At 39.7% G+C, this 144,179-nt stretch overlaps 2 protein-coding genes across 2 annotated transcripts; both read left to right on the forward strand.

The window, feature by feature from the left end:
- The first annotated feature begins 14,175 nt into the window (after positions 1-14,175).
- On the forward strand, positions 14,176-105,561 carry dock9b (dedicator of cytokinesis 9b). The gene is made up of 53 exons (XM_060918658.1): positions 14,176-14,343; positions 24,281-24,397; positions 26,095-26,184; positions 27,977-28,059; positions 28,158-28,227; positions 30,125-30,220; positions 31,978-32,112; positions 33,302-33,476; positions 36,382-36,437; positions 36,923-36,997; positions 37,087-37,227; positions 37,740-37,946; positions 38,034-38,156; positions 41,531-41,613; positions 41,709-41,831; positions 42,944-43,023; positions 44,712-44,896; positions 46,230-46,295; positions 46,410-46,502; positions 46,872-46,983; positions 47,076-47,185; positions 48,560-48,646; positions 50,625-50,717; positions 50,823-50,938; positions 51,340-51,409; positions 51,592-51,717; positions 53,750-53,821; positions 54,300-54,446; positions 54,556-54,639; positions 56,865-56,976; positions 57,099-57,277; positions 57,362-57,460; positions 58,736-58,829; positions 59,143-59,264; positions 59,755-59,866; positions 61,524-61,590; positions 61,700-61,747; positions 68,017-68,153; positions 69,836-69,942; positions 70,225-70,362; positions 70,464-70,646; positions 72,636-72,749; positions 73,598-73,813; positions 73,960-74,017; positions 75,284-75,390; positions 81,351-81,473; positions 84,264-84,377; positions 89,276-89,422; positions 94,488-94,698; positions 101,108-101,298; positions 101,423-101,523; positions 101,665-101,803; positions 103,221-105,561. Exons 1-53 carry the CDS (start codon positions 14,176-14,178, stop codon positions 103,353-103,355), a joined length of 6,237 nt encoding a protein of 2,078 aa, XP_060774641.1. The 3' UTR covers positions 103,356-105,561.
- A 5,240-nt stretch (positions 105,562-110,801) lies between these two features.
- Positions 110,802-137,246, forward strand: LOC132884271 (solute carrier family 15 member 1-like). Its single transcript, XM_060918097.1, has 21 exons — positions 110,802-110,831; positions 110,962-111,046; positions 111,787-111,928; positions 113,683-113,802; positions 114,197-114,296; positions 115,559-115,733; positions 115,837-115,919; positions 119,406-119,492; positions 119,853-119,942; positions 120,017-120,061; positions 120,289-120,321; positions 120,446-120,534; positions 120,636-120,717; positions 125,628-125,744; positions 130,286-130,411; positions 131,743-131,789; positions 131,953-132,060; positions 132,204-132,318; positions 135,745-135,882; positions 135,970-136,077; positions 137,016-137,246. Exons 2-21 carry the CDS (start codon positions 111,040-111,042, stop codon positions 137,244-137,246), a joined length of 2,043 nt encoding a protein of 680 aa, XP_060774080.1. The 5' UTR covers positions 110,802-110,831; positions 110,962-111,039.
- Positions 137,247-144,179: the final 6,933 nt, after the last annotated feature.

The following is a 144,179-nucleotide window of genomic DNA, read 5'->3' on the forward strand; positions in this document are numbered from 1 at the left end:
GACATCGTAGGACAGAAGTTAAACGTACAGCGCAAATCAAAGTGACCAACATCTGCCAACATTGTCAAAAGACACGCGCGCCCTCTTTTGAATGCTGACGTAATCAAGCCGGAAGTTTTGTTTGTTTTGATAGCAATCAGGAAAGTTTGAAAAAAGTAGGCAGTAATCGTCATTTAAACTTGTTTTTGTGCAATATTTCATTTGGAAAACAGTTTTCAAAATGGCGGCACTGACACCTGGCTGACGCTTCACGTTTTGAAGTCTCGCACAAGTCTCGTGAAGATCGCACGGATAAGCGACGCCTGCCGTGGACCAAACGAACTAAATTCAACATGGCTAAAAACCGAATAGGCCGATAAGTATAATATTTAATTGCTGTCAATACGAGTCACGATATATGGTTACTAAAACCGAAAACATAATTGAATAACACGTTAATTAAGAAATAAAGCAAGTTTAAAAATGACTTCAGTTCACCTTTAATGCACCTAGTGGTCAAAAATGGGAACTGCAACAAGTGCTATGAGCGACCCACCATGGTAGGGATCATGGTGCGTTCCATTTGTACTGGGAAGCTGGTATTTCCAAGTTCCTAGTCAGAAATATGAACCACAACACCCCTGAAACTGGAAACTTCACCAATCCCAAGTTCAAAATCCAAGATGGCTGTTCTGTGCATCAACAGTAATGAAAGCTGTAGTAATTATTTTATTAAGTGCTGTTTATTAGCACTACTGTCTAACTTGTGTCTCATTAAATCAGTCATACATACAGTCACCAGGGAACTAGTTCACTACAATGTGGACGTAGCTGCCCTCAGCAAAACATGTCTGTTGGACAAGGGCCAGCTCATGGAACATGGTGGTGGTTATACCTTCTTCTGGAGCGGTCATAGCAGCACTGAACGGCAAGAGGCAGGCGGTGGATTTGCTGTAAAGTCCCACCTTGCCCAGAAATTTACCAAACTCCCAGAGGGCATCAATGATTGCCTGATGATGCTTCAGCTCCCACTTGGAGTCAAGAAGAACACAACATTGATGAGTGCTTATGAAATGCATCAACAAGGCCCAGAAGAAACAAGCTTCATGGAAGGCTCAAACTATTGCCACCCACAATAGAGCATCTACTCATGCATGTCCAACATGTGGGCGTACCTTCAAAGCCCAGATTGGCCTCATCAGTCACCTCCGGACCCACAACCGCCACCCACCAAATCGAAGTTATGGTCATCTTTGACCCTGAAGGACAAACATCATCATTGAATTTCACGTAATGCATTGTCATCAACTGGTTTTGTTAACAATGGCTAACCTGGCTTGAACTGGTATTGCTCAATGTTGGTTTTGGTTTTCTGGTTTGTTGTACTAGAACGCAGTCAACTTGAGTGTAACGTCATTCCCATCTCCGACTTTTGACTTCTTCTGAGGTAAATGGAACGCAGCATAAATCAATCCAGTTTACAATTAAATTACATTTAGACTTAGTATAAAAGCTCACCATGTGATGCATGACGTAGTATCTTGAATTGGGTCATGGTGAAGCAGGAAAAAATAGCAGAGAATTTATATCGTGACTCGTATTAGCAACTAATTGCAATTAAATATGATACTTATCGGTTTTTAGCCGTGTTGAATTTAGTTCGTTTGGTCCACGGCAGGCGCCGCTTATCCGCGTGATCTTCACAAGACTTGTGCGAGACTTCGAAACGTGAAGTGTCAGCCAGGTGTCAGTGCCGCCATTTTGAAAACTGTTTTCCAAACGAAATATTGCACAAAAACAAGTTTAAATGACAATTACTGCCTACTTTTTTCAAACTTTCCTGATTGCTATCAAAACAAACAAAACTTCCGGCTTGATTACGTCAGCATTCGAAAGAGGGTGCGCGCGGCTTTGAACAATGTTTGAACACTTTGATTTGCACTGTACGTTTTACTTCCGTCCTACGATGTCTCGCACAGGTCTCAACGAATCTCGTTTACGGCCATTGCTTTGACATATGGACTGATATATTACAGAGCATATTTCACACACTCATAACTTGCTATAGCAGCGACAAAATAGTGACATACATGTCAACCTATACGGAATGTCCGTATTTTATACAGATTTGATTCAATAAACGTAGTGTACGGGCGTACAAATAAAGTTATACGGATTCTTTAAAAAAACTTCAATATTTATTTCGAGCTATAATCAATTCCCATGATGATAAAAGAGCGCATAACATTTACAAACGTACTGTACACCACAGACAGCCAGTAAAGAGTCTTATGAAATTGCGCGTTATCTTGTGGTAGCGAGACTTCGTTCCACTTTTGATCATGCGCACACTGCATTGCGAGAATCCCGCCAACCATGAAGTAACATTTTGTTTGAAAAGTGTATTTCCACCTGAGCGACTTTCAGTAGCGACTGAAAAGATTCTGAATGGAATGGGCACTCCGGCAAAGAAATTCAAAACACAATACAGTGGTAGGTTTCTCCCTGAATGGAAGGACCTTTTCAATGGCATAATCCAACCGGCAGCCTCCAAAAACGAAGAATACGCACACTGTGTGTGCGTGACATCAAAGTTGCAGCATCGGGAGTGTATGATGTGAAAGAACATTTCAAATCGAAACGACATCAGCGGAATGCAAGCCAAAGGCAAAATCAGCCACTGATGACAGTATTTGCGCGCTCAAAAACTGATCTGCCAACAACTGGAAAAGGCAGAAAACACAAGGTAGTGGGTGTTTTAGTTCAAGTTGGGCAGTGCTCTGTTTACCCCACAGTAATGCTGACTGTGAGAGAGTTTTCTCTCAAGTCAGGAAGATGCACACAGAGAGCAGAAAGAACCTGAATGCAAACACACTGACCTGGCCTACTGCAGTGTAAGATCAACACAGCTAGACACTTGCTGTGACATGCAGCCTCGTGAGGTATTGGTGCAGAGTGCTAAAAAAGCTGTCATGGAGTACAATTCAGAACATTAGAGTGACACTTTGTGTTTTTGTCAAACATTGGAGCTTTGTATTCATTCTGAAGGTTTATTGTTATTAATATTGAATAAAAAGTAACTGGGATATATCATTGTTAATTATCATTCAAATTTTAGGTAAATTATTTTAATTTGCATCTTATAAGGATTTTATAAGGGAAATACGGATTTTGGAGGTTGGTTATACAGGTTTGATTGACCAAAGGTTGACATGTATGTAGTGACCAAAAATGCATTCCTATATTTAATAAAATGAGAAATAGAATTTTGATGATAAAGGAGAACTGAAGGCAAAATTTTTTTTAAGTCAGCACTGGTTAAAGATATCGGTTCTTCCGGAAACACACCTACTGTTTCAAACACAGTTGAACAAAGATACATTGCTGTGAGTTTATACACTGGATTACTGTACGCTCTCAACTTCCTTTTCTGGGTTTACGCTAAAGATTCACTCAGTAGTTGCCTGCAGCACAAGCCGGTTGCGATGGCCCCTGTGATAACCGCTAACAAGTTCAAGTTGTAATGCTGGAAGTGAGATTTGGGGAGAGGGAAAGAAAAGACTTTGCTCTCGTGTTCTTTATGGTTAACAGGGTTTAAGGAGAACAAAAAAAAAAATTAGGCGATGGTCCTGTGCACGTTTCATGCGTCTGACATACACTTGCTAACACCGACAACACTCACTGTATTACCAGCATTCAACTTTATCTCCTGTCGTTTTAATCATTTTCATCACCGGGGCAAAATCTGTTCTCCCTGCCTGTGTGTGTGTGTGTGTGTACGGTAATTGGTGTAAGATGATGTGCTTTATTAAAGCAGAAATGCTCACAGTATTAATAATGAACGAAAGCTAGTAGAAGTTGTGTAACACCATGTAAATGAGGTCATGCTAAATGCTTGTCCTTTTATAGTAAGCCTCAGTAAAATTATGGGGCACTGTTTTTGAGCTGGAAAAAAAACAGTGATGGTCTCGTCTCTTTTTTTTTTTTTAACCACAAAGAGATTGTATGTGCCAAGAATATTGAAGTGTGTAAGAGTTTAATTTTTGGAAGTTTGACAGATGAATAGTTGTCACTGATCTTTTTCCATTTTTTTTAATTGAAAATAGCTTTATGGATTTAAATTTATGATTTTAAAAAAGGAGCCACATTTTTAAATTAATTAATTTATTTAATAAAAATTATTTTATACACTATTTTATATGCTATTTATATTATACTTTTATACTTTGAAATGTGGTGATTGTGATATATGTTTATTTCTGTAATATCTCACAAAATATCAGGCCATTCTGTTCTGTGGCTGGGAAGTTATTTAATTTGAAGGGATTAAAGCAAATAATGTGCATGAAATTGCTCGCTTCGCACAGTCAAGCAGACAGAGGAAGTCCGTGTGTGTGTGTGTGCATGCGCAGGTTTACCATCATTCTGTCACTAAACGAACAGCTGATCACACTGAGGTGCTCGCTGAGCGCCGATATTTATTAGTTCGGTCCTGCGTTTCCTTTCCTTCGTATAGAACATAACGTCTTTTCTTCTCGCTTTCTTTCCGTTACTGTAGTCGGTCTTTCACGTTTCATTCGCACACTCACGTCCTCCATTTTTCTCTCCTGTTTCAAATTTGTATCCCACAATGCCTTGCGTGAACGAGGAAAGCCCACCACGTGATGTGATGCATGACATAGTATCTAGAATCGGGTCATGGTGAAGCAGGAAAAAATAGCGGAGAATTTAGGGCCATGTGGAGATAAATTCATTAATTGTTCTATTTAAACAAGAAAACGAATAAAATTGGAAGTCTGTGATTCGAATTCAGTAGCTTTCGGTCACTAAACAAAAATAATTGGGTGTCGCGGAAAATTCTTCTTTTTATGACCGACACTTGAAAAATCTGAAAGGCCGTCTAGATTTAATGTGAGTGAATGGAGTTCAATTTTTCATTTGCTTTAAGAGAGAGAGCAAATTTCATTCTATGTTAATATGCAATAACAATAAAGGGCATTCTGATTGAAATCAAAACTGACATTTAAAAAAATAATAATAATCTTGAGAGCTTGTTGTCAGATTGTGCATGATTTGTGTTAATCACAGCAGCGACTTTTATCCTCAGTCACTGTAAAATTGTGGGCGGAGCAAAAACCGGGTTGCTTATGAAGGTTACATCATTTTTTACATGTCCAATTTTTTTTCCCCTTTCACAAGCAAGTCAGCTCCTAATGCATGAAGCATGATGAAATATCCATTTCGTTGTCAAAAATGCCAGATTAATCCATTGCACGAGCACAGCGTGTCATCTTTCACATCGGAGTCCAAAACTGAGCTGACTTTGAACCTGTGAAGTTTAATCCATAAATATGTGAGCAAGAGAACAAACAAGCAAGGGAAAAAAAAATCACATTGAAATTAAACACTCATCCCTGACTTGCTCTGTAATCCACATGAAGAGTGTCAGGATACAAGTCAAATTTCCACCATAAAAACGTGGACTTGATGGAATTTCCAGCAGCAGCTTTGTCTCAAAGTCTGTCTTAAAGCTGCAAGTTTCCAGAAGAAGCTCAATAAAATAATCAAACAAAGACCTCGGACCTGATCATCTGTTTAAACACATTAGCCGGATCTCAGGTTGACAGTCATCCAGATGTGATTCCCCCCCAAGAGAAAGTGGAAAAGGTGGAAAATTCACTGTCGAGAGACACTTTCCAGGTCTGAGCTGTGAAGTTGTTATTAATGCAGTAAGTAATTGGCAGCCGGTGTTGGATTTTGGAAACTCGGCCATGGAAACAAAACTCCAGGCCCATGACATCACTCCTGCTGACACATAAAAGGACAAAGACAAAAAATATATTTACTGCTAGAGCTTTAAAAGTCCTGACCAAAAGACAATATAAAGAATACTGGAAATATTTAACTTCATTAAAGCCTTGAAATGATATTCCTCATCCTCATAACGGCAGAATGTTTTATTCATTTTGGTGTAAATATTATCATAGACATGGAATTATATTTATATATATTTAAAATGACACTATAATAACTTTGTAAACGTACAATAATGTATCGAGAGCAGATAATTACTGTAATTAATGTTTAAATTATTTCTAGTGTATTGTCTGTACAGTAATGACAGACCATGCTGTATTTTTTTTAAATGGTGAACAAAACAGTATTTTTTTTTTTACAAGAATACATCTGCACAACAGTATCTTACTGTAAAAACTGCTCTGATTTTCAAGTTATATTGTTTAACTTTGCAAAAATCTCACAAAGAAACATTAGATTACACAGTCGCTTGCTAAAATCAACCAAGCAATCAAATCGAACAATGAAAAGAACTGGGACAGAATATAAACAGAAAGGATGAGAAGCTAGTTTTCAGAAGTAGGTTTTTCAAAAAATTTAAAATGGCAGGAACTTAATTACTGGAAATGGCGACGTGTATGGATCAAGATGATAGAAGGATTCAAGGGGAAAAAGATCATGACCCAAGGACAAATGGTTCAAAAGTTATAAGCAAAAGTGTCCCATGAAATTTGGCCTGTTGGTGGCGCTACAGTGATGGATGAATGGATTGACCTCAAATTTGAGACCTGGATACTTTGGATTGTTTTCTACCAATGTGCCAAATTTCATCAAACTCCACTAAGGGATTTGTCTATGTGCTCCCATGCACATGTGAGTGCATTATGTAGTTCTCCAGTCAGCCAATCCCTTGGTGAATAAAATCACGCAGATCCAAATCAAGAGCTTCAGTTAATGTTCACAATGTTCAAATATCAGAATGGGAAAAAATTGTGATCTCATAGTGAAGTGTGACTTTCTTTCACTGTGCCATGGGTGTTTGGTTTGAGCCAGATGAGTAGTTTTGGTTTGAGTATCTCAGAACCTGCTGATCTCCTGGGGTTTTCACACACAACAGTCTGTAGAGTTTACCCAGAATGGTGCGAAAAACAAACACTGAGTGAGTAAGTGAGCGACAGTTCTGTGGGTGAAAACAGGAAACGCCTTGTTGATAAGACAGGGCAGAGATCAGAAAATGTGGACAGATTGGGTCAAGCTTTTTTTTTTTTTTTTGCCAGGAAGGATATAGTAACTCATATAATCACTCTTTACAACCGTGGTGAGCAGAAAAGCATCTCAGAAGACCACATTGGGTTCCACTCCTACAGCCAAGAACAGGGATCTTATGGCCCTTTTCCACTACCCTTTTTCAGCTCACTTCAGCTCGCTTCAGCTCACTTCAGCCCGACACGGCTCGCGTTTCGACTACCAAAAAACAGCACGACTCAGCTCGCTTCAGTCCTGCTTAGCCCCTAAAACTCGCACGGTTTTGGAGTGGGGCTGAAGCGAGCCAAAGCGAGCTGAGTGAGGCTGGGGGCGTGAGCAGACACTCCCCTGTGCACTGATTGGTGAGGAGGAGTGTCCTCACATGCCCACACACGCCCCGCGAGCACGCTGGGATCTGTAAACACCGTAAACCCAGAAGAAGAAGAATTACGAATTACGAGAATTTCTGAAGCCTTATGCGCCTCGCCTCATCTATACGCTCTTGCCAGTACCTGTTGGCGTTGTCGGTGACAACAAGCCACAGAACCAAGACCAGCAACACTAACGACTCCATGTCCATGTTTATTGTTTACTATTCGGGTCGTGAGACTACCGCTTAAAAGCTCACTGATGTCACTGTTTGCGCTGCTTAACGACATCACGTGACGTCCACCCACTTTCGCTAACTCCACCCAAAGTGTCCACCCACTTCCAGCCAGCATGGTTCAGCGCGGTTGTAGTCGAAATGCAACTCCAACAGCCCCGCTCAGCTCGACTCAGCACGGCACGGCTCAGCCCGACTCAGCCGCGTTTGTAGTGGAAAAGCGGCATTAGAATCCAGAACAAGTTCCTATTAAAGTGGCCGGTATGTGTAATGTCAAATTGCACAATAACATGCTAAATTCAAGTGAACAATCAAATAATTAAAAAGTGACCTAATAAGGCTAATGTTGCCTCGGGTAAACTTTTAGCACGTACGCTGCTTTGCGAAAATAATTGAAGCTTTGCTTTTTAAAAAGACATCTTTTGGAAGACAAAATAATGGAAGAAATGAAATTAAAACCTCTTGTACAGTATATACAACCCCGATTCCAAAAAAGTTGGGACAAGGTACAAATTGTAAATAAAAACAGAATGCAATGATGTGGAAGTTTCAAAATTCCATATTTTATTCAGAATAGAACATAGATGACATATCAAATGTTTAAACTGAGAAAATGTATCATTTAAAGAGAAAAATTAGGTGATTTTAAATTTCATGACAACAACACATCTCAAAAAAGTTGGGACAAGGCCATGTTTCCCACTGTGAGACATCCCCTTTTCTCTTTACAACAGTCTGTAAACATCTGGGGACTGAGGAGACAAGTTGCTCAAGTTTAGGGATAGGAATGTTAACCCATTCTTGTCTAATGTAGGATTCTAGTTGCTCAACTGTCTTAGGTCTTTTTTGTCGTATCTTCCGTTTTGTGATGCGCCAAATGTTTTCTATGGGTGAAAGATCTGGACTGCAGGCTGGCCAGTTCAGTACCCGGACCCTTCTTCTACGCAGCCATGATGCTGTAATTGATGCAGTATGTGGTTTGGCATTGTCATGTTGGAAAATGCAAGGTCTTCCCTGAAAGAGACGTCGTCTGGATGGGAGCATATGTTGCTCTAGAACCTGGATATACCTTTCAGCATTGATGGTGTCTTTCCAGATGTGTAAGCTGCCCATGCCACACGCGCTAATGCAACCCCATACCATCAGAGATGCAGGCTTCTGAACTGAGCGCTGATAACAACTCGGGTCGTCCTTCTCCTCTTTAGTCCGAATGACACGGCGTCCCTGATTTCCATAAAGAACTTCAAATTTTGATTCGTCTGACCACAGAACAGTTTTCTACTTTGCCACAGTCCATTTTAAATGAGCCTTGGCCCAGAGAAGACGTCTGCGCTTCTGGATCGTGTTTAGATACGGCTTCTTCTTTGAACTATAGTTTTAGCTGGCAACGGCGGATGGCACGGTGAATTGTGTTCACAGATAATGTTCTCTGGAAATATTCCTGAGCCCATTTTGTGATTTCCAATACAGAAGCATGCCTGTATGTGATGCAGTGCCGTCTAAGGGCCCGAAGATCACGGGCACCCAGTATGGTTTTCCGGCCTTGACCCTTACGCACAGAGATTCTTCCAGATTCTCTGAATCTTTTGATGATATTATGCACTGTGGATGATGATATGTTCAAACTCTTTGCAATTTTACACTGTCGAACTCCTTTCTGATATTGCTCCACTATTTGTCGGCGCAGAATTAGGGAGATTGGTGATCCTCTTCCCATCTTTACTTCTGAGAGCCGCTGCCACTCCAAGATGCTCTTTTTATACCCAGTCATGTTAATGACCTATTGCCAATTGACCTAATGAGTTGCAATTTGTTCCTCCAGCTGTTCCTTTTTTGTACCTTTTAACTTTTCCAGCCTCTTATTGCCCCGTCCCAACTTTTTTGAGATGTGTTGCTGTCATGAAATTTCAAATGAGCCAATATTTGGCATGAAATTTCAAAATGTCTCACTTTCGACATTTGATATGTTGTCTATGTTCTATTGTGAATACAATATCAGTTTTTGAGATGTGTAAATTATTGCATTCCTTTTTTATTTACAATTTGTACTTTGTCCCAACTTTTTTGGAATCGGGGTTGTAGATGTGATTCCTTTGATACTTTAAACGTTTGAGCGGCTCATCTAACAGTAAAGTTAATGCTGTGCGCTTTACTGTAAAGCTACACCACTGTTACGGGAGACACAAATATTTTCAGAGTTTCACACCATCGTACTGGTTTACACGTGGTGTCTTTTTGTCCAGAAATTCTTTAAATAATAAGCCATGGTGCAACGTAAATGTTTTTCTCTTTAAATCAGCCCCTGAGCTGTGTGCTAACTGGCTCGCCAGCTAAGCTAATGCTAACAATGAGCAATATAGATTTGGTTTTGTTCTTGTAATGCTAATATAAAAATTAATGTTGATTTAAAAAAATAAATCAATCTGACAAATTTGGCCGCTGTTCAATAATATTTGCATACCGGATGCAATCATGACATCACAAATTGAGCTGATATGTAGCCCCGCCCCCAACCCTGACTTCTACTGAGAAATCCTCTGTTAAAACCAAACAATATCTTGAGAATCATGAATCTCTTCTGTGAAGACAGATGGAGAAAGAGAGTGAGTCAGAAAGACAGACTGAGATGTCAAGTAGTCTTGGACTGATTTAATGGATCAGTTTGGCAGCTGTGTCGTTTTTCTGTGTTTAAAGTATCTCGCTCTTTTCCCTTAACACACGCCAACTCTTTATTCCTTCGGGATTTCATTTGTCAGACGCTTTTTCTCATGACTTGTCGTGCACGCTCTTGAGTAGACTCAATCATTTCTTCTCCAGATGCTAAAATGTGTCTTGTGGTCAATGCTAAGCAAAAGGTAAAGGATTAACGTGCAATATTTTGGGGATATGGTGCGTCTTTCCAGATTGAAGACCCACTCTATTGATTGAGACTATTTTATACAGTATACAGTATAATGGATTAAAATTGACTGTTTTCTCCAGTTGGCTGAAGAGGAGTACAGCAGTCCCAGTGGTGGATCAGTGCGGAGTAAAATCTGTTTGTTCTTTTTATGTGGAAAGAAAAAAATCTGTATGGAAGTATTCACGTCATGGCACATTTTAGGAGCCGTTTACAGAAACAAAAACTGAAAAGAAAAAGGTGAAAAAGTCCTTTGATGAAAGTGGAATCAAAATGCAAAATCATCTCACGTTCACAACGAATCTTCGTTTTCGTAATTGAGGGGGTACAAACTTTTGCACTCAGCTGTAGATACTGCTCTAAAGGCAGCGATACACTATTCAATCCATCAGATCCATTCTTAAGATCAAATGGGATCACTGTGTCACAAACGATGAAGTGTTGGATCGTGCTGAAGCCATGGAGATGATCGTCCTTCTCAGGAACAGATTGTGCTGGATGGGTCGTGCTGCTCGCGTGCCAGATGAATGAACGTCCAGTCAAAGCACTTTTGCCAACTCGCCGTGTAGAAGGCTCCAGGAAGGTTGGCCGTCCTTTTCTTGATTCAAGGACACATTGAAGGAGATCCTAAACTGTGGAGGTAGTCATGGAAAGGACAGAGAGAGAACAGGAAGATGAGAGCCAAGCGCCACCAGGAAGTTATTTTGTAGTTTGCTCGTGTCGGGTTGAAAGACGTTGTTGTTGTTGTTGCAGTGATATTCAGCAAATGGTTATAATACTGTAAAACTTGTGTGTGTGTGTGTGTGTGTGTGTGTGTGTTAGAGACTCCATTTTAATCAGTGAGTGGTGTTGGATAGGATAAATTGAGGAGTTCTCTTACTCAACTGTAGGTGGCAGCAAAACCCAATTTGTCTCAGTAGATCAAAATGGATAAAAATTCCCCTTATTAATCATGTTTATGAGGCTAAAATCCAATATCTATCAATAACTTGACTCCAAAGTGTTTTTAAATTCTGATTTAATTTTTAAATATGTTCCAAGTCTGCAATACTCGTTATTGTAGTGTGATTTTTGTCAGTCATTTTTGTCAAAAACAGTTATGTTTTTGTCAGTCATGTCACAGTAATTTGTCACTTTTGTCAAAAAGTATCCATCCATCCATTATCTGTAGCTGCTTTATCCTGTCCTACAGGGTCACGGGCAAGCTGGAGCCTATCCCAGCTGACTACGGGCGAAAGGCGGGGTACACCCTGGACAAGTCGCCAGGTCATCACAGGGCTGACACATAGACACAGACAACCATTCACACTCACATTCACACCTACGGTCAATTTAGAGTCACCAGTTAACCTAACCTGCATGTCTTTGGACTGTGGGGGAAACCGGAGCACCCGGAGGAAACCCACGCGGACACGGGGAGAACATGCAAACTCCGCACAGAAAGGCCCTCGCCGGCCACGGGGCTCGAACCCGGACCTTCTTGCTGTGAGGCGACAGCGCTAACCACTACACCACTGTGCCGCCCTGTCAAAAAGTAATTTTTTTTTTTGGTCAGGTAATTTTTGTCAGTCATGTCACAGTAATTGTCTTTTTTTCAGTCTTTTTTGTCGTTTTTGACGCAATTGTGTTTTGTCATTTTTTGTCAGTCATGTCAATCATTTTTTGGTGATTTTTGTCAGTCATTTTTGTCAAAAACTCTTTTTGTTGTTGCTGGAAATTTTGTTGCTAGTGAAAACCCAGTATTCGTGAGACCAGACATAACGGATACTGAAATTGTTTGATCTTATTCTAATTTCCAATATTTATATCCAAACCTCAGCTTTTCATGTGTTGAGAAACATTTACACTACCGTTCAAAAGTCTGGGGTCACCCAGACAATTTTGTGTTTTCCATGAAAAGTCACACTTTTATTTACCACCATAAGTTGTAAAATGAATAGAAAATATAGTCAAGACATTTTTCTGGCCATTTTGAGCATTTAATCGGCCCCACAAATGTGATGCTCCAGAAACTCAATCTGCTCAAAGGAAGGTCAGTTTTATAGCTTCTCTAAAGAGCTCAACTGTTTTCAGCTGTGCTAACATGATTGTACAAGGGTTTTCTAATCATCCATTAGCCTTCTGAGGCAATGAGCAAACACATTGTACCATTAGAACACTGGAGTGAGAGTTGCTGGAAATGGGCCTCTATACACCTATGGAGATATTGCACCAAAAACCAGACATTTGCAGCTAGAATAGTCATTTACCACATTAGCAATGTATAGCGTGGATTTCTGATTAGTTTAAAGTGATCTTCATTGAAAAGAACAGTGCTTTTCTTTCAAAAATAAGGACATTTCAAAGTGACCCCAAACTTTTGAACGGTAGTGTATAAAATAGCATTAGAGAAGTGAAAAACTCTATTTTTCTGCCATTCACGGTCGATAAAACAAACACTTGCCACTAGCTACAATACCTTGCACATAATCACACAACTTCATTGTTTATTAGTCAGAATAAAAATTACATGTAGTGTTAATGTCCATCCCAAATTTAACTTCCTGGAACATTACAAAAGCAAGAAACGTTGTGTTTTGAAGCCGCATCAGCCAAACTGCTGAACTTGAAGTTGAAATTGAGTTTTCGGCTTCGTTCTGCCTTTATTTTATTTTATTTTTATTTCCACAGGATGAGGCGGTGTTGTAATTAGTCACGTCCTTTGAAACTACTGAAGTGTAACATTTCCGTATCAAAGCCTTTTCCTGAAGACACGGGGAAAAAAACCCTCAACGTCTTTGTTTGTTGATCTCACTTTTTAAAATATGACTCGTGAAATGGCACAGTTCTAGTGTGTGTGTGGCACTAATGCACTCAGTCATCATTCCATATGTAAATGTCCTTCACCTTTTTAACCGTTAACGAGTATTACCTGCTTTATCTTTCACTGATTCTGTACATGATGTGGAAATGAACACAACATGAAGGTGGTGTTCTGTTCGAGGAAACTAATCAACAACGGGGCGGTGTGCTGAAGCCAAGTTACTGCCATCACCCTGAAGATTATTTTCCTCTAACGGCACATCATGTTAGTGTTTTATTCCTCTTACACCGCAGAAATTTGCCACTGATTACAAATTTTAATTTATTCATCAATGGCATGTTGTACTTTTTATACATTTATAGATACATGTGATGTGGAACATCCATGAAATGAGATCACTTATAGTTTCACTGTAGTATATAGTTACAGCAGGTTTAAACAGTCATTCACTCACCAGCCAGAGAGAGAGAGAGAGAGAGAGCAGACGCCCACCGCTGGCTGAGGAAGCAGCTCATCAGCACATCATGCTTTCTCTCTTGTCCCTGGGCCCTAATATGATCGATCTCTCTTCCGGAAGGAGTGTATGCAAGAGCAGAACTCTCTGTCTTGCACGCTCTCTCTCTCTCTCTCTCTCTCTCTCGCTCTCTCTCTCTCTCTCTCTCTCTCACACACACACTCACACACACACACACACTTTAGATCAGCTGGCAGCATCTGACAAATAAATATACTGTGTGAAGATTCTGCACCTGGTTTCACTAAAACCTTCCCGATGGAGTGTCGTGGTCCAGGATGGAGATATTCTCCTCAGAGCTGATTCTCTGAGGTCGATGTGTGTGTGTCTGAGCAATGGGTTGTACAGCGAGTGTGTTCCTGTGGAGGAGCTTGCAGACTTTGTTGGGCAGAAACTATAACCGTGTGTGTAAAGCCGAGGCTGAGGAAACTGAGGTTGTAGAAGATTCAGACACGGAAAGCTGCAAGGAATCACTGACACCAGCACCGGCGTCAGGAACACTGGTAATATGTGTGTGTGTGTGTGTGTGTGTGTGTGTGTGTGTGTGTGTGTGTGTGTGTGTGTGTGGTACAAACTGTTTGAGGAATATGAGCCACAAAAATAACAGCAGATGTTGGTTAAAGTATTACTCAGCATCCTGAGGCTAAAAGAGGTGGCCTGCTAAGAGGTGTGTGTGTGAGAGAAAATGGTGTTGTGTACAGATACATCATCAACATGTACTGTAAGTTACAGTAAAAGTGGTTCTTTGTTACAGAACTTCTAAGACAGTTATACTATGGTAATACTTTTTATCCTGTGATAGTTACATTTAAGAGTTATTCCATGAAATCGAGTTGTACATGAGCTGATAGCTGACGAGGTGCGTAGCACTGAGTCGTCTATAATCCATATACAACGAGATTGAGTGGAATAACTGTTTTATTCTATCCACATTCACTGGATTTTGAGAAACAGAGCATTTTATTTTTTTACAAATTCGATGAATAAAAACTTTATACAAAACGTCTGACAAAATAATTTCTGCTTAGAATGTAAACAAACTGGTGAAATGACAGGAGCAATTTGTGAAAAATACGATAATAATAATAATAATAATTCTTGAAAAGTGAAAAAGTTACGTTCTTACCATCAAATACTTTCATTCCATATTTTGTTGCTTTTGTATTTTTTGTGATTTTGTTTTCGAGAAGTTTTTATTTCGTCCTCGGTTAGTTCAGTGACGCACGCCGCCATTTTGTTTTTCTCTACTCACAGTATATGAGCTAATATCCTAGTAGTGGAGTAGCCAATCAGAGCGCACGATTGCTCATATCCAGTGAATGTGGATAGAATAATAATAAATGTTGAAGGACATCTGTGAAACGTGTCAGTTCCTGTTCTCACTTATAAACGGTCACAAGATGTAACAGTCTTAAATTTTAAAGTTCTGACTGTTGGACACTAAAGCGCTGACACTGGAGACTCCTTCCTTAATAATAATAATAACTTTTATATTACACCTTTTACAAATTTAGCATGCAAAGAAAATAAAACAAATTATTTTAAAATTAGGTAAATGATAGAATACAAATGGTATAAATCATAGCAGTGATGGTAAAAAGAAAATAATAACAGTATAAAATGTGAAAATATAACAGCATATTTATAAAAAATATATAGCGATGAAATATTAGACTAATTTAAAACAATTTAATTTTTTTTTTTTGAAGACCTGGACCTGATAGTTGTAAATATTAAATACAATAAAACGGACAGTTTCTCCTGTTTCAGGTCTTAGCTATTAGATATTTAACATGGATGTGGCTTTAGTGTGAGCTGACATCCGAGAGAGAGAGAGAGAGAGAGAGAGGAGGTGAATGAGGATAATGATATCTCTGTCCATTCAGCATTATTACAGTGAACTGTGCTGTAAAGAGGAAATCGATGTGCGAGTAAAGGCCGTATTAATGACACCCTTCCACTCTTTTCCTCTTTCTGCTGTGGAAACTACACTGACTAATCCCTGATGCTGTGACGGTCTCTTTCATTTCCTCTCACTTTAAATAAGACCGTTATTTATAGCTGGATCTACACTATTTTTGTATGCAGTCGTTTTCCGGATGGTGAAGCTCGATAATGTCTGCTTTTATGTACGATGCGTACGCATACGCAAAATGGCTGCTGCATGCATTCTGTGGTCATTTGGACACTCACTCATGCACATCCTCGTAAATTAACGTGACGCGTCTGTGTGGTGCAATACCAGCGTGAACACTGGGGGCAGTATAACACCATGTCACCCTGCACCTTGCAGTTGACAAGTCAAGAATCCTGAGGGATCCTGTACAATCATTGCGGAAATGAGACAAAGGGATATTTCCTCGCTTAGAGTCGGCTATAAATAGTATAATGCCACGGATAGCAGGCTAATGTGGCCGACCGGCGCGCTGTCCAGTAATCGTTCCCTATATCCACTAGGGAGGGCGGTTTAATTATTCTTCAAAAGGGCTCTTATTTAGTATTACGACGAAAGTAGGAATTTATCACAATTATCAGGATAAATCGTTTGGGCGCGAGTCTTGTTGAGGTCCGGGGTCACCGCGATCAGAGTCGGCTGAGTCGCTGTCCGATTCCGAAGCCGCACGGTCAAACCAGTGAGCCACATTCACCGATTGCTTCGCAACGGCCATAGGGTCATACATATACGGTTTCACCTCTCGATATTCAATTTGGAGAGTTCCTACTTCAAAATCGCTTTCAGACATTTTACACAACCTCTCACGACCAAAGTCCGTACACGTGTGCTCGGTTCGCAAGTAAACACAGAGCTGCTCCCGGTCTGTTTGGCTTAAATGACGTCATGACGACGGCCCCCTGGTGGTGAAAGTGCGCATAAGTGAGATGTAAACAAACCTTTGGAACTTGCGCAAACCAGTATATTTTAACTGTTTTATTCAATTTTAGGGTGCAAATTAGACACTAAGAAGATTTAATTTGCTTTTTGGGTCATTCTTCTAGAAAATAAAGTTGATATTCTATGTTTCACCTCCGACCCTTGCCGATGACCTTTAACAGTTATTCCACGAAATCGAGTCGTACGTGAGCTGATAGTCGGCTATAATTCGTGTACAACGAGATTGAATGGAGTAACTGTTTTATTCTATCCACATTCACTGGATTTTGAGAAACATAACATTTTTTATTTTTATTTTTTGTAAATTCGATAAATAAAAACTTGATACAAAGCATCCAACAAAATAATTTCCACTTAGAATGTAAACAAACCAGCAAAATCACAGGAGCAATTTGGGAAAAATGCGATAATAATAATTCTTGAAAAATAACAAAAGATACTTTTCATTCCTTTTTTGTATTTTTGGGAGTTTTGTTTTCGAGAAGAGCTTTTATATTTTGTCCTCGTTTGGTTCAGTAACACGCTCCGCCATTTTGTTTTTCTCTACTCACGGTATATGAGCTGATAGCTTAGTTTTAGAGTAGCCAATCAGAGTACACGATTGCTCATATCCAGTGAATGTGGATAGAATAAAACTGATTCGCACCATGTCTCCGATCGTATACTTGTACACTATTTTAGACAGTTATTCAGTATTAACTAGGCATGTGACAATTCACCCAATTCACAATTCAGTTCACGATATTGGGTTCAGGAATAGATTTTCCCCATGATATTTTTTTAACAAAAATTTAACAATAATTTTATTACCAAAAAAAATTTCAACATTTATTTTCTTCTTCTTTTTCAACTTAAAATGTCCTCTTGTTAAATACAAAAAATAAATGATAAATTATTTACCCACATTTGTAAAGGTTGACGTGAAATATAGTAGTCTATTAACTAAAATATTCCTTTTATTGTTATGAAACACAAAGTTAATACCAAATAGTCTTTTTCTTAATAAACTTCTATGAACATTTATACTTCCTCCATTTGCTTCTCTTTTTTTAATCTTTCAGCAGTCTGTAAAGGAGAGAGAGAAAGCTCTGATTTCTTGTTCAATCTGTTTGTACATAATCACACAGCAGCTCTTTCACACTTCACATCTGTTTGGTTGTTTTTGTGTGTGTGTGTGTGGGGGGGGGGGGGGGGTTCCCCTGCAGCATTAGAGCTGCGTTACTTCCATCTACAGTGAAGTCACGTGTATTCCTGCGATTTTAAGTTATTGCTCCCTCTGCTGTCTAAACAACACAGTTACAGCTTGGAAAAACTAACAAACAGACTGATAATAATCGTGATTCGTTTTTTATTTTATCGATTCAAATCATCATAAATTAGTGTTGTGATTTATTGTTGCATGATACACTACCATTCAAAAGTTTGGGGTCACCCAGACAATTTTGTGTTTTCCATGAAAAGTCACACTTTTATTTCCCACCATAAGTTGTAAAATGAATAGAAAATATAGTCAAGACATTTTTCTGGCCATTTTGAGCATTTAATCGACCCCACAAATGTGATGCTCCAGAAACTCAATCTGCTCAAAGGAAGGTCAGTTTTATAGCTTCTCTAAAGAGCTCAACTGTTTTCAGCTGTGCTAACATGATTGTACAAGGGTTTTCTAATCTTCCATTAGCCTTCTGAGGCAATGAGCAAACACATTGTACCATTAGAACACTGGAGTGATACAGTAGTTGCTGGAAATGGGCCTCTATACACCTATGGAGATATTGCACCAAAAACCAGACATTTGCAGCTAGAATAGTCATTTACCACATTAGCAATGTATAGAGTGGATTTCTGATTAGTTTAAAGTGATCTTCATTGAAAAGAACAGTGCTTTTCTTTCAAAAATAAGGACATTTCAAAGTGACCCCAAACTTTTGAACGGTAGTGTATATCATTACATGCCTGTTAGTAACACTAGCTGAGAATCACAGTTAGTGTTTGAGTTTTAAAAACCTCTATTAAAGCCTTTAAAATTCCCGAAAGCTCTGTTGTATCTGAGCAGTTTTCTGTATTTTCTGGATTCGTAAATACTTTTGAGTCATGGTTTTCATTTCGTTTTGAGACTCAGACCACGACGACAGTCACAATGACGGTGGAAAGTTTTAAAGAGGCAGAGTGTGTTAGTGTGTTTAATGTGGCTGTGCAGGAAATCGTGAAACCTTCAGATGTGCAGAAAGTGTGTGTGTGTGAGAACAAAGCCACTCGTGTTGCTCCTGCTTCTTCTGTATCCTACTATTTCAATTTTACAATTTTCTAGTAAAACCACTTGCTGTGTTTTAAAAGAAATAATAAATTTTATTCATCGTTAAAAATATTGTGTTTGCATTATATCTGATGAAAATGAACGTTTCACTTTTATCCAGTCGACCAGTTCTGACAGTTTCGTAATGTTATTGTTTGATGTAGGAAATGTTTTTTACGTTTTTGTCATATCATGTTTTAATAAAAGAGTGAAGAATTGTTTGATTTTTGTCACTAAAAAATATTTCATCTAAATTTTCACCACCTGTGCTCTCTCTCTCGTTATGGCAGGATGAAATTTCTAATAATCAAATTAATATTCAAATGGTTTAGAATGCGTTTGAATAATTTAAAATTCTCATGAGATTTTACAAATTTGGACCGTACTGTTCTACTAAATTTGGCACCATTGACTTTTATTATTGTTTAAAAAACATTCACGAGGATGTTTTGGGCCTTGTTGGTTCCTTTTGAAGAAAATCATGATACTTTAAAGATTTTCCCCAGTGTAAGTCTCCTTCATTTTTCCTCCAGAGATGTCCATTTTTTTTTAAAATTTGGTGAGCAGCTGTTTTTTGGAGCCCTGGGGCTGGGTGTGAAGCTCCCCGTGTGTGTGTGTGTGTGTGTGTGTGTGTCGAGTGCTGAGTGCGAGTCCATGATTGTGGATGTTTTGCTTGATTTTTTGCGAGCCCCGCCCTGGCACTCAGCCAACAGGCCCCTCACAAGCCTCACTAATCATTGCGTCAGCTTGTGTGATTGTGCAACTGGGTGGAGGGGGATACAGTGTGTGTGTGTGTGTGTGTGTGTGTGTGTGTGTGTGTGTGTGTGTGTGTGTGCGCAGACGGACGGACGGACATCTGGTTTGCACTTGCTTTATTGTCACAATTGTGTTGTGTAAAAGCCTGTTGCTTGTTGCTCGGAGGTACACATTAATTTGGAGACCCAGTAATGGAGCAATGGATGTGATCTTCATACTATGTCGTTGTGAACTTCATGCTTGAATTCAAAGGTCACGTGTTTTATTTGTTCAGAAAAGTCGAGGCAGGTTTAGTGGAGCTGAAGTGTCTGATTGTCCAGTGACCTTTCAGGAATTATGTCACAGTACATAACACTAGCAGATACGCCATGTGTGTGTGTGTGTGTGTGAGAGATGTATATCATTTGGAATATTTTTTTTTCCATAAAACCAAAAGTCTAGAATGTTCATACTAATGTTATCAATATTAAAATTTCCCCTGACACTGGAGACTCCTATCATGTGAACGCTCCACAAACATCTCCTTACACAAACCTGCACCATATCAACGACTTGCCTTTAAGTGGTTGTGATAGAAATGATAACGTATCGGAACGAGCACAGTAACACTGTGATTTGCAGCTGCACTACTGTCACAACTGCCATGATAGAAAACTAATCAGCGCCTCCCGGCCAATCAGAGAGCAGAATCCGTCAGCGCTGTGTTCTGTGATATAAATAAATAAAATTCATCATGATGTGATGTGATGATTAGCTCATAGCTGTTTCATTGCTCTGGCAGCAGTCACACTGTACACAGATTGGGACTTTCCATAATTTTCTTCTGCTTTTGTAATTCCCCCCCTGCCCAAAAAAAAAGTTTTGGCACCCTCACAAGTGCCTATCAGTGCCTTCTATGTGTAAAGTGAAATCTAGGAACTGGTGTGAGACATATTGGTCATATAATAGACCAAGATCTGTACAAGATAACAGTAGTGTGTGAAAAAACAAACAATGCCCCCCATCCCCACACACACACACACACCAGAACAGCTGTGTGAAGGAGTGGTTAGAGAGCAAGGGAGGGAGTGTGTTCAGTATAAAAACAAGAGATTCATAGAAGTCCACACATAGTGAGACGAGGCAGACAGAGCAAGAAGAAAGTGGGGTGTAAAATTAGAGAAAGAGAAGTGTGTGTGTGTGTGTGTGTGTGTGTGTGTGTGTGTGTGTATGTGTGTGTGTGTGTGTGTGTGTAACATCACAGCCAGAAATATGAGTCAGGCATCTGGAGCTCAAACTTATTCACGCTGGGCCTCGCTGACACGCTGCATCGGACTGGACCATGCACACCTGGGGGGGTCAAGCATGCTGTAACGTGCCCGTGTGTGAGCCGCACCAACAGGGCAGGAGCGTAGGTGAGATGGAGGTAGAAAGCGAGGCAGGGATGCTGTCGGAGGTAAGTGGCTCTGAACTTCTCTCAAATATTGCAGAGCACTGAAAGCTACTTCATTCACCTCGTCCAGTATCCTAAATAAGTAAAGGAACAACACACTCCATGTCATGCTATGATAGGAAAATCAACAACAGTGAAGTGGAGTGTACTGTTACCACACCAAAGTTGTTTTTTTTTTTCTATAACTGCATGTCCTGAAGTACAGCAACAATTACAATCTTTTATTAAGAATGAAACTATGAAGTCAGTGTGGTCTGTAAAACAAGTTAGTTCCTCTTCTCACTTACATTATAGCAGCTATAAACAGTCCTTCCTCCCTCCCTCCCTCCATAAACAACCACCACCACTGGCACCTCATCACTATTTATTTTATCTCTTGTGAACAAAAAAAAAAAACAATTCGCAGCTTGAGAAGTTGCGGCTTTAACTCTGACTGTTACAAAGCACTGGAACTGGAGACTCCTTCCTTAAAAGTTGAAGTGTCCATAAATGTGGACGGTGCGTCACAATGATGTGAGGCGTCCAAATTCTGTCTGATGCCTGCTCGGGTGAGTGAAGGAATGATCTTGGACACGGCGATGGTTTTACTGTTGCTTCTCACGTTGTGCTAAAATCGCACTGCAATCAGACGGTTTGCAGCAAAACGTAACTTTTTTTTTCTGCTAAAAGAACAGGGTTCCGTATCAGAAGAGTACTTCAGGGACTTGTAAACGTGTGTGTGTGTATGTATGTATGCTGTATGTGTGCGCATGTTGGGGGGGGCTCAGAGAGCCTGACTTCAAACAGGCCTCAGATTTGTTTAAACACCGTACAGTGTGTGTGTGAGCGAGCGCACACTGTGCAGAAGGAGGCTCCTCTCCCATGAGACCGTCATCTTCTTCGAAATGTAGACCGTATCGACTCTGAGTTTAGTGTCTCATCAGTATGTATGGAGCCATGAGGTCACTATAAGGTTTTCCTTCACTCCTATTGGTCGGCAGTGAAAGCTGCTGGTGGTTGTAGCCAATCAGAGACCTTGTGAGCTCATGGTGCCTGGTACAGTTAAACACAATACTCATTGAGATTTATCTGTCTCGGTATCTCATTGTCTCTCTTTCTCTCTCACTCACACACACACACACACACACACACACACACACACACACACACACACACACACACAGGGGATGTGAACGTGCAGTTGTGGAAGAAGGACTGAAAATGATTCAGATTTGTAAAATTAGTCAATTAAAAGTTTCAAAATTTGTTCACAAGTGTTTACAAGTAAATAAATGAAAATTAGGATGGCTTATGAATGGTCTCACACTTCCACATTCAATTTGCAGCCAGACTCAATTTGCAATCATACAACCCCGATTCCAAAAAAGTTGGGACAAAGTACAAATTGTAAATAAAAACGGAATGCAATGATGGGGAAGTTTCATATTTTATTCAGAATAGAACATAGATGACATATCAAATGTTTAAACTGAGAAAATGTATCATTTAAAGAGAAAAATTAGGTGATTTTAAATTTCATGACAACACCACATCTCAAAAAAGTTGGGACAAGGCCATGTTTCCCACTGTGAGACATCCCCTTTTCTCTTTACAACAGTCTGTAAACGTCTGGGGACTGAGGAGACAAGTTGCTCAAGTTTAGGGATAGGAATGTTAACCCATTCTTGTCTAATGTAGGATTCTAGTTGCTCAACTGTCTTAGGTCTTTTTTGTTGTATCTGGACTGCAGGCTGGCCAGTTCAGTACCCGGACCCTTCTTCTACGCAGCCATGATGCTGTAATTGATGCAGTATGTGGTTTGACATTGTCATGTTGGAAAATGCAAGGTCTTCCCTGAAAGAGACGTGGTCTGGATGGGAGCATATGTTGCTCTAGAACCTGATATACATTTCAGCATTGATGGTGTCTTTCCAGATGTGTAAGCTGCCCATGCCACACACACTAATGCAACCCCATACCATCAGAGATGCAGGCTTCTGAACTGAGCGCTGATAACAACTTGGGTCGTCCTTCTCCTCTTTAGTCCGAATGACACAGCGTCCTTGATTTCCATAAAGAACTTCAAATTTTGATTCGTCTGACCACAGAACAGTTTTCCACTTTGCCACAGTCCATTTTAAATGAGCCTTGGCCCAGAGAAGACGTCTGCGCTTCTGGATCGTGTTTAGATACGGCTTCTTCTTTGAACTATAGAGTTTTAGCTGGCAACGGTGGATGGCACGGTGAATTGTGTTCACAGATAATGTTCTCTGGAAATATTCCTGAGCCCATTTTGTGATTTCCAATACAGAAACATGCCTGTATGTGATGCAGTGCCATCTAAGGGCCCGAAGATCACGGGCACCCAGTATGGTTTTCCGGCCTTGACCCTTACGCACAGAGATTCTTCCAGATTCTCTGAATCTTTTGATGATATTATGCACTGTAGATGATGATATGTTCAAACTCTTTGCAATTTTACACTGTCGAACTCCTTTCTGATATTGCTCCACTATTTGTCGGTGCAGAATTAGGGGGATTGGTGATCCTCTTCCCATCTTTACTTCTGAGAGCTGCTGCCACTCCAAGATGCTCTTTTTATACCCAGTCATGTTAATGACCTATTGCCAATTGACCTAATGAGTTGCAATTTGGTCCTCCAGCTGTTCCTTTTTTGTACCTTTAACTTTTCCAGCCTCTTATTGCCCCTGTCCCAACTTTTTTGAGATGTGTTGCTGTCATGAAATTTCAAATGAGCCAATATTTGGCATGAAATTTCAAAATGTCTCACTTTCGACATTTGATATGTTGTCTATGTTCTATTGTGAATACAATATCAGTTTTTGAGATTCGTAAATTATTGCATTCCGTTTTTATTTACAATTTGTACTTTGTCCCAACTTTTTTGGAATCGGGGTTGTAGTTGCAAAGAGTTAGGGATAAGCTTAGGGTTAGGAGCGGAGTTAGTTTGTACTTTTAAGGTCTAAATGACAAATTACTGGAGAATTTGTGTGTAACAGTAATTAGAGCGTGATGACTAGTCTGTCACGGTGAGATATTTGTGTATTTGTGTGTGTGCGCTAACAGGTGAAGCCGAAGCTGTTCGAGCCGCTGGACTATGAAAACGTCCTGGTGCAGAGGAAGACTCAGATCCTCAATGACGTCCTCCGGGACATGCTGCAGTTCCCCATCGATGACTTTCAGGTCAGGGTTTTATTGGATTTATTGCCAAATCTATTGGCACCCTTTTGATTAATCTCATAAAGAGTAACTATTAGACACTGATGAAGACATCTGTCTCATTTTTAGCGAGAGACATCTGCTGGTTTTGCGTACGGTACGTCCTGTCGGGAGCAGTGTTTGTTTATGAAATCGTCCGACAAATGTATCACCTGTTATACGCATCTTTAAAGAATGTAATAAGTTGAAACGTATGGTTTGGTTTACCTGCACAAGCAGAAGAACTAAAGTTTACAACAGAACTGTAGCAGGTTCTCAAAAACACATTATTCTTTTTGATTTTCATACAAATCTGTACAAAATCTACCTGAGAGAATGGAAAGCTAATGGATGGTCGCTCTAAATAACAATTTGGTGTACAGTTGTGCTTGAAAGTTTGTGAACCCTTTAGAATTTTCTATATTTCTGCATAAATATGACCTAAAACATCATCAGATTTTCACACAAGTCCTAAAAGTAGATAAAGAGAACCCAATTTCCTTCATTTGTACACAATCTGTCTGACTGTGGATTGGTGGAGTCCAAACTCTTTAGAGATGGTTTTGTAACCTTTTCCAGCCTGATGAGCATCAACAACGCTTTTTCTGAGGTCCTCAGAAATCTCCTTTGTTCGTGCCATGACACACTTCCACAAACATGTGTTGTGAAGATCAGACTTTGATAGATCCCCGTTCTTTAAATAAAACAGGGTGCCCACTCACACCTGATTGTCATCCCATTGATTGAAAACACCTGACTCTAATTTCACCTTCAAATTAACTGCTAATCCTAGAGGTTCACATACTTTTGCCACTCACAGATATGTAATATTGGATCATTTTCCTCAATAAATAAATGACCAAGTATAATATTTTTGTCTCATTTGTTTAACTGGGTTCTCTTTATCTACTTTTAGGACTTGTGTGAAAATCTGATGATGTTTTTGGTCATATTTATGCAGAAATATGGAAAATTCGAAAGGGTTCACAAACTTTCAAGCACCACTGTATTTTATAACCACTTGCTGTTCTTTACCATCAATTTTTACATTTAGAAACATCTCAGTGAAGGTGCTTGCTCTTTTTTTTTTTTTTAAATAAAGCATTTTGCTTTGTGTACCTAAAGCTGTCCACATTTTTGATTGCTGTAAGAATTTTGCAGTTGCACTGCGTAAAAGAATCGAGATCGCCAGAGCAACCAAAAACAGCCAATGATGAAGTTCTGGTACTGTGAGAAAGATGTGATTTTAAAAGTCTCGGTGTGTAAACGATGCTGCGATGCTTGTCAAAAAGACAAAAATTGGAGGGTGGAATAAAACGATGCTGAACTCATAAGAAGCTACAAAAAAAAAAAAACATTGCGGCGATGACAAAATGTTAAAGAAGCATGCTAACAGAAAGGAAAATGACCTCAACATCAAGAATACATGAACGTTCTCTGGATGACATAAACCGAACGTATTAGTTTTCTTGACGAACGTTTTACAACACCGTCTGCTACAGGGACTAAAATTAAAATTAGATTTGATTGGATTCTCGAACAGCGTGACAAGTAATGATCTTAAAACAACGCTGATGTCACATAACCTCCTCTGAACAGCATTAAAATTCTTTGAGAAACCTGAAAGGTGGATGGAGAAAAAGAAGATTGATGAATTTTGTTCTGTGTGTGTGTGTGTGTAGATGTGCAGTGTGAAGCGTCAGGGCAGGACTCTGTACACCACCGTCCCTGAGGGAGCAGAGAAAAGCGCCAGCAGTCTGTTTGTCCAGGAGGTGAGACAAGTCCAGGCTCACACTCACGCCTCACAAAATACATCAAACATTGGGGAGAGAGAGAGAGAGAGAGAGAGAAAGAGAGAGATGTAAAATGAGACTGATAAGATCAGCGTGAGTATCTGCAGACTCGCCGGCCCAGCGCCAGACACTTCACCGGCTTTCACAAGTCCAAAAACATGTGCATGATCCCTTCACCATCCTCCTCCTCCTCGTCTTTCTACTGTATAAGCACTCTGTGGAAATGTGTTTCTTATAAATTAAACCTATAAGCACTTAACAGATTATTGCACTCGTTTCGAGAGCTGAGTAAACCTTAAACATTAAAAGTCGATGTTTATATGGAGGCGATGTCATCGTCTGAGAGTACAGCACTAATAAATCCAGACAGGAATGAAAAGCAAACAAAGTGTTTCTGAGATTAATTTAAGCCAAAGCTGATTAAAGAATTAAAAATCACTTTGGCTTATTATGGACATTATTTGCCTTTCAATCCCTAATCACTTTAGCCGAGTGTCTGGTGAAAATAATCTTTGTTAGCAGCACAGAATTACCACATTTTATTTTTCGAATTGTGTAGTTAGTTAGCTTAGCCAATCTCATTTAGCTCATATTAATCTCAGTATTATATCATGTAATAAAAACCAAGCACTAGTTAAGCTAACATTTAATATAACTATTATGTATTTAAAGCCCTTAGCTAGGTTTACTAACAAGTTAGCTAACAATAAGCTAAGTATAATATTTTAAAAAAGTATTTAATGTCAGTAAGCCAGGTAACATTAAGGTAACTGATATACTGTATTGTGTAGCCATTAGCAAGCCTGTTAACTTTAGCATAAGTCATATAATGTGTAAAACAATGGCTAATATCGCTAGCAAGCTAGCTAACATTAGGCTAAATATTATATCCTGTAACCCAGTACCTGATGCCGCTAGTAAGCTAGCTACCATTAAGCTAGCTAATACTAGGCTAAATGTTTTATTACTTTGTGTAAACTAGTAGCCCATGTTGCTAGCAAGCTACTTAACATTAGGTCAGCTATTATATCATGTAAACCAATAGCTAAACTCATGTTCCTAGCACACGAACAAACATTTGATATTATATTGTGTAATCCAGTAGCAAATGTCAGCTAATATTAAATATATTATGTAAATAAGGAACAAATAGTAGCACGTACCAAGCTAGCTAATGTTATGTGAAATGTTTGGTATTTTAAACCATTAGCTGAAGTTGCAAGCAGGCTAACTAACATTACAAGGAATAGTCAGAGGTGAATTTTTAAAGGCTCACTTCAAAGACTGCTTAATAATAATAATAATCTCATCTCATCTCATTATCTCTAGCCGCTTTATCCTTCTACAGGGTCGCAGGCAAGCTGGAGCCTATCCCAGCTGACTACGGGTGAAAGGCGGGGTTCACCCTGGACAAGTCGCCAGGTCATCACAGGGCTGACACATAGACACAGACAACCATTCACACTCACATTCACACCTACGGTCAATTTAGAGTCACCAGTTAACCTAACCTGCATGTCTTTGGACTGTGGGGGAAACCGGAGCACCCGGAGGAAACCCACGCGGACACGGGGAGAACATACAAACTCCGCACAGAAAGGCCCTTGCCGGCCACGGGGCTCGAACCCGGACCTTCTTGCTGTGAGGCGACAGCGCTAACCGCTACACCACCATGCCGCTTACCTCAGAATACCATGTTTAAATGTTCTGTTAAGCAAACCAGAGGTGTGTGTGTGAGAAACATTTATAAACGTGTGCATTTTCCCAACAGTGCATCAAGACGTACAACTCAGACTGGCATGTGATTAACTACCAGTATGAGGATTATTCCGGAGACTTCCGTCAGCTGCCCAAGTAAGATCGGTCTGTCTGTCTGTCTGTCTGTCTGTCACATACACACATGTTCTCAGTAGGTTCTCTCTCTGAACTCTGTGTCCTTTCTGACTCACCAGTAAAGTTCCCCGGCCAGAGAAGCTGCCCATTCATGTGTTTGAGGTTGATGAGGATGCAGACAAGGATGAGGTATACCAACCATACTTTAAAAATAAATAATAATAAAAAAACCATGTGAACATGCTGAGAAAGGAAAAAAAATAACACAGTGGTGTGTGTGTGTGTGTGTGAGAGAGAGAGAGAGAGAGAGAGAGAGAGAGAGAGAGAGAGAGAGAGAAATCGTCCTCTAGCTGAACTCTTTTCAGCCTCTGAGACCAGAGCACTTCCTGTTTAATGTTCATGTTCAGTAGAAAAATCCTAACAGGACTGGAGAGATAAATATAGACTGTTTTTAAAAACGAGTGTTAATAATTAATGATCGTCATTCAGTAACCAGTGCTTTTATTTATTTTTTATTTTTTTAAGTTGGGAAGAGATCCATAAAATGTGGTTACACTTTAACCTTCCATTAACTGAGTAATGACTGTTTATAGCAGAATGTGAGAACAGGAGCGAGCTTGTTTAACGGATGTTCTACAATATTAAATGTAACTTAAAAATGGATAAAAAATGGACAATGTGGTGTGGTGACGGTGAACTCTGCGTCATCATATCACCCCATCATTGCATATTTTCCTCTGATACGACAGCAATTTTACACCAACAATTACAATTTTCCAATTTATTAAAGAACAGCTTGTGATGCTTTTTATCTGTTTATAGTTACCTTTAATTTTGTGAACAAGTTAGCTCCTGTTCTCGCTCACACCTCACCAGCCTCATGTGGGTTTTTTTTTTAATCTTTCTCTCATAAAGACCAAACACGCAGCTTGTCATGATAGTTAAAGTTACCACTTTACCCCTGACTGACTAGAAGACCGAACTAGGGTCTTTGGATCAATGCCAAGAAAACAAACTATGAGTGTAGGAGAACAAGCTGATTTTTACATCAATAGACAGAAGTTGACTAAAGTGGATCGCTTGAGATATCTTAGCAGCTATTTTAGTAATGACTGCAACTTAGATAAAGAAATTACAGAGACAGAGTCTTCAACTGTTGGGAACTAACAACAGAAACCAAACTTAATGTGTACATCCAGTGTGGTATTCCAGTGACTGTGTACGGAAGTGAGACTTGGACTTTATACCGCCATCAAATCAAGAATCTAAGAACCATCCAACAATGGCATCTTAGATCCATTTTCAAGGTTAAATGGGATGACTGTATTACAAATGATGAAGTTCTAGAACATGCTACAGAAGACATTGAGAACGTACTTATCAGAGACGAACTGCGTTGGGTGGGACATGTTGCAGGTTTGCCAGATGACCGGTCAGTCAAAGTACTATTTTACTCATGGTGAACTGGCAGAAAGTTCTAGAAAGATCGGTCGTCCATTTCTTAGATACAAAGACACTATCCAAGATGTTCTGAAATGTGGTGATGCACTACACACATGGAAGGGCACTGTAACTGAGAGGCCGGAATGGCGGAAGTGCACTTATGACATATGCAAAAAGGTAGATAGTGACAGAAAGGAAGACAACAAAAGGAGACCAGAGGTTTGAAAAGAAAGGACCCTAAATGAATCAATGAACTGTCTATCATCAGGAACTTTCACATCTATATTTATAACCATTCATACATGACTATTTACTACGTCTCTTGTAGTTTGTATTTACCCGTATCGAGTCTTAGGCGTAGATATTTACCCCTGACTATTACAAAGCACCGACACTGGAGACTCCTTCCATAAATGCTAGTGTTCATTTTCCTGATGGTTATTCTTACTGTATTTCTGAGCCAATATGAGATTAAATTTTCGATCAAATTTTTACATCTTTCTTAAAGAAGACTTTAGCGGTAATTTGTTATAATCTGTAGTTCTTTCAGCTGGATGTATTAAAGCGAGATTAATCTGGTCCTTGATAATGTCGGTGACTGAGAGAGAGTCATTACTAAACAATGGTCTTTTTGTTCTTTTAGGATACATCGTCTCTGGGCTCTCAGAGAGACGGAGTGTCCAAACATGGCTGGCTTTACAAAGGCAATATGAACAGCGCCATTAGTGTCACAATGAGGGTGAGTAACCACACACTCTCTCACACACACACTGTATTCACACCAGAAGAACCAAAATCATCAAAATAATGGTTTAATCGTATCGCAGTGCTAAGCCAGGATGCATCACCGCACAGTAGGTGAGGAAAATGAAAATAAAAATCCATAATGAATTACGAATATTTTTCATCACTCTAAGAACCATGGTGTGTATTTTTACATGAAATCCTGCTGTATTTGGGATCCGCTAAACACCCTTCACTCCAGGGGCAGACACCTGGCACCTACAGAGCACTGTGTCTCATTTTCATACATAGCAGCACCCTAGAGGGCATTTCATCATATATTTTCCATGTTAATGGCAGCCACTGGGGCACCTTGTCATGTTTTACTCACTGTATTGGCACCCTAGAGGGCACTTTCACATTTTATCTACTTTATTGGCACCATAGGGGCTACTGTAGCACATTTTGTCTACTGTATTGGTACCCTAGATGGCACTTGGGCACATTTTATTTCCCATATTGGCACACTCGAGGGCACTTTATCATGTTTTATCTACTGTATTGGCAACCTAGAGGGCACTTTTCCTGTCTTTTATTTACCATATTGGCACACTAGAGGACATGTTATCACATATTTGTACTGTAGGGGCATCCTAGACAGCACTTTATCACATTTTATCAGTAGTAGAGGCACCCTAGAGGGCACTTTATATCATGTTTGATCTACCATATTGGCACCCTAGTGGGCACTTTATCCCATTTTAACTATTGTATTTGCACCCTAGAGGGTACTTTATCATATTTTATCTTCCATAGGGACACCATAGGGGGCACTTTTATCATATTCTATCTGCCACTGGGGCACCCCATAGGGCACTTAATCATGTTTTAGCTACTGTATTGGCATTCAAGGCAGCACTTTATCACAATTTACTTTAGGGACAACCTAGAGGGCACTTTATCACATTTTTTCTACAGTAGAGGCACCCGAGAGGGCATTTTATCATGTTTTGTCTGCTGTATTGACACCCTCAAGGGCACTTTATCTCATATATACTGTAGAGGCACCCTAAACAGCATTTTATCTACCATAGGGACACACTATAGGGTGCTTTTTTTTTTTTTGTCATGTTTGATCTATCATATTGGCACACCAGTGGGCACTTTATCCCATTTTAACTATTGTATTTGCACCCTAGAGGGTACTTTATCATGTTTTCGCTACTGTATTGGCACTTGAGACAGCACTTTATCACATTTTACCGGAGGGACACCCTACAGGGCACCTTATCACATTTTTATCTACAGTAGAGGCACCCTAGGGGCATTTAATCATGTTTTATCAACTGTATTGGCACACAAGAGGGCACATTACCACATATTTGTATTGTAGGGGCACCCTGGACAGCACGTTATCATATTTTATCTCCCATAGGGACACTCTGGAGGGTACTTTATCATATTTTATCTACCATAGGGGCATCCCAGGGCACTTTCACTGTGTGTGTGTGTGTGTGTGTGGGGGGGGGGGGGGGGGTGTTGTTGTTTGTTTGTTTGTTTGTTTGTTTGTTTTAACCATGGGGGCACCAGGAAGGGGAATCCTCATCCCCGGAGTCCCCCAGTGCCTAACTTGACCCTGTTATGAAGTCAGGTCTATCTAACTTCCTCTTCTTAGTTCACTCTCCCATACTCTCAAAACTTTATTTTTAGACTTTTTTTGTGTCATTTTTATGTAACACACATTTTTTTATCCATTATTTGTCTTTTCTCCAGTCTTTTAAGAGGAGATATTTCCAGCTGGCGCAGCAGGGGGACGGATCCTACAATCTGAACTTCTACAAGGACGAGAAAATCTCTAAAGAGCCCAAAGGGACCATCTTTCTCGACTCCTGCATGGGGGTGATCCAGGTATGAAGACCTTCATACACTGACTGAGCATGTATGGGTACAAATAAATGTATTTATAAATCTAAAACAAATTCATAAGGTAGGACAAAAATAATGGCACCTGATTTGAAAAAAAAAAGTTAGTGTGTCTTTGGAAGCTGATCCATTGCACTGGCTGAGCTGCATTATTGGAAAACTGGTCATTTGTAGCTGGTTGGTATTTTTCAACATACTTTGGTGGTAATTTTTAATTCTGTTTGGCATACAAAAACATTTTACACACAACTTTAGTACAAGAAAATGTAGCTACTGCTAATGTTCACTCGATCTGTGACATCAAAATTGTAACCAAATGAATATTTAAATGTTGTAGAAATACTAAAAAACATTGCCATATAGTGTATTTATTTATTTAAGCTTTTACGTATACATATGTTTTCTCATTTCCTAGTTGTAGCATGACAGTTGTGTTTTTCTTTTGTGTTTTTTTTTTTAATATAGTGTTTTGGTGCATCATTAAATGGAAAACAGAGCACAATATATGATGGACACATTTTCTGAATCCGTTCTTTTTTTAAGACAGTAAATTAGCTATGCAATGTTTTTTTGCAACATTTTGTTGCCATTTGGTGTTGAATGAAAATTTTTTTAAAGTAATTCTAGCTTTGGGAGAGTGCAGAATATCTCTTATGAGGAAATGAAAACACCTTTAAAGAAGAGAGCTGTCATGGTTATTTTTATTTTTTCGCTTTAACCGCAGCAGGCTTTGTTGTGTTTGCGACTTTATGTTCGGCTTCAGCACTCTACACTTGTGTGTTTTGTTGTTGTCAGCACAGTTCAGCTGAGGACAAGGAGAGGTGAATGCTAGCCGTGGAGGAAGTGAAGTGCTCACTAAGGGCGGGGCTGAAACTATGGGGCTGTTCATTGCCTGAAATAAAGAAAAAAATAAATGCATAATAATCATAGATACGAATGAAGAATGTAAAAAATGTGCATTTTTCAGACCAATATAGTAAACCCCAACAGGTAAAAGGTGTTAATGTTAATGAATATTAACACTCGAACAAAAGAATAGGACACTTATTGTTGTGCTTTTACAGGAAAATAATCAACACCTTCTCTTCAATCAGGATACAGAATGTAACAGTGCTGTGATTATAAATACTGAATGTTTACTGAAGTCTTAATTTTTAGTATTTTGTGTGTGTAGAACAGTAAAGTGCGGCGTTTTGCCTTCGAGCTGAAGATGCAGGATAAAAGCACATACCTGCTGGCTGCCGACAGCGAGGCTGAGATGGACGACTGGATCAACATCCTGAACAAAATTCTACACAGCTGCTTTGAGCTAGCCATGCAGGAGCCACGGAACGGAGACCTGCACGACGGTGTGTGCGCGCACGTGTGTACACGTTGAGGACAGGAATATATATATATATCCCCCCCCCCCCCCCCCCCAACAGAGTTAGGACAATTTTTGGGAAGTGATGACATTTTGCCTGGTCCTCACTTCTTCAAAGGGCTGTTTTGAGGGTTAAGACTTAGTTTTAGGGTTCGGGTTAGAAGAAGGTTTAGGTTGGGGTGGGGTTAGGGTAAGGGGTGGGGTTAGGGATTTAGCTGTGATGGTTAAGGTTCGAGTAAGGAGTGAGGGAATGTATTATATCAATGAGTCCCCACAAAGGTAGAAGTACAAGGGGGTGTGTGTGTGTGTGTTCAGCACTTCCTAGCACCATCATTCATTACACCAGAGTATTTGTGCACTGTCCAGGGAATTCAGAACAAGCTGACTGCATGTTATGGAGATTTATTTATTACGTAGTGAAAACTCAAAAATTGCAACTAGCGTAAGGCAATATAGAAATTTTTTTTAGTAAAAGAATAATCCTATCATAAACAACAGTTTTCCCATGAAATCAAATCGTACATGACCTGATAGCCGATGAGGCCCGTAGCACCGAGTTGCCTATAAGCCGTGTACAATGAGATTGAGTGGGATAACTGTTTTATTCTATCCACATTCACTGGATTTTGCGAAATGGAGCATTTTTTATTTTTTTGCAAATTCGATAAATAAAAACTTTGTACAAAACGTCCGAAAAATCATTTCCACTTAGAATGTAAACAAACCGGTGAAATGACAGCAGTTTGTAAAAAATGCTAAAATAATAATAATAATAATACCACCCTGATTCCAAAAAAGTTGGGACAAAGTACAAATTGTAAATAAAAACGGAATGCAATGATGTGGAAGTTTCAAAATTCCATATTTTATTCAGAATAGAACATAGATGACATATCAAATGTTTAAACTGAGAAAATGTATCATTTAAAGAGAAAAATTAGGTGATTTTAAATTTCATGACAACAACACATCTCAAAAAAGTTGGGACAAGGCCATGTTTCCCACTGTGAGACATCCCCTTTTCTCTTTACAACAGTCTGTAAACGTCTGGGGACTGAGGAGACAAGTTGCTCAAGTTTAGGGATAGGAATGTTAACCCATTCTTGTCTAATGTAGGATTCTAGTTGCTCAACTGTCTTAGGTCTTTTTTGTCGTATCTTCCGTTTTATGATGCGCCAAATGTTTTCTGTGGGTGAAAGATCTGGACTGCAGGCTGGCCAGTTCAGTACCCGGACCCTTCTTCTACGCAGCCATGATGCTGTAATTGATGCAGTATGTGGTTTGGCATTGTCATGTTGGAAAATGCAAGGTCTTCCCTGAAAGAGACGTCGTCTGGATGGGAGCATATGTTGCTCTAGAACCTGGATATACCTTTCAGCATTGATGGTGTCTTTCCAGATGTGTAAGCTGCCCATGCCACACGCACTAATGCAACCCCATACCATCAGAGATGCAGGCTTCTGAACTGAGCTCTGATAACAACTCGGGTCGTCCTTCTCCTCTTTAGTCCGAACGACACCGCGTCCCTGATTTCCATAAAGAACTTCAAATTTTGATTCGTCTGACCACAGAACAGTTTTCCACTTTGCCACAGTCCATTTTAAATGAGCCTTGGCCCAGAGAAGACGTCTGCGCTTCTGGATCGTGTTTAGATACGGCTTCTTCTTTGAACTATAGAGTTTTAGCTGGCAACGGCGGATGGCATGGTGAATTGTGTTCACAGATAATGTTCTCTGGAAATATTCCTGAGCCCATTTTGTGATTTCCAATACAGAAGCATGCCTGTATGTGATGCAGTGCCGTCTAAGGGCCCGAAGATCACGGGCACCCAGTATGGTTTTCCGGCCTTGACCCTTACGCACAGAGATTCTTCCAGATTCTCTGAATCTTTTGATGATATTATGCACTGTAGATGATGATATGTTCAAACTCTTTGCAATTTTACACTGTCGAACTCCTTTCTGATATTGCTCCACTATTTGTCGGCGCAGAATTGGGGGGATTGGTGATCCTCTTCCCATCTTTACTTCTGAGAGCCGCTGCCACTCCAAGATGCTCTTTTTATACCCAGTCATGTTAATGACCTATTGCCAATTGACCTAATGAGTTGCAATTTGGTCCTCCAGCTGTTCCTTTTTTGTACCTTTAACTTTTCCAGCCTCTTATTGCCCCGTCCCAACTTTTTTGAGATGTGTTGCTGTCATGAAATTTCAAATGAGCCAATATTTGGCATGAAATTTCAAAATGTCTCACTTTCGACATTTGATATGTTGTCTATGTTCTATTGTGAATACAATATCAGTTTTTGAGATTTGTAAATTATTGCATTCCGTTTTTATTTACAATTTGTACTTTGTCCCAACTTTTTTGGAATCGGGGTTGTAGTAATAATAATAATAATAATAATAATAATAATACTTGGGAAAAAAGATGTTTTGTTGCTTTTGTATTTTGGGGGGTTTTGTTTTCAATTAGAGTTTTTATTTCATCTTTGGTTAGTTCAGCAACACACTCCACCATTTTGTTTTTCTTTACTCATGGTATATGAGCTGATATCCTAGTAGTAGAGTAGCCAATCAGAGCGCACGATTGCTCATATACAGTGAATGTGGACAGAATACTATCCAATATTCAGTAGTAATAATAATAATAATAATAATACAATATTTGGTTGAGATTTTTGTCAGCACTGTGCTGATAAGAGTCGAAACAAAACACGAGCTCTGTTTTAAGTTTTGTTTTAAAATTCACAAAAGGATTTGAGAACATTTTGCACCTGTACAATAGATGCAGTGTTCGTGGTGTTCTGTTGGAGCGACTCGGTCTGGTGTTGTATTTGTGTTGTGTTTAATACATGCAGCCTGTCGTCCCCCCCCCCCGCTATTTTACAGATGATGAGTTGGGAAAGTCAGACGTCTCATCGGAGAACTTTCAGGACAGTTTTCAGGTAGCTGATACTACTGATGCTCTGTGTGTGTGTGTGTGTGTGTGTGTGTGTGTGTGTGTGTGTGTGTGTGTGTGTGTGTGTGTGTGTGTGATTTGTATTTATCCAATGCAGCAAAAAACATTTTGTACATTAGAATCTTTTGGATCGTTTCTTACCACTGCGAATTGTCTAAAAGTTCGTAGCTGAGACTTTTTTCCTAAAAACTGAGAGTGAAATCTAAATTCATGCCATGAATGATATTAATGTGAATAATTTGTCACACTGCTTTAAAATATGTTCCTGAGTGTTTTTGTTTTTTAAAATAAGATTTATGTGGTATATTATTGAAATTGATTTAAGATCAGGGGCTGAAATAAGAAAATGATTTCAATTTCAGCATTTTAGGAAACATTTAGCTCCACTTAGGAAAACTCAGAGTAGTGAATATGACTACATTACATTAATTATGTATGGGGTTTTGGTTGTTGTTTTTTTTTTTTTTATAGAGTGCCCGAGACATTGAGTCCAAGATGCACAATGAAACACGACTCAAGCTTTTCACCTTGGATCCGGACACACAGGTGACCTCGGATACACCGACACCGGAGACTCCTTCCTGTTATAATAGTTATAAGTGAGTATGATGTGATGTGTGTGTTTGTATCCACAGAGGCTGGATCTGTCGGGCATCGAGCCGGATGTGAAGCAGTTTGAGGAGAAGTTCGGGAAGAGGGTTCTGGTCAGCTGCATTGATCTGTCCTTCAGCTTACGGAGCTGTGTGACAGAGAACGAGGACGGACCTATGACTAACGTACGCCACGGATCACACCGTCACTGGAACACACTCACCATTGTGATGCTTGTCGTCATTAAATATTACACTCTCATCACTTTAAACTTGCATCACCCTCAGCTGTGGAGATTTTTTGCAATATTTTTTTTTAAGTTATTGCACATTAAGAAGCTGCTTCATGCATCAAAATAATTTGTTGATAACCAGATTTACTCTGGACGTCTCATGGAAGCTTGTGTGTGCATCGTAGGAGTGTCCATAAGTACAGTGGGCTGGCTGTAATTACACTCCACGCCACTAGGGGGACATCATAAATGCAGAGCCCTCTAAAGGTCATGGTGGGGATTTTTTTTTTTTGGCTACTTTTGCATTTAGGGTAAAGGTTAATGCAAAAGTATTGGAATGAAACGCAAAAGTAGCTAGAAAAGAAATCCCCACCATGACCCTTTGGGGGCTCCGGACATAAGAATGCAGGGTTTAAAAAAAAATTGTATATTTTACAATTAAGTTTGTTGTTTTTGTCATCGCAGGTGGAGCCGTTCTTCGTCACTCTCTCGCTGTTTGATGTACAAAACAGCAGAAAGATCTCTGCCGATTTCCACGTGGACCTCAATCACCCGCTGGTGCGCGCCATGATCTCACCACACTGCTCTGTGATTTATGGACATGAAGAAGATTCGCACACACATGCGCAGCTGAACGGACTGACAGAGGGGGCGCTGCAGTACCCCACCCAGGTGACCACATGTCATTCAGTCGGTCGTGTAGACTGTGTTTGCCATGTAGAGTATAGTGTATGTGCAATTACTGTGTGTGTCTGTCAGGGTGTGTTCTCTGTGACGTGTCCACACCCAGACATCTTCCTGGTGGCGCGGATAGAGAAGGTGCTGCAAGGAGGCATTACACATGGTGCCGAGCCGTATATGAAGAGCTCAGACTCAGCTAAGGTACCACACACACGCACTAATATTGGACGTTTAAAGCCAATTAATCAAATAGAATACGTGTTTGCCATACATGTTTATATTTGCGGTACATTTTCATTTATTTTTGAGTCAAAGGTGTTACAAAATATTAAAAGCTAGACGGCCTTTCGATTTCATAAAATCGGTGAAATTTAGTTCCGTCTGAAATGTGGTGATTGTGATATATGTTTATTTCTGTAATATCTTGCAAAATATCAGGCCGTTCTGTTCTGTGGCTGGGAAGTTATTTAATTTGAGGGGATTAAAGCAAATAACGTGCATGAAATTGATCACTTCGCGCAGTCAAGCAGACACAGGAAGTCCGTGTGTGTGCGCATGCGCAGGTTTCCCTTTGAGCGTGCACTGACAGTTCCATCATTCTGTCGCTAAACAAACAGCTGATCACACCGAGGTGCTCGCTGACCGCCAATATTTATTAGTTTGGTCCTGCGTTTCCTTTCCTTCGTATAGAACATAACGTCTTTTCTTCTTGCTTTCTTTCCGTTAATGTAGTCGCTCTTTCACGTTTCATTCACACACTCACGTCCTCCATTTTTCTCCCCGTTTCAAATTTGTATCCCACAATGCCTTGCGTGAACGGGGAAAGCCCACTGCGTGGTGTGATGCATGACGTAGAATCTTGAATCAGGTCATGGTGAAGCAGGAAAAAATAGCGGAGAATTTAGGGCCATGTGGAGATAAATTCATTAATTGTTCTATTTAAAAAAAACTAATAAAATTGGAAGTCTGTGATTCGAATTCAGTCGCTTTCGGTCACTAAACAAAAATAATTGAGTGTTGGGAAAATTCTTTTCATGACCTACACTTGAAAAATCTGAAAGGCAGGCTAGCTTTAAGCTGTACGTACAGTATGTGTAATATTTCCTTTTAGAGATTGAGAGGAAAATTTGGGATTTTTTTTCTTTTTAACTGTGTCCTAAAAGTTGAATAAAACTTCATTCAAACAGCTTTGGTGTCTAAACTGACTAAAATAACAAGAATGACAGGAACTAGCTGGATTCGTAGGCATTTTAAAATATTAAATGTAACTGCAAATAAACAATAAAGTACAAGGTGTCATTCTTTATTGAAAAAAAAACATTAACAACAAATTGCAGTTGTATAAGAGGAATAAAACACTTAAGAGTGTGCAGCTGTTAGAAATTAATCAACTTCCAAGTGTGCTTCAGTGCATTTTTTTTTTCTCCTCCTCTTCTCCACTCACCAGCCACTTGAACAGGAACTTGGTCTTGATTCTAAGATTGCTGAGATGCTTTTCTACTCAACACGGTTGTAAAGAGTGATTATATGAGTTACTATATCCTTCCTGGCAAAAAAGCTTGAACCAATTTGGCCATTTTCTGATCTCTGACCTCTATCAACAAGAAGACATTTGTTTCCACCCATAGAACTTTCGCTCACTTGGTGTTATCCATTAGCATAACCATTGTTACCTTGAATCTCATTTAGCTAATATTAGTCTCAGTATTATGTAATAAAAAGCAAGCACTAGGAAAGCTCACATTTAATATAACGATTATGTATTTAAAACCCTTAGCCAGGTTTGCTAGTAAATTAGCTGACAAAAAGCTAAGTATACTATAATTTTAAAAAAGCATCTAATCTCAGCAAGCCAGCTAACATTAAGCTAACTGGTATACTGTATTGTGTAGCCATTAGCAAGCCTGTTAACTTTAGCATAACTAATATAACGTAAAACAATGGCTAATATCACTAGCAAGCTAGCTAACATTAGGCTAAATATTATATCCTGTAACCCAGTACCTGATGCTGCTAGTAAGCTACCTACCATTAAGCTAGCTAATATTAGGCTAAATTTTTATTACCTTGTGTAAACTAGTAGCCCATGTTGCTAGCAAGCTACTTAACATTAGGTCAGCTATTATATCATGTAAACCAAACTCATGTTCCTAGCACACAAACATTAGATATTATATTGTGCAATCCAGTAGCTAATATTAAATATATTATGTAAATAAAAAGCAAATGGTAGCAGGTACCAAGCTAGCTAATGTTACTGTAAGTGAAATGTTTGGTATTTTTAAACCATTAGCTGAAGTTGCAAGCAGGCTAACTAACATTACAAGGAATAGTCAGAGGTGAATTTTTAAAGGTTCACTTCAAAGACTGCTTAATAATAATAATAATAATAATAATAATAATAAATGTTTGCTTGTAGAAGTGATTAGCTTGACTAGTAGTTAGCTTAAACAGTGATTAGCTTCAGTAATTACCTCAGAATAACATGTTTAAATGTTCTGCTAAACAAATCAGAGCGCTGTGTGTGTACACCAAGCTAGCTAACATTATGCAAATTGGTATGCATTTTAAACCATTAGCTGAAGTTGCAAGCAGGCTAACATTACAAGAAAAAGTCTGAGGTAAATTTTTTAAAGATCTATTTCAAAGAGTACATAATAATAATAATAATAATAATAATAATAATAATAATAATAATAGTTTGCTAGTAGTAGTGATTAGCTTGACTGACTGGTAGTTAGCTTAAACAGTGATTAGCTTCAGTATTTACCTCAGAATAACATGTTTAAATGTTCTGCTAAACAAGTCAGAGCGCTGTGTGTGTACACCAAGCTAGCTAACATTATGCAAATTGGTATGCATTTTAAACCATTAGCTGAAGTTGCAAGCAGGCTAACATTACAAAAATAAGTCTGAGGTAAATTTTTAAAGATCTGTTTCAAAGAGTACATAATAATAATAATAATAATAATAATAATAATAATAATAGTTTGCTAGTAGTAGTGATTAGCTTGACTGACTGGTAATTAGCTTTAACAGTGTTTTAGCTTCAGTAATTACCTCAGAATAACATGTTTAAATGTTATGCTAAACAAGTCAGAGCGCTGTGTGTGTACACCAAGCTAGCTAACATTATGCAAATTGGTATGCATTTTAAACCATTAGCTGAAGTTGCAAGCTGGCTAACATTACAAGAATAAGTCTGAGGTAAATTTTTAAAGATCTATTTCAAAGAGTACATAATAATAATAATAATAATAATAATAATAATAATAATAATAATAATAGTTTGCTAGTAGTAGTGATTAGCTTGACTGACTGGTGATTAGCTTTAACAGTGTTTTAGCTTCAGTAATTACCTCAGAATAACATGTTTAAATGTTCTGCTAAACAAACCAGAGCTGTGTGTGTACACCAAGCTAGCTAACATTATGCAAATTGGTATGCATTTTAAATTATTAGCTGATTCTAGTGGGTGGATGGTGAGTGTATAGTGCATCGTGAATGCAAGTTTTTTATTTATTTATTTATTTATTTTTTAAAAAAGAGAGAAAATAATGTGTCCTGTGACTCAGGTGGCTCAGAAAGTGCTGAAGAACGCCAAAGTGGCCTGCAGCCGGCTGGGACAGTACAGGATGCCGTTTGCCTGGACCGCCAGGTGAGACAGCGCTGCTTGGAAATGTGATTTGGGCAAGCGTGGATTTATTTTTATTTTTATTTTTTTAATTTATTTTAAAAATCTTGTTGTTCCAGGCCCGTGTTTAAAGACGCCTCAGGAACCCTGGACAAAAGCGCTCGCTTCTCCGCGCTGTACAGACAGGAGAGCAGTAAACTGTCAGACGAGGATCTTTTCAAACTGCTGGCTGATTTCAAGAAGTGAGTGATCACCCTGTCAGGAGCTGAGATTTCATCTGCATTGTTGTTGAGCCATTCCACCGAATCGGTGCCATTTCCGTCCCTAGAAAATTATATGTATAAATGCACACAAAAATGTACTTTTAAAATACATTTCCTTATTACGCAGAATGTCCTGCACATTGATCTGATTTCAAATTTAAGATATATAATTGTAAGGATTAATAAAAACTACCTAAAACACTGAAAAATAGCATGTGTTACCTGTCCCCGCACTCTAACTTTATACTTAACTATGAAATATTATGATTAAAATCCTTCAGAAACAGTATTTCTTTTGCACTGTTGTGTGATTCCATATCCTATCCATGGTTTAAATATATTTTTTTTCATAAGAAATCCACAATATCTTAGTTAAAATACACATTTTAGTCGCGTCCCTGGGTTTTCACTCAGTCCTGTTATCCAAACATATTACCCCATCTGACAAATTTGGAACATTCCATAAATCACATGCTCAACAGGAAGTTACATCAGTTGTGTCTTCTGAAGGCCATGGGAAGACCAAAAGTTAGTTCTCTCATTTACTTTGCTGTATATTTGATGATTTTTTAACTTTGACTGATAAGGTCATTGTCAACATACTGTTCTGTTACTTAAATTATTTCTTAGATGATATTTGTTTATTTTAAAAATACAGGTTTTTGGTAAATCACTAGAACGTGCTAAGTGTGGTCATGCTATTAGCGATGACGCCATGTGGCTTAATTCCATGTATTAGCTAATCCTAGGCTAAAAACTCAGTCCTGTTACTTTGAGTTTTGGTAACAGGACTGAAAAAAATGCAGCCATCTTTGACTTCCAAACCTTGTAAAAAAAAAATAAATAACGTAGCCTTTTAACATTTTGAATAGTTAAATATGTGTGTTATTATAATCAGTGTTGAAAAGATATAACACATTTAAGTTTAATTTGGGAGTGGTACAACACGCAAATGGCACCCATTTGGTGGAATGTCCCTGTTAATGACTTTGTAATGAACATTACGTTTCCAGCGCAGTGTGTTCTGTCTGTACGGAGTCGTGCGGGGGAATGTTAGTGATGCATTGATCATTTTCTCATTTTATACACAGACCTGAGAAGATGGCCAAGCTTCCTGTCATTCTGGGAAACCTGGATGTAACTGTTGACAACGTCGCTCCTGATGTGATCAGTAAGGTTTATTTTAACCACTTTCTATTTTGTGTTTGCGATTCACATCACAAGCAGCAGAGGGCGTTAAAAATTACAAACAGTGCTTTTGTCTGTCATGTGTATGTGTTAAATCAGTGGTTCTCAACCGGGGGGCGCGCCCCCCTGGTGGGGCGCGGAGGTACTCCAGGGGGGTCGCGAGTAGGCTTCATGTATGGAGGAAAAAAAAAATCTGGGGCTAACAGGCTATAGTAGCTAAGCAGATGCAACACATTTACCCATGTCAAAATGCAGGACATTGGACTATTACATACAAATCAATACTATTATAAAATCTATCATCAATCTATCATAAAATCTTGTGTGTGTGGCCGCATCAGTCGGGGGAACTGTGATATGTTCCCAAGCCTTGCAGACTTTATCAGTAATGCAGGCACTTCCCACGATTTCTCATCTGTCTTTCAAGCAGCGTCAGAGCACCTGTCGGTAATGAGAAAACAGTTTGCGGCATACTTCACAGAGGATTATCGCTCTTTTGCGTGGGTTCGAGATCCATTTGTGTGTACTGCTGACGAACTTCCAGTTGACATGCAGGAACAGCTTACTGAGCTGAAGAGTGACAGTAGACTTAAGGCAGTCTTCACCTCATGCCCTCTTTCGACATTCTGGGCAGCATTGATGCAGGAGTACCCGCAACTGTGTGACGTAGCCTTGAAACTGCTCATCCCATTCGCATCGACCTACTTGTGTGAGGCAGGATTTTCAAAAATGACTGCGCTCAAAACGAAATATCGCAATCGTGCGCAAATTGAGGATGACTTGAGACTGTGCTTGTCAAACATTTCGCCAAGAATCGAGGATCTTTGTAAGGCAAAGCAGGCTCAGGTCTCGCATTAACGCAAATGCAGATCACAAAGGCACAGTAAAAAGTAAAACCTAAATTCACGCCTGGTCCCAATTCCCAATGATATCAATAGCCAGCTAATGATAAGCCTAATAAAATACCTAATAAAAACACTAATAATAATAATAATAATAATGATGCCTATTAATAATAATAGCATAATAATAATAATAATAATAATAATATCAACAACCAACAACAGCAATAATAATAATAATAATAATAATAGGCCTAATAATAATAATAATGCCTGAAAGAACATAAGTCTTGTACTACTGCCAACAGCTTAGTAATGATAATAGGCCATAATAATAATAATAATAATTATTATTATTATTATAATAATTATAATTATAATAATGCCCGAAAGCAGATTAGAAATGTGGTGCTACTGCCAATTATAACAATAGCCTAATAATGATAATAGGCCTATGTATTTCTATGGAATGGATAATGCTACTACTGCTGCTACTGCTACTACTACTACTACTAATAATAATAATAATGATAATAATAATAATAATAATAATCTAGCCCAGGGCTATCTATCTATCTATCTATCTATCTATCTATCTATCTATCTATCTATCTATCTATCTATCGGTCAATATAAGGTGCTGTAGGTCGGGTGGCGTCACTGCGGGTGAGTGTGTTTGGGGGGGGATGGGGGCGGGGCGAGAAGAGGGGCCCCCAACTGCAATGAACCAGCTTTGGTGGGGCCCAGGTTGCAAAAGGTTGAGAACCCCTGTGTTAAATGATGGCATTTGCTTCGCTGTTTTAGCTGTATCTCTCTCTCGATTGGTCAGATTGTGTCACCTCCTCCTACATCCCTGTGCGTCCCTGTGAGGGAAATGAGCGTGGGCCTCTGTTAGAGATCGAGGAGTTTGTACCCTGCATCGCAAAGTGCTCGCAGCCCTTCACCACCTACAACAATCATCTTTACGTTTACCCCAAACACCTCAAATACGACAACCAGAAGTCCTTTGCGAAGGTAAAACCCCACCTTCGTCCTTGTGCGGGGTTAGAACTGCATTACACCAACAAACACTGAGCTTTAACCTGGATTAACTCAAACTGTTAAATCTGTTTGTCCCACTGCATCACATTTTAAACTTTTTATTTTAAAGTAATCAGCGATTTTTATGACACCATTATAATCCCAGAATAATCCTTGTTTCATTTATTCCATTTATTTTAAACTTGCATTTAAATTTCACTCATGGTTGATTTATGAAGTACTAATTTTGCATTTCCAAAATGGCATCATATAATAGATGGATTATGGAAAACGAAAGAGGCTCTCAAAGGAGAAGGGAAGAAATGTGTGTGTGTGTGTGTGTGTGTGTGTGTGTGTGTGTGTGTGTGTGTGTGTGTGTGTGTATATATATTTTTAGCACTTTTTAGGATTAACATCATTGTTGTTTACTTTATTAGAGTGGAAGACCGTCAAAGTTAATCCCAGGTCATGGTTTTAATTTCAGGACAATGTTTTAATCTTGGTTTTTTAATTTTGTAACACTGTGTTAATCCCAGATTAAGGCTTTATTCTGGGGTCAAGGTTTTAATCCTAGGTTTAATTTTGGAACACGGAGTTAATTCCAGATTAAGACTTTATTCTGGGATAAATGTTTTAATTTTGGAACACTGTGTTAATCCCAGGTTAAAGCTTGATTCTGGGGTCAATGTTTTAATCCCAGGTTTTAATTTTGAGACATCGTGTTAATCCCAGGTTAAGTCTTTATTCTGGGAACAAGGTTTTAATCCCAGTTTCTAAACCTTAGAGAAGATGAGGTCAAGATTTTAATCCCAACTCAAGATTTTAATTTTAGGACAAGGTTTTAAATCCCCAGTCAAGTTTTTAAACTCAGGTTGAGGTTTTAATCTCTGATTATGGTTTTTACCTCAGGTCAGTGTTTTCATCCCAAATCAAGATTTTAATCCTCGGTTAAGGCTGTAATCTGTGGTCCAGAATTTAAACTCAGGTCAAGATTTTAATCCCAGGTTCTAAGCCTCAGAGACTATTAGGTCAAAATTTTCATCCAAGGGTAAAGATTTTACTCCCAAATTAAGGAAAATAGTTTAATTCTGGGTTAATCTGAGGTCAAACTCATATTCCCATATCAAGGTTTTAATCTTTTTTTATTTATAAATTACATTAATTATTTATTCTAAACTACTTGTTTGTGTGGCTGAGTGAATGCTGAAGTGGCCAAAGTAGCAACCACTAGTCAGAGTGATGAGCCTGAAGCGGAGCTTCTGCAATATCGATTTGTTCTGACATGGACGTTTCATCGCGTGAGGAAATCTGACTCTGTGTGTTTCAGGCAAGGAACATCGCAGTGTGTGTTGAGTTCAGGGATTCTGACGAGGACAATGCAAAGCCACTAAAGGTATCACCTCACACACATACTCCCCTTTAGCCATTTAAATATTTCTCTAACTCCACCTTGATTGAGTTACGCCATATGTATACATACGGTTTATGTATGTGTGTATGTGTGTAGTGTATTTACGCTCGCCCAGGAGGTCCTCTCTTCAGCACACACGCCTACGTAGCAGTGTTGCACCACCAGCAGAACCCAGAGTTCTATGATGAGGTGAGATCCATGCAGATTTAGATTATTAAAGCTGCAGTATGTAACTTTGAATCATCATGCTAAAGCCTGAAATCTTTATTTTAAGCACTAATTAGAAAGAAAACGCCAAAAAGTGACTACATTTGATTATATTCTTTTGAGAAGATGTTGTTTTTCAGCACAAGTGAAATTTTCCTCTAAGAGTTGCTTTTGTATTTGTGTACCACAAATCCTCTCACCTCGCGCCTCCCCCCCAAAAAAAAAGTTACATATTGCTGCTTTAACAATTGTGCTACATTGATTATTAAATAATTCAGCAGAATATGATTGTGTTGGTGTTTTTATGAATGATGATGATATTTTATCCTTGTGTGTGTGTGTGTGTGTCAGATTAAGTTAGAGCTTCCAACTCAGCTCCACGAGAAACATCACCTGCTCTTCACGTTCTACCACATCAGCTGTGACAGCAGCACAAAGAAGCGGGAGGTCGTGGAGACACCAGGTACAACTCCACCACCACCTGTGCTCCTTTAGGGTTTGGTTCAGAAGAACGCTAATGAATGGATTAAACATGTTCCCGTGTGTGTGTGTCAGTGGGCTCTGCATGGCTGCCTCTGTTGAAGGATGGCCGAGTGATCGTGAGTGAGCAGCACATCTCTGTGGCATCGAACTTACCTCCTGGATACTTGAGCAGCGTTAACAAGGTAACAGCTGAGCTTGTTAAACAGGAAGTGGAGGATTACAGATAAACGCATCCTGTATAAATATAATTCTGGTTTATGCTACAGCACTGCTGAATGCTTGATTCTGATTGGCCAGAATTATTTTTGATTAATTTTTCTATAAGAGCACTGGGATTAAACAAGATCTCACACAATATTTATACTGTATTCAGGAATCAATCAGGAAGTCGGCCACCAATAATGTCCTTGTGTGTCTAGAACGCCACATATTCCTTACAGTATGTGACTCAGATACAGGATTAGTGTTGGTATCAGTTATTAATTTAGATTATTATAGAAATAGGTGAAATATAAAATGAATCATTCATTATCAGGCTGCGTAATCTTAGTTTTTCCTGGCTGTAATTGTGTTGTTTAGACAGCAGAGGGCGCACATAACGTACAATAGCTGGAATATACGTGACTTCACTGTATGTGGAAGTAACGCAGCTCTAATGCTGCGAAAACACACAATAAACAGATCTAAAGTGTGAAAGAGTTGCTGTGTGATTGTGTACAAATAGATTTAACAAGAAATCCGAGCTCTCTCTCTTTTTACAGACTGCTGAAAGATAAAGAAAAGAGAAGCAAATCAAGGGAGTACAAATGTTTATAAAAGTTTATTAAGAAAAGACGCATTTGGTATTAAATTTTTCATTTTTATAATAATAAAAGGAATATTTTAGTTAATAGGCTATTATATTTTACTCTAACCTTCACAAATGTGGGTAAATAATTATAACCAACAATAATAATTGTTTGTTTATTTTATAATAATGTTTATTACTTCTATAGCGCATTTTACATGATCAAATATGCTTAAAATATCGTACATAAATAAAATAAAAAACAAATATAAATGAAATGATATCTTAAAAATAATATAAAAACCGCAAAATATTGCTAAGCTGTGTGTGTGTGTATATATAAAAAATTCTGAAAAATATAAATTATTAAAAGCTAAATTAAAATGATGTGTTTTAAGTAAATATTTAAAACTAGATAAATGATCAGCATCTCTAATTAATTTTGGCAGTGTATTCCAAAGTTTTGGAGCTGCCGATGCAAGAAATTATTAAGAAGTTATTAAGAAAATTAAACAAAAGTTGTGGTTTTTTTTTTTTACTTAACAAAAGGAATATTTTAAGTTTATAAAGAATAGGAAAATGAATGTTGAATTTTGGGGGGGGGGGGGGGTGTTTGGTAATAAAATTGTCTTCATGAAATTTTTGTTGAAAAATGTCATGGGAAAATCGAGTCGCGAACCCAATATCATGAATCAAACGGAATCGTGAAATGTTACGTGCCTATACTATAGACCCAACAGTGTGTAAGTGTGTGCTGTTTTTACGGTAGCACTCTGCTCCGGAGGTGAAATGGGTGGACGGAGGTCGTCCTCTCTTCCGAGTGTCCACACACCTCGTCTCCACTGTCTACACCCAGGTAAGTCAGAAACACAGCCTTATCATCTTATACAGTATTTCTCCATCATCTACAGTCATCTCACTGTCCAGGAGTTACATTTACAACAGTTAATTAACCAATCAAATAACTGTGTGTGTAATTAAGGAGGAAAAAATCCTCATCAATTATCCATCTAATCATTCTATACACATTCAGTTTGTTGTAATTTGTGCTAAATCAGAATGTAAGATGCGCTAATTTTGTCTTTTAATTTCATTTCCATGATCAGTGTTGAACTTTACATAGTGTCCTGATGTTAGCTGATATCTCAGCATTGAGATTATGGTCATGTGATGATAAACTAGATAGAAGAATCACTGACCAAGATGTTTTTTTTTTTTTTTTTAACCCCCCGCTGGCTGAAAGGCCCGAAGGGGGATTATGTCATGGCAATGTCCATCCATCCGTCCGTCCGTCCGTCCCGGGAAGGGTGCTCACCTTCTGAAATCAACTCCTCTCACAATTTTTGGAGGAATTTCACGAAACTTGGCAGGATTCTTTATTATATGTTGGTAATATGCATGTTGTAATTTCGTTAAATTTGGTCACGTTTTACCAGAGTTACAGCCCTTGATTAACAACCTTGTACTTTGCCAATTTCATGAAGGTGTGCTCGCCTTCTGACATCAGCTCCTCTCACAATATTTGGACAAATTTCTCGAAGCTTGTCAAAAGGCCTTGTTATATGACGGTAATACGCATATTATGATTTAATTTCGTTTGTGTAAATTTTCCCAGAGTTTTGATCCTTGATTAAATAACTTATGCTTTGACAATTTCATGAGGATGTACGTTCTTCTGAAATCAGCTCCTCTCACAATTTGTGGAGGAATTTCACCAAACTTGGCAAAAGGCTTTGTTATATGACCGTTATACGCAGATTGAAATTTCATTTAATTTGGGCGAATTTTCCCAGAGTTATGCGCTTGATTATTAACAAACTTTGGCAATTTCATCAAGGTGTGCTTGCTTTCTGAAATCAACTTCCCTCACAATTTTATCCCCCGCTGGCCGAAAGGCTCGAAGGAGGTTTATGTCATAGCGATGTGCGGCCATCCATCCCAGGAAGGGTACTTACTTTTCTGAAATCAACTCCTCTCAGAATTTTTGGAGGAAGTTCATGAAACTTGACAGGATTCTTTATTATATGTCGGTAATATGCACATTGCAATTTCGTTCAATTCAGTCACATTTTACCAGAGTTATGGCCGAGCTGCCAGCGGGGGAGATTGTGCTCTGATCATTCTTGTTCGAATATTTTACTGAGAATATTTTACTCATTCATTCTTTCCATGTGTACGATCTGTAATGTTACAGTCGGGTTGCCAGATCTTTTCAGTTTTCACAGTTTTGGCATTAAAGTGATGTAAAAAAGATAAAATAAAATTTTAAAATGCTAAAGTTTTGTTCTCTAATTTATCCTCCAACATGCACTGATTGGTTGCAAAGGTAAAAAAATAAAATATTTGTTTGACAGCAATTTTTTTTTATAAAAACTAAAAATATTTGAAGCTCCACCGTGAACAAAAAAAGTATTTGTTTTTTTTTTAAAGAATTTAGTTAAATCTGTTGCATTCCTCCTTCCTTTACATGTAAAACATGCTCTGTCAGGAAAAAAAAAACATAAAATGTGTTGTTTTGGATCTTTCTGTTAACATGATTTATCTTATTATTTTAATAGTTTCACAAAACTGTTTGGAAAAATTATTTCCATTTATTTCCATCAGATGATGGTGCTAGAGCTTGGTTTTACTTGATGTTCTCAGAAATGTACATTTTCTCCTTCCTTTTTATTCTGTATAGTGAATTTAATTGTTAGTCGATATATAATCAGAGCAAATTATTATTTTATTATTTATTTATTTTTAATTATTGTAACTTCATTAATGACTTTATAATGGAACCAAAGATGCTGCAGCTCCGCCCAGTTTAACTTCATGTCTATCCCCATGTTTAGGATCAGCACCTTCATAACTTTTTCCATCACTACCAGAAGATGGAGTCCGGATCAGCCCAGGCCACAGAAGGAGATCTGGTCAAGTACCTTAAAGTGAGGAATATTATGTTGTGTTTTTTTTTCTTGTGATTTTCTTTATTAAGATGATTACGGAGCAGAGAAAATTTCCTGAGAACACTTTCTCCCACGCTTTGCCAGAGTCTCCATGCCATGGAGGGTCATGTGATGATTAAGTTCCTGCCGACCATCCTGAATCAGCTGGTGCGTGTCCTGACCACGACGAGTCACGAGGACGTGGCGGTGAACACCACCAGGTGGGAGTGAGGAACAGAAAACATCTTATAAAAATCTTTTCACCTCTATAGTCCTTAAAAATCACCATGAAATACATATCGTCTTGTATATACTGTATATCACGGAATGATTTTGGAATTATTTGCCATTGAGTATAACTCAATTGTTTTTTCACAAAGATCCATTTCATAACAGGAAAAAAAAATCACAATCACAAATCCACTTGTAGCTTCACAGTTTAGCAGTCAAAAAAGATTTTAAAAGTTAAAAAAAAAATTGTGTGTGTAATGTATACATCATGGCAGAAAAAATGATGTGAAACTCCACGTATCTATATGAAATAGTGGAATATTAATTACTTGTTAATGTATGCAAATATATGGAAATATCTCAAATGTAGGTGGTGTTTGTGTGTCTGTAGGGTGATGGTCCACATTGTCGCCCAGTGTCACGAGGAGGGTCTCGAACACTACCTCAGATCCTATATCAAGGTAAAAACATGTGCAGAATGTGTTTGTTACAACTTTTAAATCACTCCTGATTCCGTGATACTGAATATAATCAGTTTTATAACATGCTGTACTTCAGTTTCTCATTGTACGCGTTTCCGATTGTTTCATGTGGTGGTGTGTGTGGGTGTTTTTTTTGTTTGTTTGTTCCCCCCCCCGTGCAGTATGTGTTTAAAACAGAAACCTGCTCAGCCGTAAACGGTAAGACGGTGCATGAGGAACTGGCCCGAGCCATGACATCCATCTTAAAGCCTTCAACCGATTTCCTCACCAGCAACAAACTCCTCAAGGTGAGGGAGAATCCTCCTTTTTTTAAATTAGGTTCATTACATTTTTTTAAGTTATAAATTTCTATCAATTATAACTTTATTCCTTGAATTCTGAACTATATATAAAGCATTCAGTTAAATCCGTACCATGTTTTATCATCATTGTACTGTAACTGTCTTTTACTTTCATCTCCTCTTAGACAGTAATGTTACTTTAACAATATAAAGATCCTGATTTTGATACATTTTGTACAACTTTAAAAATAAGTGTGAGGTGTTTTGAAATTGTATTATAGTTATTGAATATGAATAAAATTGTAAGAAGAGGTACAGTCCACTAAATCTGCCCTACAACCCTGCCCATAACCACTCCCCTAACCCTGCCCATAATCCTGTCTCTAACCCTGCCCATAACCACTCCCCTAACCCTGCCTGTAATCCTGTCTCTAACCCTGCCCATAACCACTCCCCTAACCCTGCCCGTAATCCTGTCTCTAACCCTGCCCATAACCACTCCCCTAACCCTGCCTGTAATCCTGTCTCTAACCCTGCCCATAACTACTCCCCTAACCCTGCCCATAATTCTGTCTCTAACCCTGCCCATAACCACTCCCCTAACCCTGTCCATAATCCTGTCTCTAACCCTGCCACTAATCCCAATCATAATCCCTCTCCTAACGCTGCCCATAAACAGGTCCTGAACCATTCCCTTACTCCCGCCCCCAACCCTACTCATAACCCCTCTGTTAACCCTACTCATAATCCTGCCCCCTATTCTGCCTATAATCCCACCCCACCCTACCCATAACCCCTTCCCTAATCCTACCCATAACCCCTCCCCTAACCCTACCCATAATCCCACCCTAACCCTATCCATAACCCCTCCCCAACCCTATCCATAACCCCTCCCCTAATCCTACCCATAACCCCTCCCCTAACCCTACCCATAATCCTACCTTAACCCTATCCATACCCCTCCCCTAATCCTATCCATAACCCCTCCCCTAACCCTACCCATAACCCCTCCCCTAACCCTACCCATAATCCTACCCTAACCCTATCCATAACCCATCCCCTAATCCTATCCATAACCCCTCCCCTAACCCTATCCATAACCCCTCCCATAATCCGACCCTAACCCGATCCGTAATCCTACCCTAACCCTATCCATAACCCCTCCCATAATCCGACCCTAACCCGATCCGTAACCCTACCCATAATCCTACCCTAACCCTATCCATAACCCCTCCCATAATCCGACCCTAACCCGATCCATAACCCCTCCCCTAACCCTACCCATTATCCTGCCCCATTTCGGAACTTAACCTTTGCGCTTTTTTTTTTTTTTAAAAGAGAACGTTAACAAATTTGCAGATGTGAGAAACTGTCAAAAGAAAAAAAAAGTAAATTTTGAATTTTAGTTCAAATTGTTTACTTTTCCTTTTAAACACTTTTATATGTTTAAGTGTAAAATGATGACCTGCTCCTTCCATTTTTAATCGAGTAGGAATTTGATACAATACCACAGGGTTTTTATTCCATCCTGTTAATGCATGGCTGTAAGTTGTGAAGTTTGACTATGAGTCAGATTTTTTATATATATATATATATATATATATTGTGTGTGTGTGTGTGGCGGCACGGTGGTGTAGTGGTTAGCGCTGTCACCTCACAGCAAGAAGGTCCGGGTTCGAGCCCCGTGGCCGGCGAGGGCCTTTCTGTGTGGAGTTTGCATGTTCTCCCCGTGTCCGCGTGGGTTTCCTCCGGGTGCTCCGGTTTCCCCCACAGTCCAAAGACATGCAGGTTAGGTTAACTGGTGACTCTAAATTGAGCGTAGGTGTGAATGTGAGTGTGAATGGTTGTCTGTGTCTATGTGTCAGCCCTGTGATGACCTGGCGACTTGTCCAGGGTGTACCCCGCCTTTCGCCCGTAGTCAGCTGGGATAGGATCCAGCTTGCCTGCAACCCTGCAGAACAGGATAAAGCGGCTACAGATAATGAGATGAGATATATATATATATATATATATGTATGTGTGTGTGTGTGTGTTTCAGTACTCTTGGTATTTCTTCGAGGCCTTAGTGAAGTCCATGGCCCAGCATTTAATAGAAACTGGAAAAGTCAAAGTGAGTGGAGTTATTACTAATCCTTACTATTAATGTAGGAAATAAATTTTTCATTTAAATTTATTTATTTATTTATTTAAATTTTAAGTTCACCAGTTCCAACATGAAATACTCTTTTGTTTGGCTTTAAAAAAAAAAGCATGCTACCTAACTTAAATTCTGTGTTTTACGTTGTTTTGATGAGGTTTTATGTTTAACAGTTGTTGCATCGTTGGTTTGTGAGTAACAGGAACCTTTGGTTAGTTTAGAATTTCCTGACGTGAAATACAGTATTAAAATCTGTGGGAATTTCATGACTAAATGTACTATTTTTATACTTTAGAAGGTCAGAGAAGGGTGGTTTTTTGTTGTTGTCCCCCCCCCCTTAAATGTTCACTCATTCCAAATTCCCAGCTTTAATTCAGTTTTGTCTCCGTGGCACAACATTGTGTACGACATCTCATTGCCCTGTAAATACGTAAACAACTCCGTTTGTCAGTTGTCAAGGAACCAGCGCTTCACCGCTTCTTTCCACCACGCTGTCGAGACTCTGGTGAACATGCTGATGCCTCACATCACTCAGAAGTACAAAGACAATCTGGACGCCGCCCGTAACGCCAACCACAGCCTGGCCGTCTTCATCAAGGTGCTGAATGCAGGATGGCCGAGTTCGCTTTAGAGAATTTGCTCTGTGTCTGAGGTGTTAGAAATCCGTGTCTCTGATGAAATTTTCTTTTACACTTTTTATTAAACAGCGTTGTTTCACGTTTATGGATCGTGGATTCATCTTCAAGCAGATTAACAACTATGTCAACTGTTTCATGCCTGGAGAGCCAAAGGTACAGAATCACTACATATACACTGTAATGCATTATTATAATAAAGGAATAAAACACTCTTGTGTGTGTTGCGCTGTTACAAAGCATTGGTGTGATGAAACGGAGTTACCGTTACCATGACAACGTTGGTTATTTTTCTATAGTGGTGCATTCTGTACTGATTTATTCCTCTTGTACTATATCTCAGCAATTTTCCCAATTATTAGTTTATTATTTGTTAAAGAATGACACGTCGTACTTAAAAAAAAATCCGTTTATAGTTACACGTCTTGTGAAACAAGTTAGGTCCTGTTGTCACTTTTGTTATAACAGCAACAAAATATTGTTCCTTCATCAGCCGCCCTTTTTTTCTCTCTCATAAAGGAAAAAATGCAGCTTGTTACTGAGAAATCGTGAACGCTGATGTAAACTTTACCTCTGACTGTTATAAAGCACTGACACTGGAGACTCCTTCCTTAAATGTTCAATACAGAAAGCTTTTTCTTCTATTGTTGATTACACACATTATCTCAGAGTATAATTAACAGTTATTCCACAAAATTGAGTCGTACATGAGCCGATAGTCGACGAGGCGCGTAGCACCAAGTGTAATAACGGTTTTATTCTGTCCACATTCACTAGATTTTGAGAAATGGAGCATTTTTATTTATTTATTTATTTATTTATTTATTTGAAAATTTGATAAATTAAAAACTTTATACAAAATGTCTGACAAAATCATTTCCACTTAGAATGTAAACAAGCCGGCGAAATGAAAGCAATTTGTGAAAAATGCTATAATAATAATTCTTGAAGAAAAAAAAATACATTCTTACACTGTAAAAAAAATAGTTGAGAATACTTGAAATTTCAAGGCAACAGTCTGCATTAAGAATTTTATGTTTTGCCAACGATGTGCCCATGATAATCCAAACTATGATAAAACTGTTATCTTTATTAAGGATTCTTAATTAAGTCAATTTTCAATTCCTCATTCTGCCAACATAGATTTCTCTTTTTGCTGAACAGTGGCATTCACAGTAGTGCAAAAAGGCAATTGAGGTTATCACAATTTTTTTTTTTTTAGATTTTTTTTGGGGCTTTTTTCACCTCTATTTGGATAGGACAGCGTAGAGACAGGAAATGAGCGGGAGAGAGAGAGGGATCGGGAAATGACCTCAGGTCAGAACCGAACCCGGGTCCCTGGATTTATGGTATGGCGCCTTATCCACCTGAGCCACAACACCCCCGAGGTTATCACAATTTATCATTAAACTATACATGCCTTTTTTCATTGTTCTACACAATTACAAAACTTCAATATTGAAATAAAGTTTTTAAAACCCACATCGTGGGTGTGGCTTAAGTGGATAAGGCGCCATACCATAAATCCGGGGACCCGGGTTCGATTCCGACCTGAGGTCATTTCCCGATCCGTTCCTCTGTCCCGCTCATTTCCTGTCTCTATACTGTCCTATCCAAATAAAGGTGAAAAAAGCCCCCCAAAAAAGTCTGATAACCTCAATTGCCTTTTTGCACTACTGTGAATGCCACTGTTCAGCAAAAAGAGAAATCTATGTTGGCAGAATGAGGAATTGAAAATTGACTTAATTAAGAATTCTTAATAAAGATAACAGTTTTATCATAGTTTGGATTATCATGGGCACATCGTTGGCAAAACATAAAATTCTTAATGCAGACTGTTGCCTTGAAATTTCAAGTATTCTCAACTATTCTTTTTTTACAGTGTACCATGAAATACTTTCATTCCATATTTTGTTGAGGTTTTTGTATTTTTTTGGGGGGGGGGTTTGTTTTCGAGTAGAGTTATTTCATCCTCAGTTGCTTCAGCAACATGCACAGCCATTTTGTTTTTCTTCTTCTTTAGGGTTTTTCAGCAGTTGGAAAACCAACTTAAAAGTGCATTACTGCCACCAACTGGGCTGGAGTGTGGAACGGAGATATTTTGGGGGGGGGACTGACTAATATTCTTATCGCTATTTCTATTTCTTTTAAATACTTGATAAAGTCGCCATTTTGTTTTTCTCTACTCACAGTATATGAGCTAATAGCCCACTCGTAGAGTAGCCAATCAGAGCGTGTGATTGCTCATATCCAGTGAATGTGGATGGAATAAAAATATATTTTTCCAGACTAACTTGTAATTTTCATGAATAATGAACAGTGTGAAAAATTTTCTTTATTATTTTTGTGATTTTATTTTTTTCTCTGTGTCTCTCCTGCAGACGCTGTACGAGTTTAAGTTTGCGTTTCTCAGAGTGGTGTGTAACCATGAGCATTTTGTCCCTCTCAACCTGCCCATGCCATTTGGAAAGGGAAGGATCATGCGCTTTCAAGGTATACAGCCTTCAGCTTTTAAAGCTTAACTCTGGATAACTCGAACACATCTCAGGCTCTCATGATGCGTAAACATGTTCTGAATTAAATCCGACGCGCTCTTGCACACCTCCTCCTTGTAGACCTGCAGCTCGACTACTCCCTGACCGATGACTTCTGTAGGAATCACTTTCTGGTCGGGCTCCTGCTGCGGGAGGTGGGCAGGGCCATGCAGGAGTTTCGAGAGATCCAGCAGATCGCCATAAGCGTTCTGAAGAGCCTGATGATCAAACACGCGTTCGACGATCGTTACGCCTCCAAGGTCGGGTTATTTTACCTCACTGATCTGACTGTACTAATCTTGAGTATAATATTATACAGCTTGACACGTGTGTGTGTGTTTCAGAGTCAGCAGGCACGGCTAGCCACTCTCTACTTGCCCCTGTTTGGACTACTTCAGGAGAACGTTCACAGACTTAATGTCAGAGAGATGTGCACCAGTCAGGTGTGTTAGCACAGTTTTATTTCATATTATGGGATGTCCATGTAACAGGTCAGTTCCTGTTATGACGCAGGTTAGTTTGGCAGGAACAAGCAGTTCGATATGAAGTTTGCAGGAGAATGAAAGTCTGAGTTCATTAACAGAAGAGAATGCTGTATATGGTGCTCGCCCATCGCTGCAGGACATGTTCACTGTTTTCAGTCGTTCTTCAGTAACTGCGTTATCCTGGTCAGGATTACAGTGGGATAAATGACTAATTTGTTTCAATTTTGAGAAATAGAAACAGCAGTGCTCGAAAAGAAATATTGCAGCCAGGTGCAAACAAGAATAACTGTATGAGTGTGCAGGATTGGTCAGATTATCTTTGGGAGTATGATGGATTGGTCAGATTATCTTTGGGACCAAATAGGATTGGTCAGATTATCTTTGTGAGTGAGTAGGATTGGTCAGATTATCTTTGGGAGTATGCTGAATTGGTCAGATTACCTTTGGAAGTATGATGGATTGGTCAGATTATCTTTGGAAGTATGATGGATTGGTCAGATTATCTTTGGGACTGAATAGGGTTGGTCATATTATCTTTGGGAGTATGCTGAATTGGTCAGATTATCTTTGGAAGTATGATGGATTGGTCAGATTATCTTTGGAAGTATGATGGATTGGTCAGATTATCTTTGGGACTGAATAGGGTTGGTCAGATTATCTTTGGGAGTGAGTAGGATTGGTCAGATTATCTTTGGGCGTATGCTGAATTGGTCAGATTATCTTTTGGAGTATGATGGACTGGTCAGATTATCATTGGGAGTATGTTGGATTGGTCAGATTATCTTCAAAATCAAGCAGGTTTGGTCAGATTGCCTTCAGAAGTGAGCAGGGCTGGTCAGATTATCTTCGGGAGTGAACAGGATTGGTCAGGTTATCTTCTGAATTGAGCTGGATTGCTCAGATTATCTTCGGGAGTATGATGGCTTGGTCAGACTTCCTTCAGGACTGAGCAGGATTATCTTGCTCAGATTATCTTTGGCAGTATACCAGATTGGTCAGATTATCTTGGGGAGCGAGTGGGTTTAGTCAGATTTCTTTCAAGCCTGTGCAGCATTTTTCAAATGTCTTAAAAGGTGTGGGATTGGTCAGATTATCCCAATTTTACACACACACACACACACACACACACACACACACACACACACACACACACACACACACACACCCCTAGCCACAGACTCCAGTCCACACTTCCTATCGTTTTTTTCTTTAAAAATGCGTTCCTCATTACAGAGCATGAAGGAAGATCCTCTGTCCATCATCTCCACTGCATCCTCATATAAACCTGACAGCAGTCTTCATAAGGATGTGTTTGGGGTCATTTCAGGTACCTCTGTGTGTGTGTGTGTGTGTGTGTGTGTGTTCATGTCATTATCATTTACTGCACCACTGCTGTCTATTCTAAATTACTGACTTACTGCTTGTGCAGATGTTTAGATTCCAAAAAAGGGCTTTTTAAAAAAAAATAAACTACTTTGTACAAAAGTGCGCTAATGAGATCTAAAGAGTAAGTTAGTTATCTGATACTGACCAGAGCTGGTAAGAGCGTTGTCATGGTTACAGTGTGCGTTCCACTTGAGAAATATGCGATGTGATGTCTGTCGATGATGTCAGTCAAATGAGATGTCGTCTCTCCGCAGCTTCACCCCACACCTCCACACCCAACATCAACGCCGTGCGTCACGCCGACTCCCGCGGCTCTCTGCTCAGCACCGACTCTGGAACCAGCATCACTGAGAAGAGCAGCGAGAAGGTGGAGAAGGTACTCAGAACTCAGCCCTCGCGTCTTCGTTCCTTTTCTTTACAGCTGATTTACGCTGCAGCCAGGATGCACTCGAATTTCAGTAATTACGCCTAACGCTGCCCTTCATGATCACTCAGCAGAGGGAGAAATTCACTCGTAGACACACCCTCATGGTGCTGCCCCTCCCACTGGAGCCAGAAGACTCCGCCCCCGATAACAGGGCAGCCAAACGTTTCACGATGGATTTTTCACTTCTGTCGACCTCCAGTGTCTCTGAGAGCGGCACACACATCGCCGCTAAAGCCGTACAAGTAGATCTTACTGAGTGTCCCTTTCTGGGGAGTGAAGTGGTGTGTGTGTGTGTGTGTGTGTGTGTGTGGGAAGGTGGGTGGGTGTTGGCCAGGCATTTGTTTTGCTGTGTTTTTTATTCTGAAATCACTTCAGAAGGTGAGATGTGAGCATACAGGTGGGATTAAAAAGGTTTTAATTAAGTGTGTGTTTTTAATAGACCCAGTCTGCAGCTCTTGGGAGCTCTGTTGTGCGCTGTGACAAACTGGACCGAGAGGAAATCAGGAACCTGCTTATGTGTTTTCTGCATGTACTGAAGAGCATGTCTGAGGGTACACACACACACACACACACTGATATCTGAAAGCAGAATTTAAACTATCTTTAACATTAATGCAAGCAGATTAGTTAATAATACACTTACTACCGGTATATCACAGCACTGTTGAATTCTGGATCCTGATTGGGCAGGAGGTGTTGATTAATTCTCTAGAACAGCAGCTCTGACAGTAGTGCAGGTTTATATGAATGCGCTCTTTGTAATATTCGGCAGATCAGACGCTCGCTGGCCGTGCTGTGAAAATTGTCCATGCAGACGCTCATCTAAGTTTCCAAACCTGTCATTGCTTCTCTTGAATATTTTCTATCATTACAAATCTTATAATCTCTGCTTTCCAAAGAAATGTATCTAGTTAGGATCTGTTCAGTACTTTGGGAGTAACAGCAGGTTGAAGTCGGTACAACAGAGTAAAAATTCTGCTCGCGGGACGTCGGGAAACTGACGCTACTTTTCATTTTGCGTCACGGGAAAGCAGTCAGGCTCTCTCTCTCTGTTTGTCTCTCTCTTTTTTTTAAAGATTTTTTTTTGGGCTTTTTTCACCTTTATTGGATAGGACAGTGTAGAGACAGGAAATGAGTGGGAGAGAGAGATGGGGAGGGATCGGGAAATGACCTCGGGTCAGAATCGAACCCGGGTCCCCGGATTTATGGTATGGCGCCTTATCCACCTGAGCCACGACACCCCCCTGTCTCTCTCTTTTGATCGGTTTCCCACTGGATTACTCGTGAATATCAATCAGATCACTTTTATAGCGATGTTCTCGTGCTCTCACTGTTTCTGATGAAGGATTTAGCAACATTTTCCCTCTGCTAGTTTTGATGTTATGATTCACAGAAGACTTTGAAGTGAGTTCATAGCTTTACCTACTTATTTTTTCAAATCAAACTGATTCATGTCAATCAATAACTATTTTAGAATATAACCAGAGTTGTTTTAGATGAAAAATATTGAGATCTTGGTGGTCGGAGTGAGATTTAAAAAAAAGGTTCGCCTTGAAAGCTGTGAATATTAATCGAAATAATCATTTATATTCTTTCATATAAACACTAGTCGGCCCTACTGAGAAATACAAAGGCCTAGAGAGCACATAGAGGGGATTAGAAATAATCTTTTATTACTTTTTTATTGAGTGTATCGATTTAAAGTTTTTACCCAATTAGCATAATTAATACTAATTAAATACTAACTTGTGTAATTTGTTTTTACTAATTTTCAAACTTTGTATTCAGTATACAACCGATTTCCATGTAAATATCTTGAAAAAAATAGAAAAGTTATTAAGAAAAAACATTTGATCTCATTGGTTAATGAGGCCCATTTTGGACCATGTGACCCTCAGACAGACTATTACAGCCGTTTTCTAAAAATTCAGCTGTTTCTTCAATCTTGGATGTGTAATATCTGAAGAACAGATCAAGTGATTTGGATTGAATTTGAATTTTCACCTGACATGCCTACTTATAACGTAATCGTTTCTATAGTAACTGATCATTCGCAGGGTCTTGTAAACGTGTGTAATCATTAATATGGTGGCGTTTTTCTGTAAGAAGACATTTGTTTATTTAACGTTTATGGAAGGAGTCTCCGGTGTGAGCGGATAATCTGTTGGCAGTTTGCTGTGTTTCACATTTTTCGTTCTTTCTTCCCAGATGCGTTATTCACGTACTGGAACAAAGCGTCTCCATCTGAGCTCATGGACTTTTTCACTCTCATAGAGTAAGGGTGTGAAAGCTCAGCATCTGTCACAGCTGTGTGATTTTGATTTCCTCCAATATGAGCAATGAAACATTACTAAGACGTTGTTTTTGTCTTTTCTGTCACTCAGAGTGTGTCTGCATCAGTTCCGGTACATGGGGAAGAGGTTTATTACCAGGTACGATCAGGATCGTGTGTAAAAAAGGATCACACACTTGGAGATCTGTATTGCTGAATGATCTTGCCCTGAATGACCCTGTCCCACTTTGTGTGTGTGTGTGTGTGTGTGTGTGGCTGAAATGCTGGTGAGAATACAGTTAGTCAATGCTTCCTATAACCTCCTGGTGTCCCTGCACGGGGTAAGACCTGAGTGCTGCTGAGTGGCTGAATGCTAACCGCATGCTAACCCACCATTTACCATCAAACACATTATTTACAGTCTGGCAAACGCTGCAGTGTGTTGTTGTGTGCGCTTGTTGTTGTTGTGTGTGCGATTTCTCATCATTTCATTCTTTCACTTTTTAACCCTGATGTCCTCATGTGTCCAAAATGCTCTGATTTATTTACAGTGCTCTCATTAGTTTTTTTTTTTTAGTGCTTCTGAAGAGTCTGGGTTTACAGAAACGTATTGCTGCCACTCCTGAAAAAGAAAAACGGATGAGTGACGTGAAAAATTTGTGATAACTAGATGTTTTAACAAGATATTTTGACATTATTACGATATACAAACTTATCACGTTATAACAAGAAACTTGTACTTGTAAAGTTGCATTTTATCATCTTCGAAACATTGCAAAGATCAGAAAGTATCTTACACATGATGCTACCGAGACTGTCATCCATGCGCTAGTTACCTCAAAGTAGGGTATTAGGCAGAAAAAGAAATTTACCAGTCAAAAATAATATTTTATATAATCCTGATAAGCGCCGCAGGTGCGAAGACGAGCGCCGCAGGCGCGAAGTCCCTCTAGGGGGGTCTGGGGGCATGCCCCCCCAGAAAATTTTTGAAATTTAGACTTCATTTCCTGCATTCTAGGACATTTTCAGGGTGAAATGGCGTGTAATTTTTGATCAGAAATATTGCATATTTTTACTTTGTATTTTTTTCAGTTTCACTCCTGAATGTATCAGATGTATGTATGGTGTTTGATTTGGTAACAAAAGTGAAAAGAAAATAAACAACAATGAATTGTATATAATCTTTTGATCTAGTTACAGTATTTAATAAAAAAAAAAAAACCAACAGTATTCTATTTTACCATACCCCAATGAACCCCCCTTGTTAATCAATGTATCACACATACCTTTTCTGTCTTTTTGTGGAAAAACGAATCAGTTTTTGTCACATTCAATTTGGGGCGTTTGTTGGGATTCATCTTGATCCAGAAGAGTGAGTCAGCAAAAAAAAATGCGGTTCTCCCGCCAAGAAAGAGGAAACTACAACGCAGGGTGTTTGGCAATTTTCGACCAATCAGAATTCGCGATTTATGCAGTCCGCATGTTACAAGATTCAGTGCGGGCCAAAATGGCGGAAACGATGAAATATTCTGATTTTTCATTTCAAGTTTTCAGTATTTTTCGTATTAAACTGTGTTTCTTACGATTTGTAAATGATGGCGGAACCACACACGGACTGGCCATCGGGAGTAGCGGGAGTTTTCCCAGTGGGCCGGTGGTTCAGTGTGGGCCAGCGGAGAAAAAAAAAAAAAAAAAACAGTTGCGCGCTGGCCTTTAATATGATAAGCAATGTTAACAGTTTCTTTAACAAACTGTTAACATTGCTTATCATATTAAAGGCCAGCGCGCAACTGTAATAAGCAATGTTAACAGTTTGTTAAAGAAACTGTTAACATTGCTTATCATATTAAAGGCCAGCGCGCAACTGTTTTTTTTTTTTTTTCTCCGCCGGCCCACGCTGAACCACCAGCCCACCGGGAAAACTCCCGCTACTCCCGATGGCCAGTCCGTGTGTGGGCGGAACATAACTGGATTTATCGGATGACATGTGGGAGTATTCATGTGCGAAAATTTTCGGCATTATCGTCCGTTTCAGTATCCGTCTGTGTGTATACTTGCCCGTTGAAATCGGCAATCGCCCGTCAAATTTACGGGTGGACGGGTCTCTGCCTAATACCTTACCTCAAAGCTTGATTCCTGCAGTGCATTTAACAATAAAAGCTAGTGATATCATATCAGTGACGTCAAAACATCAGTTTGTCATCATCAGAGTGTTTAAGGTGAATAAGAGTCAGTTGAAGTTTTTATAAAGTCCCAAGAGGTAAAAACCTTGGCATGTACGGAATCAGATTGGCTGTTTTGACTTTTTTGCTTGGATGAACAATATCTCATAAATCAGACAGTCCAGCTGCTCCCCGGTGCATTTTCATAGAATAATACATTGCTTGCTCAAACCGGGGCGTCTAGGAGACCGTGCTCAATCTTAAGGTGTTTACCAATAGTAGAGCGACGATTTTTTTTTCAATTCCTTGGTACAGATGCCTGCAGGTGTAAATAACTTCCCAGCCACAGAATGGCCTGTTTTTTAGATATTGCAGAAATAAACACATATCTCAATGACCAAATTTCAGAGGGAACTAAATTTCACCGATTTTTATGAAATCGAAAGGCCGTCTCGCTTTAAGGAGCTGCAGCACGTCCAGAATGCTGCTGCACGTCTTGTCTTCCAAGTTTGATCATGGAACACCAATCCTTAAAGCAGATACGCAGAACCTTTATTTTTAAATACATTTCTGAGTGGATAATATCTCCATCCTTGACTCTTGTATGCTGCATAAATGGGAATAAAAATTGACCGCAAAGTTGGGATTCGAGCTGAGCCAGCCAGCCCTGAGTGCGTGACGTCACAGCGGGAACGGGTTTTAAGGCCGAGGCCTTTGACAGCTATAGACCAAAGTCATATAAGTAAACATTTATGGTGAGAGTAAGAAATAGCGTTACCGACTCGCTCCACTAAGACTGATTTGACTTCACTGATTGTGGGTTGACTCTCATTAAAACAGGATGGGTGTTATAATTTATGCAACATACATGTACATGCATGCATTTTCACTGATAAGAGGCTCATTAAATAATCAGATGAACTGAGACAATCACATTCTGAAGCAAATTAAATAATCTTATACCGCTAACTTAAACACACAATACAAGTTACATGGATTAATCTAAATGCAGGTAAACAACGAGTGTTGTTTTGTATCCAAATGAGAGTCGGAGCTTACCCGTCTGTGTTCTCATTTCTTGAAGGCCGACCTTGTGGCTGATTGTTTTGAAACAATCTGACTTTCAGTTGTTTGTTCAGTTCTCCGTTCATTCGCTTCTTCCACGTAAGGGCGAGATATCGCTGCTGAGGCGAGCATATCCAGCGGGGAAATCAGACAGCTGGTCCACTCATTCTCCATTTTCTCCATACGGAGTACTCCGCCATTACTGCTCGGCTCAGGCAATTACTAAAACACGGGACGGGACGGAATGGGACATCACTGGTTTTAGCAACAATCGCGGGGAGGTCATTGCCCAAGCAATAATGTCATGTCCTGTCCCAGGTTTTAGCAACAACCCTCGGCTCACACTCCAGGAGAACTGGTGCAACTGAACTTACTTTCCTTTTCTTGTAGTTTTCTTTTCCTTTAATTGTTGGTACTGCACCCTCTTTCAATACGGGCTTATAGCCAACGCTCCTCAACAGATCAGAGGTCTCGTACGAGTCTTCAGTAAAATGTGCAGAGCAGAGGAGAGACCACTTTGTAGGCGCCCAATGTGCCCGTGAACTTCTCGCAAAACACGTCCAAATCTTTGCAGTTTGAACATTCTTGGTCCATGAATGCAACGTAAATCCACCTTCTGTCGTGTTGCTGCACCGGCCAGCAACATGTCTACGTAGCATGGCGATAAATTATTTCAAAATGGAGGATCGGAGTTGCAGTCAGCTCTGTGTTTTAGTATAGCGGAAATGGTGATGAGACCGATAGCCTTCCTGCTGTGACGTCACAGACGTCAAGGTCATTCACTCAGACCGCTACCTATATGAATCACTTTAATCGTAAAAATTACTATATTTGATTTTTTGTTAACACTGAAAACTATTCCTGTGCCATTCTTGAGCTCTCAAGGCATTTATAAACAAAAAGTGAGGCCATGGCTCTGCGTATCTGCTTTAATGAGCTTCACTGGCTCCCTGTAGATTATTGTGTAAAGTTTAAAATTCTGATCCTGACCTACAAGACACTTCACTTCCTGACATGGCTCCTGACTACCTCAAGAATCTAATTCCTCCTTACCAGCCATCACGTCTCCTCCGTTTCTCCAGTAAGAATCTCTAAAAGAAACCTTCGTTCAGTCTCGACCTGTGAAAGTGGTGGGTTTTTTTTTTATTGCTGCTCCTGAACTGTGGAACAACTTATCAGAAGACATCAAGGACTGGACTAACAAACATCGACTGCTTTAAATGAAAACTCAAGACATATTATTTTAATCAGGTCTTTGAATAAGTCCATCATCAATTTTGCTTGTTACAGTATACTGTAGCGATGGGCGGCACGGTGGTGTAGTGGTTAGCGCTGTCGCCTCACAGCAAGAAGGTCCGGGTTCGAGCCCCGTGGCCGGCGAGGGCCTTTCTGTGCGGAGTTTGCATGTTCTCCCCGTGTCCGCGTGGGTTTCCTCCAGGTGCTCCGGTTTCCCCCACAGTCCAAAGACATGCAGGTTAGGTTAACTGGTGACTCTAAATTGAGCGTAGGTGTGAATGTGAGTGTGAATGGTTGTCTGTGTCTATGTGTCAGCCCTGTGATGACCTGGCGACTTGTCCAGGGTGAACCCCGCCTTTCACCCGTAGTCAGCTGGGATAGGCTCCAGCTTGCCTGCGACCCTGTAGAACAGGATAAAGCGGCTACAGATAATGAGACGAGATGAGATCACAGTATATGCGTGGCAGCAATACGCTTCCGTACAAATTGGAGTGAAATTTAATATTTGTTTACTTCACTATTTGTTTTTTTTAGTTTCATTAAAGTTTCTAATGATTAAACAAACCAAAAAGGAAAATAAGTCGTGTGATGGGCTGAAAACATCTTCCTTGTAAAACTCAGTTAGAATGCGAAAATGGCGACGGAAAAAGGTCAACGAAAACAGAGCTGAGATAAATGTGTGAAATAAATGACTAGATAATTACACAAATAGCTAGTTTAAAGCATATTGTCAGAGTTCAGTGTTTATTTTCATTGATTTGTCAGCAAATCTTTGGAAAATATCACGTTTCCTTAGCACTATGGTTCCACCCCTTGGCTCGGTTTTAGTGACGCACATCTACAAAAATCTCGCAGCCCAAAACACATAGCATGTCCGATTCGCTTCCTTGAGTTGAGTCGAGTCGATTTAGAGTCAAATTGCTTTGCTCGCAGAGTAAACACTGCAAATGTGAAAACATCCAACGAGTTCAAATCATAGCTGCTCATTTTGGGAAAAACTAAAACTGAGAAACGTGACTCAAAACGTCCTGTGATGTAGAGGTCTGCGCAGGACAGAATTTTCAGTCCCACTCCCGCATTGTGCAGTCCCGCTCCCGCAAAGAATTATGATTTTCAGCCCCGCTCCCGCCTACCATATTTTGTCCCGCTCCCGCCCACAAATCCTGCATGATGCAGACGTTCGCCTGATGTACCTGATTTATGGCCATTGTATGTCAGAACCTTTTGGCACTCATCACAACAAGCAAAGGGCAGCTGATTTCCCTCTGCGTCGTACACGAGTGAGAACGACTTCCAAATGTCTGATTTCAGGACTCTTGACTTTTTAACGGTAAATGCACCTCTTTTTAAAGCAGCACTTACTTCTGAAGCACTGTGAGCTTCACTAGAGGAGCTCTGCTCTTCTGCCATGATCGGAGATCTCAAACACGGAAGAGCGGAAAGGAATCGGAAACGTACGCGAGATTAGACCACATCTGCAAATTTAGGCATCTTAAAATGTTTTTATTAATGCCAAATAAAATATCCAGCACAAATTATATATGATAGACATAATAATTTATAAATTTTATTTTAAACACGTTTTTAGTTAGCGGGACTGCAACTCATCACCTCTCCCGCCCGCGCCCACATTGTGCACTCCCCCTCCCGCCCGCGCCCGCAATGAGCTTTCAAAATTTGTCCCGCGCTGCACTGCTTTGCGTCGGGTCCCGTGGGACTCCCGCGGGAGTGCAGGGCTCTACTGTGATGTGTTAAAGACAGAGAAAAAAAATTTTCTTCAAAACATACTTTGGACATCTGGTCATTTCTCTTCAGGCGAGTGGATCTGTTGAGACTGTGTTTGGTGTTTGTGACTGAGTGATGCGTAACGACTCCATTTAGTCTTTTCATGACACGCTGTATGATTGGGCCGTTTGCATTTTGAAAGGATTCTGTTATTTATTAATTTTATTATTACTTCTTCTAGGACCCAGGAAGGAGTGGGATTTATGACTCCAGACAGGAAATCATTGACTCTTCCTGTGTCCCGTAACAGAGCGGGGATCTTACACTCACGCTTACACCAGCTCGGCAACACAGAGAGCGCACACACCTTTAACCACAGTAAGACACCAGCCATCTTGAAACACACACATTTCATACATGTACATGTGTAAGTAAGGGCTTCCTTTCACATTTCTGGGAGTTACTGAGGTAAATTTTCCTGAAAGTTGTCGGGTTTTTACCATGAAGACCTCAAGTATTGCAAGATGATATTTTTGCCAAACATCACTCCATGAGTTAAATATATAAATATACTTTTGCTGATAGCTGATATTTAATGACATAATATTAACTTTTAATTATCTAGTTATTATTTCCGAAGATGTATCAGGGTCGTATTCTGAGGGGGAAAAAAACTATTTACGAGATTAAAGTCATAAATTTATGAGGAAAAAACTCAGATGTTCCTTGACATTTATAAAGTCTTAAATTTGCAAGAAAAAAACCTCTGAAATGAACTGAGACAGCGATCACGGCTTCCTGGCTGCAGTGAATTCTGAGAAACATCGTCGAGAATCTCTTGATGCTTTATTCTTTTATATCACACGATCGAAGGGGAAAGACTGCATTTCCTGTAACTCTCAGCTCAGCCGTGGCGTCTGTGGTGTGATGACGATGATCCAGCTTTGCAAAGTGAAGAGATCTGGTTCCTTGACCAAAAAAAAAAAGACACTATTTTTCTGAGGGGTTTTTTTTCTGGTAAATTTGAGACTTTTAATCTCAGAATTTCCAAGTTTTTTTTCTTGTAAACTTGTGAATTTTTAGTCTTGGAATTTGTGGGATGTTTTTTATTTTTATTTATTTTTTTGTATTTTTTATGATTTTTTTTAATCTCGGAATTTCAGAAATTTTTTTCTCCTTCTGATAAATCCGAGACTTTTTAATCAAGGAATTTCCAAGGGGTTTTTTTTCCCCTTGTAAATGTATGAATTTTTAATCTTGGAATTTCTGGGATTTTTTTCCCTGTATGTTTATGATTTTTTTAAATCCCATAATTTCTGAGGGTTATTTTTTTCTGGTAAATTTGAACCTTTTTAATCATGGAGTTTGAGTTTTTGTTTTTTTTAATCTTGGAATTTCTGGGATTTTTTTTTTTTTGGTATGTTTTCTATTTATTTATTTATTTATTTATTTATTTAAAATCTCAGTTTCTGTTTTCTTCTGGTAAATTTGAAACTTTTTAATCATGGAATTTGAGTTTTTTTATTTTGTTTATTTTTTCCTTGTTCATTTGTGAATTTTTTAATCTTGGAATTTCCGGGATAGTTTTTGTCCTTTTTTATCTCAGAATTTGAGTTTTCTTCTGGTAAATTTGAGACTTTTGGAATTTCTGGGATTTTTTTTCTTGTAAATGTATGACTTTTTAATCTGTTTTATTTTTCTTGGAATATTAGCCCCTCCCTCAGGTTTGTAATGAACAAAAAAAACTACTATCTTTCTGAGTTGTATTCTCATAAATTCGTGACTTTTTAATCTTTATATATAATCTCTTAATATCTTGGAGAACATCTGAGTTTTTTCATGTAAATTTACAACTTTTATTTTAGAAGGTTTTTTTTTCCCCTTGGAAAATGGAAAGATCCAGTCCCTCAGCTTTGTATTTCTTTCTCTTTTTTTTAAACCTACAATGGTATAGGTATTTGTTATATTACATCAAATGTAAGCTTAGAAATGAGTTTGAACTGCAGTGCAGCGTGAGCGTGGTGTAAGCCAGACTTTCTTTACTGTGATTCCTTTCCCAGTGTATGGACATGGTGATTCTGATGCGTGTTTGTTGGAGGCCAACATTTCCACTGAAGTGTGTCTGACTGTCCTGGACACACTCAGCATCTTCATCATGAGCTTTAAGGTCCAGTCTTTATTATGTAGCGGATTGGAAAGGTGTAGTCCTCAGTCAAAAAGTTCACTTTTGATTTATGAGTAAATTTGTCCTGCGGGTCGATCAGAATGTGGTGGGAAACAAACTTGGTTTTAAATTTCCAAAAACAAAAAATGGCCATGGATGTGAGCCAGAACGACTTGAACATCAAATTAGAGACAGAGATGAAGAGATGATTCATGAGATTACAGGTCTCACTCGTTGTACGTGAATTAAAAAACGCCACTCTTTTCTCCACCTTTGTGTCTGTAGACGCAGCTGTGTGCTGATTTGGGACACAATCCTCTGATGAAGAAAGTGTTCCAGGTGCACTTGTGCTTCCTGCAGATCCCTCAGTCAGAGATGGCTCTGAAGCACATCTTCACCTCACTGCGTGCCTTCGTACACAAGGTGCACTATAAAACACCTCACATGTCAATCATAGAGTCCTAACAGGACCTGTTTCCTGTCTCACCTGGACATCATCATCAATGATCTCTCCTCCCTCGCAGTTCCCGAGTACGTTTTTTGATGGCCGGGCCGACCTGTGCGCTTGGCTCTGTTATGAAATCCTAAAGTGCTGCAATTCCAAACTGAGCTCGATCCGGAGTGACGCTGCCCACCTGCTCTACTTCTTCATGAAGAGCAACTTCGATTACACAGGCAGGAAGTCCTTCGTCCGCACTCACCTGCAGGCAAGAGATGGGGAAGCACAGGGAGATGTTAAATAGCAATGGGGGGGGAGAAAACACAGGTTGTTAGATATGCCCAATGTCACCCGATGAAGTAAGAACAGTATACATTTTACGCGGAGTGCAAGCAAGGACTCCGGCATGACTATATGGGCTATATCTGAAAGACCACGAAAAAAATCCAGCCAATATTATTCTTATTGTTCCTGCACATTCTTTTCAGGTCTTCAGCGCATCTTTCTCTTTCAATATTCTCTCAAAATCTTCTGTATTTAACAAAGCAAACCTGGCGGCCGTATTTGTTTACAAATTGTCCCAGTCGCTCGTTAGCACGGAAGTTTTACGTCTCCGATGTGTGACGTCATGTTGTCTTGACAACCATGCTGTAAGGTTTTATTCCTTTGTAAGGATAAATAATTGTAAGTATTTATTATTGACCAAGAAGGCAGTAATTTACTTTGTGACAAAAATTAAGGATTTATTCTGTTCAGTTAAAATGACCTTCTGTCTCAGCTAGACATTGTTTAAAAATTCCATTCTGTCTGAACATTGCTATCATATCATCAGAACATTCTGCTTATTTTGATATGAAATGTGTATTATTGATCAGATTATTGTGTCTGAACAGCGCCAAGGTCTGCAATGATGTCAGACACACCCACAGCTGCATATCCAACGTGTATTTGGGATTAAAAGTTAGATTTAAAGCCATGATTTAAGTTAGTTTTATAGCTACACGTGATTTAGGATTGTTAGATTTAACCAGTCTCTTCAGTGTTGAATTTGAAATTGAAATGATTGAATGTTAGATTTAATGTTAGATTTAAAGCTGCATTAAGTGATTCATGTTAGTTTTATAGTTTTATAGATTTATATTAGCCTTATTGCTGCACAAGACTTTATGATTTTAATATTTTAGAGCTTTTTAAGATCCTTTATTATTTTAGACTATTACATATACTATAACAGTGATTTTAAACTATTCCTGTGTAACCTGACCTTCGTCCAGTGGAGAAGACACTTCTTTGTTAGACTAAACATAGTCTTTGTTTAAAATTGTCATGATTGATCCAAGGTTTCACTCACATACACACGTATAAAACCCCTGTATACTCTCGTCTCGGGGGGACTTGCGAATAAAGATTGCGAACTACTTTGTGGGGTTCCTGTCTTTTTTCTGCGACTCACCCCCAGATGTCTGGGTGACACGAGGGGACTGATCTCGAGATGGTGAGGGCCAGAGGTGAAGAAACCTTTCACATGCAATATCGTAAACCATATTCAACGCTCATTCTCCATTGGGTAGAGTGACGTAATACACGTAGGATAAGCGATATGCTAACAATATTGCATGCTATCGAACCAAATGAATGAAACCCGCTAGAAGGGAATAGAACACGTTTTTATTCCATCGAACAAGTGTCCTGGATGGATAATAATCTTTTATATTGCGCAGTCGAGGAGGAAAGACTGCGTTTCCTGTAACTCTCAGGTCCACCGTGACATCTGTGGTGTGATGACCTTGATCCAACCTTGCAGAAGTCATGTACTGTATGTGTGATGTGGTTCCTGAGCAAAAAGTAAAAATACTACGGTTGTTTTTCCAGGTGTTTTTTTTTTTGTTCTCATAAGTTGAGTTGAATCTCTGAATATTTTCACCAAAAATGAATGGCTTTATGATCCTAGAAAGTATTTTTCTTGTAAATTTATGACTTTACTCTCAGAAATTGAGGGGTTTTTTTTGGTTCTTCTTCTCGGAATACTACCCCCTCCCCCAGCCTCCATATTTTTTATTTATTTCATAAAATGGTCCTAATATGCCATCATATAAAACAGTATACTTGTGTACGTTTTACGGCAGCTTTACTTACCACTGATGGGCGTAAAATGGCCATGACAACTTGTGACTCGTATCCGGAATCTTCCGTGACGTGTTTAGGACAATGATGCGACTGAAATCCATTATTACTACATGTGTACGATTTCTTTCAGGTGGTAATAGCAGTCAGTCAGCTGATCGCGGACGTTGTTGGGATCGGAGGAACACGGTTCCAGCAGTCTCTGTCGATTATTAACAACTGTGCCAACAGTGACAAGAACATGAAGGTGAATAAAGAGGCTATGAGACGTTATAGCCAGTATTTTTCAGTATTCTCCGAATTGGTTTATTTTTCTATTAGTGTAGCATTTATATTATAAATATAGATGTAAGAGTATTATTATTTTGATTCTCCTTTACCCTTACATAATAAAGGTGAGTGCAAAAGTTTGTGCACCCCCCTTATTTATTTTTGGCAGATTATCTAAAAAAAAAAAAAAGTGTAGAATTTATTAGGAATATCTGTAATACACATTTTTATATTTAATTGGAAAATTACAAGTTATTATGTAATTTGTATCACAGTTTTTGTTATGTTTGTAATAATGAAAGCACATCTGCACTAAACATGTTGCTGTGTAATTGTAGTGTTATGTTCCACATTTCAGAGCATTATTATTATCTCATCTCATCTCATTATCTCAAGCCGCTTTATCCTTCTACAGGGTCGCAGGCAAGCTGGAGCCTATCCCAGCTGACTATGGGCGAAAGGCGGGGTACACCCTGGACAAGTCGCCAGGTCATCACAGGGCTGACACATAGACACAGACAACCATTCACACTCACATTCACACCTACGCTCAATTTAGAGTCACCAGTTAACCTAACCTGCATGTCTTTGGACTGTGGGGGAAACCGGAGCACCCGGAGGAAACCCACGCGGACACGGGGAGAACATGCAAACTCCACACAGAAAGGCCCTCGCCGGCCCCGGGGCTCGAACCCAGGACCTTCTTGCTGTGAGGCGACAGCGCTAACCACTACACCACCGTGCCGCCCATTATTATTATTATTATTATTATAAATCCTGCTCTCTCTCTCTCTCTCTCTCTCTCTCTGTCTGTCCCTGTCCCAGCATACTGCGTTCCCGTCTGACGTGAAGGACTTGACGAAGCGGATCCGGACAGTGTTGATGGCCACGGAGCAGATGAAGGAGCATGAGAAGGATCCGGAGATGCTGGTGGACCTGCAGTACAGTCTGGCCAAGTCATACACCAGCACACCGGAGCTGCGCAAAACCTGGCTGGACAGCATGGCCAAAATCCACGTGAAGAACGGAGACCTATCTGAGGTCTCTCACATGCATGCACACACGGGATTACACATCAACAATAATCTGTTATTAATCCAGCTGCTAAATTATGATTAACAGCTGTTCTGTGCACCAGTGAGTACTCTGCTTATTTGTTTGTTTTGTTTGCTTTCCTCTGCATGTAGGCAGCGATGTGTTACGTGCACGTGGCGGCGCTGGTGGCTGAATACCTGAAGAGGAAAGGTGAGCCACGTCGTTACTTGTCATTATTTTTTGCAAGTGAAATCTTAGATTTATTTTTCGAGTCAACAATTTACATTATTTAAAGGGTATTATTATTATTATTATAATTATTATTATTATTATTATTATTATTCCCAGCATGCTACAATTGATGCCATTTTTTAAAGCGAACTGTAATTTTGTGTTTATGAACTAAAATTAGGTTCAGATAAAGATAAATCTGCAGAATCAACAGATGTTTTTGAAGCTACTTTTGACAATCCATAAAATCTCACTCACTCACTCTCTCTCTCTCTCTCACACACACACACACACACACACACACACACACACACACACACACACACACACACCTTTCACCTCCTACACTCTTCTAGGTGATAAATGGTTGGAACATCGATAAGATGCAGACTTCTAGGAAACAGAATGACTGGAGAGATTTTTCTCATCATATAACAGTGACAGTAAATCAGAGGAGTCGTTATTAAACATATACAGAACATGAATATAAAACTAATAAACTATATATGAGGTGTTTCTGTCTGTCTCTCTGTCTGTTTCTCTTTCTGTCTCTGTGTATTTTACTCTATCTCTCTCTCTGTTTCTCTCTCTCTCTCTCTCTCTCTGCCGCTCTCTGTCTCTTCCTGTGTTTAAACAGAATAGTTTTTAATCCACAATTATTGAACAAATATGAATAAATTATTTTGAACCGAATTTTAATTTGCATTAATTTTCACATTTGTTTATTGAATCAAATATTAATTTCTCTTAGTGGCTTTTTAGTCATTTACATGATTGATAGCAATAATTATGGAAGTGACTGTAAATCCCCCCCTCACACACACACACACACACACACACACACACACACACACACACACACACACACACACACCGTCTCATGTAGAAGGATCATCTCCAGTCAGAAATATGGAATTCAGTAAATTCTAATGATAAGATCTGCAATTTACATGAGGCTGATAACAGGTCTAACACACACACACACACACACACTGCATTTCTGAGTGTCTTCTCATGTGCAGTTGTCTTCATATCGTGTGTGTGTGTGTGTGTGTGTGTGTGTGTTTTCAATCGCCCTGTTACGTATTAAAAAATAATCATAAAAACCCAGATAGCGGTCATGAAACCTGATATACTTTTTATAACACACTTAAGATTGCTTTGAAGAATTAAATTTTTATTTTTTTGAATCCAGATCATGTGAGTGCCCTCTGCTAAACTTTATATCCTGCATTTTCATCACAGGAATGTTCCATCAGGGCTGCTCAGCGTTTAGCGTCATCACCCCCAACATCAGCGAGGAGGCGGCCATGTTGGAGGACGTGGGAATGCAGGACGTGCACTTTAACGAGGTAACGAAACACAGCTGTCTGATGTGGTGTTGAGATGAGATTCATTAATGACTCGACGCCCTCATCACTTTAATCCTCACCCACGCTGTAGGAAATGTTCCCTGAGGTTCCTTATCTTATCACTGGCAGCATTAAAGCTCTGTGACGAAGAACAACAAGAAGCAGAAATGCAGCAGTTGTAGTTTTGCTCTTGATTACGCAGCACATGTGATGGGAGCTTATCTCATCTCCTTCTAATCTTCAGCTTCTAAATCCATCTTCACAGGAAGAACGTTTGAAATCTCTTCAGATCCACTCTTCAGAGTCTCATTGGGTGATGGGTCACATGATCTGAAATCCGACATCGCTGTTTATTACGAAACTTCACATTAACGTTGAGTTGGAAACTAAAGGAGATGTAACTCGGCTCATGTTCGGTCTCCCTTTAAAGGTGCAATAGTCAATTTAGTTTTTGGTTGTTGTTTTTTTCTCTAATATGAATAAGATGGAAATTTATGTAGAATGTGATTTTTTTTTAAATGATGGTTTAAAGGAGACGTATTATATCCATTTTTAATTATTTTACATTATTATCTGAGATGCTTTTGTCAAGATTGAGGGTTTTTTTATGAAAAAAAACCCTCACAAACAAAAAGCACTTTGGTTCGTTTCTTTTTGTGGCTGTGCCTTTAAATTTAAATATGTAAATGAGTTTGTTTTGAGAACACATTTTCAATTGTAAACATACAATTCTTTCCAATTTGGTGTGCAGTAATGTAGTTTCTCCATCAATAAACGAGGTGTAAATGTTTCAGATGAATTTTAAGCACAACTTTTTGTCCCTTTTCAATTTTTAACACCTTTTTAAATTTGAGAAACAATATTTTCACAACTATAGTGCTGTGCAAAAGTCTTATTCACATGTAAAGAAATGCTGTAGATTAAAAAAATGGCTTAAAAAATAATGAGATATTTCAACATTAAAAACAACTATAAACAGTAATCAGTAAGCCATATTTGGTGTGAGACAACCCTAAATAAATAAATAAATAAATAAATTTTTTATATATATATATATATATATATATATATATATATATACACACAGCCCCGGCTGCAGAAGCGGTCTAGTAGCCTGGCATTGCACTGGCTGGGGGTGGGCACGCATCGGCGAACCCAATTTTACTAGGGGGGTCCGGGGGCATGCTCCCCCGGAAGAAATTTTTGAAAAAAACACTCTAAAATGGTGTATTTTGAGCTCTTCAGACACCCTGTTCCACTGCTATCAGAGCCGGCCCGTGGCATAGGCAATATAGGCAAATGCTAAGGGCGCTGTGTCCATCCAGGGGCGCAGAAACGGGGGGAGAAAAATTATGACTTCCACTATTCTGAAAACGAGTCAGCATTATAATGTCTTAGCCTAATTTAACTGTACAGCAAAACATGTAGTCAGGGTGCGATTTGTCAAAAAAAGCGGGGTGGGGTGGGGTGGTGGTTGTTGTTAATCATGAAACAATAAGCGCTCAACAGTGGTTCGCCCTGTCTATAGTGTGTCTTCGTGTGGCTATTCTCTGTTTTGGCCATGTAATAGCCTAAGTGTTGTTGGCCAAAGAGTGTTTTTGCATAACGTAGATAACTGACATAGCTCTGTTGCTTGTTTTGAATATGGCTGCACTTGGAGCCAGCGCCGGCGATTGCTATAGGCGACCTAGGCAATTGCCTAGAGCGCAAAGTGTGCCCAGGGGCGCCAAGGGCGACCAAAACCCCACCAAAAAGGAGGGATGGAGTTATTGAATGGAGATGTTACCAAGTGCATCAGTGGTGTACAGTGTTTTCAACCACTGTGCTGCCGAACTCTAGTACCGCGGAACACTAGTGTGCCGTGAGAGTGTACCGTGGAAAATTATAGAATGACTGTATATTGTAAATATTGGCAACAGCGTTTTAGTTTCAGTCAACATTTTCTATTGGTGATGTGCCTTGAGATTTTTTCATTGAAAAAAGTGCGCCCTGGCTCATGAAAGGTTGAAAACCTTTTTTACAACACCTCTGATGCGGCTAGGGATGTAGAAATACGCGCTCCTTATCTCTGCTGTTACACTACCTGTGACAGTAGCTTCTGCTGAAAGAAGCTTTTCAAAATTAAAACTGCTGAAGACATACTTAAGGTCAACAATGAGTCAAGAACGTCTGAATGGGCTTGCTCTGATGAGCATCAACCAAGAGATCTCAAGAGAAATATCATTTGATATTATCAAGGAATTTGCCATTAGGAAGACCAGACGAGTCCCATTGTAATGTTACTTCAATAACAAAGTACCCATAATAGCACTTTTGTTTGAAAATACAGCCCATTGATGTCCTAACAGGGTGCTTAAGTTTGCACAATTTAGAATTGTAGAATTTTTTATTGATTTAATTTGTTAATTCTTCAGAGATGACTTAACTTTTAATAGGAAAAAAGAAACTAAAAATAATTTCTTGTTTATTGTCCATGCACTACACTTTGAACAGGGTGCGGAAGAGTTTTTGCCCATTATATGGAGATATGTATTGAATTTGTGTGGTCATTTTACTTTGTGACACTTTATGTGAATAATACTAACAATAATAACAATAATGAAAAAGATAAAAATGACTTCTTGTTTATTGTCCATGCACCATACATTGTTTAATAGTAATAGAATAGAGTGATTAGATTAAAGTGTTATTTAGATGTTATTAGAGGGGTTTTTTTTCTTGGGGGCGGGCGCCAAAACTCAATCTCGCCTAGGGCAGCCGAAGACCTAGAGCCGGCCCTGACTGCTATATATTGTCCGTCACTGAGCGCATTTGCAGGGAATATTCCGTTTCATACGGAATATTGGCAGTATTCCGTTTGCGCACGAGTCATGTTGTAAACTCGTTCCGAATACCCAACACTGAATGCGCAAACGGATGATTGTGATCAATGTTGACAGCAAATTAAGATTGATATTTACAATTAAGAGTGTGCAACAGAAGATTACATCACACTCATCCTCCCTGCACAAAGCCGAACTGCAGTCACTGAATCCCTTCTAAGTGAAACCATGCGCATTAAAAGTTTTATGTCTCAAATCTAGTTTTGTGAAGCATGACAACATTAATCTTTAATACAGGTGTGTTTTGTAGGTTAACTGAAACGTCAAAACCAGTTTCTTACCTCCAGTGCTTAGTTTGCAAATCAAACGCCAAGTGCATGACAGCGCAGGGCTGACGAGATGGGCGCAGGCCGAAACGTTAAGGAAACAGTGTGTCGTGTATAACTATTTTGTAGCCCATACAGTAGGCTTACTATAATCAACAACTCAAGTATAGCTATTATGTAGTGATTAAAAATTCAAGCTCACCCTCAGTAAAGCGGTAGGCGACGATGTGCAGCTGCGTGGAATCTTCGCAAGACAGCGTCACTCCACTCCTCCCTGAACTTTTTTGTAAAGTCCTTCTCAAATGCCAATTTGATCAAATTGGCCTTGCGCGTGTGCAGCATGCTTTGTCTGTGATCGGTGAAAACATTCTTCAGGGTGGAAAAGGAGTTCTCGCAGAGAGCAGTGCTTGCGCCAAAAGTCAGAGCGTGTTTCCATTTCCGTTTAACCAAACCATTTCCGTTTAACCTGGATCATTACGAAATAACCAATCAGATGATTACAAATAGTTTTAACACATTTTAAATTAAGGACTTTTTCTTTAATATTATGCTCTTTAAAAAAAAAAAGTGTTTAATTGTAGTAGCCTGCAATTTATTTATTTATTTATTTATTTTAAATATTGTGTTAAGCTGTTGGCCCTAGCCTATGACAGGGTGGGCGGGCCCACACTAGGGCGGGCCTACGTGCCTAAATGGGTGGGCTCGGCCCCCAAAGGCCCGCCCATTGCGCCAGGCCCATATATATATATAAATATAAATAGTAGTCTGAGGTCCAGTGAGTGCAGTTTTATAAGGAAATGAGCTGTAGGTTTTACTGAGCATCTTCCAGAACCAGCCACAGTTCTTCTGGACATTTTGTCACACTTATTTCTTAAAGCTAGACGGCCTTTCAGATTTTTCAAGTGTAGGTCATAAAAAGAATTTTCCCCAACACCCGATTATTTTTGTTTAGTGACCGAAAGCTACTGAATTCGAATCACAGACTTCCAGTTTTATTAGTTTTTTAAAAAAGGAACAATTAATGAATTTAAGAGCTTTTTTATTTTATTTTTTTCTTTTTCTATTTTCATTTTATTTATTTATTTATTTTTCTGTGTGTTTGTGTAGTTTGATGTTTGTTTGAGTGTTTTGTCCGCCGGTTGTGGTGTAGCTCCGGACCCAGTTTTGGGCGTCGGTTCCCTCCAGGCCTTGATTTGCTGTGGGTGATGCCTGCGCTCCCAGCTGTGGACTGCAGTGAGCTCGTTGCTCATTTAACATCGTGGTTGTCCAGCACTCTGTGCTTTAACGCTTGGCGTGATGTTCTGAGCGATGTTGCTCGGTGGCGTCACGGCGGCTGTGCAGGCGGTTTGGGACACACCAGCGCTCTGCGTGGCGGAGCTTCTCTGCTCGCTTTGTGGATCCATGGCGTGGTGCCCGAGCGATGTGGCTGACGGCATCACGGCGGCGGTGCTGGAGATGTGGGACTTGTTTTCATGCGCCTTTTGGTGGGACTGTGGCTGCTACACCACGGGAATTACATCCTGACCCCTACTTGGTGGACTTTTTATTTTTTATTTTATTTAATTATTATTATTTTTATTTTCTTTATTTTTTCCTTATTTTTTTTCCTTGTCTATAATTGTAAAGCGTCCTTGGGTTTTTTGAAAGGCGCTATATAAATCTAACTTATTATTATTTATCTCCACGTGGCCCTAAATTCTCCACTATTTTTTCCTGCTTCACCATGACCCGATTCAAGATACTACGTCATGCATCACGCGGTGGGCTTTCCCCGTTCGCACAAGGCATTGTGGGATACAAATTTGAAACAGGAGAGAAAAATGGAGGACGTGAGTGTGCGAATGAAACGTGAAAGACCGACTACAGTAACGGAAAGAAAGCGAGAAGAAAAGACGTTATGTTATATACGAAGGAAAGGAAACGCAGGACCAAACTAATAAATATCGGCGCTCAGCGAGCACCTCGGTGTGATCAGCTGTTCGTTTAGCAACAGAATGATGGAACTGTCAGTGCACGCTCAAAGATAAACCTGCGCATGCACACACACACACACACACACACACACACACACACACACACACGGACTTCCTCTGTCTGCTTGACTGCGCAAAGCGAGTGATTTCATGCACATTATTTGCTTTAATCCCTTCAAATTAAATAACTTCCCAGCCACAGAACAGAATGGCCTGATATTTTGTGAGATATTACAGAAATAAACAGATATCACAATCACCACATTTCAGACGGAACTAAATTTCACTGTTTTTATGAAATTGAAAGGCCGTCTCTCTTTAAATGTAAAATACTGAATACTCCTACATGCATGAGGTAAAGCATGGTGCTGACTTTACACTGCACTAGAAAGAAAGCGCAGGGTCTCCTGAATTATATATGTATAAAACTTGATATTGACTGAAATAACAAGCTCAGAATTGGCAAAAATATAAAGCATGTCCAGGTTTTTCTTTATCTGTGTATGTTTTAGAGGGTTTAACTCCAAAACTACTTGATTTAAGCAAATCATTCAACCTAAATGATTGAATCCAATAACCTGTGGGTACAGTTTTGCTAAATTCGAGCTTTTCCTGTGAATATAAATGTTTTCTTTCTCTTGAATATAATGAGCGTAATCAAAATAATCAGACATCAGTTTCTCTGAAATGATCTGTGTTGTGTTGAGATCTGTTGAGACCTCGGTATCATCATGCCCTGTTAATATGGTGTGATGTTTGAACTAGATTTTTTTCTTCCCCTCATTTTTTTTCTGTAACTGTGCTGAAAGGTCTGGATGTTTGTGTGCATTGATTTATAGGAGGTACTGATGGAGTTATTAGAGGAGTGTGCTGATGGGTTGTGGAAAGCCGAACGATACGAGCTTATCTCAGACATCTACAAACTCATTATCCCCATTTACGAACAGCGTAGGGACTTTGAGGTATACACACACACACACACACACCACTAAAGTTTTAGTGATTTATCTCTCTAACTGGAGTTGATAAATGGATTTTGCAGCATTTACGTATTCAAGACATCGTCTGACTTACTTGACTTTAGTGATTTTACAGCAACCACACAAGAGAAAGAAGAAAAATAATAACATAAATAACAGGTGCTGATGGGAGCCTGGAAACAGGAATGAACTTCCCTGAGACACCATTAAAAACACACAAAAAAAGAATTAATAGCACTAATTCTTTTTTAAAAATTAAGAGAAAGCAAGGAAAGACAACAAATCAAACATGGAAATAAATGCGTTGTCAATATATAAAAATACAAAAAGATATACAATTTATATTTAATAATTATTTACCAAAGGTGACGTGAATATCGGTGATTTTATTCTATCCACATTCACTGGATATGAGCAATCGTGCACTCTGATTGGCTACTCTACTACTAGGATATCAGCTCATATACCGTGAGTAGAGAAAAACAAAATGGCGGCACGCATCAAGTCAGATATATCACTTTATCAAGTATTTAAAAGAAACAGCAATAGCTAAAAGAATACAGTCATCGTCATCCCTGATATCTCCTGTTCCACACTCCAGCCCAGTCGGTGGCGGTAATGCACCTTTAAGTTGGTTTGCCAATGGGCAAAAAAAACATAAAGAAGAAAAACAAAATGGCGGAGCGTGTTCCTGAACCAACCAAGGACGAAATAAAAACTCTACTCGACAACAAAACCCCCCAAAAATATTTTAAAAAGGCAACAAAATCTCATCTCATTATCTGTAGCCACTTTATCCTGTTCTACAGGGTCGCAGGCGAGCTGGATCCTATCCCAGCTGACTACGGGCGAAAGGCGGGGTTCACCCTGGACAAGTCGCCAGGTCATCACAGGGCTGACACATAGACACAGACAACCATTCACACTCACATTCACACCTACGCTCAATTTAGAGTCACCAGTTAACCTAACCTGCATGTCTTTGGACTGTGGGGGAAACCGGAGCACCCGGAGGAAACCCACGCGGACACGGGGAGAACATGCAAACTCCACACAGAAAGGCCCTCGCCGGCCACGGGGCTCGAACCCAGGACCTTCTTGCTGTGAGGCAACAGCGCTAACCACTACACCACCGTGCCGCCCCGCAACAAAATATGGAATGAAAGTATTTCATGGTAAGAGCATATCTTTCTTTATTTTTCAATAATTATTATCGCATTTTTCACAAATTGCTCCTGTCATTTCACCGGTTTGTTTACATTCTAAGCGGAAATGATTTTGTCGGACGTTTTGTATAAAGTTTTTATTTATCGACTTTGCTAAAAATAAAAATGTTCTGTTTCTCAAAATCCAGTGAATGTGGATCGAATAAAACAGTTATTCTACTCAATCTCGGTGCTACGCGCCTCGTCGGCTATCAGCTCATGTATGACTCGATTTCGTAGAATAACTGTTAAATATCAACAAAATCAAGGTTATGATTCACTGAGTCTGAGGTGTATCGTTTTAGTATAAATACACAGGTGATTAATTAAAAATATATATATTTTTAAAAATATATTTCAATTTTGGGTGGCACGGTGGTGTAGTGGTTAGCGCTGTCGCCTCACAGCAAGAAGGTCTGGGTTCGAGCCCCGTGGCCGGCGAGGGCCTTTCTGTGTGGAGTTTGCATGTTCTCCCCGTGTCCGCGTGGGTTTCCTCCGGGTGCTCCGGTTTCCCCCACAGTCCAAAGACATGCAGGTTAGGTTAACTGGTGACTCTAAATTGAGCGTAGGTGTGAATGTGAGTGTGAATGGTTGTCTGTGTCTATGTGTCAGCCCTGTGATGACCTGGCGACTTGTCCAGGGTGTACCCCGCCTTTCGCCCGTAGTCAGCTGGGATAGGCTCCAGCTTGCCTGCAACCCTGTAGAACAGGATAAAGCGGCTACAGGTAATGAGATGAGATGAGATATTTCAATTTTCAAAAACGCCATGTAAATGTAATAATGGTGCGGCGCAGACTTGTCACTTATCTACACCGAGTCACATAAAATACTTTTTTGGTTTGAAATGGATGAAATAAATCCCAACCCCACCTTCCCTTTGAATAGTTTTAGACCAAACTTGGGAGCATCTTTCGTGCTTTTATTTTAGGAACAGTATTTTCTTTCATCATCTGTAATTCTTCCTCACTTGCGGTGACGAAGCTGTTGGACGACATTTTGCCGAGTCGCTCGAGGTGATTATTGAGAAATAGTCCGAATTTCTCGACCAATCAGAGCGCACGATTTCTGATAATCACCTGCGTATTTATACTAATAACAGGTTAATGTGCACATACTGGCATGTCTTTCAGACGGATTTAATTACATATGAATCATTATACACAGGTCACGTTTGTGAGTTTGTACTAAAAAAAACAAAACAAATCCCAACCCATATACAAGTAAATACTGTACAGTATGTCGTTGATTATTTTCCTGTAACAGCACATCCCCGAGTGTTTTATTCCTCCAATACCACTAACACATCTCCAAGTAACCCGTTCATTGAAACGTTTAATGGACATGAAAGAAGTTATCACTTATAAAGAGCCTCTCTTTAGGCTTCTCTTGAAGGTAAGAAGAGTGGGGGGAAAAAAAACAAAAACGCAGCTTGTCCTGTTACAAAGCACCGACACTGGAGACTCCTTCCATAAATGTTAACGAAACGAAAATCTCCTTGGAGAAAAGCTCAACATGTGAACGATTAGAACAAGCACATTAATAGAACCATTTGTTGTATTTTCTGCAGAAACTGGCTCACCTGTACGACATGTTACACCGCGCTTACACCAAAGTCATAGAAGTGATGCATTCTGGGAAAAGGCTGCTGGGAACCTTCTTCAGAGTGGCTTTTTTTGGTCAGGTATGGTATTTAAAATAAATAAATAAATCCAGCACCTGTAAAAGTCTCTGGGATCTACGGTACATTTTGACGCTGCATTAAAATAGAAGAGTTTAAATAGATGAGGTGAGGTGACGTGACGTGCAAAACAAATGCAAGGTTATTTAGCGAAATAAAATGCACTTTTTTTTTTGTTACGTTAATTGTTTGTTTTCTGTACGCATGGGAATGAAGTGCACATTCCATGTTTGCATGGTTGCTTTGTTTAAAGCTCGTATGTGATTTGAAACATTTTTCCAGTTTGGGTGTTAATCAGATCTTTTCTGTTTTTCTCTTTTCTTTCCATGAGGCTGCGGTAAGTGGTGCTGCAGAAACTGTGTGTGTGTGTGTGTGGCGCTCAAATGCAATACTGTTTTTGCTAACAAGTCATACCAGTTGCTAATTTCTGCCCTTCCTGTGCACCTTCTCAAAAAATCCGAGCTTCTCTTTGCGCTTTCACAACTCGTCGCTCGTAACGCACTTCAGATGTAAGCTCGCTCGTGCGTATCCAATCGGTGTTCACTTTTAAAATGGAAACTTTCTCACAGTGGCTACACCACATTAGCATGCACTCTAGCAAGGGGCAGTAACGTTTTTATGGTTTATGACCTATGAAACCACTCTGCTGCTGTCAGTTGACTGCATCCTGAGAAGTTATGAATACAGTGAAAGTGCTCACTTTAATCCCCATTAGTGCTCCTGAAAGCGTGCGCTGGTGCATAATGTAATGCAGAGAGACAGAAACATGAGTTTGGCGCGACCTACAGCACACAGAGGACCATAAACTAGACGCTTTTCCCGGAACGTGATGAGAACCTGTGGTGGTTGGAAACCAACAAGTGTTAGATCAAGCAGAGTTTCATTTTCAGGATGGGTTAAAATGGGGCCATCCCTAAAAAAAATCCGTTTCCTGTCCACCGGGTGAGCAAAAAAATTTTCAGTCGGGAGGGAGGGATTTATTTTTTTTTTTACTATATGGATGGATAAGAAATCGCAATGCTGTGTTTGCTTTTTCATTTTTTTGCTAGTTCGGATGAAATTACACTATTAAAATGATCACTGAATGATTTGTTTTTCTGAATCTTTACTATTTTGTTGTTCGCTAGAATACCATTTTGCGATTTCACACTTAAGCAAATGTTTGAAAACTCCGGATCTCCTTCCTTCATGGTGGCTGCCATTTTTTTGTGCCGCACGGCGCATGCGCAGAGCTGATTCAGTTCTATATTCTGCGCGGAATGCAGGGCTTTCCACAAGCGCCGGCTGCCGGCCATACAGCCGACTACACAATTAAGTCCAGCCGGCTACTTTAATGACTATTATTTTTGTAGCCCACAGGCTCTAAATATTAATTTTCGATTTTAATAAAATTAAATGTTTATCTAACGGACTGACAATAATGTCAAACTGAACCGCACTCATTTAAGTTGTGATTCGTGCTGTTTGTACCGATAATAACCACAAATTCCCCGCCGACTTCGTTGATCAAGGGAGAGTAACTCATCCGCGGCCCCGACATGCGGTGTGTGTGTGTGCGCGCGCGCACTCGGAGGAGGCAGTAGTGTGTCGGAGGGAACAGAAACAGAGATGACGCTTATTTTGTCTCCGGTAAACCAGTCTTCTCTCATTCAGTTACGTGCTGGCATCAAAAGACACCGTTGGTTGTAAATGAACCCAAACTGAGTGGTTGGAGTGTATTTTCATACACAAATGGAGAAATGTTCGCTGAGTGTGTAATTGTGTAGCCCCACTGCAGACCGTTGTCGTTGTTCATTCATAGCATGCTCAGCTGCGTGAATGTGTCATGCACCGAAAATAAGAGATTTACAAGCCAGGAACGCCTCATGATGCAATACGCAAGAAAAGAAAGATGATTTACTGCCATTTTACTTTGTATTTGAGTAAAGTGAATAAATAAATGGTCTGTGGAAAATACATTTAATCCTGGGAACTGCGTGCACAGGAGTTTATTTTGTGTTTACTCCCCCCGGCTGGCTACTTATTTGTCATGGCTGGCTAGTATGAGCCTTAGTGGAAAGCCCTGGGAATGCGTAAATGTCAAGTTCGATTTTAGATTTACAAACCCGAAAAAAAGGTCAAAAAACTGGCGTTAAAAATAATTTTCAACTGCACAAACGGCACTCACCCGGCCGGTGGACCGGAAACAGAACATTTTTTAATAATGGCCCGGTTGTACGGTTTAGTAGACAAATCAATAATTCCTTACCTAGCCCAACTGAATATCCAGCGTGACGCTTAGTCCTGTGTTTTGGTCACTCACTGGCCACTTTATTAGGAACACCCATCCATCCATCTGCTGTTTTGTTTGATGCCGTTCTCTAATCAAGTGATCCCTTATCAGCAGCACAATGCAAAAAAAAAAAAAAATCACGCAGATACAAATCAAGAGCTTCAGTTCATGTTCACGACGTTCAAATATCCGAATGGGAAAAATTGTGATCTCACAAGTGAAGTGTGACTTTCTTTCTTTCACTGTGGCATGAGTGTTGGTTTGAGCCAGATGAGCATTTTTTGGTTTGAGTATTTCAGAAACTGCTGACCTCCTTCCTGGGGTTTTCACACACAACAAAATGGGGCGGAGGGGAAAAAAAAAACATTGAATGAGTGAGTGATAGTTCTGTGGGTGGAAACGGGAAACGCCTTGTTGATAAGAGAGGTCAGAGATCAGAAAATGGACAGATTGGGTCGAGCTGTTTTGCCAGGAAGGATATAATCACTCTTTACAACCGTGGTGAGCAGAAAAGCATCTCGGCATGCAACAGAAAACAGAAGAACACATTGGGTTGCAGCCAAGAACAGGAACCTTAGAATCAGAAATCAGAAGCACTTTATTGCCAGGTATGTTACACACACGAGGAATTTGACTCCGGTTCGACTTAGCTTTCATAGTACAGACAGAAAGAAAGTATAGGGGAAAAAAACACACACACACACACACACACACACACACACACACACACACACACACACACACACACACAGAGAGTCTCACTGCAGTGAACTCCAGGGGGAGAATCGCGTTTCTCCAGCAACGGCCTTGAAGGCAGTGCTGGCTGGGAGAGCCAAGATAAGATTGGAATTTGTTTAGACTTAAGATGGGTAGACATGTCCTTTTTCGCTTAACTCGCTTGTCCATTCTGGCCACCAATATGATCCATTTCTCTCTGCAAAGCCATCAACTTCTCCATGATGTTATCAATGTTGCGACTCAAGTTCTGAACAGCCACAGTCTGAGTGCCAACGGCTCTGCCCACGGCCTCAATCATGTCGGGCAGCTTTGTGGGGCTTTGAACAGCTGCCACCGTTAACTGATTTCCTCGATACACCAGGGCAATGCCAAGTCCAATCAGCAAAAATCCTGTGATCATGGTTCCGAATAGGTAAATATCCTCAATGTCCTCCACAGAAAGAATCGCCAAGCACACCACATGCCAACCTTAGAATCAACAAGATTAGAACCTTAGAATCAACAAGAAGTTCCTATTAAAGTGGCCATTGAGTGCATAGCAAGCTCTAGTTAGCTACTGTAGAAATTGTGCCACATCTTGAACAGATGTGAATAGTCAGAATGATGATGCACGTTTCCCTTTTTGTTTTTTCCAAAATTTGTAAACATTGTCAATTTCCAGTTTATATAAATAAAAACCCGCCAAGCAAAAGTTGACGTGTGTAGCATCGCAGGTGATGGGATTCTAAATGATTTGTGCGCTCAAGCTTGAAGTAATAGAATAACAGTTAACAATGTTAAAGAATAACAATGTTATTTATAAAACTAAAATGATGAAATGATGGTTAAAATGTAATCCTGAGTTTGGTGAATCTCAACAATTCAACTTTAATCCATTCTTGTTTAACCGAAAGCTTGAGAACCAGAGCTGAAAAATCTCAGGTGTTCGTTTTCTTGTTAATCTGTTAATCAGCTTCAGTCTTTAATGAGCTCAGCTTTCTGCATTTTCATGTGTGGGCCACCTTTTGCTTGGATTTTGACGTGTCAAGGCTCTGACACACCAAGCCAACTCTTCAGCTGCTTTCACACTCGGTGTAGAATGTACTGTAGTTCTATGAAAAATCTCTTTTGTGATCAAAAACCATCTGCTGCATTTTATTCACCTCGCAGCTTTTGCATTTAAAACATGCCCTGGAAGTAGTTGAAGGGAAAAAGACGCCACTGAGACAAAATCCATCCAGTCATTTAGGTTCTTTCGTGTCCCAAGCTCTTTGCACTAGTTCGTCCTTGTCAGTCTCAGTTGGTGTACACTACCGTTCAAAAGTTTGGGGTCACCCAGACAATTTTGTGTTTTCCATGAAAAGTCACACTTTTATTTACCACCATAAGTTGTAAAATGAATAGAAAATATAGTCAAGACATTTTTCTGGCCATTTTGAGCATTTAATCGACCCCACAAATGTGATGCTCCAGAAACTCAATCTGCTCAAAGGAAGGTCAGTTTTATAGCTTCTCTAAAGAGCTCAACTGTTTTCAGCTGTGCTAACATGATTGTACAAGGGTTTTCTAATCATCCATTAGCCTTCTGAGGCAATGAGCAAACACATTGTACCATTAGAACACTGGAGTGAGAGTTGCTGGAAATGGGCCTCTATACACCTATGGAGATATTGCACCAAAAACCACACATTTGCAGCTAGAATAGTCATTTACCACATTAGCAATGTATAGAGTGGATTTCTGATTAGTTTAAAGTGATCTTCATTGAAAAGAACAGTGCTTTTCTTTCAAAAATAAGGACATTTCAAAGTGACCCCAAACTTTTGAACGGTAGTGTACGTTATTCAGCATTGGCTTGGTGTGTCGTGTCTCGAATGCACCTGCAGAGTGACTGAAACACTGTCCTGTTCAGGGTTTCTTTGAAGATGAAGATGGGAAGGAGTACATCTACAAGGAACCCAAGTTCACCCCTCTGTCTGAGATCTCACAACGCCTGCTTAAGCTCTACTCTGACAAGTTTGGCCAGGAGAACGTCAGAATGATCCAGGACTCTGGCAGGGTAAGATCATACACTGGAACAGAGTGACTGCAGGTCCTTAAAAATGGCCAAGTTTAAGTAGCTGTACCTCATCATTCTACCTCACTTACCTAACACAGGCAACAAAGCACTATAATAGTAAACCAAAAGGGCCAATCAATGGTTCATAGCAGCCAAGAAGTTCTACGGTTTGGAAAGCAAATAGCGATGAACACGAGTTCTGAAAGACTGAGATCTATCGTCACTAATCTCTCCAACTACGCTGTCTGGGAGTCCATTCCAGAGACGGAGCACAGTGTGGATGAAGGTCCTGCCTGTGGAGTAGGTTTCTGAGACTGGTTCAGTGAGTCTGAGGAACTGTCCTCTTCAAGTCTGGTGGGCATGAGCTAGTGTGCATCTTGTAGATCACACCAGACGTCTATGATGTAGGGACGGGATGTTTAGTTCCAATCTGGCCTGTTGTTCATTTACACCAATGGTGCGTAGTGCTTTCCTCTGGGTGGAGTCAAGAAGCCTTAGTGAGGTGGTAGAGGCACTCATCCAGCATACTACGGTACATAAAGCATACTCCATGATGCTGCATACCTGGGCCTTGTACACTATGGCTCTTGCTTTGATATCTAGTTTGTGAGTGACTCTCCTTAAAGCTACAAGCTTCTGTCCGGCTCTTGCTGCAGTGTTGGAGATGCACTTGGTCCAGGTGAGCTTGTTATCAGGAGTAACTCTGAGGATTTCTAGCTTTTTTTTTTTTTCCTGCCAGTTTGGTGTTGCCAAAGAGTGGATCTGACCTTGTTGGATTTCTCTTTCTAGACACGGTCAAGGTTTTGCACTTAGTTGGCTCAAAGGTCACTTTCCATTTGTCTGCCCAGTTCCTCATTCTCTCCAGGTCCCTATTTAGGCTTGCAGTTGCAGCTCTGCTGTCGTCACCCGTTCTGATTACGCAGTATAAGGTGGAATCATCTGCGTAGGGTGTTCTCACACTCTCATGCTCATTTCCCGGGTGATCAGTGTAGACTGAGAACAGAATTATTGCTATTAGTCCTTGTACTAATACGCATTTAGACCGTCCAGATAGTTGTTACAAATATCAGACTCTTACACTACGTTCAGACTGCAACCTGAAACGACCCATATCCGATTTGTTGTGAAATCCGATTTTTTTGCTAGGCCGTTCACATTACCAATTATATGAGACTTGTATGCGATCTCCAATATGAACGGAAAACGACCCAAAAGTGTCCCGCATGCGCAAATTGACACGTAATAAGCACATCTACGTAATACGTAAACAAAAAAAAAAGCGCACTCTTCAAGTTTGCAAGTAAAGCATGGAGATGAGGCGAGACCTGGCGATGTGGTTTTTGTGGCGGCGGCGACGGAACTCACACAATAATCTGATTAATGTGGGCAGCAGACTAATGAGACCGAAGGTGTCAAATTACTGGAAATTTCCAGAACAAGCTTATCTTGTAATACAGGATGGTTTAAGTTATAAATCAGTTATAGAAACTGTTTTATTTAATCAGGCTAACAGATCAACATCCAGGTCCCTACCAAATCCACCATTAGCTTGATCAATTCTATAAAAGTCTATTTAAATTCTGAAAACTGTACAAATGTTGTTGTTTTCCACCAAAGAGGTGGGATTAGCCAACGCAGAATAGTGACGTTTGTCTCTTGTTGATGACGTGTAGGTCGCATGAATGCGACCTGTCCGGTCAGACTGCAGTCGCATGTGAAAATATCAGATATGCATCGGAATTAAGACCACATATCCAAGCGGCCTGGGTCGCATGTGAAAAAAATCGGATCTGTGTCGTTCAGATTGTCAATAACAAATTGGATACAGGTCGCATATGGGCAAAAAAATCGGATATGGGTCGTTTCAGGGTGCAGTCTGAACGTAGTCTTAGTCAGTTTCAGATGCGTGCTATTTACTATCGATATTTATTTATTTATAAGTTTCAAACAAATCGATAGTAATTTCCATGGCTGCCACAACCCCAGGTCGTGCTATAGGATTATAGGAAAATTATCAGCAAAATTACGATTACCACATCGAAGTTGATTATTTTCCCTTAACAGTATGTCCTGAAGTGTTTTATTCCTCTTATGCCGCATCACTTTATCACTTATTCCAGTGCTTTACTTTATTCAAGAGTGACGCATCATACTTTGTCGATGAAACAAGTTCGTTCCTGTTCTCACTCGCGTTACAGCAGCCACGCCTTTTCTCATTCTTGATGTTAATAGGAAACAAATCGTCAGCCTGTGATGTTAGAGAAACAGCAAAGCGTAAACTCCCCCGTCCTGTGACAGAAAATCTGTGATAAAGGTTTCTGATTAATTTTTAGCGACCAAACCTGTATATTTATTATAGTAAGCGGGGCGAGGTATTGTAATCAGCGCGGTTTGTGTGTCTGTCTGTTAACAATCTAGCGTCTAGACAGTTGCACCGATTGACTTCTAAATTTTCAGGGTAGGTGGGCAATGGTCCGTAGATTACCTGATTAAATTTTGGGGGTAATCGGGTCAAGGTCACCAGAAAGGTCAACCTTTCGATCAAAATAACATTTTCCATTATAACTCGAAAATGGTGGCTGATAGACAGATCTTTACTATTACGAGCATATAGGAACTCTCATATGGCCTTTTGTTTGGCACCATGATCTTTGACCTTGAGTGACCTTGAAAGGTCAAACTGAAGATCATGGGTTTTCAAAGGTCTGTAACTTTAAAATGGTTCATGATAGCCAGACGTTTACCATTATCAACATATAAGAAGTCCTATATGGGCTTTCAGTTGCTGCCATGACCTTTGACCTTGAATGACTTTGAAATGTCAAACTCAAGGTCATGGATTTTCATAGGACTATAATCTGACAGCTGATGATTGAAAAATATTACCATTATCAACATAGAGGTATAAAATAAGTGCTGCCGGGCGAGGTTTGTTTTGCCTGGCGACACTTGTTTTATTGAGTGTAATAGATTAGAAATTAAAGCTTCAATTTGATGAAAATTGGAGAATATTGAAATTTTCTCACACACACACAAAAAAAAACACGCCCAAAGGCCCTTCCTAACATTTTTCCCCCCCTTTGGGCAAAAAATTCAGCCTTATCCAATTTGCACCATGCATTAGGGAGGTGAAGACTAATGCAAGAGTGCACTCGTTTTCATCCGATCATGCTCCAGAGCTGAGATCTGAGTGCTTAAATATGTTGAAATCATATATGAAGTATGATATTTTTGTCATGTCGCTCTTCCCTCGGATACAGCACAGATGATCAGACCTCTTCAAACAGATCGAAAGCATGGTTTTACTTAACGTAGTATTAGCTGAATGAACGCGAGCTGGCCTAGTGATTAACGTATCTGCCTCTCGACCGGGAGATCGCGAGTTCTACTCGCGGTCGGGTCATACCGTACCAAAGACCATCATAAAAATGGTACCTATTGCCATCTGACAAGGCACGCTGCAATACAGATGCGAGTAGGGAAGTCAAACTCTCGCGGTTACCAGAGGACCCGCCCCCCACTGTAACCCTGGCTGTACAGGCAAGAAGCCGAGGGCTATGGAAACGGAGATTGGTTAGTCCTGGGACAGGAGACTGCCTGGGAAGACTAGATCCTGGCGTTGATTAGCTGAATGCAAAAGTTTCATGCTTTCTGGGTGGAAAAACATGGGGAAGGATTCTCTTTCACAATTTAACGAATTAAACATAGAATTCCACAATGTGTGAAAAGGTAGGTGATTGGAGAATATTTATATTGTGTTTGAATGTCACAGTCACAAAACATTTAATACGCCACAACAAAGAGTTTTTCAGACATTTGCTAAATCAGTGTATATATAAATAAACTAGAACACTCGGAGAGTGCAGATCTCCGCCAAGGACAAGAGCCGACTCTACTATGATCTGCAAATTTGCGACCGCAACCACTTTACACAGCATGTTGGAATATATTTCCAAAACTATGGGAATTATGTGCCGACATGCATATCCCAGAAGATTCCTGATAACCTATGGATATGGATTCATCGTATTTGTACATTGGCTATTAGGGTGCATCAGCTGCCCTCACTTTCATAAAATCTGATGCATTTTTGTTTGGGTGTTCCTTTTCACCAATAAAGACATCCTGTAAAATTTTTGACCATATTCAAAAGTCTAATGGTGGCACCATGAGGTTCATTTTTTGCCAAAAAACGCTTATTTTATGTTTTCGCGTAAGGTTTGAATCACAATGTTGGACTCCATTTATTGATTTCTTGTGAGCCAGAGATCATGTTAAGAACCTTTGCAAGGGATTGAGAAGCATTAATGTGATTCATAATACATTTGTATTGTTTAAAAGTAGTTGAACAATGATTCAATGAACAGCTAAAACTCAAACTATGCTTGATAATATATTTAGAATATGGACTAAAAATGTGTATCTAAGATATTTGGTATACTCTATAAGGTGCCATCATGTTTCATGAAAAGTGATCGAAATTTTGTCATAAAAGTCATAAAATAGCAGCTTTTTCCATAACTTTGAGCTCCTGGTGCCACCATTAAACTTTTGAATTTTGTCAAAATATTTCACCCAGTGTGTTTTCTTACCAAAAGGAACATAAAAACAAAAATGCATCATGATCGGAGGAACTTTTCATTTTTAGGGGGCAACTGATGCACCCTATTGGCTATGTTTTGTCTTTATTAAACTTTACTGTCACCTACTGGATTTTAAGATGTATGGCATTATTGACTGCAGACTTCCATCAAGGCCAAATGCCACATCTTGCAACCTTAGCGAAGGAGAAACTAAATTCGTGGAGCCGCCCCGTGACTCAGATCCACTCCAAAATTTAATGGGTTCTTCCTTGGTCCATGCTACACCCTTCTACCAAGTTTCATGAAAATTGGGTGGGCAGGTTTTACACACTGAAAACATGACCTCCTTGGCAGAGGTAATCAGAAGTATATGTAAATGATGTAGCTCTTCAAAAAGGGCACTAAAATGTAGGTAAAATGCCTCAAATAGAGCTAGTGAAGTAAGTGGTTTAATTTTCCTTTTGTTTACCCCTCTTGCTCAGGTGAATCCTAAGGACCTGGAGGCCAAGTATGCCTACATCCAGGTGACGCACGTGACCCCCTATCTCGAAGAGAAGGAGCTCGAGGAGAGATGCACCGACTTCGAGAGGAACCACAACATCCGCCGATTTGTCTTTGAGACGCCGTTCACCGAGTGTGGCAAGAGGCACGGGGGCGTAGACGAGCAGTGCAAGCGCAGAACCGTCCTCACCAGTGAGTCGACTGTTCTTCAGTATTCAGGATCCTTTGGGTTCTGAACTAATTCCAGGCCAGCTAGAACAACATAATGGACCATTTATCAGAGATGTTCTGGAAAAACACACTTAGTATATGATTGAAGGTTGAGCAGGGACTGGGTGAGTTTGGTAACAAATAAGCAATGGGCGATATCACAACCAATCAGATATCGCTCACTTTTTCTTGTGAAACGATATCAAAATACCAAAAAATGGTGATGAATTTGTTCAGTAAACGTATTCATCTGCAGTAAGTGCTTAGTCTTGGTCAGGGTCTGGGTGGAGCTGTGTCCTTTCCCAGGAACACCCAGTGCTCCAAGGATTACACCTTGGATGGGTGGTGGCATCTGTTAGTCTTGCTAGATCATTGATCTGCCCCTGGAGAGTTGTTTCAATGGGTATTGTTACAGCAGCGGCTGTCGTGACTATATAGAGGACTGCGTCACGGCCGCAACAACCGCACTTGAAGGCGCTCTCTTCCTGTGTTGCTCTGGTGCTGCTGTTCTGGCGAATTTGCTTCTCTTTAGCAGCTAACCTCAGCTCAGCTTCTCTTGTCCTCAGGGTTTATTCCCAAAGCCTTTCCCATGAGTGAGTATGGCTGCAAGGCAGCAGAGGTTTGAAATCAAGGTTTCCTTCCTCTTAGATGGATTGCCTTCCCAGGTTTATGAGATCCATCTAGTCAAAGGACTAGTTTTACGGTGCCAGGACCTGCCTTTGCCCCTTCTCTTGTCAGTAGAAACGGTTCTGCTGGGCTTAGAGGCCAAGCCACACGAGAAGGCCAGGAGTTGGATTTGGTTGTTAGAGGCTATTTGAGGAGCATTTCAGGGCTCGACATTAGCACTTGCCCGATGGCCCGGCGGTGTTTTTTACGTCTTTTGGGCCACTAAATTTGGCCAAACAGTGGCCCGGGTGGGCGAGTACGTTTTCGATACAAATTAACCAATTTTATTACTCATATTTTACCCAGAATTGTGAAGAAATTGTTCGTAAAATGCACCTTTTCAATACGAGGTCCGCCATCTTTGTTTTCGTCACGCTCCGCTCCGCGGCAGGAGTGTGTTGTCTTCGTGCATCTTCGGAGATGTTCGGCGCTGTTCGGAAGCGTCATTTTGGCGGGAAAATAGCATCTTGTAGACGAAGACGGTTGCGGCAAGGAGACCATCAGAACGGTGAAATTCAAATAGAAATATGTTCAAACTCCACGCTCCCCAACCTGGCCAAAGGCCAGGTAAACAGTTTAAATACGATCGTGCATAAATTAACTATCGGGTGTTAACGAACGCCTTCATTTTGAACTCGGCAGCCAATCAGAGCGCGCGATGTCACGCTCGGTTTACAACTCGCCAAATCGTAAAACAGCATTTCAACACACGCGCTTTAGCTTCAGATGGTGTAAAATCGTTCAGACTTTGTATATTAATATCAAAATTTCAGGATACACTGCCAAGAAATATGGCTACATGTGTATCAACTTTTAGTGATTAAAGAATGAAGTATAAATGTTGGTTGCTATGACCGAAATAGAAGAACAGATAAAATAATGTGGTAAATTAGATCTGATCCCATATATTATATTATTCAAATATCCAAAGGTGATGAAATCTATCAAAATAGCCAAACTAGGTCTACATTAGTTCATTACAACAAAAATAATAACTATTCTGACCCTCTCTGGTACCGTACAACCAGACCATCCTAAACCCAGTATACCCCCAGTTGCTAGGGTATCTGCTGTTGCCATCGCAACGGTTTATGCAAATGAGCTGAATTTGCAAAAATGTACTACTAGTTCCCCAAAGGGCATATCCTGAAAATTTGGTGTTTATATCTTGTCTTATTAAAAAAAAACATTTCACCCCTTTTTGGCTCACCTGAGCATACCTGTTAATTAGCTAATTAACAGGTTATTAGGGTTATAAATCACCCCCGAGCAGGTAAGGCTTTGCAAAAATCTCACTAGATTATTCCCCAAAGTCCACCCTTTCAGGAAATGTATGGTTTGTCAGTGATTCTTATGATATTTTATTAATTAAGAAATAAAACTTCTTCATGGGCAATAAAAATGCGCATTTAAATCCAGCACGATAAGGGTTAGTATGCCACCCTCACCTTTCATCCAGACTTGGGACTGGCCTGTGTGTGTCTTGTGGCTATTATATAAAGGTGTATTTAAAAAGTTAATTGTACCTCTATTTCTATTAGAATATCTACAGTGGTGAGAATTCAATATCTACAATGTTGAGAATATATGAGCCAAAGTTGAAACCATGACAAAAAAGGGAAATATGTCTCCATCACACAGGGTGGGTTACAGGCAAAGCTTATTCTATAAACAAGTGAGTTGCATGGTGAGGCAAAACTTAGCTTATTCTAAAACTTATACAAACAATTGTTAATGTAAAACAGTAATCAACAGCATGTGTTAAACGAACAGAGAACAAGAACAAAGGAAATTTTTAAATGTAACTAAGAAATTGATAGAACAAGAAATGCAAACAATAAAATATCAATGTGAACAAACAATAAAGATATAATAATGTTAGCAAAATATGAATAATCTTATTTTCATTAATTTCACCTTAAAATGCACCAGAATGCACGAATATGAAATGAAAAATCAAAATTTTCCAGGGGAGGGCCCCCGGACCCCCCTCTTTGTGCAAGCACTTGCGGTGCTTGCAGCGGCTGCCTGTGGCAGCCGTGGTTCGGGTACCGCATGCATTCGGGCCACCGCATTTTCCATTTGGGCCAGTAACTTTTCAATTCCACTGGCCCAATGGGCCACCAGTGGTAAATGCTTAATGTCTAGGCCTGCATTTTTTTAAGCAGTGGGGGAAGCCATGGCCTAATGGTTAGATGGAGCCAAGAGGTCACTGGTTTAATTCCCTGGACCAGCAGGACTGGCTGAAGTGCCCTTTAGCAAGGCACCTAACCGCCAACTGCTCCAGAAAGAGTGGTGGCGTACCTTGTGTCTGATTTGCCAAAGAAAAAATTATGATGTGATTATCAGTTCAGGTGGTGCCTGGTCAAACTCCTAAGCAGTGGGAGCTTGTCCTCAGCACCACCCCTACCCCTTTTCCACCAAATCAGTTCCAGGGCTGGTTCGGGGCTGGTGCTGGTTCACAACTCGTTCAACTTGCGAGCCAGCTGAGAACCAGTTTGCTTTTCCATAGCTCACGGTGCTAAGGGAAGCCACATCATTACGTCGCTGTATATGTCAGCTACGTCGCTACGTTTGCATAAACCTTGGCGCGAATATCAAAGCAAAAACAACACGGAAGAAGCAGCAGCAGCAACAACAATAATAATAATGGATGACTTCGCGTTTGTACAGCTGCGGCTTCTCGTCGCTTAAAAATGGCGATCTTTCGCGGTCTTGTTATTGTTGTTGGTCTTAACAACTCCGCCCCCCCGCTGACGTAAGCGGTTCTTTCCTCTGGCCCAGCAGAGAGTTGGTGCTAGCCTGGAACCGGTTTTTCTGGCCCCAGAGCCAGTTCTTTGTCAGTGGAAACAGAAAACCCGGTTCCAAACTAAGCACTGGCCCCAAACCAGCCCTGGAACTGCTTTGGTGGAAAAGGGGCACCCTTGGCTTGACAACCTCGAACCTCCTCGGATGGGATACACCCATTCACACACTCATACACACCAAAAGGCTGTTTATTGGTTGAGAAATAAACTTATTCAGGACTTTCTACTCTTGGAGAAGTGATGCCAGACTGTTCACCAATGGCTCTCAGTGTCCCTGAACCTTTGACCAGTTATCACATATGCTGATAACTAATCAACCACTTAGTCTCCAGCTGTAGATGACCTAGCTGAATGCTTATCTTCATCTGATTAGGATACGATGATTGTGTGAATAGACATGCAGCATAGATGCCAGGGGTTCATACTGCAGTGATCACGTTACCGCCCCAAACTGAAAAACAGTCAGGTATATTGATTAAACCGAGAGATCATCAGTGCGGTCATTATACATAAAAAAAAAGAAAAACTCACGTTTTTAATAAACAGAGCTCATATAAATCAAGCTTCTGAAATTAAGATAAATAAAGAGTAATGATGCAAACACACAGTAATTACCTCCTCATATACAGCACATGGACACGCCTGGAGCTCCAGCTTGAACACAAGTGCTATAGTCCAGTGCAATAAGGAGCACATTGTGTACTTCATATCTTTCAGGCTCACAAGGTCTGTTCATTGGTTTTTTCCTCTCACATCCATTCATCTTTTTGTCAATTTTTCAAGAAGCATTTTCCCTTTATTTAATAATAGATAAATGTATAACAGATTGAGTGGAATAACTGTGTGATTGTATCCACATTTACTGGATTCTGAGAAACAGAACATTTTTATTTTTTGCAAATTCGATAAATAAAAACTTTACAGAAAACGTCCGACAATCATTTCCACTTAGAATGTAAACAAACCGGTGAAATGACAGGAGTGATTTGTGAAAAATGCGATAATAATCCTCGAAAAATAAAAAAGATACATTCTTACCATCAAATACTTTTTATTCCATATTTTGTTGCTTTTTTTATTTTTTGGGGTTTTATTTTCAAGTAGAGTTTTTATTTCGTCCTCGGTTCAGCAACACGCTCTGCCGTTTTGGTTTTCTCTACTCACAGTATGAGATGATGTCCTAGTGGTCGAGTAGCCTATCAGAGCGCGCGATTGCTCAAATTCCAGTGAATGTGGACAGAATAATGACTAATGCTACAATAAAAAAATTAAAAAAAAAAAGCAAGGCCACTTTGATAGTTCAGATGTAAGTGGCGCGGATTTATTGCAGACTTTTTATCTTTTCCTGATTGTCATTACACAGATATGAGTATTTGTATCGAATGTATGTACAGCATTAAAACTTTTTTTAATTTAAAAACTGACGGTCTCTCTCTCCTTTCTACCCTTTGTATCTCTCTCTTCTGTCTCTCTCATCCTCTTTCATGTCTCATTATTATCTGCGCTCTCTCTCTCTCTCTCTCTCTCTCCTTCTTTCTCCCCTTTGTATCTCTCTCCTTTCTTCGGTCTCTTTCATCCTCCTTTATCTCTCTCTCTCTCTCCCCTTTCTGTTTCTCTGTCTTCTCCTTTTATCTCTATTTCACCTTCTCTTTCTCTCTTTCCTTTCTTCTGTCTCTCTCCTCCTTTGTCTCACTATCATCCACCGTCTCTCTCCTTCTTTCTACCCTTTGTATCTCTCTCCTTTCTTTGGTCCCTCTCATCCTCCTTTATGTTCTATCTCTCTTTCTTCCCTTTCTGTTTCTCTGTCTTCTCCTTTTGTCTCTATTTCACCTCCTCTCTCTCTTTCTCCCCTTTGTATCTCTCTCCTTTCTTCGGTCTCTCTCATCCTCCTTTATGTCTCTCTCTCTCTCTCCTTTGTATCTCTCTCATCCTCCTTTATCTCTCTCCTTTGTCTCACTATCATCCACTGTCTCTCTCCCTTCTTCTGTCTCTCTCATCCTCCTTTTTTTCACTATCATTCTGTCTCTCTCTCTCCTTCTCTCTCGCTCCCCTTTGTTTTCTGTCTTCTCCTTTTGTCTCTATTTCATCTCTCTCTGTCTCTCTGTCTTCTCCTTTTGTCTCTATTTCATCTCTCTCTGTCTCTCTGTCTTCTCCTTTTGTCTCTATTTCACCTCCTCTCTTTCTCCCCTTTGTATCTCTCTCCTTTCTTCGGCCTCTGTCATCCTCCTTTATCTCTCTCTCTCTCTCTCTCTCTCTCTCTCTCTGTCTTCTCCTTTTGTCTCTATTTCACCTCCTCTCTTTCTCCCCTTTGTATCTCTCTCCTTTCTTCGGTCTCTCTCATCCTCCTTTATGTCTCTCTCTCTCTCTCCTTTGTATCTCTCTCATCCTCCTTTATCTCTCTCCTTTGTCTCACTATCATCCACTGTCTCTCTCCCTTCTTCTGTCTCTCTCATCCTCCTTTTTTTCACTATCATTCTGTCTCTCTCTCCTTCTCTCTCGCTCCCCTTTGTTTTCTGTCTTCTCCTTTTGTCTCTATTTCATCTCTCTCTGTCTCTCTGTCTTCTCCTTTTGTCTCTATTTCATCTCTCTCTGTCTCTCTGTCTTCTCCTTTTGTCTCTATTTCACCTCCTCTCTTTCTCCCCTTTGTATCTCTCTCCTTTCTTCGGCCTCTGTCATCCTCCTTTATCTCTCTCTCTCTCTCTCTCTCTCTCTCTCTGTCTTCTCCTTTTGTCTCTATTTCACCTCCTCTCTTTCTCCCCTTTGTATCTCTCTCCTTTCTTCGGTCTCTCTCATCCTCCTTTATGTCTCTCTCTCTCTCTCTCTCTCTCTCCCCTTTCTGTTTCTGTCTTCTCCTTTTGTCTCTATTTCACCTTCTCTCTCTCTCTCTCTCTCTCTCTCTCTCTCTCTCTCTCTCTCAGCCACTCAGTGTTTCCCGTATGTGAAGAAGCGTATTGCAGTGATGTATCAGCACCACACAGATCTCAGTCCTATAGAAGTGGCCATCGATGAGATGAGTGCTAAAGTGACGGAGCTGAAAGGTCTGTGTGCAGCCGCTGAGGTGGACATGATCCGTCTGCAACTCAAACTGCAGGGCAGCATCAGTGTCCAGGTGTGTGTGGGTCACACACACACACACACACACACACACACACACACACACACACACACACACACACACACACACACCTATAATCAATCAGTGAACATAAATACAGTGTTGTTTTTCTCGTTAGGTAAACGCAGGACCGCTTGCTTATGCGAGAGCGTTCCTCGACGACGCCTGCGCTAAAAAATACCCCGACAACAAAGTCAAACAGCTTAAAGAGGTCTTCAGGTGCATGTCTCTGTCTGTTTTCTGTTTCTTATTCACATCTTTACGACTCTGTCTGAAGACGCCTGGTGTCAGACGGCGTTTCTATGTGCATAAACCTAATCCTGTCTGAATAGGGGTGTGTGTGTGTGTGTGTGTGTGTAGGCAGTTTGTGGAGGCGTGCGGCCAGGCTCTGAGTGTGAATGAGAGACTGATAAAGGAGGATCAGCAGGAGTATCATGATGAAATGAAGGCCAGCTACAGAGACCTGACCAGAGAGCTGTCACTTATCATGCACGAACAGGTACACACACACACACACACACACACACACAGAGTAAACTTTAGCCCTGTTTGGACAGGGTTATGTTTATAAATCCATTGTTTGTATAATATTGTCATAATAATCACAGTAGATTAATAAGAGTAGAATTAATACACATGGGATAGGTAATAAACTGGGATTTAGAGCTTTATGTTCCTGAAACAACAAATAATATTCTGTCCACATTTACCGGATGTGAGCAATCGTGCACTCTGATTGGCTACTCTACTACTAGGATATCAACTCATATGCCATGAGTAGAGAAAAACAAAATGGCGGAGCGTGTTACTGAACCAACCGAGGACGAATTAAAAACTCTACTCAAAAACAAAACCCTGAAAAATACACAAAAAAGCAACAAAATATGGAATGAAAGTATTTGATGGTAAGAGTGCATCATTTTTTCCCCCAGGAATTATTATTATTATTATTATTATTATTATTGCATTTTTCACATTTTGCTCCTGTCATTTTGCCGGTTTGTTTACATTCTAAATGGAAACGATTTTGTCGGATGTTTTGTATCAAGTTTTTATTTATCGAATTTGCAAAAAAAAAAAAAAGCTGTTTCTTGAAATCCAGTGAATGTGGATAGAATAAAAGTTATTCCACACAATCTTGTCGTACACGGATTATAGCGGCTATCAGCTCATATATGACTCAGTTTTGTGGAATAACTTAATTATAACAAGGGCATAATTTAACTTGCTGAGGTTACCTTACGTTTTTAGCTTTACTCGTTTCTCAACCAAAAATATCTCGTATCGAGATTTCGTATCTGATTTATGAGTTTAATCTACACTGTTTGCGAGCTACGTGCCTTCTGCATGTGTTTATCAGTCAGACAGACAGACAGACAGACAGACAGACAGACAGACAGATAGATAGATAGATATTTGCACGAAGTGATCATACTTCATACAAATCTATTTACATGAAACAATCATGGAGGATTACGCCGGTTTGTTTAAATATGCAGCTCCTGAGACTCAGCAGTGCGCCTTGGAACAACTTAAGATAACAATATAGTGGGGAAAAAACAGCGAATATGCATTTATTATTATAATCTGCTGATTAAAGTTTGAGTCATTGGTAATGATGCTAAATTCAGCAGTAATTATCAAGAAAGGATATGATTGATGAAATTAGAGGTCTGTATTAGAAATTCTTCACCTTTCTATCAGATTATCCCAGAGGTTTTTTTTCCCCCAGTCATCTCCGCTCTTTACACTGGATTGTTCAATATCGAGTGTTTCAGTGCTTTAATTCTCACTTTCTTGCTCTTTCTATGCTTACCCGTGCAGATCGGATGGTAACAAACCTTCTTTTTCAAAACATTTTAGATTTTTTTTCCCTCCAGTTTCTAATCTGTCCATCCAATCTCCTCCTTTCTCAGATCTCTGCGCTGGAAATCAGTACAAAGAGCTCGCTCTCAGATTCGCTGCACATCTTTAAGGTCATTAGTGGCAGCCCTGGTGTCTCCGCCCTCCACGGATTACCTGGCTCCGCCTCCTCGTCCTCCTCTGTGTGACCTTTCAAACCTTAAGACAGGAGGTCAGAAAATGTAGCAGGAGGAGAAAAGCTGGGACGATGCAAATGAATCATCGTTATATGGATGTTATATGTTTAGATATCAAAGACAAAGTTTGCCTCACATTATTTAAATTAAATAAAATGCTCAAACCATGAAGCTATTTTTCCCCGTAAAACAAAACGCCAATCAGGTTTTCCAAACGTTTTGAGAAAGCTAATCTTTTACACATCAATAAGGAATATTCAGAAGTGAAATCAGGAAATGATTGACTTCAGCATCGTAGCTCTTTCGTTTCCGCCCAGATCAAATGACAGGCTGCAGCTAGTTTTCAACTACTTGCGTCTACCTGCGATGACAAAATCGCAGGTAGACGCAAGACTGGTTTTGCGTCGATGCACGATGACACAGATAATGGCAGAGGGTCTTTAGTAGAGGCAGGTTGACGCATCGTGATCTGTTCGCATTTCAGCTGCGATTCGCTTCCAATCGGTGCAAATAGCAGGTGGACGCATGTAGAAGGCAGGTCGTAATCCAGAGAGTGGAGGGGAGGAGCCGATGGGAGAAATACAGGAATGGGTAATTAGGGAAAAAACGGAGATTAGAGATCAACTGCCAAACGAGTGCAAAAGGAAAAAAGCATGATAGAGTCCAGAAACGCAGCCCCACAATGGGAAGGAGCTCTCAGTTTAAAGAACAGAGTTCAGAAGTTCAAAAGTTAAAAGTGCTTCTGCGTCAGGAAAGCAACACGTCCCAGTAAAAGATGTCCACAGAAGAGCGAAATACTCCACAGCGTGCAGCAAAGTAACAAAATAATAGAATACAAAAACCGGGGGGGAAAAAAGGGTGAAAAACCATATCCTGAGGAGAAGACAATCCTGCGCCGAATGAATATCCGAGCGGTATAATAAAGAGTCGTGGATGAGCTGATGAGAGACAGGTGTGCTGGCTGCAGCTCAGGGAAAACCAGGGAAAGGGGTGAAAGATCTGGTAAGGACCCAGATGATCCCGGCTAGCTCGTGACCAAATTCAGCTTAAAGGAGAACTGGAGTCATTTTTAAACTTGCTTTATTTCTTAATTAACGTGTTATTAAATTACGTTTTGGGTTTTAGTAACCTTATATCGTGACTCGTATTGGCAACTAATTGCAATTAAATATTATACTTATCGGCCTATTCGGTTTTTAGCCGTGTTGAATTTAGTTCATTTGGTCCACGGCAGGCGTCGCTTATCCGCGCGATCTTCACGAGACTTGTGTGAGACTTCGAAACATGAAGCGTCAGCCAGGTGTCAGTGCCGCCATTTTGAAAACTGTTTTCCAAATGAAATATTGCACAAAAACAAGTTTAAATGACGATTACTGCCTACTTTTTTCAAACTTTCCTGATTGCTATCAAAACAAACAAAACTTCCGGCTTGATTACGTCAGCATTCGAAAGAGGGCGCGTGCGGCTTTTGACAGCTTTGGCAGATGTTGGTCACTTCTTTGATTTCCGCTGTACGTTTTACTTCCGTCCTACGATGTCTCACACAGGTCTCAACGAATCTCGTTTACGGCCATTGCTTTGCCATATGGGCTGGTATATTGCAGAGCATATTTCAAACACTCAGAACTTACTATAGCAGCGACAAAATAGCGATCAAAAATGCATTCCGATATTAAATAAAATGAGATAAATAGAATTTTGATGATAATAAATTTGCCTTCAGTCCTCCTTGAAAAATACTGCGTCTGACCACAATGAAGGATTTGACACAAAACGTCTGCGTTCACCTGAGGTTGGTCGCCACCCGACCGATCACAGGTCGCAGCATGCGTCTTTCTGCCGTCTGACCTGGGCATTCATCACACCACACAGTTTATTATTTTCCTGGAACTGCACACCACCATGTCTCCGTCTCGGTGTCCTTTTTAAAATGTTTTTCAACACAAAACGCAAAGGAAACTTTGCATCTGTGCAATCGTGTGTGTGTGTGTTTGTTTTACTGTGTCTTATTTTATTATTTAATTCGTATATCTCTTGCCAAAGAGACGAGGGAGATGAAATGTGGCGTGTGTTCGTTACGATTTTTAAATCTTTCTTATTCGGTTTTGTATCCGAGTCTGTTTTTGTTGAACACAGTGACACGTGTTTGAATTTGAAGAGTTGTGTAAAATATTTGATGTTTTCTTTTTAATAAAAAAAAGAAATGACTGTACAACAATTGCATATGTGTGTTTCTCTTTGTCTTATTATTACACCCCCGCTCCGAAGGATGTTAGCATAGTTTATTTACCTCTGTCCGTCCGTCCGTATCTCCGTCCATCCAAAACACCATTTTTCTCAGCAACCACAAATCATAGCCACTTGATACTTGGTACCGAGCTTAAGCTTAGGGTTCTATACCGTGTTTACCATTTTCAGGTCTGTCCCACATCAACTTCCTGTTTACCGACTGAATGTATTTAGGTCCGTCTCAGAAACTGCTCTCTCATTTGGGACATTATGGTCAAAAAATCAATTTTCTAATTTTACTATTTTTTTTGCATTTACCGAACACTCAATGTTTCTTTTGCCATGTTTAATAAGAATAAAGATAGTATCTTGCTTTATCTGGCCTCCACTGTGGGAAAATTTTTTTCATTACAATTCAAATGCTTTTGTAAAATTGATTTCCATATAAAATAACTCCATCATGAAGAATTAAAGCCCCTCCTTCACAGATGAGTGAAAATATTGAATAAATTTCCTCTTTTTGATTGCTTGGGTTAAAAATGCCAAGTTATGATGACTGAATTGATTATTCACTTAAATATGAATAATATGATACATTTTGGGTGTTTGATATGGCGAAATAGGACATGATGGAAAAATCAAGAACACACCGGAAAGATGAGAATAACGGCGGTGGTAAAAGAACAGCGACTGTACCGGCTGAAGGTCGCACGGGTCTCTGCTGCGGGACATCACTACCACACCGGACGGAGCACGAGGCGGGGGCGGGGCAAAATAACTGGCCATAGATTCTATCAAAAGTTCGATCTAAATTGACCATGGCTGCAAAATATTGGCCAAAAATACGCAAACACTACGAAATATGAAAGTAAGATGAAAAAGAAACATTCTATTGCCTTATACTGCAAGACTAAAACAAAATAAAACTGTCAAAACTCGCCTTTTCAGTGATAATGTCCGAACAGATCACCCGCGTAACAGAAAGACCACAAATGGAAGCACGATCAACTTCTAACTGTTGGAGTGGAAAATTCCATTCTACACATGCAAATTGTTAATGTGTGTCCTTCCCCGCACACAAATAACACGCTACGGTAAAAAATAGACCACGACTCATTTTATAGCTCAGAAATTCATACAAGACCAGCTACCATCGTAACATATTCTGTAAGAAACATATTCTATACCTAACTTTCAGCTTTCATTTTAAAAAACAAAATCGCAGATTTATAACTAAATTTTTATACGGCGTAGTGATTTTAAGTTACTGCTTTTGGTGAGGTTGTGACCTCAACGCTGAGGCTTTCTGTTTAGATCAAAACACACGATCGTATTGGTTTTGGGTCTGCGGAAAATGGAGTTACAACGGTGATAAAATATTTTGCACGATGTTTTATTACGGTTATGATTATTCTGTGAGCGCACCAATCCTTAGGTGTAAAGTTACAACTTAAAATACAATTAGTGATAACTGTAGACTTTTCAGTGGACTATGACCTTTTTAAGGGAATGCGATGTAGTCGACCATTTATCATGTCCCAGATCAAGCCACCATTTTCCACAAATTTGCAGAATTTTTGCCAAATTCTGAATAGAGTATTCACATCAAAGATTTAGTTTTGTATTATTTCTTTCATCATTTTATTTCAAATTAAAACCAACATCACCATTCAAAACCGTATAGTTTATTGACTGTGAGTATATTTAGTGGGGGACCCCCACAGTACCCAGTTTCTGAGACAGACCCATTTACAAAACATATATAGCATGGATGTACAAAATTTTCATCACACTTTTCTCAGCAACCACAAATCATAGCCACTTGATATTTGGTACCGAGCTTCAGCTTGGGGTTCTATACCATGTGTACCGTTTTCAGGTCTGTCACACATCGACTTCCTGTTTACCGACTGGATGTATTTATGAAACATATAGGGTGGATTTTGACGCAATTTCAAGAAGCAAAATGCTGTTTCAGAATGACCGTTTACCAGGATGCTGTTTGAAACCCCTGGGGAGAGATGCTGCTCTTTACTTTCTTGTTTCAGGGTTCATTATTTGTTTAAAGTCAACATTTATAATAAGTGTCCTATTCCTTCCATCACTTGCATTCTGATATAAGCGAGAGCGGGGGATACGTAAGTGAGCACTTGCTCACAGTTGATCTTGGGTTTTTTTTTGTTGTTGTTTTTTTAATTATAGTGATTTGAATTGAGCTTTATTAACAGGTGGCTCCAGCAGGAGGAACACAGACACAGAACCCACGGATTAGTGCAACAAAATCATGCTATTTTAATGCGGAAATGCAGGGAAAGTGAATAGTGAAGTCAGTGCAGGTGCTGGACGGCCTAAACTGGCCAGTAGTGAGATCGCAGGTGGGGGCTGACTGCGTCTGGGTCTTTCGGCGATCTTCCAGAGACCGTGACGACGGATGCGTCTGCTGGCGGAAAGTGAAGGGTTCTCTGTAGTCTTGAGGGTCGTCCTCGGTGTCAGCGAGAAACCTTAAGCAGAAATGGAACATGAGAATCAGTAACCATGCACGGAATGAGCTTTGCTAACCTCTGTTTGTCGTGTTGCCTTATTTTTATTACCAGTTATGGGAGTCCATCGTGTCTGATGACGACGCGGAAGTGTTTAGCATTTGTTTACTCGAAACGTTACGCTGGCGGATTGTTTTGTGATTAATCATTGTTTTATGCGCTTTTTTGTTGCGTGTAACCATGAAGAAACATCCTTAAGATCCAAATCTCATGAATAACGATCGTCATTGTTGTGCTGTGTGCCTCAGATTAAAGCCATTGTTGTTGTGATGCTTGTTTGGGCATGTAGGAAGGCAGAGTGTGGGGTTTGATCAGATATCCAGCGTTACGCTTGATAAGTGTGTATCTTAATGAGATTATATCCGTGTTGTGTCATGCACAGCCGCCTTTAAATAGCGATTAGAAATGGACAAGTCTATGTAAAGCAAAAGTTTGCACACCCTTATACAACCCCGATTCCAAAAAAGTTGGGACAAAATACAAATTGTAAATAAAAATGGAATGCAATAATTTATAAATCTCAAAAACTGATATTGTATTCACAATAGAACATAGACAACATATTAAATGTCGAAAGTGAGACATTTTGAAATTTCATGCCAAATATTGGCTCATTTGAAATTTCATGACAGCAACACATCTCAAAAAAGTTGGGACAGGGGCAATAAGAGGCTGGAAAAGTTAAAGGTACAAAAAAGGAACAGCTGGAGGACCAAATTGCAACTCATTAGGTCAATTGGCAATAGGTCATTAACATGACTGGGTATAAAAAGAGCATCTTGGAGTGGCAGCGGCTCTCAGAAGTAAAGATGGGAAGAGGATCACCAATCCCCCTAATTCTGCGCCGACAAATAGTGGAGCAATATCAGAAAGGAGTTCGACAGTGTAAAATTGCAAAGAGTTTGAACATATCATCATCTACAGTGCATAATATCATCAAAAGATTCAGAGAATCTGGAAGAATCTCTGTGCGTAAGGGTCAAGGCCGGAAAACCATACTGGGTGCCCGTGATCTTCGGGCCCTTAGACGGCACTGCATCACATACAGGCATGCTTCTGTATTGGAAATCACAAAATGGGCTCAGGAATATTTCCAGAGAACATTATCTGTGAACACAATTCACCGTGCCATCTGCCATTGCCAGCTAAAACTCTATAGTTCAAAGAAGAAGCCGTATCTAAACACGATCCAGAAGTGCAGACGTCTTCTCTGGGCCAAGGCTCATTTAAAATGGACTGTGGCAAAGTGGAAAACTGTTCTGTGGTCAGACAAATCAAAATTTGAAGTTCTTTATGGAAATCAGGGACGCCGTGTCATTCGGACTAAAGAGGAGAAGGACGACCCGAGTTGTTATCAGTGCTCAGTTCAGAAGCCTGCATCTCTGATGGTATGGGGTTGCATTAGTGCGTGTGGCATGGGCAGCTTACACATCTGGAAAGACACCATCAATGCTGAAAGGTATATCCAGGTTCTAGAGCAACATATGCTCCCATCCAGACGACGTCTCTTTCAGGGAAGACCTTGCATTTTCCAACATGACAATGCCAAACCACATACTGCATCAATTACAGCATCATGGCTGCGTAGAAGAAGGGTCCGGGTACTGAACTGGCCAGCCTGCAGTCCAGATCTTTCACCCATAGAAAACATTTGGCGCATCATAAAACGGAAGATACGACAAAAAAGATCTAAGACAGTTGAGCAACTAGAATCCTACATTAGACAAGAATGGGTTAACATTCCTATCCCTAAACTTGAGCAACTTGTCTCCTCAGTCCCCAGACGTTTACAGACTGTTGTAAAGAGAAAAGGGGATGTCTCACAGTGGGAAACATGGCCTTGTCCCAACTTTTTTGAGATGTGTTGTTGTCATGAAATTTAAAATCACCTAATTTTTCTCTTTAAATGATACATTTTCTCAGTTTAAACATTTGATATGTCATCTATGTTCTATTCTGAATAAAATATGGAATTTTGAAACTTCCACATCATTGCATTCCGTTTTTATTTACAATTTGTACTTTGTCCCAACTTTTTTGGAATCGGGGTTGTACATTTACATAATAATCAAAGAAATAAATTGAGGCGCTGTGAAATAAATTGACTCGAGCACGTCAACCGGGTCGAACGTAATAAACACAATGAACTACTGACTTAAGCTGTATGTTGTAACTCTCAAAACGGGTCACTGGATTTCCTTTCCAGCACCAGAAAGTGGAGGGTGTGTGTGAAAACTTTTGCACTCAAGTGTAAAACTGTTTAGCCCAGCAGCTGATATCACATGTTACGGTCTTTATAGTGTAATAACAAGCAATCTATCAGTTCTCTCTCTCTCTCACACACACACAAAAAAAACCACGTGTGCTCTGAAGCCATAAATGGAGTCCACAGTCCTCTCTGCCTGATTTGGGTCTGTGATGCAGTTTCTATATAAACCCCCAATACCTGCTTCCCCAGGTGCTCAGAGCACAGAAGGTGTGTGTGGGTGTGTGTGTGAGTGGTGCACTAAAGGACATTCACTCTGTGAGGAGTAAAAGACTGCAGGAAACATGGAAGGTGAGTGGGTCCAGGTGGCACAGTATCAGTGATATATGTTCTTTATAAGGTGTTTAATTCTGTCAGTATTCATGTCTGTTCTGAAAATCTGAACACGCTTTTTTTATTTTATCATACTTTATAGACAAAGAGCAGGGAACAGAGAAGAAAACCAAATCCCAGGTAAAAACAGGTTTAAAATAAAAATAGTACCAGTACATTGCACTGTATCATGTCTTGGAAAATGTTTCTAAGATTTTTTATTATTATTATTATTATTTTATTTATTTTTTATTTTTTTGCCTGTGAACAGACGGAGTGCCGTGGCTATCCTCTCAGCATCTTCTTCATAGTGGTGAACGAGTTCTGCGAACGCTTTTCCTACTATGGCATGCGAGGTATGTTCAGAATAATAAAATATAAAAATGTATGGATTCTGGATGGAAAAATATGTGCAAGAGTGACGGCACGGTGGTGTAGTGGTTAGCGCTGTCGCCTCACAGCAAGAAGGTTCTGGGTTCGAGCCCAGCGGCCGGCGAGGGCCTTTTCTGTGCGGAGTTTGCATGTTCTCCCCGTGTCCGCATGGGTTTCCTCCGGGTGCTCCGGTTTCCCCCGCAGTCCAAAGACATGCAGGTTAGGTCAACTGGTGACTCTAAATTGACCGTAGGTGTGAATGGTTGTGTGTCAGCCCTGTGATGACCTGGCGACTTGTCCAGGGTGAACCCCACCTCTCACTTATAGTCAGCTGGGATGGGTGACCCTGTACATGATACGTGGTTACGGATAATGGATGGATAAATGTCTTATGCCAAATTATTATGGCATGTTACAAAAAAATAAAGAAAAAAAAATCAGAGTCCTCGTCTCCAATTTACGAGTCTGAATGCAGTTAATGCATGAGTCCAAGTCAAGTCACGAGTCCTTAAAATTAGGGCACAAGTCCTGGACTCGAGGGCTACGAGCCTGGTTATTAGACTTTTTGCATGTTTGTCATCTTTTATAATTAAAGAATTAATGCACTAAATATTTCTCTTGGTGTGAACAAACTTTTGCACTCAGTATTTCACATTTTTCAATTTCTAATATCAGTTCACCATCCTGCCTCCTTTCACCTCTCTCTCTCTCTCTCTCTCCGTAGCTGTCTTGGTGCTGTATTTCCGTTATTTCCTGCATTGGGATGATGACTTGGCCACCACTGTCTACCACACCTTCGTGGCGCTGTGCTACCTCACACCCATCCTGGGAGCCATCATCGCTGACTCCTGGCTGGGAAAGTTTAAGTGAGTGAGAGGACACTTGGTTTTGTTTTGAGGTTTTTTGTTTGCTTTTATGTCGATATCTTTTTTTTTTTTTTTTGCCTTTTATCCAGTAATGAGCAAGGTGTAGATATAAGTTTTGTGGCTGATTTTTTTTAAACCTTTCATTATGGTGTTAATGTTCTGAGAGCAGGATTACGAAACTAAAAATCAAAGTGTATACCAACATTAAATGTATTAAACAAGCACATGCAACACACCCGAGTGATCTCAACCGCAGCTCGGCTCAACTGTTTCCTCTCTGAGCTCCTTCTCCTCATCAGCCCTTGGCCGTCACTGAAACACACACGCAGCCCACAGACACTGTGCTTGGGGTACCCGCCGATGCGAATAGGTTCCGGAACACCCGGCGATCCTCCTGCCAGACCGGCAACAAGGCTTTGAAGTGCTCAGTGTGCAAGGTGACCTGGGCCTGGTGCTGGTTTTGTTGGGTGTCAGTGTGGACATGGTTGAGCTCCTTAAAGGGCGAGGACTCTGTGTTGGCAGGTCACTTCAGGTTCCTGGGTTTCGGCACCAGTGTGATGATTCCCTGTGTGTCGTGGAACATTGAAGCAAGTCAAGGAACACCTGACTTACCTCGACCGAAGCTCGACTCAACTGCTTCCTCTCTGCTCTCCTTCCTCATATCAGCTGAAAAGACCCACACGCAACATTAATCAGACACGGGTGTGATCGTTTTGCCACTCGCCTTCCCCGACCTCACTCTCCAGTTACAAACAGACCCTCGACCACCCGACACCCCCCACCACCATCCTGCACCAGCACTATCCTGCAACAACTGCATCTTCATCTCATCTCATCTCATCTCATTATCTCTAGCCGCTTTATCCTGTTCTACAGGGTCGCAGGCGAGCTGGAGCCTATCCCAGCTGACTACGGGCGAAAGGCAGGGTACACCCTGGACAAGTCGCCAGGTCATCACAGGGCTGACACATAGACACAGACAACCATTCACACTCACATTCACACCTACGCTCAATTTAGAGTCACCAGTTAACCTAACCTGCATGTCTTTGGACTGTGGGGGAAACCGGAGCACCCGGAGGAAACCCACGCGGACACGGGGAGAACATGCAAACTCCGCACAGAAAGGCCCTCGCCGGCCCCGGGGCTCGAACCCAGGACCTTCTTGCTGTGAGGCGACAGCGCTAACCGCTACACCACCGTGCCACCCTGCATCTTCATGCTCAACTTATTTATTTTTATTCCTCAGTCCGTCCCCGGACTTAAAAGGGCTAAACCTGAAGCTATGAAAATCTAAATAAATAAAAATATTTCTAAAAACAAGTCAATCAAAGAAAGTCACAATAAATAAAATCGTAATAAATATTCGTGTTAAAAAAAGTGTTAAAAATGATACTGTATATAGTGATCTCTGTCTTTTTCTCTCATTCTTTATCTTTCTGTCTCTTCTCTCTTTCTCTCTTTGTCTGTCTTTCTCTGTCTTTTTCCCTCTGTCTTTCTGCCTCTCTGTTTTTCTGTCTCTTTTTGTCTTTCTTTCTTTGTCTTTTTTCCATCTTTTTCTGTCTCTTCTCTCTCTCTCTCTGTCCATCTGTCTTTCTCTCTGTCTTTTTCCTCTCTCTCTTTTTCTGTCTTTGTGTCTCTCTCTTTCTTTCTGTGTGTCTCTTTTTGTCTTTTTCCCTCTCTTTATCTTTGTCTCTTCTCTCTGTCTTTGTCTCTGTCTTTGTCTGTCTCTCTCTCTGTCTCTCTCTGTCCAGGACCATAGTGTACCTCTCCATCGTGTACACTGTCGGACAGGGTGTTATGGCCGTCAGCGCCATCCATGACATCACAGACTCCAACCATGACGGCAAGCCTGATAACATGACCTTCCATATGTGAGTTATTCCACATAATCCTTTAACATGATCCCTATTCGGACGGGATTAGATTTGCGTCGGGAACATCGAGTAATTCCATCTCTTCCATGTGGAACTGTATGAAATTTCAGATCAGCCTTGTTCCTGTTCATCTCCCTCTTCCACTGAGAACATTCCAGATCAAATTATCTCCTGCTAATTGATCATTTTTGCTGACACGTTGGTCATTTTGCAGATAGATGCTGCCTTTTCTGTCAAAACAAAGTCGTTTGACTCCATATTCAGTCACTTGGAGGACATATCCACTTCCTGAATCATGAAAAGATGAATGTGGTCGTGTTATTGTTGATAACTCTGCACATACCGTATCAGTTCTTTCTGACTCATACTTGCGGTTTCTGTTTGAACTCAGTGCTTTGTCCATGGTGGGGCTGCTTCTCATTGCTTTGGGGACTGGAGGCATCAAACCCTGCGTCTCTGCCTTCGGAGGGGATCAGTTTCAGGACCATCAGGTTTGTGAGCTCCTATTTAACCCTTTAAACACCTCATTATACTTCATACAGTATACACTTTTCCTTTTAGGATTTTATTCCTCTTACACCACTGCACCTCCTTCCGATGATGACAACTTTCAACCTAGATCTCTTTTTACAGACTGCTGAAAGATAACGTTTTTTTGGTTTTTTTTAAATGAAGAAATTATCAAAAAATGCAAAATTTATTTTCCTATTCTTTGTCAACCTTTTGTTAGATAAAAAAAAAACTGTCATTTTCTTAATAACCAACAATAATTATGTACCCACATTTGCAAAGTTTGGTGTAAAGTATAATAGCTTATTAGCTAAAATATTCCTTTTATTATTCTAAAAATGAAAACAGTTCATAACAAATAGGTCTTTTCTTAAGAAACTTGATATATTGCGATTTTTCGTTGTGCGATATATTGTTACATGCCTACTTTTCATCCATGGCGACATGCAGCATGATGCGGCGGAGTTTCTATCCATTTGTAAAGAAATGTAATTCTTTACTGTCGAAATAATGCGTTAATGTTGGTGAAGTTAGTTATATTATAGTAGCTATAAACATTTGCTCCACTTGCCTTTGTTTTATTCTCTCTCATAAAGTTAATAAAACAGAAAAAATACAAACAAACCCGCAGCTTGTCTATTTTCGTTACTGAGAAAGCCCCCCTCCCCCCCCCCCCAAAAAAAAGGCGTAAACACCTCTCTATCCTAAAGATGTCGGAAAACCCCAATTTACAGTTTTACTGCTGACACTGGAGACTCCTTCCGTAAACACCTCCTGATAAAAACCTTCACCATGTCAACGATGAGACAAACCTGTTTATTTAGAGCAAGCCGTTACTATAGAAACGATAACATATTAAAGCTAGTGCATTAATATAAACCTGCGCAACTGTCAGAGCTGCTGTGATAGAAAATTAATCGGTGCTGTGGTATAATAAGGGGTTAAACATCACATAAACACACATTACGGATGAATTCAGCATTATGGATGCCAAAAAAAAAGAACGATTTATTACTGCACTTTGCACCAATTTGTTGTAAACAGAGCACAAGGTTCATGTAATAAAGATAAAATTCTGCAGATGGAGGATTATTGATGAATATCTCACGTGGATTATTACCAAGTCTCACAATCAAGTACCGCCATAAATCTGTTACACCATAAAACAAATCTAGAAAAACTCAATTTATAGTTTGCGATGCTTTGTACAAAACAGACACGAGAACTTTTTTTTTTGGTCCAGGAGAAGCAGAGAAGCACCTTCTTCTCCATCTTCTACCTCTCCATCAATGCTGGAAGTCTAATCTCCACCATCGTAACGCCAGTCCTCAGAGCTCAGGAATGTGGCATCAACTCACAGCAGGAATGTTACCCTCTGGCGTTCGGCGTCCCTGCGGCTCTCATGGCTGTCGCTCTCGGTACGGCCACTCAGGTTATAATAAAGCTTTTAGGCACAGTGGGGTGCTTTTAACCATAACTTCTCTCCTGTGTGTGTGTGTGTGTGTGTGTGTGTGTGTGTAGTGGTGTTCATTGCGGGCAGCAACATGTACGTTAAAGCTGCACCCAAAGGTAACATAATGCTGGAGGTGTGCAAGTGCATTGGGGTGAGTATCGCTAAAGTACCAACTTCATTTCCAGAAAAATTGGGATATTTTCCAAAATGCAATAAAAACAACAACCTGTGATTTGTTCATTCACGCAAACCTTTAAGTGACAAAAGATTTTCAATAGTTTTACTCATCTCATCTCATTATCTCTAGCCGCTTTATCCTGTTCTACAGGGTCGCTGGCAAGCTGGATCCTATCCCAGCTGACTACGGGCGAAAGGCGGGGTACACCCTGGACAAATCGCCAGGTCATCACAGGGCTGACACATAGACACAGACAACCATTCACACTCACATTCACACCTACGGTCAATTTAGAGTCACCAGTTAACCTAACCTGCATGTCTTTGGACTGTGGGGGAAACCGGAGCACCCGGAGGAAACCCACGCGGACACGGGGAGAACATGCAAACTCCACACAGAAAGGCCCTCGCCGGCCACGGGGCTCGAACCCAGTCCTTCTTGCTGTGAGGCAACAGCGCTAACCACTACACCACCGTGCCGCCCAACTTAATTGTATTTTGTAAATATAAACAAAGTTAGAATTTGATTCCGGCAATACACTCAAAAAAAAAAAATTGCGACAGAGGCATTATTACCGTTGCGTTACATCACCTTTTCTTTAAAGCAGATACGCAGAACCTTTATTTTTAAATAAATTTCTGAGTGGATAGTATCTCCATCCTTGACTCTTGTATGCTGCATAAATGGGAATAAAAAAATATATTTTTGAGAGTTAAAATCGACCACAAAGTTGGGATTTGAGCTGAGCCAGCCAGCCCTGAGTGCGTGACGTCACAGCGGGAACGGGTTTTAAGGCCGAGGCCTTTGGCAGCTATAGACCAAAGTCATATAAATAAACGTTTACGGTGAAAGTAAGAAATACCGTTACCGACTCGCTCAACTAAGACTGACTTGACTTCACTGATTGTGGGTTGACTCTCATTAAAACAGGATGGGTGTTATAACTTATGCAACATACATGTACATGCATGCATTTTCACTGATAAGAGGCTCATTAAATAATCAGATGAACTGAGACAATCACATTCTGAAGCAAATTAAATAATCTTATACCGCTAACTTAAACACACAATACAAGTTACATGTATTAATCTAAATGCAGGTAAACGAGTGGTGGTGTTTTGTATCCGAATGAGAGTCGGAGCTTACCCATCTGCGTTCTCATTTCTTGAAGGCTGACCTTGTGGCTGATTGTTTTGAAACAATCTGACTTTCAGTTGTTTGTTCAGTTCTCCGTTCATTTGCTTCTTCCACATTAGGGTGAGATATTGCTGCTGAGGCGAGCATATCCAGCGGAGAAATCAGACAGCTGGTCCACTCATTCTCCATTTTCTCCATACGGAGTACTCCGCCATTACTGCTCGGCTCAGGCAATTACTAAAACCTGGAACGGGAAGTCACCGGTTTTAGCAACAACCGTGGGGAGGTCACTGCCTGAGCAATGTGTCCCGTCCCGTTCTGTCCCGGGTTTTAGCAAGAACCCTCAGTTCACACTCCGGGAGAACTGGTGCAACTGAACTTACTTTCCTTTTTAAATAAATAAATAAAATACTTTCCTTTTCTTGTAGTTTTCTTTTCCTTTAATTGTTGATACTGCACCCTCTTTCAGTACGGGCTTATAGCCAATGCTCCTCAACAGATCTTGATCAGAGGTCTCGTACGAGTCTTCAGTAAAATGTGCAGAGCAGGGGAGAGACCACTTCGTAGGTGCCCAGTGTGCCCGTGAACTTCTCTCAAAACATGTCCAAATCTTTGCAGTTTGGACATTCTTGGGCCATGAATGCAACGTAAATCCACCTTCTGTCGTGTTGCTGCACTTTCCAGCAACACATCTACGTGGCATGGCGATAAATTAGCTCAAAATGGAGGATTGGAGTTGTGGTCAGCTCTGTGTTTTAGTATAGCGGAAATGGTGATGAGACCGATAGACTTCCTGCTGTGATATTACGGACGTCAAGGTCATTCACTCAGACCACTACCTATATGAATCACTTTAATCATAAAAATGACTAAATTTGATTTATTGTTAACGCTTAAAACTATTCCTGTGCCATTCTTGAGGTCTCAAGGCATTTACAAACAAAAAGTGAGGCCATGGTTCTGCGTATCTGCTTTAATCACACTTTTTAATTGTATGGGATCTGAGGATACGAATTGTTGCAGTTTTGAAGTTGGAATTTTTGTCCATTCTTACTTCAGCTGCTCAACAGTCTGTGGTTGCCGTTGTCTGATTCTCCTATTCATGATGCGCCATACATCCTCAACAGGAGACAGATCTGGACTGGCAGCAGGCCAGTCAAGCACACGCACTCTGTGTCTACGAAACTGCGCTTTGTAGAATGAGGTGTGGCATTGTCCTGTTCAAATAAACACAGGCTTCCCAAGAAGAGACGGGAATCCCAATATACGGTACATCTCTACATCAATGGCACCTTCACACACATGCCATGTGCACTGATAACCCTGCCCGCCATACCATCACAGACGCTGGCTTTTGTACCTTTCTCTGATAACAAACTGGATGGTCGTGTTCACCTTTGGCACTGAGAACTTGACGTCCGGTTTTCCTGAAAACAAGCTGAAATGTGACTCATCTGACCACAGCGCACGTTTCTACTGCCGTTCGGGCCCAGAGAAATCGGTGGCGTTTCTGTATAGAATTGATGAATGGCTTCCTCCTTGTGTAATAGAGTTTCATATTGTATTTCTGGATGCAGCGGTGGACTGCGTTAAATGAAAACAGTTTTCCAAAGTATTCCCGAGCCCATGTGGCTATATTTGTCACATTAACATAACGGTTTCTCAGGCAGTGCTGCCTGAGGGCTCGAAGGTCACACCAATTCAACAGTGGTTTCTGACCTCGCCCTTTACGCGCTGAGATGTCTCCGAATTCCCCGAATCTTTTCACAAAATTATGTACTGTTGATTTTGAAAGATCTAAAATCTTGCGTTGAGAAATGTTCTTTTTGAATCGACAAACAATACTCTCACGAATTTCGGCACGAAGCAGTGAGCCACGCCCCATCCTTGCTTGCAAAGACTGAGCCTTTGGTGCATGCTCATTTTATACCCAGTCATGTTACCAATTAACCTGCTTATTATGGAATCTTCCAAAATGGTGTTACTTGAATATCCTGTCAACTTTTTAGTCTTATTTTGCCTCCGTCCCAACTTTTTTTTTTTTTGAGTGTGTTGCAGGTATCAGAATCTAACTTCATCTATTACAAAATACAATTAAGTTGGTCAGTAAAACTATTGAAAGTCTTTTGTCACTTAAATAAAGGTTCACGCGAATTAACAAATCACAGATTTTTGGTTTCATTGCATTTTGGAAAATATCCCAACTTTTCTGGAAATGGGGTTTGTAAAAGTTTAAAGGTGGAGTTTGGCGTGTTTTAGAGCTACTTTATTTGATACAGAATGATCCCTCGTGCTAAGTCTGTCATGTTTCCGTTTCAGTTTGCTATTAAGAATCGCTTTAAGCACCGCAGCAACATCTACCCCAAGAGAGAGCACTGGATGGACTGGGCTGAAGAAAAATACGATGTATGTAACTACTTCTATATTTGTCAGAATCTTCCATCAACATTATAATTACAGGAGCTACATCTGAATCAAACCTGAATCTTAACCTCAGTAACCAAAAGGAAAATGTTTGGCTCTTTTTGAGGTATTTTTGTTTCGTTTTTTGTTTTTTTGTGAGGACATTTTGGTCCTCACTAATGACTAAATTCTCTTCTTATACTGTGTTAAAGCAACTTTAATGAAAATTTTCATTTTATAAAAAGCCATTTGAAACAAAACGCGTCTGAAAAATTGCTGGTCTTGAAAAGTCTTGAATTTAACTTAAAATTCACTTTTTATTTTTTAAATACTCCACACTCAACTTGTGTTTTCTGTCTCCAGAAACTGCTGATAGCTCAGGTGAAGATGGTGCTGAAGGTTCTCTTCCTCTACATCCCACTGCCCATGTTCTGGGCTCTGTTCGACCAGCAGGTCAGATAGCACACACTTTCTTTCTTTCTCAGAGTTTTAGTCTATGTTGTACTGAAAGTGTTTTCTGTGTGCAGGGCTCTCGATGGACTCTGCAGGCCACCACGATGACCGGTGACTTTGTAAGCCACTCTTAACTCCCGACATCTGAGATTGTTTTTGTTTTTTTTCTGAACTGTTTTTGTAGTTTTTTTTTTTTTTAAAGAGGAATTTGTGCCTCCTTAATCAACAATAAATCTCGCTAGACAGTGAGATTATTTATAATTATTAATGCAGGATGATACACACGTTCGTGTTTGTTGTTTTCAGTAAAAGGGAGAAATGTTCTTGTATTTTGTTTTCTCCTCAGGGTTTATTCACCGTGCAGCCTGATCAGATGCAGGTAAAGATGTTTTCTGATGTCATATGGCATTTGCGGCATTCTGGCACGAATCTTACATCTTACACGAACATTTAAAATTGATATAATGATATACTTAATCTGCTCATGACCTCATTTCCTGCAGACTGTGAACCCCATCCTGATCCTGGCGTTGGTCCCCATCGTGGACAGCCTCGTCTATCCTCTCATAAAGAAATGTGGGCTGAACTTCACGTGAGTGTTTTCAGGAGAACCGGTCTCTCCTTCACACCACTGAGATCAAAGTGATTGATGGACCGGTTCATAATTGTGATTTCTTGTTGTGGCTGGGACAGGCCTCTGAGAAAGATGACCGTGGGTATGTTCTTGGCGGCATTGGCGTTTGTGGCTGCAGCTCTGGTGCAGTTGCAGATCGATGTAAGTGCGCGCACACACGCAAAATGGTCTAACACCATCACATTATCTCTATCTGTTCAGTGGTTAAAATGTTTACGCCGATATCTGAACCTCAGTTTTAACCTGAAGTGGCTGAAACCAGAAGCATTTTTTTTAAACCACTATGCCTGCAGAAGCAGTGTTAAAACTCATGCACTGCAGATGTCCCTGATCTCAGATCTGTTGCGTGACAGGATGAAATGGAGTACACACCTGTGTTAGTATTGACCGCTATACCGCATGGTGTGAATTTAGTGAAAATCAGAAAATGCTGAAAAGGCCTTTACTTTCTCAGATTTTCACCAAATTCACACCATGCATTAAGGAAGTCAAGACTAACACAGGAGTGCACTTGGTTTCATCTTATCACCCTCCAAAGCTGAGATACGTATGTTACAGTATACTATAGCATGGCTTGCTGTAGCACGGTATAGTGTAGTAATATATTATATGGACACGAGTGTTTTACTGGGAAATACACCACCCGTATTTTTCATACGAGCTCCATCCGGGACATGGAGAACCAAAACTATGACATAAATCTCTATTGAGGTATTTCACCCACGTGACCAAGTCATGTGATGCTGCCATTTTGGACGTCACGGCTCGAATCAGTTTGAATGCGAGGAAGGCGACAAACGAAAAACATAAAAGAAAAAGGAGCGAGATGCAGAAAACACCTTCACTATCCAGCGACGTAGGGCATTTACAGGGCGAGCAGAGGGAGAGGTATTTGCAAAAATTGAGGTTAGCAGGCTTAGAGAACGACGTTTACCTGCTTCCACCAGGATTGTTCACTGACCCATCGCCATACACAGGTTTGAGCGATTAGAATAGAATATTGAATAGAATATTATTTTCCTTTTGATGAATAAAGTTTATAAATACTACTTATATCATGTCATAGCCAGAGCGCGCTAGTGAGCTCCCCCGGCGCCCGAGCGCGCTAGCGAGCTCCCCTGGCGCGCTAGTGAGCTCCCCCGGCGCGCCAGCGAGCTCCCCGGCACGCTAGCGAGCTCCCCGGCACACTAGTGAGCTCCGGCTATGACATGATATAAGTAGTATTTCTAAACTTTATTCATCAAAAGGAAAATAATACATGACAAACAGGAGAACAAAATGTCTGCTACATGCAACCCTAGACAAATTAACACTGCCTTGTTTCACTGCTCAGATGGGTTAACAAACACTGACCCATTTACTTTTTGCTATATATTTTATCAAAATTGCGTTGACTGATAAACTAACCTGAAATGAAATGATCACTGCAAAGTCTGGAGTACTCTGTTGGCTCCCAATCCTGTCTCTTCACAGCTGCAATCCATTTGGCCCTCTTGTCTGGGTCAGTAGGAAACCGGTAAAAGGAGCGTCCTGCACGCTGTCCCTGTCTGTTGTGGCAGCCCACAGCACAACAAGCAAACACCATGGTTATTTATAGAGTGCTTACTGACAAATTAATCTATTCTAGGTGTCTGTAACATGTTTTTTTCCAAGCTGGTTCTCCCTCTTTGTCTGCAGCGTTAGTATGTAGCTTGCCGTCCAAAATGGCGGACACCGGGGCGTCATGTGACCCTGTGACGTCAGGTGAAATACCTCAATATGTCAATTTCGTGAGGAAATTGATGAATTGTTTTGGTAAATTTGAGGACTTTTTGTTTGTGTCGATATAATAAAAAGAAAATCACACGTTGGCTTGAATATATGAAGTTTATCTTCTCGTGTTGAAAAACTTGCATTTTTCATACGAAATACATCACGGATCTGAGTGACATATTTAAATAATATCGGCTGGCTTTTTTTCCCCGTGGTGTTTCAAATATATTCCATTCAGCTAGCGTGATACTGAACGAGTCAAAGACGAGTAGCTAAATGGAATAAATCTGATAGACTACGAAAAATCCAGCCATTTTTATTATTATTATGATTATTATTATAATTATTATTATACATACACATTCCTTTCAGGTGTTCAATGAGTCTTTCTCTTTCAAAATTCTCTTAAAATCTTCCATATTTAACAAAGCAAACCTGACGGCCATGTTTGTTTCCAAATTGTCCCAGTCACTCGCTAGTGCGGAAGTTTTACATGTCCAACGTGTGACATCATGTTGTCTTGACAACCATGCAATATTGTAAACTATATTCAATGCTCATTCTCCATTGGGTAGAGTGACAAACACGTAGGATAAGCAATATGCTAACAATATTGCATGCTATCGAACCAAATGAATGAAACCCGCTAGAAGGGAATAGAACACACGTTTATTCCATAGAAAAAGTGTCCTGTATGGATAATAATTACCGATGTTTCACTCCGATAACATCACTCCCTGTGTTTTCCCGCTGACTAGATGCGCATTGTCAAAATGGCGAACTAGTTCAAAATTAAATTTTTTTTAATTAACTTGTGGTGTTTTTGTTTGTTTGTTTTTGTTTGTTTGTTTGTTTGTTTGTTTGTTTTTGTGGATGTGTCCATATAATATAAAGAACATTACACAGTGATGTGAAGATATGAAGTTTATCTTCTCATATAGAAAATATTTTTACTTGTTCATTTCGCTCACTCGTGATTGTATACATTCACCACCCGAAGATAAATTTCATATCTTTGCGTCACTGTGTAATATCCTCTATGTTTAGTTGATTCAATCGTTACAATTAATAAAATTGCTTATCATAAAACATAGTATGGCACGGGTTAGCATAGTACAGTCTGATACAGTAGATAAAACTGGTATAGGATAGTACTGTAGATAAAATAAGTACAATATACTTTAATACAGTATAGTAGGTAAAATAATTGCATTTAACTCATAAACTCATGCATCACACATGTCCTTTAACTGATATCAAATTTTATTGAGTGTATTATATTGGAAATGAGGGGCTCAGATCTCAGCTCTGGAGTGTGACAGGACGAAGCTAAGTGCATCCTTGTGTTAATCTTTACTGCTCTAACTCGTAGTGTGAATTTAGTGAAAATCAGACAATGTTGAATTGTGACGTTCTCTGATTTTCACCAAATTCACATCATATATTAGGGAGGTCAAGACTAACACAGGTGTGCACTTTGTTCAATCCCATCACCCTCTAAAGCAGCTTTAACCTATAATGTTTTTTATTTTGTTTAGAACATTCCAGATGTACAGTTAGGTCCATAAATATTTGGACAGAGGCAACATTTTTCTAATTTTGGTTCTGTACATTACCACAATTAATTTTGAACAAAACAATTCAGATGCAGTTGAAGTTCAGACTTTCAGCTTTAATTCAGTGGGTTGAACAAAATGATTGCATAAAAATGTGAGGAACTAAAGCATTTTTTAAACACAGTCCCTTCATTTCAGGGGCTCAAAAGTAACTGGACAAATTAAATAATTGTAAATAAAATGTTCATTTCTAATACTTGGTTGAAAACCCTTTGTTGGCAATGACTGCCTGAAGTCTTGAACTCATGGACATCATCAGACGCTGTGTTTCCTCCTTTTTAATGCTCTGCCAGGCCTTTACTGCAGCGGTTTTCAGTTGCTGTTTGTTTGTGGGCCTTTCTGTCTGAAGTTTAGTCTTTAACAAGTGAAATGCTGCTCAGTTGGGTTGAGATCAGGTGACTGACTTGGCCATTCAAGAATATTCCACTTCTTTGCTTTAATAAACTCCTGGGTTGCTTTGGCTTTATGTTTTGGGTCATTGTCCATCTGTATTATGAAACGCTGAGCAATCAGTTTGGCTGCATTTGGCTTGATTTGAGCACACAGTATGTCTCTGAATACCTCAGAATTCATCCGGCTGCTTCTGTCCTGTGTCACATCATCAATAAACACTAGTGACCCAGTGCCACTGGCAGCCATGCATGCCCAAGCCATCACACTGCCTCCGCCGTGTTTTACAGATGATGTGGTATGCTTTGGATCATGAGCTGTACCACGCCTTCGCCATACTTTTTTCTTTCCATCATTCTGGTAGAGGTTGATCTTGGTTTCATCTGTCCAAAGAATGTTCTTCCAGAACTGTGCTGGCTTTTTTAGATGTTTTTTAGCAAAGTCCAATCTAGCCTTTTTATTCTTGAGGCTTATGAGTGGCTTGCACCGTGCAGTGAACCCTCCGTATTTACTTTCATGCAGTCTTCTCTTTATGGTAGATTTGGATATTGATATGCCTACCTCCTGGAGAGTGTTGTTCACTTGGTTGGCTGTTGTGAAGGGGTTTCTCTTCATTCTGCGATCATCCACCACTGTTGTCTTCTGTGGGCGTCCAGGTCTTTTTGCATTAATGAGTTCACCAGTGCTTTCTTTCTTTCTCAGGATGTACCAAATCGTAAATTTTGCTACTACTAATATTGTAGCAATTTCTCGGATGGGTTTTTTCTGTTTTTGCAGCTTAAGGATGGCTTGTTTCACCTGCATGGAGAGCTCCTTTGACCGCATGTTTTCTTCACAGCAAAATCTTCCAAATGCAAGCACCACACCTCAAATCAACTCCAGGCCTTTTATCTGCTTAATTGAGAATGACATAACGAAGGAATTGCCCACACCTGCCCATGAAATAGCCTTTGAGTCAATTGTCCAATTACTTTTGGTCCCTTTAAAAACAGGGTGGCACATGTTAAGGAGCTGAAACTCCTAAACCCTTCATCCAATTTTAATGTGGATACCCTCAAATGAAAGCTGAAAGTCTGGACTTTATGTCCATGTTCATTATATAATTATAACTTGAATATGTTTCAGTAAACAGGTAAAAAAAACAACAAAATTTGTGTCAGTGTCCCAATATATATGGACCTAACTGTATTTCTTTACAGCCCTACTATACAAAATTCATGTCAGGTTATGTGCCAGAGTAAAATATTGTGTTCTGTAGGTTTTTTGACATCCACATTCTCTCTTATTTCACAGAAAACACTTCCTACATTCCCATCATCTTCTGAAGCGCAGGTGAAGTTCTTAAACCTGGAAAACAGCACATTGAGTATATCTGTGGAGGGAAAACCATATGAAATTCCACCTTTGCAGGTATCTGCTCCTTCTGCTCCTTCTGCTCCTTCACCATCTCACGATGTCGAAGTTTACAATCCGCGTGTATGCCTTTAGACACAATAACACACATGATCAGCATTAGACGTCATCAGATTTCTGCTCTGCTCCATGCTCTGTTTATCCTCTGAGGAGGTGAAGCTTTCAGGAACGATCTATGAAGCCACTTTTTTGTAACATTTGCTAAAGTTCTCCTCAGTAAATATTACATCATCAGACCCACTCCCCCAAAAAAAAGAAAAAAAATTGCTCATAATGTTAGCTTTAATGCTAGCCGGCTAGCTAACATGAGCTGGATAGGTGAGAGCAATATTCAGAATGCTATTTGGTGATGAAAGAAAACTAGTTAACATTAACTAGTAGCCAGATAGAATTTCTGACAGAATCTTTTAAGCATAGGTCACAACCGGATGTACGATTTTTTTGGCCGTGCGATTTTTGGCGTTTCCCAAATCGCTGCGTTTTTTTTGTTCATGGAGAAAGACGCATGTTTGTCTTGCAACCTGAAAAAAACATAAGCGCCCGTAGAGTTTGTTTGACATGACAAAGAACCTCTGCGGCCGGTCTGCGGCCAGTCTACGGCTCGAAAATCAGAACGTCACACGCGCGCCCTCCGTGCGTTTCACGCGTGCCCTCCGTGCGTTTCTTGCGTTTTTTGCACATAGACCGGCCGTAGGAGCACGTACGGCCGGTTGTGACCGAGGCTTTAAGCCAGACTCCTAAATTTCTCACAGCAGTAGTCTCAGTGCTAACATTAGCCCAATTGTGAACCTTAACTAGCCTGATAGAAAATCTGACAGGATTTTTGAATCATGTTCATAAAAATTTATGATCAGTGCTAACTCTAGCTTAGTAAATAATATTAACTAGCTTGAAAGAATTTCTGACAGGATTTTTAAAAATCATTTTATCAGAATGTTCATAATCTCAGTGCTAGCACTAATGTAGTACCTAATATAAACTAGCCTGACAGAATTTCTGACAGGATTTTTACTTCATATTAATAAATGTTCATGATGTCTATCCTAACACTAGCCAGCTAACATTAACTATCCTGACAGGATTTTTACTTCACATTAATAAATGTTTGTGATGCCTATCCTAACACTAACTAGCTAGCTAACATTAACTAGTCTGATTAGAGGTCATCTTCATCTTTCTGTTGCCAACTTTCAATGTTCATAAATGCTAGCACTAGCCAGCTAACTAACATTAACTAGCCAGATGGAGGATTTGAAAACATCTTGTTTGTAATCTCAATGCTAACAAGCTAAACAGAATTTCTGACAGGATTTTTACTTCAGATTAATAAATATTTGTGATTTTCTATGCTAATACTAGCCAGCTAACTAACATTAACTAGCCTGACAAAATTGCTGACAGGATTTTTACTTCATATTCATAAATGTTCCTGATGTCTATGCTACCACTAGCCAGCTAACATTAACTAGCCTGAATAGAAGTCATCTTCATTTTTCTGTTGTCAACTTTCAATGTTCATAATCTCAATGCTAGCACTAGCCAGCTAACTAACATTAACAGCCAGACGGAGGATTTGAAGTCATCTTGTTTGTAATCTCAGTGCTAACAAGCTAGACAGCATTTCTGACAGGATTTTTACTTCATATTCATAAATATTCATGATTTCCATGCTAATACTAGCCAGCTAGTGAACGTTAACTAGACTGACAGAATTTCTGACAGGATTTTTATTTCATATTCATAAATATTCATGATTTCCATGCTAATACTAGCCAGCTAGTGAACGTTAACTAGCCTGACAGAATTTCTGACAGGATTTTTACTTCATATTCATAAATGTTCATGATGTCTATACTACCACTAGCCATCAAGCTAACATTAACTATCCTGACAGGATTTTAACTTCATATTAATAAATGTTTGTGATGCCTAGAAGTCATCTTCATCTTTCTGTTGCCAACTTTCAATGTTCATAAATGCTAGCACTAGCCGCTAACTAACATTAACTAGCCAGATGGAGGATTTGAAAACATCTTGTTTGTAATCTCAGTGCTAAAAAGATAAACAGAATTTCTGACAGGATTTTTACTTCAGATTCATAAATATTTGTGATTTTCTATGCTAATACTAGCCAGCTAACTAACATTAACTAGCCTGACAGAATTGCTGACAGGATTTTTACTTAATATTTATAAATGTTCATGATGTCTATGCTAACTCTAACCAGCTAGCTAACATTAACTAGAGTGACAGAATTTCTGACAGGATTTTTACTTCATATTAATAAATGTTCATGATACCTATCCTAACACTAGCCAGCTAGCTAACATTAACTAGTCTGATTAGAAGTCATCTTCATCTTTCTGTTGTCAACTTTCATTGTTCATAATCTCAATGCTAGCACTAGCCAGCTAACTAACATTAACGAGCCAGACGGAGGATTTGAAGTCATCTTGTTTGTAATCTCAGTGCCAACAAACTAGACAGCATTTCTGATAGTATTTTTACTTCATATTCATAAATATTCATGATTTCTATGCTAATACTAGCCAGCTAATTAACATTAACTAGCCTGACACAATTGCTGACAGGATTTTTACTTCATATTCATAAATGTTTGTGATGTCTATGTTAACACTAGCCAGCTAGCTAACATTAACTAGTGTGACAGAATTTCCGACAGGATTTTTACTTCATATTCATAAATGTTTGTGATGTCTATGATAACACTAGCCAGCTAGCTAACATTAACTAGTGTGACAGAATTTCCGACAGGATTTTTACTTCATATTCATAAATGTTTGTGATGTCCATGCTAACACTAGCCAGCTAGCTAACATTAACTAGTGTGACAGAATTTCTGACAGGATTTTTACTTCAAATTCATAAATATTTGTGATTTCTATGCTAATACTAGCCAGCTAGCTATTAACTAGTGTGACAGAATTTCCAACAGGATTTTTAGTTCAGATTCATAAATGTTTGTGATGTCCATGCTAACACTAGCCAGCTAGCTAACATTAACTAGTGTGAAAGAATTTCTGACAGGATTTTTACTTCAAATTCATAAATATTTGTGATTTCTATGCTAATACTAGCCAGCTAGCTAACATTAGCCTGACAGAATTGCTGACAGGATTTTTACTTCATATTCATAAATATTTGTGATGTCCATGCTAACACTAGCCAGCTAGCTAACATTAACTAGTGTGAAAGAATTTCTGACAGGATTTTTACTTCAAATTCATAAATGTTTGTGATGTCTATGGTAACACTAGCCAGCTAGCTAACATTAACTAGTGTGACAGAATTTCCGACAGGATTTTTACTTCATATTCATAAATGTTTGTGATGTCTATGGTAACACTAGCCAGCTAGCTAACATTAACTAGCCTGACAGAATTGCTGACAGGATTTTTACTTCATATTCATAAATGTTTGTGATGTCCATGCTAACACTAGCCAGCTAGCTAACATTAACTAGTGTGACAGAATTTCCGACAGGATTTTTACTTCAGATTCATAAATGTTTGTGATGTCCATAACACTAGCCAGCTAGCTAACATTAACTAGTGTGACAGAATTTCTGACAGGATTTTTACTTCAAATTCATAAATATTTGTGATTTCTATGCTAATAGTAGCCAGCTAGCTAACATTAACTAGCCTGACAGAATTGCTGACAGGATTTTTACTTCATATTCATAAATATTTGTGATGTCCATGCTAACACTAGCCAGCTAGCTAACATTAACTAGTGTGAAAGAATTTCTGACAGGATTTTTACTTCAAATTCATAAGTGTTTGTGATGTCTATGGTAACACTAGCCAGCTAGCGTTAAATTAATTAGCCTGATTAGAGGTCGTCATCATCTTTCTGTTGTCAACTATCACTGTTCATAATCTCAGTGCTAGCATTAGCCAGCAAGCTAACATTAACGAGCCAGACGGAGGATTTGAAGTCATCTCGATTGTAATCTCGGTGCTAACAATCTAATTAGAATTTCTGACAGGATTTTTACTTCACATTCATAAATATTTGTGATTTCTATGCTAATACTAGCCAGCTAGCTAACATTAACTAGTGTGACAGAATTTCTCACAGGATTTTTACTTCAGATTCATAAATGTTCATAATCTCAATGCTAGCACTAGCCAACTAGCTAACATTAACTAGCCAGATGGAGGATTTGAAGTCATCTTGATTGTAATCTCAGTGATAACAAGCTAGACAGAATTTCTGACAGGATTTTTACAACACATTCATAAATACTGTTACTAGCTAACATTTAACAATTTCTGACAGGATTTTGAACTTCACTGCTAATGCTAGCTGACAGAATATCTAAATTTTTTTATCCGAGCATGACTGGACCATGCCCGGACCATGCCCTAAAGAATGCAGACATTAAATATGGAATATTAGAGAGAGAGAGAGAGAGAGATTTAGTGAAAATGTAAAAATAATATCTGTACAACAGAAAAAGAGAGAACAGGGTATACATAAATAAATACATAACATGCCATCTGTCTTTGCAGGCCTACGACTACATAACCCTGAAGGTAGACAATATGACCTTATCAGTCGGAAACAAATCTGAAATCGTTCCTCTGCTGAAAAGTCGTCAAACGATGCTGCTCACATCAGCTGGAATTCAGGGACAGGTAAGTGCGACTTACGTTCTCAGATACCGTCCACAGATTATATTATTATTATTATTTTATTTATTTATTTTTAGTAGTAGTAGTATTAACATTTACACACCCTGAGGATTTAACTGTAATCATCTATTTAATGGGATGAATGCGAGTTCATAAGAGAGATGATGTGTGTAAATAAACAAAGTACACAATGAACCACGATGCTCAAAATATTTCTTTATGGTTGTTATAAAGACTCTCATGTGGAAAATTTGGAAAACTTGTGTTTCAAATTTAAAATTAAAATGAAATGCTTTGAATTTGTATTTTTGTATGATCATACAAAATGAAAAATTGTTGATTGATTAATTAATAAATTATATTGGCATAAATTAATTACTGTGTTCTCTGACCGTTCCATGTCACTGAACAGGAAATTATAGTCTAAAGATCCTTCTGATATTTAATATCTAATATTTATTTGCGTGTCAACTTAATTGGTAAGGTTTTAAACATTAAATATTATAAAATAAATAAATATGAAAAACAGTAATAAAAGCGGTATGGAACAAATCTACTATAAAAAGTTATCAGGAGTAAAAATGATGTGCATCATTTATTAGCAATAACCTACAGGAACTTTATTATTATTATTTATTGCCATCGCAGTAATATCAGTACAGAATAGTAAGTACAATAAAAAGCAAAAGGTGTTTATTACGGTATATGAGCACAATTTTGTTTGAATTGCAGTTCAGTTTGTCTAATAATTTATTCAAAAAAGTATAAAACCTTGTGACTCATCAAACTTTTTAGCTTTTTAAGTATGAAAAATGAAGCTCAAATATGAAAAACGAAAAAAAAATCTAATTATAATATGTTCGCAATAACATGATAAACAATTTATTGGCAAAAATATACAAACCTTTGTGACATAACATCCAGTTTTTATTTATTTTTTCTACACAGTTTAATAATTGATCAATTATTAATTATGACAACAAAGGTGTTGATCAAATGAGGACGATTTTGTTGGAATTGGAATTAAATTTTCTAAATTTATTAGAAAAATATAAATCCTTGTGACTTTTAGCTTCAGTAAATGTAATAAAAATCTAGTGGAAAATAATTTATGCAATTATTAAGTATCAAATTATGTACATAACTTTTGCTTTATTGTAATTTAAGATTATAGTTTTTAATTTATTTACAATTAATATGGTTTATTATATAATTTTTGTAATACAGTATAAATATTAATACTGATTTATTAAAATAAAAGTTTATTAAATGAGGAAAATTTTGTTGGAATTGTATTTCAGTTTATCTAATCTTTTATTTTCTTGTGTCCTCAGGATACAGATTTAAATGCCAAACCAGAAAAAGGCAATAACGATATCAGGTCAGTGTACTGCTAGTTATTAAAAATGAACATTTAGAAATCTTTAAAATATTTACTGATTTGCAATATGAGGATGAAAAATTGGTCTTCTGTATGTAATTGGGACATTTTTGATCAGATCTTCACTGGATATATATTTTTTTTTCTGTTTATTTGGGAATAGATTTGTGAACGGCAACAGCATGGTGCTGAATGTGAAGTCAAGGTCTAAAGACATGGGAGCCATCGGTCAGTTTGAGTTCTCAAACTACACGCAGTTCCCCAAGGGCAAGTGAGTAGCACCAGTTTTACTTCATTTCACTTCATCTCACCACTCCATCACTGATTATTTTTCCTGTAACAGCAAGACATGGAGTGTTTTATTACTTATTCTGTACTGAAACTTCAGATGTGTAATTTCTCTCCTGATTGCAGTACCACCTTTATCATATCAGACAACACAAAGCAGTTGTGTGAGTACTCCATGATTCTGGGTTTTGGAAGCTCCTACACACTGCTCATACCGAGCACCTTTACCTTCGGATCTGATGTAAGGCAACAGCTGTTACAGCACTACACAGTGCTGCAATTGTGGGAAAGAAAAGTTTAAAGGAGTCAAAGCAAAAATTCACACAAGTTTGACATTTGCTTCATTAGTTCACAGGGTTGCCAGGTTGTTAATTCTGCAAGTTGGAAGATTTGGACATGGGAGAAAATATTTTTTGATATTTGAAGACATTTCTATGATGCATAACATGCATCACGATATACAGTACAGATTTGTTCACAAACGGCCCCTAAAACCCCAAAATACAAGTCCAGTATTTTTATTTAGCACATAAATTATTTAACACTCAAAAGGAAGGGAAAAAAATCTAGAAACTTTACGGCTTTAAATATTCAGTATGTAATTATTAACATCAAAATGTTTAAATGTGTTAGAAAAAAAATACAAATCCAGGCAATGTCTCAGAAAAGTGACATTAAAAAAAAGTTAGATATTATATCGTTATAATTTTCAGCCTTAGATGGATGTTCAGCATATATGAGATGTTTTTCTATGCGTAACTTAAAAGGTCTTTTATGTACATACATGACCTGTATGAAATAAAGACCTTGATGTTAAAAACCTAAGTTAGGTTAATTAACATGTCAAAAAGCTCAGAAGACCCCAACACAAACACAAAACCCCAAAAATCCACAAACACAAAAATCCTTGAACAGGGCAGACAAATCCAGGGGAAAATCTAAAAGAGCAGTTGAAAACAGTCCAAAGTCAGGGACAAAATTGAGGCAGAGGGAGCAACAGTCCAAAGGGACAAATCCAAACGCATAATCCATAAAAAAAAGGGCAGAAAATCAGACAGGGATAAGATCTTAACTTTATCGGCAAACTAAAAATCAAAAGAACCCCCGGTGACCTCTAGAAGCCAAAAAATGTCCCAACTCATAACAAGATGTTCCTTGTTGATGGTAGTAGTCTCTGAGGAGATCTTTGTTCAGAATACCCTGGGCTGGGACCCATGAATGTTCCTCAGGACCATAGCCCTCCCAGTCTACCAGAAACTGAATCCCACCCTGTACCTGGCCAGAGTCCAGCAACTGGTGAATTGTGAAGACTGGCTGGTCGTTGATAGTTCATGGAGGGGGGCGGAAAGGAGACATGAAAGGTGGGGGAAAGCCATGGTCTAATGGTTAGAGAAGCAGCTTTGGGACCAAAAGTCTGGTTGTCGGTTCGATTCCCTGGACCAGCAGGAATGGCTGAAGTGCCCTTGAGTAAGGCACCTAACCCCAAACTGCTCCCCAGGCAGTTGTATGTCACTCTGGATAACAGCGTCTGGTAAATGCCATTAATGTAATGTGATGAAAGTGGGGTATTAAGAACCACTTGGGGAACCTGAAGTTCATGAAGTTCCCAGCTGCCCCAGAATCTACCTGGCAAGAGTGACTTAACTCCCCCCAGGAGATGGTGATGGGTAGCTAAACTCCTTGATCATGAGGCACGACCCTACCTTAGCTGGATCTCTTGCTCGTTGCCCAAGAGATCAGGGCAGGATGCTTAAAAGTGACCAGGTTTTCCGCAGTAAATACCTCTCTCTTCTTTTGCAACCCCCCTCAGCTGCAGATAAGCGGATGCACCCAAATTGCATGGGTTCCAGACCCTCAAAAAGCAGAGACAAAGGATTCAAAGAAGGGCCTGGAGTATCAAGAGATCTCTGGGAGTAGACCTAGTCTCTGTGGTGCTCCCTAAGATTGGTTGTCAAGGCATATGGCATGACCAGTCAAAGCCTCCAGATCACTGGGGCAACTGATAGAAGCCAACCTGTCTTTCAATATATCCACTCACAGCAGTGAGTGTTTGGAAAATTATTATCTGCTATGCTGCTCCCGCCTTGGTGAATGGACATGAGTGGGTTAGCTGCATCCTGGCCAGTGACTGACTGATCAAATATTCTCAGCATGTCTTCTGTAAAAGTCTGAAAGTTTGAGCATTCTGGCCCCTGTCTCTGTGAAATGGCAGTTGCCCATGCCAGGGCCTTGTCTGTTAGCAGAGTAATTAAGGAAGCAATCTTGGATCTGTCAGTGGGATAAGTGGTGGGCTGAAGTTCAAAAGTGAGGAGGAAACCACGGCATCCACCTCAATTCCTATCATATTTGTGTGGTGCTGGAAGGCATGATTCAGCACTGGGGGTTGAGGAGATGATTGGTCCAGAGGAACTGGAGGAGGTGGAGTAATCAAGTTCTGAATTGACTGAGCAAGTTGCTTCAGAATTCAATTGTGACGAGCCAGTGTTTCCTGTTGGCAGATTAGGGCCTGTCCATGGTGGATCCAAAACTACTTGAAGCAGCCATAATCATTTCCAATTCTGTCACAGAAATGTTCACATTGCAGGATGCCTTTGCTGGGTCGGTCATGACAGAGTCCTTTGGTCAGGATTGAACCCAGACTGCTGGATTACAAACCCAGTGAGTTCTCCACTGAACTATGGAAGTGGCCCCAAATGCAGAAGTAAAATTACCAAGTTAGGTTTTAATTTGGGGTGGCACGGTGGTGTAGTGGTTAGCGCTGTCGCCTCACAGCAAGAAGGTCCGGGTTCGAGCCCCGTGGCCGGCGAGGGCCTTTCTGTGCGGAGTTTGCATGTTCTCCCCGTGTCCGCGTGGGTTTCCTCCGGGTGCTCCGGTTTCCCCCACAGTCCAAAGACATGCAGGTTAGGTTAACTGGTGACTCTAAATTGAGCGTAGGTGTGAATGTGAGTGTGAATGGTTGTCTGTGTCTATGTGTCAGCCCTGTGATGACCTGGCGACTTGTCCAGGGTGTACCCCGCCTTTCGCCCGTAGTCAGCTGGGATAGGCTTCAGCTCGCCTGCGACCCTGTAGGACAGGATAAAACAGCTAGAGATGATGAGATGAGATGAGACAAAAATCCTTGAGTTTCTCACCAGTAAACACAAAGACTCAGTGAAGACAACTACAGAGGGCGTGGTATAAATATACAGGATAATTAATCAAATGATACACTGATAATGAGTTACAGGTGTGTGTAAAGCAGGCAGAATGAGAGGCGGGGTCAGGAGCACATGGATAACAAAAATAAATACTAGGCATGATAAAGCAAAAAACTAAAAGACAAAAGAATCCCTGGTGGCCTCTAGAGGCCAAAAAATGTCCCAACTCATAATAGTTACTTTGTATGGTTGGTAATAATGGGGTTTAGTACAGGGGTTGAAGGGGAAAATTTTGAGTTTTGGGAAGTTTTCAACTGGTTTTGAGACACAGACAGATCTGGCAACCCTGCACTGGAATAACAAGAGAAGTCTGTCATAAATAAAACTTCTATGACAGCTTATAGTAACATTAGCAGCGCTAAAATATCAACTATCAGACAGTAAACATATAACTGACATCAACTACATTTGGAGTGAAAACTGAAAATTATTCACACTGATCACGACCATGTTGTGTGTGTTGCGTACAGTGTGGAAGTACCATCCAGCAGATTGAAGACATCAAGCCCAACACCGTCCACATGGCCTGGCAGATCCCTCAGTACTTCCTCATGACGTGTGGAGAGGTGGTGTTCTCCGTCACGGGTCTCGAGTTCTCCTACTCACAGGTGCAGTCACCTAGAAATCGGTTCTGTTTCCCCACAATGCTTTAAACACCAGCGTGATTCATCTGTGATTATTCTGATATCACTCAGGCGCCTAAGAACATGAAGTCGGTCCTTCAAGCCGGCTGGTTGTTGACCACCGCAGTTGGAAACATTATCGTGCTGATCGTAGCTGAAGCCGGAACACTTCCTGAACAGGTACGGAAACGATGCTTTACCTCAACTTAATAATAATAATAGTAATCATAGTAACAATTAACTACCATGATTTACTGGAAATATTTAACGTTAATAAACTGCAAACCAACAATAAATGTTAACCAAGTTTATTCCATCCGTAACTAAAAATGTGTCCTCATAAATTAGTATATAACAATTAGCTGAACAAAAACAACAATAATAATAACAAATATAGCTGCAAGCAGCGATGAAGGGGTGAAGCACTCAGCCTAGTTTGTGGTATGTGAAACTTTTTTTTTTTAACCCTTTCAATAAAATCCTATATGGCATCCGCATCAATTAGACCGACATGACAAATTGGCATGTTTCAGCCTTGGGACCTCCCAGAGTAACAAGAATTATTATTATTATTTTTTATATTTTTTAAAGCAAACACATCATCAGTTTTTAACCAAAAGGCATTTTTGCTTATTGTGGCACCTTTCAGAGGAAGAAGCCGGTCTCTGTGTTTTTACAGGAAAATAATAATGCAAAATTATGTCAAATTTGAAAATAAAACAACACAATTGTGGTGTTAATAATTTTTTTGCTTTTATGCTAATTCTTATTATTCTTGTAACATTTTAAACAATAAACAAACAGATTAAATGATAACACTTCACTCAAACCCTCGATCATAAGCTTGACGTAACCATGTCATAAACACGTCAGGGATGTAACTACGTGTAATATAGGGGCCGTGAGAGCTTTTTTTGTGAATTTTTGCTGGAGTCTGAGGCATATAATTCGATAATAATGACACATAAATTAATAATTCCATAGAAACTGTCCTATGACACCATGATGGAGTATATTTAATTATTAACAAGTGTGTATTTGGTAGCATAATGGTGTTCTGTGCGCATCATGAATTATAACCCATAAAACCTAATTAACTGTGTGTGTTTGGTACACAGTGGGCCGAATACATACTATTTGCATCACTTTTGGCGTGTGTGTGCATCATCTTCTCCATCATGGCTTACTTTTACACCTACATCGACCCGGCCGAGATCGAGGGCCAGTTTTCCGAGTACAGTCCCGACGACAAGGAGAAGAAGAGGCAGATGGAGATGAAGACAGACGCCACGTACACCTCAGACGACAAGCAATCGAATCCGAACGAAATAAAAGGAACCAAGATCTGAACGTCTCTCACACACGTTCTTAGTCCTGTGGAGAAAAAAAAAAACCATGATCTCTGACTTCTTTTTAAATTCCCTGAGGAGCCAGGATAATTTTAAGCGGAGGTCCAGAGGAAGTGTGTTGGACTGTTGGTGGAGATTCGGCCTCCATTCTGTGGGAAGATGTCGAGCGACATACAAAACCAGGCAACTCACTCACATTCCAAGGGAAAAAAAAGGGCAGAACAGTCCACAAATATTTTTCCATCTAAGTCCAAAATCCTGAGGTAATTTAAATGTAATAGTCTGAATTATTTCCATAGACAATCAATGATAATAATAATAATAATTTATTATTAAATACACGTTTGGAAGATTTGTATTTTAAAAAAGGATTTCGTCATGGAAAACTGCACTTAATTTAACATTTGTATTTAGTGTAACGAGGTATTTTGTAGCATGACTTGTTTTTGTACATAAAGCTAATGTTAATGGGTTAACATGCATTTAATTGTAAAACACGAACTAAACCCTGATCGATCATCGATCAAGTACTTCATTAAAAATCTCTTCTTTCATACTCATCTTTTTCATTTGAAAGACATTCCTTTGATAGCAATAAAAAAGTTTGCACCCACCCCACCCCACCTCCAGTTTCTAAATGAGGATATTTTAATTTATTTTACCATTTATCTACAAAAAATAAAGAATTCCAAGAAGATACTTTTTTTTATTTAAATGATAAATCTTGAGACAAGAAAATGATTGAGTATAAAATTTTAAAAAGACCCACAAGTGAACTTATTCCTGGTGAATATTAAGGTAAAGAGTTCATCAGAGATAAAATAAAATAAATTTAAAAGCTTAGCATGGTCAATTACAGTTACAAAACTTTACTCCCTGTGGTTTATCTACCATTTTTTAATGCAAAAAGGTTTACATTTTAAATGCATTGAAACTTGCATCCAATCTCTTTCTAATCCAGTTGATGCAGCTCTGATATCTCCTTCTGCAAGAGAAGGGCTCAGACATACACTCGTCTCCTCACTAACACACACACACTATTACCAGACCTCCCAAGTGGTGGGTCAGACCTGCAAAATGACATCCAAACCAGCTGGCTCGTCAAGACATGAAAAAACCCTCATCAAAAAAATCTAAAGAGTAATGTCAGTGATGTGTCGGGATTTATAGCCAAGCTCCCCGCATGTGAAGCAGTAGAATATGGTGATGCATCGACTGGATTTTTGATGGCTTTTGCGGCCGGGGGGATCTTGACTATAAGTGCAAGGCATTGTATCTCATAAACACTTAAATACATAAAATAGATGGGTTTTTATCCAGTGCTTATTTTTAATTTTCTTTAAAAAAAAAAAAAAAAAAGAGATTATTTACTAACACATTTTATGTTCATCGGGAGCTCCACTTTTCAGCAGTGCCTAAACATGTGTGCATATATATTCCAAGCTTAAACTTGCTAAGCTTATTAAACAAGTACGTGTGTGTGTGTGTGTGTATATATATATATATATATATATATAAAATATAGTGTGTGTATGTATATATACAACCCCGATTCCAAAAAAGTTGGGACAAAGTACAAATTGTAAATAAAAAAGGAATGCAATAATTTACAAATCTCAAAAACTGATATTGTATTCACAATAGAACATAGACAACATATCAAATGTCGAAAGTGAGACATTTTGAAATTTCATGCCAAGTATTGGCTCATTTGAAATTTCATGACAGCAACACATCTCAAAAAAGTTGGGACAGGGGCAATAAGAGGCTGGAAAAGTTAAAGGTACAAAAAAGGAACAGCTGGAGGACCAAATTGCAACTCATTAGGTCAATTGGCAATAGGTCATTAACATGACTGGGTATAAAAAGAGCATCTTGGAGTGGCAGCGGCTCTCAGAAGTAAAGATGGGAAGAGGATCACCAATCCCCCTAATTCTGCGCCGACAAATAGTGGAGCAATATCAGAAAGGAGTTTGACAGTGTAAAATTGCAAAGAGTTTGAACATATCATCATCTACAGTGCATAATATCATCAAAAGATTCAGAGAATCTGGAAGAATCTCTGTGCCTAAGGGTCAAGGCCGGAAAACCATACTGGGTGCCCGTGATCTTCGGGCCCTTAGACGGCACTGCATCACATACAGGCATGCTTCTGTATTGGAAATCACAAACTGGGCTCAGGAATATTTCCAGAGAACATTATCTGTGAACACAATTCACCGTGCCATCCGCCGTTGCCAGCTAAAACTCTATAGTTCAAAGAAGCAGCCGTATCTAAACATGATCCAGAAGCGCAGACGTCTTCTCTGGGCCAAGGCTCATTTAAAATGGACTGTGGCAAAGTGGAAAACTGTTCTGTGGTCAGACGAATCAAAATTTGAAGTTCTTTATGGAAATCAGGGACACCGTGTCATTCAGACTAAAGAGGAGAAGGACGACCCAAGTTATTATCAGCGCTCAGTTCAGAAGCCTGCATCTCTGATGGTATGGGGTTGCATTAGTGCGTGTGGCATGGGCAGCTTACACATCTGGAAAGACACCATCAATGCTGAAAGGTATATCCAGGTTCTAGAGCAACATATGCTCCCATCCAGACGACGTCTCTTTCAGGGGAGACCTTGCATTTTCCAACATGACAATGCCAAACCACATACTGCATCAATTACAGCATCATGGCTGCGTAGAAGAAGGGTCCGGGTACTGAACTGGCCAGCCTGCAGTCCAGATCTTTCACCCATAGAAAACATTTGGCGCATCATAAAATGGAAGATACGACAAAAAAGACCTAAGACAGTTGAACAACTAGAATCCTACATTAGACAAGAATGGGTTAACATTCTTTTTTTTTTTTTAATTTAAACATGTATAGGAGTTTGCCCTAAGAGCACTAAATACTCATCTAGAGGACTCACTCTTAATTTTTTTTTTACATAATTTAGTGGACGAGAATAACGGACAAAAAAATAGAAAATATATATGGAAAAAATGCAAGCAGGTGGCGCCAAAATATAACAATAGATCAAAAAAACATTATCTATTATTCAATAATTACCTTAACAAAAGCATTTGGTTTCATCTCATCTCATTATCTGTAGCCGCTTTATCCTGTTCTACAGGGTCGCAGGCAAGCTGGAGCCTATCCCAGCTGACTACGGGCGAAAGGCGGGGTTCACCCTGGACAAGTCGCCAGGTCATCACAGGGCTGACACATAGACACAGACAACCATTCACACTCACATTCACACCTACAGTCAATTTAGAGTCACCAGTTAACCTAACCTGCATGTCTTTGGACTGTGGGGGAAACCGGAGCACCCGGAGGAAACCCACGCGGACACGGGGAGAACATGCAAACTCCGCACAGAAAGGCCCTCGCCGGCCACGGGGCTCGAACCCAGAACCTTCTTGCTGTGAGGCGACAGTACTAACCACTGCACCACCGTGCCGCCCGCGTTTGGTTTTAGCTATGTAAATCTGAACATTGCAAAATAGATTTTCGTTTGATTCGAGAGACAGAAAAAATGAACCAAACAAAAAGGCAGAAACTTTTTCATTTTCAGACATATGCGTCCACCTATTTGCAAGGATTTGTGCAGCTGAGGCGAGCAGAGATTGTCTAGGGACGGCAAATAGCGGGCAATACAAAAAATAGTGCTTGATGGTTTCAGGATTATTACTACATTGACAGATTGACGAAGGCTTGCGTCCTATTTTGAATAAATAAAAACTTAAAGCACAGGCATTTACTCAAAGTCTAGTATGAAGAATAGAGGTGTATCTATCTATGCCGTAAAAGAAAAGCTCGTTACATTTCGGTACTTGAAAAACAATTAACAGTTCTTTTTTAAACAGGCTTAAAATGTCCAGGTTTCGTATGTTTATATTAACAAGAAAAGTAAGGGCCCTAACACTGAGCCTTGAGGTACCCCAGCCTTTATACCTGCCCACTCAGACGATTGCCCTTCGACGACGACTCTTTGGCTACGGCCCGAAAGATGGCTCCTGAACCAACTGAGAAGTGGATCTCGTACACCAATTGCTTCGAGTTTATACATAAGTCCTTCATGCCAGACACGTTCAAAAGCTTTACTTATGTCTAAGTACACCATGTGTACCTCTTTCCCCTGTTCGAATGCCTCGTAAATTTTGTGTGTCATATAAACAACTTGGTTCACGGTGCTGTCACCTGGACGGAAGCCAGACTGCAGTGGATTTAAGAAACTAATATCCAGGAGAAAATTATACAGTCTAATAAAAACTACTTTTTCAATTATTTTAGATAGAGAATTTAAAAGCGAAACCAGGCGATAATTTGATTTCTCCTGTCGATCATCTTTTTTGAAAATAGGAATCACGTTTGCAAGTTTTAGTGCATCCGGAAAAACACCAAGCACGAAAAAGAGATTTACAAGCTTACTAAAAGACCTCGTTAGGCCTCTTGAACATATTTTAATAATTTTGTTACCAAATCCGTCAGGCCCGCAAGCCTTACTAATATCCACACTGCATAGCAAATCATTCATTTCTCTTTCAGATGTAGTTATAATTGACAAATTTTAATCTTGAAAGAGCACCATTTCATCAGGGAGTTCAGCCGCACTGTCATCAACATTAACTAACAAAATATGAATTAAATAAGTTCACTTTCTCACACGCATCACTGACCACCCCTCCGCTATCTACCAAAGATGGGATTGAACCATGAAGCTTTTGTCCGTAAATTAACTTTATAGTCCCCCACCACTTTTTTGCACTAACTTCAGGGTCAGAAAGCCGATCATTTAATTTTTTATAATATTTCACTTTTTTAGATTTAATTAATGAGCAGGTACGGTTTCTCTGAACTCTATAGTTTTCCCAAGATGCTGCCGATTTTGTTATGGAGTCGAATTTAAGTAGCCTGTTTCTTTTTCTAATGGCTTGCCTCACTTCGCTATCCATCCAGGGTTTATCGTTTGGGCGAATGACAACTGTTTTGTGCCTAATAAACTGCTCAACTATACGTTTGACATCACGAAACCAATCATTATAAACAACATTCATGTCGCTACACCCACTCTCAATCGTGTCCCAAAGGTATTCGCGAAGCGTATTGTTAAACTCTTCCTCATTAAAATTACTAAAATCCCAAACCTGCCGCTTATAGCATTTGCATTTAAGTAATGAGATGTTAACCTTAGCAAAAATATAACAATGGTCGCAAATAGCCGGTGGACTAAGCGTGCCCGAATTTACGAAAAAGCCTGGCCAGTAATGCGAGTCGGTTCATTTATAATCTGCGATAAACCATTGCATTCCATCCAGCTGTACAAAAGACTTCCAAAATCAGTGCAGTCAGATGCAGTGGCGGCTGGTAGTCTTTCAAACAGGGGAGGCTGGTCGGTTACGATATTTCCAGATTTTAAAAGAAAACACATCAATTTTGCCCATACTCTTGCCTCTGATCTGGCTGATTGTTGGCAGCGTCACAAACTGTGAAATAACAGGTTCTTTTGGCCCATTAGCCTACTGTCCAATATACATGATGGTGGTGTTGGGGGGAGGGGTATATTTTAACATTTTATATTTTAAAATTTTGGCATGCTGTTTAAAAATTGACCTCGGCTGTGTTTTTGTTTAAAATGTTTTCCAAATTGTAGTGGTGTTTAATTCATATCCAGAAAAACATATATTCCAATATAATATACTCAGCATAAACATTTTAAATAGATTCTATATTTTTGGTCCATCCATGACATATTACTAAAGTAGCCTATTTACTGTTGTTGATGTGGGTCACTTGCTGTTAGCCAATTCACTTTCTCGTACCAGGAGAGCCGAAAGGAACGAGTATTATTCCCGAACTTTTTCACCAAGTCAATTTGAGGCGTTGGTCTACCCTGCTCTTTAATTTTAATTTTTTCCTCGAAAGGAAGACTGGCAAATGGCTTCGCCAAAATTAAATCAGCAATGCTTGGCATCCGTGCGCAGCTTTCTTGCTAGCTGACTAGCCCCCTCAAGTTCAGTCACTCAAATAAACCAGGGATGTGAGTGACAAATTTTAAAAAAAGAGGAAAATTTTTAGGCTCAACAGACGACCCCGAAGGGGTCGTCACGACAACGAAGTTGTCATGGGGAGGGTATGGGAGGGTGTGCCCTCCCATTGGTGGGGGTCTGGGGGGTCTCCCCCACGAAAATTTTTGTAAAAAGGACTTAAAATGGTGACACTTTAAGCACATAAAATGTAAAATTTCTAAATTAGCACATTTCAGTTTAAAAAATGTTTTGGTCAAATTTCATGGTGCTTTAGTGATACATGTTTCAGAACTTTACAAAAAAATTTTGAAAATGAGAAAAAAGTGTCATGTTTCAGGTTTGGGGTGCCGTGTCTGGCCTTAAGTCTGAAAAATGTTACCATTGATACCAAACTACCACCACTATAAATGTCATGTTAGGCCATATGAAAATAATTTCTTGTTTCTCATCACTATTTTTCCTCAAAATGGGTAGGACGGGCTTATTTTATTTTTATTTTATTTTGTTTTATTTTTCTGCTATGTGGGGGATAAAACACGAAAAATTGGAATGGTTGGAGCAGACTCTGGTTTCAGAGGCATGACGCTAAATTACCAGTGTAAAAAAAAAAATGTTTATGGTGGGTCAATTTTTTTGGGTTCGGGCTGTAATGACTATGAGGAACAAGAATATAATTTTATGTGGCCTTACATAACTAGCAATAAAATTTAAACCCTGCCACCAGTTCATAGTACATGTACTTACTCTCTTCAATCAGACCTAACACCTGAAAAATTAATGGCTAAATAAAATTCCACACTTTCTGTGAAGTTTATACTTGCAATATAATTTCAGATTAAACCTAATCATTGTTCAAATGTATCTGTAAATATTAAATGTGCTAGTGATAAATTAGATTGGAATTATCACATTATTTTC

Source organism: Neoarius graeffei, chromosome 4 (assembly GCF_027579695.1).
Source record: "Neoarius graeffei isolate fNeoGra1 chromosome 4, fNeoGra1.pri, whole genome shotgun sequence".
Classification (NCBI taxonomy): domain Eukaryota; kingdom Metazoa; phylum Chordata; class Actinopteri; order Siluriformes; family Ariidae; genus Neoarius; species Neoarius graeffei.

Excerpts from the sequence above, each read along its gene's own strand:
- dock9b (XM_060918658.1), top strand. The coding sequence starts at position 14,176 with ATGGGTTGTACAGCGAGTGTGTTCCTGTGGAGGAGCTTGCAGACTTTG. Across the intron at positions 26,185-27,976 it reads GCAGTCTGTTTGTCCAGGAG|TGCATCAAGACGTACAACTC; the intron begins GTGAGACAAGTC and ends TTTTCCCAACAG. Across the intron at positions 38,157-41,530 it reads AGAGCTCAGACTCAGCTAAG|GTGGCTCAGAAAGTGCTGAA; the intron begins GTACCACACACA and ends CCTGTGACTCAG.
- LOC132884271 (XM_060918097.1), top strand. Across the intron at positions 113,803-114,196 it reads GATAACATGACCTTCCATAT|TGCTTTGTCCATGGTGGGGC; the intron begins GTGAGTTATTCC and ends GTTTGAACTCAG. Across the intron at positions 120,535-120,635 it reads AAATGTGGGCTGAACTTCAC|GCCTCTGAGAAAGATGACCG; the intron begins GTGAGTGTTTTC and ends TGGCTGGGACAG.